The sequence below is a fragment of the Anabrus simplex genome, chromosome 3 (assembly GCF_040414725.1).
Source record: "Anabrus simplex isolate iqAnaSimp1 chromosome 3, ASM4041472v1, whole genome shotgun sequence".
Classification (NCBI taxonomy): domain Eukaryota; kingdom Metazoa; phylum Arthropoda; class Insecta; order Orthoptera; family Tettigoniidae; genus Anabrus; species Anabrus simplex.
The window spans coordinates 45,836,577-45,942,946 of NC_090267.1; the positions used below are offsets into that span (position 1 = coordinate 45,836,577).

At 41.5% G+C, this 106,370-nt stretch overlaps 1 protein-coding gene across 1 annotated transcript; it reads right to left on the reverse strand.

Annotated features, from left to right (window-relative positions):
• Positions 1 to 19,542: 19,542 nt before the first annotated feature.
• Positions 19,543 to 96,547, reverse strand: LOC136866644 (nose resistant to fluoxetine protein 6). Its single transcript, XM_067143762.2, has 12 exons — positions 96,497 to 96,547; positions 91,853 to 92,061; positions 86,348 to 86,418; positions 74,977 to 75,173; positions 68,020 to 68,180; positions 62,544 to 62,712; positions 59,150 to 59,340; positions 57,615 to 57,747; positions 50,473 to 50,662; positions 42,927 to 43,069; positions 39,859 to 39,970; positions 19,543 to 19,765 (listed from the first exon to the last, which is right to left on the reverse strand). Exons 1-12 carry the CDS (start codon positions 96,545 to 96,547, stop codon positions 19,677 to 19,679), a joined length of 1,716 nt encoding a protein of 571 aa, XP_066999863.2. The 3' UTR covers positions 19,543 to 19,676.
• Positions 96,548 to 106,370: the final 9,823 nt, after the last annotated feature.

Genomic DNA, 106,370 nt, shown 5'->3' on the forward strand with positions numbered 1-106,370 from the left:
CCAGAGACTTATACGCCCCCTTCTTTATATCCTTACTACAACCCCTGAACCCCCTCATAACCATGAGCAGAGATCTGTTTCCTTTATTTACAATCATATTTATGTGATTACCCCAATGAAGATCCTTCTTTATATTAAGTCCTAAGTATTTACTATTTCTTTCTGAGCTAGTTATCGTCCATATTTCACTTATATACAATACCACACTATAGAGAAAAGTCATCAAAAACATGTTTCTAATTCCTATGTTAATGTTCGAAGTGAGTAAAGTTCTTTGCTTAAGAATGACCATTTTTCTTATCTTAACCTGCATTTTATGTACTCCTTACTTCAGTTCGTTCGACTGGACTCCGTTACTTTTGTTTTCCAATTATTTATTTTCATTTTGCATTCCTTCCCCAAGACTGTCAATACCACTCAGCAATTTCTCCTGATCCTCTTCAGACTCAGATAAAATAGCAATACCATCGGCAAAAGCAGGGTTTTGATTTCCTCTCCTTGGATTATGATTCCCTTTCCAAATTCCTCTTTCATTTCCTTTACCGCGTGTTCTGTATAAATACTGAAAAGAAGGGGGACTGTAACTGTAACGTAAAATTTCCCTGATTTTTTAACACATGCGTTGTTGTACTTCCTCTTAAAACAATAAACACCACCATCACCCATGATTATGGTAAGGATTCCAGGAGACGCGTAACGTGTCCCGGTGCTACGTCAATAGTGCACAACACCACGGTACGACAGGTATCTACCCGAAGAGAGGGCAAGGGGGTTGATCGGGACCATGCCAATGCTAGTGGAACAGTTGTTTCCAGTCTCACTGTGTAGAAACGGCTCGTCGGCACGGTTTATTGGCCCGGAGGCCTAAAATTTGCATTTCACTTACCAATGGACCCAGGGGAGCCCGTAACCCCTGATGTCGAGAACACAGTACATGAGCAATGGAACAATGACCCCAAGTTCTCTTCAAGTCACAGCAGTCACTTGGCGTGAACAACGAACCAGATCCTACCTGCTAACATCCTTCAAAGGGGCTGGTGTGGTGGTGATGGAACTGTGGTGTTGGGCGGCATTATTATGCACGTCTTCGACAGAGGGACTGTCAACAACTTGTCTCTTCGAAAATATCAGATGTAAATAAATAAAAATGTGATTTAATGGAACTGCTGCATGTGTCTGTGAGTGCGAGGGTGAATGAGTGAATGACAGATTGGTAGAGTGAAAGGAAGTATGCGAGAAATGAATGAGTGAACGCTTTTTTTTTTTTTTTTTTGCTAGTTGCTTTACGTCGCACCGACTCAGATAGGTCTTATGGCGACGATGGGACAAGGAAGGGCTAGGAGTGGGAAGGAAGTGGCCGTGGCCTTAATTACGGCACAGCCCCAGCATTTGCCTGGTGTGAAAATGGTCTGACGGAAATTGGACAGTTTAAGGGGATTTAAAATAAGCCACATTATCATTCTGCAAAGAGCTAGTTGTACTGGTGCCTCCCGCAGACAGTAGCCTCCAGTGAACTTCAAGACATGTATTGTGCTGCCCTCTTGTAGCATGTACCCAACTTAACTTGTACTGTATTGTTCCTCTACACGACCATATTTTCGGTCGTCATCTGTTTTTTTTTTTCCTGAATAGAGGATAGAAGAAGAAAAATCTTGCTCTTGCTGTTGCATCTTTAAATTATATATTAGCAGAGGAAAAAAGGTGGAAAATGTACCCTTTTGATCCGGGGTAATTCTATCGCCGTGTGGTGATAGTCACCAGTCGGTTTTGATGTATTTTATTTGTCAACTTGGGAAACGTAAGTAACTACAATCTTCGTTTGATCCTGGAAGAATATGGATGTGATAACAGTAATTATCAGCGAACTGTTCCGTGTCGTCGGGTATATCTACACCTAAATTGTACTAAGTAAAATTCAATTATCACTGTTAGTGAAAAATTCGATTTACCAAAGAGACTGAATTGTTGGTTATCTTTATTGTGAATATGTTATAAACCTTCGTGGGGCCTTTATGTAATTATTCATAGAATGATTTTATGTTGTTAACCACTCTAGAGATATTCTTTTAATACGAAAATTAATGTATTCAAAGATTTTGTGACAAGTTCGTCTCCATACTTCTACTATACCTTCGAGAGTACGTCTTAATTTTAAAAAGGGGTATTATGCATTAATCCTGCCTGGAAAATCTTTAATATCTTACTATACGAAGCATTGTGAGAAAATGGAGAATGTACGAGTAGAAAAATTGTTTTCGAATGACTGGTTCTAGCTTTGGTTCATTATCTTGTAAGGGTAGCCATTTTCTTGGTCATGTGACCGGTTACCTTGGTTACATTCACAACCCTTGGTTGGTAAATGTAATTATTATAGTTTGACATTTGACGTCTGATACGACTGTTGCTGGTGGACATATGACGTGAGTTGAGTGTTTTTTGTTCTGGTTGGGTATGTGAATCGGAGTTCGTGCTTCGTATTTCTGCGGTTATTGGTGTTCTAAAGTATTAACATTTTAAACTAGATAATTAGTTTACTTGGTGGCTTTTGTTTCTAATTTCTCCTCTATGTTTTATTTTAATTACGTGCGCCTGTTCTGCTCTTGGTGCTATTTTGGGATCTGTAACTTGGCTTTTCTGATTTATGTTGATAAACTTCTGAAGTAGTCATACAAAAGCATTTTTCTACTCTACTACCATAGTGTAATCAAACCAAGATCTTAGGGTTGGAACTTTCCTTGAGTACTACGTTTCCTAATTTACCCTGAAAAATATTCCAGATTTATCTTACGATTTGAATAGTGAAAGCAGTTTCTTTTGATTTTAATTTGAATCTAACTTGATGTCCAAGGCTTCCTAATTTAATTTAATCTTCCCTGTGTCTTATATGCAGGACTTATTAGTTGATTTGTGTCAACCTTTCTTTCATATTATTAAAGTTCCTGTTTAACTTAAGTCTGTTGTTTTATTTTAGTCAGTATTAACTTCTTTTACTTAGTAGTAAACTTTTTTTTCTTTATCCACCTGACCTTGGTGGGCCCTAATATCTTCCACGTGTTGCTACGACCTTCTTTTGGTTTTGGTGTTTAAACTACCCATGGTCGTGCAAATACTATCGTGATATATCTCCTTGAAAGTACGCGATAGTGTTTTTGGTATCAGTTCGCGTGGTTCTTTTGTTTTGTTTGAATTTTAATTTTCTCTGTGATTCTATTTCCCTCTTAGTAAACTGTTAGTGTTTTTTTTACCTATCTTGAGAATTCTTGAATACTGACTAAAATATTAACAAGGTACATTTTGAAAGTGCTTAGTTGTAAAGAGGAAGGCAAGATCCGACTTGTGTTAATGCAAATATATTTCTGTTCCATGTGCATTTTGTCATCTTGGGGGAGCCCATCGCTGCTGTGTGAGGTATCTGAGGGTTATGTATTCCTGATTCTTTGGCTTGGGAGCTTGGTATGCTAGCTTGCTGCTGGAAATTTGCTTTGATCTAATCATAAGGCTGACAACCGGTGAGTTATTTTATTTGATTTTCTCTTAGTAATTTCTCGGTCCTGTAACTGAGAATTTTATTTGCACGAAGAAAGGTGAAAACATCTCACACTGTAATTTGTCTTGGCGTGCATCTGTGTCTTTCTGTCTTGTGTTTGATGATTCTATGGGTTTGGCATACCCTAAATTAACCGGGAAGTAAAGGTTACTGGATCTCTTATTGTTTTCTCGGTGCCTGAAGGCTCTTATGCGTCACTCATAACCTTTCTTTGGGGATGTTGATCGGCCTGTTCCTTAGTGGAAATAAGCTTAGCGAAGGAAGTGTGTATTGGGCGTAATCTTTGTTTCGGTGTTCCTTACCCAAAAAACTATGTCTCGTACTGTGATTTTTCCCTATCAGCTTCGAAAGGCTGAGTTGATATATGAACTATCGATCCGGAATTTAGAGGTACCTGGTACCATAGGAGAGTGTGCTGCCTTACTGACAGCAAATGTTCATGTTCCCATTGACCTGTCTATTATTGATCGAACTAAGTGTGGGGAATTTTTAAGTGTGATATGTGACTCGTTGCAAGAAATTAACGTTATTTGGGAAGAATTTTCCGAATTACCTCCTTCGAGAGCTCAAGTGAACAGGTTAAAAGCCAGAGCTCATCACTATCTTGGGCGCATCCAGGACATTCTTGCTGTTAAGCCTGAGGACGAAATTATGACAGAATGTATCAAGTTAATAACTATTGTTTCGGGCATTTCAGCCGAACATGACCTTTTGTTGATCAATAAAGATGTTAGTAATATGGGAATTTCTGAGAAAGTTAACTCCATCACGCCTTCGTCTGAACCTTCTCCAAATACTTTTGTATCCTCTCCTCATAACCCATGTAACTGTGGGATCACAACTTCTGTTCTGGAAAGCTTGCTAACTCGAGTTAATTCTGCGTCATCTCCTAATTGTTTGAAGGAGATTTTTAAAGGAGTAAATAATTTTTCTGTTAACTCTATTGAGGAAAGCATCAGGTTTTTAAGATTTCTTGTGGAGCTGACGGAGTCAGCTAATGTTTATTCTGTGGACGATTTGGGTATTTTTCGTGCTCTATTCCCTCACTGTGAAGGGATTTTGAAAAGAGAGATTTCGGAAGCTATATCACGGAACCTATCCATCAATGCTTTCCATGAGCTGGTACTAGGGAAGTTCATTCCATCTCTTGCTCTCCAAAACTTAATTCCCAAACACTGTTTCAGAACTCAGTTTTTACATGAAAATTTGTTGTCTTATGTGTTGGACTTGAGATTTTACTGCAAGGTATTTATGATCTCTGTTCAGGAAAGCGAGATGGTGGCTAGGATTTTAAAAGGCATATCACCCTCGTATCGGTCCTACCTCTCTTTAACCCGATGTCCCACCAATTTCCGAGAACTGGAAGAGGCATGCTCATTCGCTGAGGACGTCAAACATGGTGACTCTACCAGATCTGTCAACCTTCCTCCTCCTGTTAGACCTGATAATCCTACTGTCTCTTCAGTTGCTAAGGATGGAAATGTTCGCAAATGTTTTAACTGTGGTTCTAGGGGTCATTTGAGGAACACTTGTCCAGTTGTTAAACGTCATTCTGGTGGTTGCTATTCCTGTGGATCCAAACAACATGTGAAGAAAAACTGTCCTTTGTCAGTTCAGAGTAATAATCAATGACTAGAAGACAAGTTAGAATGTAACAGGCCTAGCATTGAAAATCCTTGGACGTCTGAAAAATGTATTTGCCCGCATCAGTGTAACAAGATTTCTGTTCATGTTCCCTCCCAAGGTACTTGTACTTCCGTAGAAATCAATAATGAACCGATAAACGCTTTACTTGATACCGGAAGTGTGGTGTGCCTAATTAATTCGACATGGTACTATAAAATGAAATCCCCATGTAAATTGCCGGAATTGGAATCTACGAAAGTCAAATGCGTTACTGCTGACTCTCAGTTTTTGAAAATTTTAGGTTCAGTCAAGGTTAAGTTGAGGATTGGCACATTCACCTGGAAGGTCAGATGTTTAGTAACGCCTAATTTGACTTGTAACATAATTCTCGGTTCGAATTTTCTGTCTAGCGTAGGTCTAGTGTTAGACTTACAGAGTAGGAATTTCTTTTTTAAATTTTCTCCAGACGTTAAGTTTGCTTTGGTTGATGCTCCGTTGAAGATACCCATTTCTTCGTGTGTAGCTTACCCGTCTCCTGTCGAGGATAGTGATCTGAAATGCCTTGATCTGAGGCATCTAGGGGAAATTGAAGCTGAACAAGTGCGAAACCTCTGTAAAGAATTTCCGGAAGTCTTAACTAGTAAATTAAGGTTGACTGATGTCCTAGAATATGACATTGAGTTGTTAGATCATCAACCGGTCAGATCTCCTCCGTATCGTCTGTCTCCGCCACGTATGCTAGAATTGAAGAAAATTGTGGAACAGATGGAAAAGGATGGTGTTATCAGACCTTCTACCTCTCCATATGCCTCTCCGGTGTTCTTAGTGCCCAAGTCCTCTGGTGGTTTCCGTGCTGTGATAGACTATCGAGCCCTAAATAGTAAAATAGTACTCCAATCGATTCCTTTGCCTGATCTCCACACTTGTTTCGGATGGTTTTCTGGAGCGAAGTTTTTCACCGTTCTGGACTTGAACCAAGCGTACTACCAGGTCCCCCTTTCTAAGAGATCCATTCCCCTAACTGCCTTTATTACCGACTGGAACCTGTATGAGTTCCTGAGACTGCCGTTCGGTCTGAGCTGTGGAGCAGCTGTGTTGTCGAGGCTGCTAAATTCCATTCTGTCGGACATAAAGTTCAAGTTTGTGTATAATTATTTGGACGATGTCGTAATTTTCTCAAACACCTTCGAAGAACATCTAGAACATATTAGGGAAGTTTTGGTACGCCTGAAGAAGGCTGGACTTACTGTCAAGCTATCTAAGGTTGCCTTCGCACAGCCTAGCATGTCCTTCCTGGGGCATGTAGTTTCCTCAGATGGTGTCTCCATAGATCAGTCTAGAACTCAAGGTATCAGGGACTTCAAACCTCCTAGGGACGTTAAAGGTGTTGCCCGCTTCATTGGTATGGTCAATTTTTTTCGGAAATTCATTCCAAATTTTGCAGAAATTGCTGCTCCCTTGAATTGTCTTAGACGTAAAGGTGTGAAGTTCACCTGGGGTAACGCCCAACAAGTAGCCTTCGATTCTCTGAAAGCTGCCTTGACCAATGCTCCGGTGTTGGCAATTCCTGACTTTAACAAGCGATTTGTTGTGCAAACCGATGCTTCCAATAAGGCTATTGCCGGGGTACTCTTGCAGGAGTATGATGGTGAGCGTAGACCTATTGCCTATGTATCTAGAACTCTTAATAGTTTGGAAAGTAAGTACTCTGTCTATGAACTAGAATGTCTTGCAGTCTTGTTCGCTCTTGAAAAGTTTAGACCATTCATTGAGCATGTGAATTTCGAGTTGGAAACAGACAATCAGGCCCTTTCTTGGGTGCTAAATAGGCCCAAAAGACCCGGAAGGATAACCAGGTGGGCGCTCCGTATTTCTTCTTTCAAGTTCAACGTTCGTCATATTAGGGGTTCTGAGAATGTCATTGCAGATTGCTTAAGTAGAATGTTCGAAGGGAATGACGAGTCTGAACTGAATCCTAATGTGGGAGAACTTGAAGTCAATGCTGTTGGTGTCGGCGCAATCCTTTCAGACTTTCCTCTATTGTATCATGAGTTCGAAGATCATCAGAAGTCGGATCCTGAATTGAAGAAGATCATAGACGCAATTAATGATGGTACGGAAGTAAAACCCTATTCTTTGTCTAAAGGTGTCCTTTGTTGTAAGGGCCGGAAGGACCGTAACTTAAAAATCGTTGTTCCAAAGGTTCTTGTACCCATCATTTTTAAGTACTATCACTATTCACCCATTGGTGGCCATCTAGGTACTTACAAAACCAGGCAAAAGATCCGGCAGTTTTTCATTTGGAAGAAAATGGATCATGACATTAGAACGATGATCAAATCTTGTCAATCTTGTGGCATTAGTAAGCCTAACTTGAACAACAGAATTGGATTGCTGTCATCTTCCCAAGCCTCTCGCCCCATGGAACGGTTGTTTATAGACTACGTAGGACCTTTCCCCCGCTCTTCCCTAGGAAACACCCATATCTTTGTATGTATTGATGCTTTCTCTAGATTTTGCTGGATATTCCCTACCCGGTCCACCAACTCCCGTACTTCTATTAACTGCCTAAATTCCATCTTCTCATCCTTCGGTCCTCCCAAGTTTCTGGTTTCGGACAATGCTAGTTCCTTCACTAGTAATTCCTTCAGGAAATATCTATTTGAGTTGTCCATCTCCCACGTTACTACCACCCCCTATTATCCGAACCCTTCATATGCTGAAAGGTTAAATAGAAATTTAAGATCTGCTCTGATTGCATATCATCACGACAACCAATGCAAATGGGATTCTTGTTTGCATAGGCTGGCCCACGCCTTCAACTGTGCTACTCATGAATCTCACCGGAAGACACCTATGGATCTTATGTTCTGTTATACTCCATATTCTCCTATGTCTAATCTGTTGTCTATTGAAGATCTGTTGCCTGAATTCTCTAAACCTAAAGATGTCCAAAAGATTTGGGATGAGGCGAAGAAAAATTTGGCTGTGTCCTACGAAAAGGTTAAAAATAGGTATGATAAAGACAGAAAGTCATCAGAATTGAAAGTTGGTGATCAGGTCTATGTAAAGTGTTACCCCATCAGCAAGGCTGTCCATAAGTTTTCTGCTAAACTTGCCCCAAGGTATCAAGGGCCCTGTACCTTGTTGCAGTTCCTAACTCCGGTATCCGTCTTAGTCAGTGAACCAATTGCTAAACGTATTAGGCGTGTTCACCTTTCTCAAATTAAACCTGGTTAACTGGTAATTTTTCTTGTTGAAACCTTTTGTTAAGTGTAACGTGGGTGGAGAATTAACACCCTCTGTTGAAATTGTTTTGCATACTACTAATTGGTGAGTGAATTTATTATTTGCCTTGTGTTAAGTATTTTCGGATGGTTTATTTGGTAACTTATTGATGATTTTCTGATTGGGAACTTGTAACTCGTGAATTTTTGGTAATCTTCTCTGTTTTAGTGTTCTTGTGTTATTTCCCAAATTATCATCTTTATTTTTTGAAAACTGATGCTTGTGTGGTGTACTTCCGAATTACCATTTTAGTAATTTATGGTGTTTACCTTGCTAATTGTACTTCTCAGATAGTTTCTATCCATCAGGTGGGTAATTTAACCTAAGGAATCATGTCCTGATTGTTTCCGCATTGAATGTTGAACACCAGATTAATTTATCGCGATGTGACTTGATCATTGCTATCCTGAAGAGTAGTTGTGGTGATATGAATCGTGTGTGTTTACTGTGTGAAAGATTTCCATCTGTCATCTTTTCATTGTGTGGGTGTGAGTGTGTGGGATTGGTAGTGATTCGAGTGACGTCGTATGTTGTTTATTTTGGAGTGGTTATTAGCTTTGATGTTGTATGGTTGGTTAGTGGTGGAGATAATGGTTCGTTTGCCTAGTGCATGGACTCTGTGTGTCTTAATCGAGCTTCATTTCCTACATACTAATACCTTTTACTTACCTATAGCTCAATGACCTTGTGTTTTCTCCTTGGTTAGCCTTGTGAACCACTTCTGGGTTTTGTTCTAAGCGTGAAACTTCCCTAATCTTTTTTATCTGGTTAATGTATTTACATTCCTTACTTGGGTGGAAACTATATTGGAATTCTAATATCTACTTCTGGTGTAATGGAATTGGGTTGTGCACTACTTGAGTATGGTTGTTGAATTTCCTTAACTTTCAACCTTAGTGGTATCTAGGGTTTGTTTTCATTCTTGAGTTGCAGATCACTGCTGGTGTTATGTAATTTACCTATCTTCTGGTTGTTAGTGTTATTTTGGTTTTGCTAATGGGATCTTTTCAGAAGCATGTATCGTCTTGGACCTAATCGGTGTGCCTAAGGGCATTGATTTATGATGTTTCGGTGGAGTAATTCTAATTTAATGTTTATTGAGATGGAATTATGGCTGAAGATCATGGTGTGGAAGATGTTTATCTTTTAAACTCTAATGAGTTAACCCATGTGTCTTATCTGTGGTCTTCCTATGAGTATTGTGTCAAGTATCTAGTAGCTATGGCACTTTGGTATGGGAGTGTGTTACCTTTGATTGTACCTCTGTGTCTCAGTAGATTTTGGGAGGAATTAAGAGGTGTATCTGCAACTCATAGTGAATTAACTTGTCTTGCTATTTATTTCTTCTTGGTATCGCGTACTTGGTTGCTTCATCTCACGTTTCTCTGCGTTACCTGCTAATCCGACGTAATTTTGAGTTTGCTTTGTTTTACTACATGGTTCTATTTATGTTATGTGCCACTCTATGGCGTTTTCTTTTCCCCAGTGGTTCTGTAAGGGACATCCGGTAGTGTACGTTGTGTAGGACATCGCTCCTTATCTTCCTTCTTGGTTATCTAATCTGAGGTCTTATCTTTGCCTTTTTATTTGATTGGATGTGCCATTGTGGGATGAATTATTTAGTGATGCCATATAATAGGTTGGTTATTAGATTCCGGATTGTATTCCCTCCTGAGTTTTTTTTTTAGCTCCGTTTCTGTCCTGTTAATTCCATGTTCTTTATTATGCTCAGAGGAGTGTTTGCTGTTAATCTGTAAACTATTCTTGCTTGGTATGTCTTGGGTGATCTGTTGTCGAGGACCGACTATGCGCAGCCCTACCATCTTGATTTGAAAAAGATCTCCAACTGATCGGCTCAAAGTTTCTCTTGCTTGAAAATGGTTTATCTGATAGTCATGGAATTGGCATTGATCTGAATTCTGTGCTTTCTGTGTTTTTCTTCTATTGGTTGAGTTGTATCCTTTTCTCTTTTCCCTTCCTGTTTGTGATGCCTTGAACCTGTGAGATGTTGATCCAAGTTTTGAAATGATTCTGCAGTGTTGGTTGTACAACCAAGATTTTGAAATATTGACCATTTAAACTCACTGATTGGTAGTGCTTGTGCTATTATGCTCAAAGTATATTTTAACTTTCTTTGTTTTCTATTTAATTGAATTTGTTTGAGACCTGTCCTTGGTCTATGTATTATTTTCTGGGGTAATTTTTTCTTGGTTTCCTATGTAACTCCTTTCTTGGAGTCCTTCTTTGGGGTTTATTTTGAATCTCCTTGATTCCTCTGTTGGTAACTTACATGGTGTGGTTGGATGCCTGATGATGTAGCGATGGCCATGATGCTTCTTGTTTCCCTTTGGTTAAATGATTTTTATGCACTAATTTCTTGGGTTACTTGTTTACTATTTCTTCCTGGGTGTATGTAAATTTTTTTTAAAATGTGAATCATGCCTTTCTCTACAGTATAAGCCCCAAAGGTTTGATTAACGTGTGCATTTATCTGTATCATTTAAAAAGAGGTAACCTTGCTTTCTTTTGATAGAACGATTTAGTATGGGATTTGGTATCATTTTATGAGGAGAAAACTTTCAAAATTGTGTATCTAATATCAAGATGTGTGTTCGTGGTTACAACATTTACCTATTGAACTCCGATGAATTCCGAACAATTTGCTAACTGTGGAAGATTCTGGTCTACATGGGTTTCTCTGTGCTCTTATTCCAACCTGCATCTTCGTCCCTTCTACAAACGCTAAGTAGGAACCTTAAATCTCACTAAAAATTTGAAGATTTTCCACCACTATTGTCTGTTGCTGAGGCCAGCCCTATGTTGATCTTTTGGAGGGGGAGGCTCTGACGGAAATTGGACAGTTTAAGGGGATTTAAAATAAGCCACATTATCATTCTGCAAAGAGCTAGTTGTACTGGTGCCTCCCGCAGACAGTAGCCTCCAGTGAACTTCAAGACATGTATTGTGCTGCCCTCTTGTAGCATGTACCCAACTTAACTTGTACTGTATTGTTCCTCTACACGACCATATTTTCGGTCGTCATCTGTTTTTTTTTCCTGAATAGAGGATAGAAGAAGAAAAATCTTGCTCTTGCTGTTGCATCTTTAAATTATATATTAGCAGAGGAAAAAAGGTGGAAAATGTACCCTTTTGATCCGGGGTAATTCTATCGCCGTGTGGTGATAGTCACCAGTCGGTTTTGATGTATTTTATTTGTCAACTTGGGAAACTGTAAGTAACTACAATCTTCGTTTGATCCTGGAAGAATATGGATGTGATAACAGTAATTATCAGCGAACTGTTCCGTGTCGTCGGGTATATCTACACCTAAATTGTACTAAGTAAAATTCAATTATCACTGTTAGTGAAAAATTCGATTTACCAAAGAGACTGAATTGTTGGTTATCTTTATTGTGAATATGTTATAAACCTTCGTGGGGCCTTTATGTAATTATTCATAGAATGATTTTATGTTGTTAACCACTCTAGAGATATTCTTTTAATACGAAAATTAATGTATTCAAAGATTTTGTGACAAGTTCGTCTCCATACTTCTACTATACCTTCGAGAGTACGTCTTAATTTTAAAAAGGGGTATTATGCATTAATCCTGCCTGGAAAATCTTTAATATCTTACTATACGAAGCATTGTGAGAAAATGGAGAATGTACGAGTAGAAAAATTGTTTTCGAATGACTGGTTCTAGCTTTGGTTCATTATCTTGTAAGGGTAGCCATTTTCTTGGTCATGTGACCGGTTACCTTGGTTACATTCACAACCCTTGGTTGGTAAATGTAATTATTATAGTTTGACATTTGACGTCTGATACGACTGTTGCTGGTGGACATATGACGTGAGTTGAGTGTTTTTTGTTCTGGTTGGGTATGTGAATCGGAGTTCGTGCTTCGTATTTCTGCGGTTATTGGTGTTCTAAAGTATTAACATTTTAAACTAGATAATTAGTTTACTTGGTGGCTTTTGTTTCTAATTTCTCCTCTATGTTTTATTTTAATTACGTGCGCCTGTTCTGCTCTTGGTGCTATTTTGGGATCTGTAACTTGGCTTTTCTGATTTATGTTGATAAACTTCTGAAGTAGTCATACAAAAGCATTTTTCTACTCTACTACCATAGTGTAATCAAACCAAGATCTTAGGGTTGGAACTTTCCTTGAGTACTACGTTTCCTAATTTACCCTGAAAAATATTCCAGATTTATCTTACGATTTGAATAGTGAAAGCAGTTTCTTTTGATTTTAATTTGAATCTAACTTGATGTCCAAGGCTTCCTAATTTAATTTAATCTTCCCTGTGTCTTATATGCAGGACTTATTAGTTGATTTGTGTCAACCTTTCTTTCATATTATTAAAGTTCCTGTTTAACTTAAGTCTGTTGTTTTATTTTAGTCAGTATTAACTTCTTTTACTTAGTAGTAAACTTTTTTTTTCTTTATCCACCTGACCTTGGTGGGCCCTAATATCTTCCACGTGTTGCTACGACCTTCTTTTGGTTTTGGTGTTTAAACTACCCATGGTCGTGCAAATACTATCGTGATATATCTCCTTGAAAGTACGCGATAATGGGAAACCACGGAAAACCATTTTCGGGGCTGCCGACAGTGGGATTCGAACCTACTATCTCCCGAATACTGGATACTGGCCGCACTTAATGAGTGAACGCAAGACTGGTGGAGTGTAATGAAGTATGGCAACAGAGGAATGATTGAAGGAATGAGTGATAAGCTAACTATCGATAGGCACAGTGAAACAACAGTTATAAATTAAGTATGGATGTATATGTTGCACATTACTGTTTAAGTATTTTGTAAACTATGTAAGAGGAGTTGTAAATATTAAGTCATTGGTCTAGAGAACATTTTATATGTACATGGGACTCATTGTTTTTCTCTAGATCTTCCATATTTCTGAACAGAATCGTGATAAGTATTACTAATACTAACTGTAACACTGTTAACAGGCCATGTGTACCGCCGGGATGTCAGGGGCGAGTGAGTCCCATGTTCCTACTTTTGGATGAGAATGCTCGGCCACATGGAGCTGCTGGCATGGAGTAGTACCGTGAAACAGAAGACATCAAGCGAATGGAGTGGCCTCCCTATTCTCCCGACCTAAACCCTGACAAGCACACCTGGGACACTCTCGGTCGATGTGTTGGCTCTCGTCCTCCTTCTCGTAAGACTCCTCAGCAACTCCGACGGGTACTGGTGCAAGAATGAGATGCCATACCCCCACAGCTGCTTGATTGCCTGATCCAGAGTAAGCCTATCAGTTGTACATTAATAATTTCGAGTGGCTGTTGCTAGCCTGGTTCGGACCTTGTAAGGCAGACCCTCCGACAAGGGTGGACGGCAACGGTGCGCTATTGTGGTGGAGGATATTATGTGTGATGGGTGAGTTGCAGGGGTGTTGGGCATATTACAAACACCCAGTCCCTGAGGGAGGGAAATGAACCATTTAAGGTTAAAATACCCTACCTGGCCGGGAATTGAACCTGGAACCCTCTGCACCGAAGGCGACTACGCTGACCTTTCAGCGAAGGAACCGGACACAGATAACATTGAAACCTGTGTACGTGCTCAAAAAAAACTGTTGGACAGCAAATTAAAATCTCCCTGGCGTTGAATCACTTATGTGGCTCTTCCTCCCATACTTATTCTCCAATAAGCGGGGTGTATGAATATGTTTCTTGTAGCTACAACATGTCTCTATGCCATCAGCAGTAGTTTGATGCAGTGCCACGTCGTGTAGTACCAAAAGCTCCAGTTAGTTTTAATTTATGAGCACCAGTGTATTTTTATACGGTTCTTGATTTCCAAATTGGGATCTAGACCATCACGAATCCAGCAGCTAGGAACCTTGAACTTGCTTACTTGTTGGATTGAATGCTCATCTTGTAGTAGACTTAAGATGAATTTATATCTTAAAATTCATGTTTGTCCGCCTCTGTGGTGTAGTGTTCAGTGTGATTAGCTCCAACCCCCGGAGGACCGGATTCGTTTCCCGGCTCAGCTGCGAAATATCAAAAGTGTTACGAAGGCTAAAATGGGATCCGTACAACCTCGGGTGGTCAGCTGAGTATCAGGGAGTTCGACCCCCTCGTCAACCATCCTCGAAGTGGTTTTCCGTGGTTTTTCACTTTTCATCTAGGCAAATGCCGAGATTATACCTAACTTAAGGCCAAGGTCGCCTCCTTCCCTCTTCCTTGCCTATCCCTTCCAATCTTACCTTCCTCCACCAGGCCCCTGTTCAGCATAGAAGGTGAGGCCGCCCGAGCGAAGTACTGATCCTTCTTTCCAGTTGTATCCCCAATTTAATGTCTGACGCTCCAGGACACTGCCCATGAGGTGGTAGAGGTGGGACCCCTCACTGAGTCTGAGGGAGAAACATACGTTTTAATATAAATTGATTAAATAATAATAATAATAATGATAATAATAATAATAATAATAATAATAATAATAATAATAATAATAATAATAATAATAATAATAATAATATCTAACAAGTGAAATTCCTGCTGCTGTATTCGTTTGAGAGCGTATGTCCGATGAATAGATTTAGGGTAGAGGAAAATGATACAGTAATTCAGGGGATAATTGGAGATTATAAATACATTGATAAATATTAATATTAATCAAAACTATTTATTTCAGCATGAATAAATACATATCAGTCTGCGAGTCAAATTATCCTATAGCTTATCTCAATTAACAATAATTCAATTTTCAACTTCATCCTATACAAAGTTATTAGACCGGGCGAGTTGGCCGTGCGCGTAGAGGCGCGCGGCTGTGAGCTTGCATCCGGGAGATAGTAGGTTCGAATCCCACTATCGGCAGCCCTGAAAATGGTTTTCCGTGGTTTCCCATTTTCACACCAGGCAAATGCTGGGGCTGTACCTTAATTAAGGCCACGGCCGCTTCCTTCCAACTCCTAGGCCTTTCCTATCCCATCGTCGCCATAAGACCTATCTGTGTCGGTGCGACGTAAAGCCCATAGCAAAAAAAAAATAGCAAAGTTATTAGTAGATACAACATTAAAAATGTAGTAGCCTATAGGAATTAGGGATATTATAGTCAGAATACTATGCTCTTGTGCATGATAGACTTATCAAGTAATAACTCTCTCTCTCTCTCTCTCTCTCTCTCTATATATATATATATATATATATATATATATATATATATACACATACATGCACAATATATAAAGTATTTCTAACAGTGATTGTCTACTTCTTCTTGTGAATAGCTGTGAGCTCGCATCTCGGAGATAGTGGGTTCGAACCCCACTGTCGGCAGCCCTGAGGATGGTTTTCCGTGGTTTCCCATTTTCACACCAGGAAAATGCTGGGGCTGTACCTTAATTAAGGCCACAGCCGCTTCCTTCCCATTCCTAGGCCTTTCCTGTCCTATCGTCGCCAAAAGACCCTGTGTCGGTGCGACGTGAAGCAAAATAGCTTGTGAATTTACTCCACGTTTGAGTACTTTTATTTTTCTTCATGTTTCAGACTATTCGAAGGCAAATGGATAATAAATTGAATTTGTCCCCTCGCTACATTATTGTAAAAGGAAGACTACTGTAGGTAGGAATTCCAAACGAACTTTATCTTTCTTTTAAAACAGTGATGGTATCCTTACAAATTAAACACGCTGCTTTATCTCGGAAGTAACAAGAAAAAGGACAGTTCTGTCCAATTCTGGCGAAAACACTTCTGCTCCTCGTTAAGCTTGAGCAGCTAGGTTAAAGTCATGATTACCAAACTGTGACTTTCACTTCAAAAACGTGTTATCTGTTGTAGTACGAATATACACAAGAAACTGAACCAAAAGTCCGCTAAGGGTAAGAAATTAACTCTTGTGTGTTATACTGTATAACGCATTAAGCAGGTTGTCTCAAGCGTTCTGTTAATCCCTGGACATTCTCTTGCTGGAAAAGATGAAAAAAATATAGAGGCCCATATATTTCAGTGTAATTTTGTAGGTGGTGCTAGTAACTAGTAGTTTCCAAAGTCGTTGCAGTACAGAGTTGCTATCGCTTTGCTTTCTGTCCCAAAGGCACACAGCATTGCAAGCGGGAGGGCGGACAGGTAATAAGCGAATGTCATTCAGCCACAGTGAAGTGGTTACTTCAATGGTCGTGATGGTCACTGCCAATAGTCTACTTCGAAATGGTGACAGAAACTAATGAAAAAAGGAAGGGCTTTGCCGAATCTCTCTCCCAAGAGCCAGTGGGATGAACAGTATTCATTTTCATACTAGAAATGGACCGTGCAACCTGCCGTATGTGAGGGCAGTCTGTTGTATCGAAATGCATAACGTAGAATGCACCTACAAAGCGAAACATGCTCGTTCGCAGGGAATGTTCGAATAAATATGGTTAGAGATAGATTTTAAATACTATTTTCAGAAACTCAACGAACAGGGAAAGTCACAAAACACTAGAACACAGCGCAAAATCAAATATAGAACTTTTTGAATTATGTATTACTTTTTACTGAATGAATAATATGGATTTTGCTTTTCTTAGTGGAAATTCTGTCATTCCCATCAAATAAATTTTCACTCATATCTTGCACGCTTCTGTAACTTTAAGAAATAACAAATGGAGTAAAAGTTTCTTACAGAAACATTTTATTTTTCAGAAACACATGGTTTTTTCTACATGGGAGGTGAATTATACTTTGATAATACAAATTAAGTCCGATAATTTATTAAGTGCGAGAAACATAAAATACCATGAGCTCATTGTGTGTTTGAGTGACTTACATTATAAATACATTTAGCGTGTAAGTTTTCTTTAAATATATAAATATAGGGAAATAAACAATGTCTGTAATACCGAGCACAGTATAAATCAAACATGAATATTTGAAAAAGAAATAGGTTTTTCTTGCAATTACAGTGTCCTTCTTTACGCTGTAGTCCATACAACATTTCGTTGAAAATGGTGCCATTAAAGCTCTTTAGTCACAATCGAACGGCACTACTCCTTTGCCGTATCGAATGTGTACTGGGACGTATGCATGACACGTAAGACGCCCGCCGTTACTGCAAGCCTTCCCGGCCACAGCCTCAACGGGCGCACAGCTGAGCAACTCTGGTCTAGTAAATAGACTCTAAATGGCAACTATCTCACCATAGTCTATTCAAATATATATACAAGTAATTCAACCAATTTTTCAATTCTTTTACTGCCCCGTAAGCAGATTTTCCAAAAACAAAAGAATACACGTTTCTTTATATTTAAAGGAGATTCCAGATGCTAATTTTCATGTTCGCAGCATATTTAGTTTTGATATATAAGTACTGTATCCCCATACAAAGAATTCAACAAATTTTTACATTTATTTCACCCCCTTAAGTGGATTTTCCGAAAACAAAAAAGTTCGTATTTCTTTATTTTTAAAGGAGGCTCCAAATACCAATGTTCACGTCCATAACAACTTCAGTTTTTGAGATATCAGTATCTTAATAAAAAGAATTCAACCCACTTTTCAGTCTTTTTTACCCCCTCCCCCCAAGTGGTTATCTCAAAAACAAAAAATATATATGTTTCTTTATTTTTAAGAGAGAAGAACAATACCATTTTCACGTCAACAACATGTTGAGTTTTTGAGATATACTGAAGATATAGTCTTTCCTTAATTCAGCCCGCTGGTCACATTCGTTTACTCCCATCAATTGTATTTTCCAAAAACTAGAAATTACGTGTTCCTTTACTTTTAAAGGAGATTCCAAATACGAATTTTCATGTCTGTAACATCCACAGTTTTTTATATATAAGTACATTCATAAAAGGTATTCAACCACTTTTTCACGATTTTTCACCCCCTTAATGCGATTTTCCGAAAATAAAAAAATACGTGTTTCTTTACTTTTACAGGACATTCCAAATACCAATTTTTACGACTGTAAACTTTTAAGTTTTTTAGATATACCTATTTAAACAATTAATCCCTCCTTTTCACCCCCTTAGCGACGGAATATCTAAAAATCCTCCGTTAGTGAGCACCTACACTCTAATATAAATGAATCCCCAAAATTTCATTTCTTTATGTTCAGTAGTTTTGGTTCGGCGATGATGAATCAGTCAGTCAGTCAGTCAGTCAGTCAGTCAGTCAGTCAGTCAGTCAGTCAGTCAGTCAGTCAGTCAGTCAGTCAGTCAGTCAGTCAGTCAGTCAGTCAGTCAGTCAGGACATGTTATTTCATATATACTTGCTTTACGTCGCACCGACACAGATAGGTCTTGTTGTCAACAATGGGAAGGGAAAGGGCTAGGAGTGAGAAGGAAGCATTCGTGGCCTTAATAAGGTACAGCTCCAGCATTTGCCTGGTGTGAAGATGAAAAACTACGGAAATCCATGTTCAGGGTTGCCGACATTGTGGTTCGAAACCACTATCTCACCAAATAATATTGTATTTTAAGTTTGACAATAATGGGCCACTGGTTATGTACAGCCACCTCAGACTATGATATCCTAAACCTCTAAAGGTACATTCAAAAATAATAACAACAAGAACAACAACAAAACCATAATAACTACAACAACAAAGTAAAAAGGATAACTTCGCAGTCCTGGAATAGGGACATATTGTGAAGTTAGAGCAGATCTCATTCTACCTTCGTCAATCCGACTGTGAAGGTACGATTTTGTTATTCTAACCATTGTCTCCTCTTCAGAGTAGGAAAGGATTTTCAGAATAAATGACCCTTTGTTTCTCAGTTCAGAAAAGGTTCTTTTTTCTCTAGTGTGTGGGAGTAATGCAATGGATAGAAATGCATTAATGACATATACTTCTTTGAATTTCCTCGTTACCGAACGGGTACTCAAATGTTAATCAGTATCACCCCCCTACAGTAACCGGATTTATGTCTGTCTACAATCGCCACTGTTACGAACAATAGCAGATGGTTCTTGACCAATAGTAAGCGACAGTTCTTGTGGAGTATTTAAGCATGCCGGTCCTGAAGCCGACTTGCCTGTCAGGTCTCCAGTGTTGCACGGCTGCACTCAGTTATGTCCAGTCTAGCTGGTCGCTCTTAGAGGGTAAAAGGGAGAGTTGACAACGCTGTGCCTCGAGTTGGGGAAATACTGGAACCCCGCGGACAAGGAATGTAAACACAGCCTTCCAGCTAGGCTTCAAAAGCGTGCCGGTCGTTAACGAGGATATTATATAATATTGACTCTGTCGGGCTACACGCCTCCTTTCTGCCTCTCCAGCTCAGCGAGTTGACGCTCCAGAGTCCGCACTCCTTCGTGGTTCGGCTGTGTGTTGCTGCTATCTGAAACAGTTAAAGGAAAGTTTGAAGTTCAGTATACCACAATACGTTGGGAAGTTAATGTGTGGATTAACAAGTACATGATAATATCCGAACTAAAGGTCTGCAAATTCATTTGTGCCGGGTCGATCAGCTCGGAAGGTAGGACACTGGCCTCCTGAGCCTCACTTGCGAGGTTCAATCCTGGCTCAGTCCGGTGGTAACTGAAGGTGCTCAAATACGGTAGACTTGCTGGCACTTAAAAGAACTCCTGCAGGAAGAAATTTCGGCACCTTGGCGTCTCCAAGAACCATAAAAGTAGGTGGTGGGACTTAAATCCATGTTATTATTATTATTATTATTATTATTATTATTATTATTATTATTATTATTATTATTATTATTGTACAGTTAAATTGTTGGGGCGTCCACCTCTGTGATGTAGTGAATAGTATGACTAGCTGCCATCCCCGGGAGGCCCGGGTTCGATTTCCGGTTCTGACACGAAATTTAAAAAGTGGTACGAGGACTGGGATGAGGTTCACTCAGCCTCGGGAGATCAAGTGAGTAGAAGAGGGTTTGATTCCCACCTCAGTAATCCTCGAAGTAGTTTTCCGTAGTCTCCTACTTCACCTCCAGGCAAATGCCGGGATGGTACCTAACATAAGGTCACGGCCACTTCCTTCACTCTTTCTTGCCTATCCCTTCCAATCTTTCCTTCCTCCCCTCCCCCCACGAGGCCTCTGTTCAGCATAGCTAAGGGAGCTGCCTGGGCGAGGTACTGGTTCTCCTTCTAAGTTGTATCCCAGACCAAATGTCCCACGTTCCAGAATACAGGAGGTGGGGCAGAGGTGGATACCCTCGCTAACTGCGAGGGGAATACCAACACTGGGTGGTAAATGGGATGGACCCCATACCAATCCTCGTTCCACATTTCAAATTTCGTGGCAGAGCCTGGAATCGAACCCGGGCCTCCGGAAGCTAATCACACTAACCACTACATCATGGAGGCGGACGGGAACTCGAGTCGATCACTTATTAATTGTAAAATGACCGTCACAGTTCCCTACTCCAACCGAAACCTGCTTGAAACGAGTCCGTTCAATCTTCAATCTCTGTTCAGCATCCTCAGGATACTGTAGCTATACGAGATGTGGTGCCCAATCCATTCCAAGGTTGTCCGTGGTAAAACGTCAAAAATATTAAAACCGGGCTCGATGCAACAGAAATTCATCTTAACCGTGGTAAGCTATCCATTCTACCACGGTTAAGTCGTAATCGAGTTTGGCGCACCCGGGCGTCAGTTTGGAGTCAGGCATGCCGTTACGGACATTGAAGCACTTCACCAACATGTGGAACAAGGTTGCCATCGACGTCTGGTAGCTTTGGGATGTTCGATTCATTTTACTGAATCGATTGGTTCGATTCCGTTCACGTTACTGAATTGATCCTGTTATCCGATTTACGACACATTAGAATCACCGTACCTACTACACTCACTCACTGCTCACTGCTTCCATCCGTTCTTCATTCTATGAACTACTTTCCTATGCAATGCCATCCAGGTTCAGGTTTCTCCTTCGAATCAAGTGTTGATGTTACAAAGCTTTACCCCCAAAACTAAAAACTCCATTAAATAACGATGCAGAATTAAGCAAGATGTAAAAATATCAGTCCAGTGAAACCCGTGATCTCGTAATTCGATGATTGAAATCTTGTGCAATGATGCGATATACGAACAGTTCTTCCAAATAAAAACATATTCCTGATAGGACATGAGCATGGCTTAACCATAGTGTAGGCTTGAGAGTTGAGTTAAATCGATTGTCGAATGCCCACTAAGTTATAATACCAAGATTCATAGCCTACATACTTTGGACTTATAATTTAACTACTTTTATAACAGTACGAATGATATTTTTAAGCTTTCAGTAAATAAGTATTTATAGCCGCGCAGCGTGTGTAATGCGGAGAATGTTACTATATATTTCATAACCACACTGGTATGTACATAATTATGACAGACTGTAACAAACTCAACGACAAAAATTCGGAAAAGGATTCCTCGTATAGAGAGGATAAATAGGCCATACTTCTTCTTTGTCGTTTAGGCCTACTGAGGACCACGGGGCTCGTATCTACTCTTCGGTAAAGTTGTTACTTTCTTCTTCCAATACTCCTTCATTTGCTGACTATGAGCCAGCTTTCTCTCCTCTGTCCATTTAGCTCCTGTAGTCTTTTTACTTGTAAGGGACGTTGGGAAAATTCTCTGTCGGATGCCTCGACGGAACAGTAGTCGGTCATGAGTTTGTCCCAGTGGGATATCTAGTTGTTCCATATCCGACTTAACTGACGTGATACATTTGTTCTTAGAAGCCTTGCCTCGTCCTGTCACTGTGAATATCCTGTTGGTGAGTCTTTTAGAATCCAGACGGGCCAAGTGTGCATAAAAGGTCAGGCGCATTTTTCTTATAGACGTGACGATGTCATCCTGGTGTTCATACAGTTCATCACTATGGCGGATTCTGTAAACGCCTCCTTCCTCTCTGATTGGTCCTAATATCCTCCTCAGGATATTCCACTCCTTTAACTCCAGCTTCCTGAGTGGGCCCTTCCTGGCCATTACAAGGCACTGGGAAGCATACAGAACAGATGGTTTGACGACCGAGTTGTAGTGTCTGAGTTTGAGGTTCTTCGAGAGGCACTTAGATGAATAGATACTACGACACGAGTGATAAGCCCTTTCAAACTTGATACATCTGGCATCTATGGCTAGGTTCTCGCTCTGATTCGCAGAGATCCATTCTCCCAAGTACTTAACTGCAGATACTTTTCGTATGGTAGCGTTTGTGAGAGGAATTGTAGAAGGGGCCTCCTTGATATTGGTCATAAATTCAGTCTTCTGGATGCTGATCTTCAGACCAGTCTTAACCGCTACACTATAAAGACTCTGTAAGTTGTAGGTAGCCTCATCTATATTGTTTCCCAGTAGAAGGAGGTCATTGGCAAAGGCTAGGCACGGGACAACGAGGTTGTCTCTCTTGTACCCAAGCTTCAGTCCAGCTCCCGGTGGTAGCATCGTTCTCCATTCCCTAATGATCTTTTCCAGGACACAGTTGAAGTGAATGCAGGGGAGACCATCACCCTGTCCAACTCCTGTTCTGATTGGAAAGCTTTCGGATAGTTCACCTCTGAACCTAGCCTAGGACATCGTGTTCCTCAGAGTGGCTTGAACCAGTCGTAGGGTCTTCCCATCCAGACCAAGTTCCCGTAGTATGGAGAAAAGGGTGTCTCTGTCCATAGAGTCACAAGCTTTCTGAAAATCTACTAGGACCACCACCCAGGTATGTCCACCTCGGCTTTTGTAATTGAGAACTGTCTTTTGTGTATCTGTTCTGGACAAGATCTAGTCTTACGGAAACCAGCTTGGTATTCTCCTAACTGTGAGTCTAGCTGTGTGGTGACTCTATCGAGCAGGGCTACAGAGAGGATCTTGTAGGTAATTTGTAACAAGGAAATACCTCTATAATTGTTGAGGTCTGTCTTACTTCCCTTCTTGTGGAGGGGATGAATCACGGCAGACGTCCATCTTTCGGGTAGGGACTCCGTTGTCCATATGTCCTTTATGTTTGATGGATGCTCTGCAAAGACTGGTCATCTGCATGTTTCCACATCTCGGCAACTATGCCGTCTTCACCTGAAGCCTTGCTGTTCTTGAGACCACCGATGATGTCCTTTATTTCTTCTCTCGTAGTTGGTTGAGAATCAGGGTTCCTGTGTGAAGGTTCATGGAAAATAAGCTTTTCTTTAGGTTCCTCTGCGTTTAGTAGCTTCTGGAAATAATCTGCAAGAGTTTTGGTGCAGTCTTTATTGTTCAGTTGAAGTTTTCCATCTGGCCCGTGGAGGATGAGGGTAGGAGCTGTGTACTGGGTCGTTTACTTTTTAAGTCCTTTGTAGAGGTCTCTTGAGTTGTTTCCCTGAAAATTATAATCAGCCTGTTGCATTAGGCTCCTGAGGTAATTTCTTTTGGCACTGCGGATGGTGTTAGCTGTAGCTTTTCTTTCATGAGGAAGGCTTCATAATTGGCTTCAATTTTATGTTGGTTCCACCTAGTCCAGGCTTTACGCCTTTCTTCTATAACCTCATCACACTTTGAACTACACCATGGGTGTTTGCCTTCGGTTGATGAGGCAGGGATAGTTTCTTGAGCGGCATCCAGCAAGGCCTTTTGTAAGGCAGGCCGTCCTTCTTTCTCTGTGTTCTTCCTGAGGATATCCTGAAAATCACAATCCTCATCGCGCAGTCACAGAGTGCTGAATCTGGGTATCTTATGACTAGTTTGGAGGTTGGTGTTTTTCTAAAGAGTTGCATATTAATCTTGACAAGTGAAAGGTAGTGATCAGAATATATGTTGGCTCCTCGTAATACCTTGACGTTCTGTGTGTCCGTATGATGTTGCCATGCTATAGCAACATGGTCTAACTGGAATTCACCAAGCATAGAATTCGGACTCTTCCAGGTTTTGGCCTTTCTAGGTTGACGATTGAAGGCTGTTGATTTCAGGACTAAGTTGTACTTGTCACAGAGTTCAATGAGACGTTCTCCATTTCTGTTTGTTCTCTTATGGGCTGGATAATAGCCTACTATCTTCCGGTACTTCCACTCCTTACCGACTTGTGCATTGAAGTCTCCCATGAGTATGATGGAATGGTGGGAAGGTATATTATCTAGAGTTTCTTCTAAGGTGGCCCAACATTGTTCTACATTTTCCAGGTTTGAACGGTTTGTGTCATTCGTCGGTGAGTGGAAATTTACGATTGTGTATGCTCTATTACGAGACCTGAGGGATAACGAAGAGGTCCTTCCGTTAGGTGAAGTGAAATCTAAAATTTGGTCAACCATGTTGTGGTGTACCGCAAACCCAGTATCAAATTGTGGAAGTGTCTTGATAACTCTTTCACCAGGTTTCCCCTTGTAGATTCTGTACACTCCGGACTCTATTGCATCCTCACCGGTAAACCGAGTCTCTTGTAGCGCTGCTATCATAACCTTGTACTTTTCCAGCACGTCAAGCGTTTGTTTGAGCTTGCCTACCTTCAGTAGGGAATTAATATTTACTGTAGCAAAGTGCTCGATGTTTCTCTTTGGTTGTCGTTTAGCAGAATTAGATGGAAGTGGGAAGTATGAAGGTGCAGGTTCCCCAGAATCCGATCACCTGCTTTCCCCAGACTGTGTGGGGGTGGATTGTTTACCATCTGGGGTACATTTCTGAATATTCTTTGTCTCCATGTTTCGAGTATTACGAGAGTCGTAATGGTGGTTACCTAAAAGGTAACGGGTTTTTAACTATCAAGGTTGTAAGCCTTGAAGCCACAATATTAACAACAGTTCTAGTTCCAAAAATGTATTAATTAGAAATTAATTAAAAATTAATTTCTGGAATTAGGGTTCAGTGATAGTACTATATGTTTCACGCCCAAGTAACTAATTTTTCTGTTTTTGAAGAAGCCTAGGTGCCGAACGTTTGCCCCGCCGGTGTTTTTAAAAGTGTTGTTAAATCTACTGACAAGAGGCTGGCGTATTTAGACACTTGCAACTGCCGCTGCCCAGCAGCTTGAGGTTACAACCCATGACATCTAAAATGACAACAGACTGTGGTGGGATTCGATCTTGTAGCCTTGGGCACATCAGACAAAGAAGTACAGCTTTCTTTTTCAGTTCTCTTTTATTTCCTATAACGGACGGAAGGATTTACAGTAGCAGTGCCTTTTATAGCATATTCACCCGCCAGCCTAGTTCTTGCTCTGTCATGGTATCGTGAAAGTACATTTGGTCAGGGGAAATGAATTAAAGCAGAGAGCAGCTAATGAACGTAAACCCGGAAAGCTTTCACAGAGGACAGAAGATTGTATAACATATATATGTTACGTGCGTGTGTAGTTCACTCGCTCTCATGACCCCTCAAGCGTGTAGGGTTCTTTAACGTTACAGCAAGGAAATGACATGCATAACTATGCTGGTATGTATATCATTACGTGTAGTCTGTACCAAACTCAGTGGAAAAACTTCAGGAAATGATTCCTCGTTCAGAGAGGACAAAAACAGTTATTTTTTTAATTCGCTTTACGTCGCATCAACACAGATATGTCTTATGGCAAGGATGGGATAAGAAAGGGCTAGGAATGGGAAAGAAGGGGCCGTAGCCTGAATTAAGGTACAGTCCCAGCATTTTCCTGTTGTGAAGGTAGGAAACACGGAAAGCCATATTCTGGGCTGCCGACAGTGGGATTCGAATTCCATTATTTCTCCAATGCAAGCTGACAGCTGCGCGCCCCTAACCGCACGGCCAACTCGCTCGGTAAAAATGAGAGTATGGTAACGTGGGTAGAAAAATGTAAATTGAAAAGTTGTTCGACCTTTTAGCGGCTTGATAATCAACAATCCTCTGTGGGTGGGGTGGTAGAACACATCCACGGTATTTCCTCCCTGTCATAAGAGGCGACTAAAAGGCGCTGCAGGGTCTCAACTTGGGAGCGTGGGTTAGCCACCATGGGCATTGCTTCCACTTACTTGTGCCAGGCTCCTCCCTTTCATCTATCCTATCTAACCTCCCTTGATCAACTCTTGTTCCTTTCCGACCCCGATGGTATTACGTACGGAGGCCTAGGGAGTCTTTCATTTTCTAACACTTCGTAGCCCTTGTCTTCCTATGAACGAAACCGTAATTTTTCGAAGTATCGGATCTTTTCCATTTTTCTTTCTAATTTGTGTTTTATAGATGATGATTGCCTAGCTGTACTTCCTCTTAAAACAGTAATCATCCCCACCTCTAAAGGCATCCTAAGCGTCAAACATGAGGTGTAATTGGAAACCGCCGTAGTCACATTGCTTTATTTTGTTATCTTTGTAAAAATCATATCGTAGTTATTTATTGCAATTGCAGTATCGATGTAGTACAAGTTATGTGAGTAAGTTTTACCGTGATTAACCCTGCAGTGGTCGGGAGACATACTTATTGGTGTTCCTGTTGTTGGAATACACCGAGTGCTTCCCCATCTCTGGTAGCTTCTTGGCTCCCGACCTTCAACCGAACACAGTAGTCCGCTCTCAGTTGCGTTGGAAAATTTACGTGTACAGGCTGCCCCGGTGCGACTGTTAACGTCGGTCTTTTTTGTCAAACTTCGCATTGTTAGTTTAGTATCCTTTTTCTTCTGTGTAACAATGGATGAAGCTAACTCTGCCTGGATTCGTTTCATATTGGACGAATCTGAAGATGAAGAAGCTCTTGGTCATTTCTGCCCGACAAACAAAGAGTAAGACATCCTTTATCTGCCCCAAGGGCCAACATTTCATTTGCGGAAAACATGGACAACTTATCTGCAGAATGTGCATAGAAATTGATTAAAGTGAAGTTTCCCTGTACTTGGATGTGTTTCTAAAATACATTATGATACATAATTCACACATACCTAAAAAAATCCAAATTTTTGTACCAATAGTTAAAGTGTGAAATTCTCAAAAATATGTTTTATTGAGACTATGTAGAAAATAGATGAAAGTGTTGCTTTGTGCATGTTAATGCAGGAAAAAGTGAAAAAATGATGTGAAGTACATTTTATTGTTACCATGCTTTACCTTTCACAAGTTAACAGAAAACAATCGGTTTTTCAGTGTAATTACAAAAATACATTTTTTGGTTAAGAAACGGGATAGTTAAATATTGTACTCATCTAAACTGCATTAAAATAAACGAAATAATGTCCTATAATACTGTAATTGGAAATAAAGTATAAAAATCTAACAGTAAAACACTGAGAAAAAATGGGTCTGAGAGACCCGGTGCGACCATTAATATTGACAAAACCCATACGACCACTCCAGGGTTAATGTTAGTGGACCACGAAAAATTTGAGAAGTTATTGGAAATGTCTTCCAAAACACTCCGTGTGAAATAGAACAATGTTTGATAATTGTGTTAAATATTTAATCATTCACTTTCAAGTCGTAATAATTGATTTTTATTAAAGAAGTGCGTGTAAGTTTACAAATAAGAACACATTTTAATTCTAAGTAATGAAGGTAGGTTTCCGTGGCTCACAGTATTAACGTAAATTAATAAATGAATACTGGATTAAAGCCACTGTGTTTATTTAATGAAGCCGAGCTTCCAGCCAAATTGCATTGGCCTTCATCAGGGCAAGTTAAGTTATGCTTCCGACAGTGAGCAAAGAAATTCAAAGGAACATGGAAGTCATGACCGTAGTATCCACGGCCTACCCCACTAAGAGGACTCAAGGATCGTCGTGCTGTAATTCACCGGCCTATGTCGACGGTTTCGTGAGCGCGTCACGCTGTTCCATGGTGGTGTTATGCAGGTATTTCTGCAGTACAGGTCTCCATGTCTTCCCTGTTGATGTCATTTGGGCGCAGTTCTATCTCCATGGCTTCTCTCACCAGTCGAGCATAGAAGTCTTTTATAGGCGCGATGACCTTCGCCTGGTCAAAGAGGATTTCATGGTCTGTGCTGTAGAAATGTTCTGATATGGCAGACTAGGTTATGGCATTCTCCGTGGAGGATGAAAGAGCGACATTCTTTACCGATCTAATGTGTCCTTTCACTCTGGTGCTGACAAGCCTTTTCGTCTTGCCCATACATGAGCAACCACAAATTATAACACTCTTACATTTTTAGCCTCAATTGATGTAAATTTTAATAATATTTTTGTGTTTTTATATTTTTGGTAATTAAGTCGTATTGGAACACAAAATATATTCCACTAAGCTTATTTTTCATTGTGTCTAATTAAATCGCAGTGTAATAATAATAATAATAATAATAATAATAATAATAATAATAATAATAATAATAATAATAATAATAATAATACCGGGAGATACACCTAAACGCCGCGCATTCAAAACTAGCGCCTAAAAGAAACCCTCTATCGATCAGAAGTGAAACAAATTATACAACAAGTTAGAACTTTAATCAGAAGATGTCTCTACTGAAAATTTAATTATTTGTTTAGTCGTAAAGTTTCCTAAACTGAGTGAGTTTCTCCTCGTTTTGTTTGCTATTCATCAAGAAGTTTGGACATTCTTCCATAGATGACACTACCAAAAGACTATGATCATGCACCCTGGTGCAAAGTGAACGAACTTATAATTTAAAGAAGTTTTGTATTTCTAGGTTTTTTTTTTTACTGATTGATGTTCATTTATTTTTGGGTTGGCAATATTTCCTTTTGATTTCCGCCAGTTTTTAATCTAGCCAATCCCTAATTCCTGTAGGGCCTAATTAATTTTCCTCCTATCATAGGCTTATTGTTCGGTTTTGAGCGTTACTTTTGAATTGACCAATTAAATTGAGAGGGCGTGGCTGGTGTAGTCTTGAATGATCTCGAACCTTCCCGGAGGGTTTATAAACTGCGGCTTTTCACGTTTCTTGGCCAATTGATCGTCGTCTTATTAAGTGTGTGCGTGTCAAAGCAGGAGGCGGGCGGCCTCTTCATCGACAGCTAGAACATCTACCAGGTAATAGCCACATAGCTTATTCTTTCTTTCTACCTCCGCAGTTTAACCCGAGGGAATGGTCTGAATCTTTAACTGTTAACCTACTTTTCTAAAATATAACTTTCTTCCGACTAATGTAAAAATTTCATTAATCTTTAACTGTAAATCGGGAATAGAGAGTGATGTACCCTCTCGAGCTCCCCTTCATCTTGGCTTGAGGTGACTACGTTTGTAACTTTTCTTCGGTAATGTGTTAAAGTCATTTCTATACGAGTCACCTCAGTAGTTTGGGAATAGCCCCTGTTTCATCGGCCTAGAGCCCTTTAGGATTTTAAGGTTTCATTATCTGGAGCGCAGTGTTCGCCTCCATTCAGTTCGTGTTTCGGGCCGTTTACTTAACCTGATTCTTTTATCTAAGGCCCCATAGGTTGGGTATTAAATACCCCTCTATCATAATTTTTTTTTTAAATTGTAGAATAAGAGTGCCTTGAAAGGCCAGAGATTGTAAGCTGATGTTGCATTGAGTACGCTTGAGAAATTGAGAGACTATTAGCTCATTTCCAAAATGTTGTAAGAGTAATGAATGCCTCTTGAAGGCTAGATGTTGTAATTTTGGAAGCAAGTGCTCTTTGAATTATAGGATTTCAACCCTTGATTAAAGTTGTCCTTTTTTTGAATGGTAAATTTGAGCTGGGAGCTCAGGAATTGTAAGACGAGGGGCTTGAAGCCTGCAAAAATCACAAAATTTTGGATTTTCCTTGTCTTGCTTCTAGATTGTCATTGTTTTATTGTTATGAAAAATTGTTAAGTTTGAAGTCCTAAAAGAAATATAACCTTTGTTAAAGTTCTAAATCAATTCTTGATATTGTAGATAGACCCATTCAAGCCCGCACCTTCTTTCACCTCTGCGTTCCACAGATAGCCCGGAATAATAATAATATTAGGACCAAAATGTGAAAATGGATTTTGTATGAAAAAGAAACCACATTAAATTTATCAAGTTACAGAAAAAAAATCTCAGACACAATCAGGAAACTATGATTACAATTTTATGATCACTTACACAGAGTAGATAATAATAGGCTCGCTAAGAAAATTTTAAACTTAGCGTTATCAATGAAAAATCACAATAATTGGCTAAAAGAAATCAGTGAAGACTTAAATGAAACTGACATTAATGAGGAAACCTTTCAAGATAAAATAACATTCAGAACTTTAATTCACAAACACGAATTCTCTACAAAGCCTACCCGACTAAACACGGGCAGGACTGAACAACGTAAAAAGGATCACAGCAAGAACACACAGGGAAGTGAAGAAGAAAAACAAAAGTACTAATACGTTATTTGCGCTACGTTGCACTAATTACTTTTACAGTTTTCGGAGACGCCGATGTGCCAGAATTTAGTCGAGTAGGAGATCTTTTATGTGCCAGTAAATCTACCGACGCGAGGCTAACTTACTTGAGCACCTTCAGACACCACCGGACACCTGCCACGTTGGGATCAGAAGGCCAGCGCCTGAACGGTCTGAGCCACTCGGCCCGGCAAGATAATCACAGTGTAATGTAATTTGTACGGTTTGTGTATAACACTATATTTTGAAGAATAATTAATGCAGTGTGATTAAAATTGTTTAATTATAGAATCATACAAGTGTCTGAATTACTTAGAGGATCAATATTAAATGCATTATGCTAGTCCTATGTCCGCCTCTGTGGTGTAGTGGTTAGTGTGATTTGCTGCCATCCCCCGGAGGCCCGCGTTCGATTCCCGGCTCTGCCATGAAATCTGAAAAGTGGTACGAGGTCTAAAACGGGCCCCACTCAGCCTCGGGAGGTCAATTGAGTACAGTTGGGTTCGATTCCCACCTCAGATATCCTCGAAGTGGTTTTCTGTAGTTTCCCACTTCATCTCCAGGCAAAGGCCAGAATGGTACCTAACTTAAGGCCACGGCCGCTTCCTTCTCTCTTCCTCCTCTATCCTTTCCGATCTTCCCATCCCCCCTGTTCAGCATAGCAGGTGAAGCCGTCTTGTTGAGGTACTGGTCCTTCTGCCCAAAGTCTCACGCTCCAGTATACTGCCTTGCGGCGGTAGACGTGGGATCCCTCGCTGTGTCCGAGGAAAAAAGCAACCTTGGATGGTAAACGGATTAGGAAAGAAAGAAAGAAAGAAAGAAAGAAAGAAAGAAAGAAAGAAAGAAAGAAAGAAAGAAAGAAAGAAAGATGCTAGTCCTATAAGTAATATCTATCATAACAGACTATCATCGGGAAACCTCGTATCTCCCAATGTTCTTGTCGGTGGATGCAGAGTGGGCTTCGGTCTACAGGTGGCCACGGCTGGTAAAGGCTCTGAACTCCGACTGACCAACCGACCGTTCGGGAGACGGAGAGGGGCTGGTTCCCACTGTCGGCTGTCCTGAGAATGGTTTTCCATGGTTTTCCGTTCTCCTGCACTAAGGCGAATGCCGGGACAGTTCCGTTCCTAGTATAAGCCACATCCGAACACCTCCTTCACCGTAACACTTCTGGCCTGAGAGACGGCGTTGCCGTCTAGGAGGCCCACCTTCCCCTTCAAGGACGAAATGAAAACGTTTTAGTAGTATACCTCTAAAATCTAAAGATGATTTCTGACAGCTAGGGCAGGAGGGAGGGGCATTGCACGTGCCATTTCACGATGTTGCCACATTCCAGCATTCGTTTCTTTTACCCCTCGCTTTCGGCTCACTTGTTCCCTCGTACATTCAGACCGCTGTGATCTATTGTAGACTACCTGGCCAGACTGTGACTGACTTGGTCTCATGTTCCGTTACGTTTAACAGGGACCGGCCTGATAAGCTCAGACAGTACAGCGCTGGCCTTCTGATCCCAACTTACTAGGTTCGATCCTGGCTCAGTCCGGTGGTATTTGAAAGTCCTACAGGACGTCAAATCAGTAACATTATTATTCTTTAACAGGGTGGTACCTTTAGCCTGACAAATCCTTCAGCATGCCCTTTGTCCTCTACTTTGTCTCGGTACACCTTATTGGCATAAGTATAGGACATAAAATAATTTCACTTCCTTGGTGATCAATTATCACACCACGGCTGGCGGTATTTTTTTTCACGAGGTGGACGAGTCCTGGGCCTTCGATTATTTACACTACACTCACTCAGCCACTCAGTCACACTCGTTAGCGCTGCCACGGTCCACAGCCTACACGTCAGTCTTGCAGCTGGGGATAGTATCCGCTGTTCACTCAACCCGTCGAACCCCGTTCGCAGTCTGCACACATCGGCACCCAGTGCTCCCTTCGCGCTGCTCCAAAACAACCAAGGTTTTTCTACAGCAGCCGTCACAAGAGACTCACACACACGACGTCAAGGAATTAGGAACGAGTCCTCGGCTCCAACAGACATATACCCCATCAGGCTGACACCTCAGCCCAGGCTGCACTCTTCGCTAACTCACACCAGCAAACTCAATCTCACTCTCACTAACTGCAGGCAAGTCACTCCTCTCTTATACACCTGCGCCGGCCCTTCCAGAACAGTCCGAACGCTAGATGTGTCCAGGAACCTCGCGAGTTGGAAGACTCCAGATTAATCGTCTGGTAATTTCCATCGTCCCATGCGGCGCGACCACGGACAGAAGCGAGAGAGGGCCGGTCTAGCACGTAAATCTTGCTCGTTATTGGCGCGGTCGAAGCGTAAGCGGGTGGGCCGACACAGTGACGAGCCCGGCCAATAGCAAGTTGGCACGGTGGACGCTATAACTATTATTATTATTATTGTTATTATTATTATTATTATTATTATTATTATTATTATTATTATTTATTATTATTAGCGTATTCTCCCAATAATGGAAGACGTTAAGCAAACAACTCAATCAAGCTTTCTTTGGATTCTTCTTGTTCTTCCAATAGGCTTTCATTCTCTCTGAGAAGGCTTGTTTACGTTCTTCCGACCATTTCGGTCTGCACTGTTTTTGCTTTGGTTGCTCTGATGTAACTTCCCACTTGTTGACTTTGTGTCTGAAGATGTCTCTTTCTAAAATGTCTGTTGCACATATGTTTGCGTTTTTGAGGTCCTTTCGAAGTTCGTCCAGCCAATGTGTTGTATTCTTAAGTGAGCTAACATAATTTAATATTCTTTTTGACAGTCGATTTTCTGGTAATCTTGTGAGGTGTCCAAAGAATTTCATTCGTCTTTTCTTAATGTCAATTTCAATGTTTGAAACTTTTTCTGTTGTTTTGATTGATTGTAGCCTGTAACCATCTTGGGTATATCTTGCTCCTAGGATTTTCCTGATGATCTTCCTCTCTTGCTTTTTTATTTCTTCTAAATCTTGATTTCTGTTAAGTGACAATGTTTCACTTGCGTAAAGGACTGTTGGTTTTATGACTGTGTTGTAATGCCAAATTTTTGTCTGTCTTGACATGCATTTTTTGTTGTAGATATCTTGAACTAACCCTAATGCCTTCTTGACTTTTTGGAGACCGTTTTGCTGTGAGATATTCTCAAGGCCTGTCGGTTCGATGAATTCTCCGAGGTATTTAAAGTACGAGACCCGGTCGATTTTACCGTATTTTGTTCTCAAGCTCGTGATATCTGTCTTTGAACAGAAGAATTTAGTTTTCTCAAATGAAATCTGTAGTCCCACTTTTTCTGCAGATTCCATAAGTATCTCAAGCTGCTTGATGGCAGTCTCCTCATCCTCTGTTAAAATCGCCAGATCGTCCGCAAATGCAAGGTATGGTACGTAGAGGTTGTTTTTGGGAAAGCCCAATCGGATCGGTTTCCAAAATTCAAGTTTCTTGAGTTCCTTCTCCCATTCTTCCATAATCTTGTCTAGGACGACGTTGAACAGAATAGGAGAGAGTCCGTCACCTTGTCTCACACCTGTTTGAATGTCGAAGGGTTCTGAAATTTCTCCCATAAATTTCATTTTAGATTTTGTGCCCGTTAGTGTTTGTCTTATGAGGTCTAGGGTTTTGGGATCTAGTCCTCTCTCTTCTAGAATTTGGAATAGTGAGGGTCTTTCTATCGAATCATATGCCTTTTTGAAATCTACAAATGTGCATACCGTAGGCGTTTGTCTGAGGGCTCGTAGTTTAAGTATGGTTTTGAGGTTGAAAATTTGTTCTGGGCATGACCTGTTTGGTCTGAATCCTGCTTGAAATTCCGATAATTTGGGTTCTAATTGTTGTTGTGTTCTATGCAAGAGACAGGCTGATAGTATTTTGTATGTGACTGATACAAGTGAGATTCCTCTGTAATTGTTTACGTCTAACTTGCTGCCTTTTTTATGTAGTGGATGGATTAGAGCAATCTTCCAGTCATCCGGGAGCTTTTCGGTTTGCCAAATGTTTTGGATTATTTGTGTAATTTCTCTGAGTGAATTTGGGCCTAAATTTTTCAGAAGTTCAGCTACAATTCCGTCTTCCCCTGATGCTTTGTTGTCTTTAAGTTTCTTGATATGTGAATAAATTTCTTCTTGAGTTGGTGGTGACGAATTTTCCGGTATGATTTCTGGCTGTACTTTCGGGAATCTCTTTTTGGGTTCTGGAAAATTTAAAAGCTGTGAAAAATATGTAGCTAATTCTTGGCAGTTTTCCTTATTTGTTAAGGCTAGTTTACCATCGTGCTTCCGAAAGCAAAGGTTCTGTGGGGAATATCCTTTAATTTGGTTCGCAAAGGTCTTGTAGAAATCGTGTGTGTTGTAATTTTTGAAGTTGTCTTCAATTGACTTCAGTTGGACATTGATGTATTTCCGGTTATTTTGTCTTAAAATCTTGGATACATGCTTGCGAACTTCGAAGAATTTCTTCTGTGTTGCTTCTGATTTGTTACAATTGTAGTTTTGAAATGCCTTTTTCCTTTCTTCTAGTGCGGTCTCACATTCTTGATTCCACCAAGGATGTTTTGGTTTCTTGTGAAGAGGGATTAGGTCCTTCGCCGTTTCGATGATTTTAGTCTGGAAATTCTCCCAGCTCTCTGCAGGTCGTGTTTCCCATTCTTCTGAAATTTTGGAGTCCTTGATTTTGTGCAGATCAAATTTTGGAATCACCGATGTTTTCCTGTTGAATTTCCCTTTGGGTGTGAATTTAATTTTGATTCTGCTTAAATAATGATCCGAATCGATGTTAGCACCTCTGCGCACTTGCACATCATGAATTTCCTTTTGGTAATCATATGATATTGCCACATGATCAATCTGAAATTCTCCTAAATGATGGATGGGTGATCGCCAAGTTTTTTGCTTTTTGGGATTCTTCCGGAATGATGTTGACATAATTTTGAGGTTATTTTGTTGGCATAACTCAATGAGGCGTGTGCCATTTTTATTGGTGAATCTGTGGGCTGGATAGTCTCCCACTGTCCTCCTGTATTTGTATTCCCTGCCAAGCTGTGCATTGAAATCACCGAGTAGAATTTTCACATCATTTTTAGGGATTTTGGCCATTTCTGTTTCAAGTTATTATTATTATTATTATTATTATTATTATTATTATTATTATTATTATTATTATTATTATTATTGTTATTGTTTGACTTTATCACATAATTGTTATCTTTACTTTATCATCATTACAACTTTTACCGGTGTGAATACATATAACTGATTTTTATTGTAATATTTAATTTCACATTTTAAGAAATTTAATACGGTATTATGCCTCATGGCCACAAATGACGGAAAATCTCTCCTACGGTGTTTCCTGGCACTTTCTGCGGACATGACACAAAATCATCATCGCAAGACACTTAATTCTACACACGCCACATATACAACGCGGTGTCATGATTTACTAATTTAAGAGGACAAGCATTTACATTTCTAACTGCAAAGACTTAATAGTGGAATTAGACAGACCTGTAATTGTGCTGATTGATGTGGCGTCATTTTGGCTGCATTTAGAAATCCAGCAACCTCCGATTTAATGCCTCCTAATGATAGGTGTCATTCTTCACTTAAATACTAACTTAACAATTACACTGACTCTGCACTTGTTTTGATGCAACACAAATTAATTTTCTTGAACATCAGCTGGCATAATAACAGATTTTATGATGTACATAACACAAAATTGACCACACCGCTCCGTTCTCGACCACTCAACTGATGGAAATCGTGGAAATCTCCTACCCCTTCCCAGGTGCTTGCCAAATGTAGCCACTGGGCGGATATACTATCTCGCACAAGAAACCAACTGTTCTCCCTTACAGATTGTGAAAGGAACCGTGTTAACAACAATTTTAAAGAGCTATCTGGGACTTCGCGGTCCCCCTCGCAGAAGTTCATCAGTCCTACAAATAGCCACTATGATATTTCCACCTACCAGGATGAATGTCGTAAATAAAATTATTTAATATCAAAGTTGTCTCTATTCCTCCTCAATACTTTATACACTTTGTATCTCTCAACCCAGCCTATCTTCTAACACTTTAAAATTTTGTTGGTTCTCTCTTTGGTGTCGACTGTCGCAGGTTCACTCTCTCGGATCGATGATTGCTGGGTGCTTCTCTCATGGTCAGAGTGGGTATTTGTACGAAATCAAGGGACGCATTATAACGCTTCCCACCGAATTTTCTGAAACTCACACCGGAGATTCTGCCTATTTTACCGATCACAGTGGTGTTGCTCATTGATTTCTCATGCTTCTTTCATCGGCGTAATTAATTAATTCCGTGGGTGACTTTCCTGTTTATTGTGACTCGATGCTATTGCCTCGTATCATGCACACAACCGATAGACAGGCGAACTTCTCTCTGGGCATAATTAAATATATTAACCCCCGTGAAGTGAGCTTGATCGAATGATTTCAAAATTCTTAATTAATTACCTCCTCATTAATTACCTCCTCACTAAATGACATTGGCGAAATATATCCCAATAGGAGTAATTAGCCAAAATTTTATTATTAATTTCCTGAGGTTTTCCGAAATGTTCCGTTCTTGCTCCATGTTTTGGGTCACTTCCTGCTGTGAGTAATAAGCAAGGAACATCAGGGTAGCTACTGTATTTACAAAGACGGATGCGTGTTTACCGCTCTCGCAGCTGACCCTACATAGCCGTGCGGTGGTTCATTCTGCAATGTAGAATTATGGGCTCAATATATGCCTGTCATGTCCAGTATAAGGAGAAAATATTTTTTAAAAAATTTCGTCGAAAATAGCAGAATAGTCTTTAATGGAGGTCAGGGGGAAAGCACTACTCCCTAGGACATACTCAGGCTGTGTATAATAGAAGCTTAGGAGAAGGTCTAAAATATAATTCGCAAATATCACCATTAATACTGATCATATCGATTAACGCTACATACAAAATGTGTAGAAAATAAAATTTCAAATGTTATCCAGAGTACAAATGGTTCCTACAACGAACAATAACAGAAATATTTACAGTATTATATCGTTAAATCATTTCCTGTGTACTAGCGACGTTCAACTGAGTTGCGCGAGTTATCCGACTTGCCTTTTGTCGAGCCATTGGTTACGGTCGTCGGTGCTGTGATAGCCAAAGTTCGTGTGTTCGGGCTTTGCCTTTGAGGAGCTGCTGTATTAGGTGATTACTTTCGACCAGCAGCCAGCTCTGGAGTACTCAAAGAACGTTGGTTGTAAAGAGAGAAGGGAAGGGATCACGGGACTCAAGTATGGTGAGTGCTGGACTGGAAGAGATTCCGACATCCTACTAGCTTTGTTTCCCTTCGGGTGATTATAAATCAGTAAACATTTGATATTCAATCGAGATTGGATAAAATGTAATAATATTTTTACGTCACTAGTTTGGACGGTTTTCGAAGACGCGGAAGTGCAAGAATTTTGTCCCGCAGGAGTTCTTTCATGTGCCAGTGAATCTACCGATACGAGGCTGACGTATTTGAGTACATTAAAATACCACCGTGAATGACCCTGGATCGAACCTGCCGAGTTGAGGTCAGTACGCCAGCGCCTCAACCATCAGAACCACTCAGCCCAGGTGGAAAGAATTTGGCCATTGATATAATAATAATTCGCCTTTGTGGTGTAGTGGTTAGCGTGATTGGCTGCCATCTCCGGAGGCCCGGGTTCGATTCCCGGCTATGCCATGAAATTTGAGAAGTAGTACGATGCCTGGAACAAGTCCACTCACCCTCGGGAGGTCAACCGAGTAGAGATGGGTTCCACCTCAGCCATCATGGAAGTGGTTTTTCGTGGTTCCCCCTGCTCCTCCAAGCATATGCCGGGATGGTGCCTAAATTAAAGCCACGGCTGCTTCCTTCCCTCTTCCTTGTCTATCCCTTCCAATCGTCCCAGCCCCCTACAAGGCCATTATTCAGCATAGTATGCCAGGCCGCCTGGGCGATGTAGTTGTCCTCCTCCCCAGCTGTATCCCCCGACCCAGCCTCTCAATCTCCAGGAAGGTAAATAGACTAAGAAAGAAAGTAAGAAAGAAGATAATAATAATAATAATAATAATAATAATAATAATAATAATAATAATAATAATAATAATAATTATATGGGGAAACATGAGTTTTCCATCGTATCTGAGATTCTCTGATGTGAAACTTAGATTCCTCTGGATTGGAATTACGGCTTAGTATTCTCGATAGCGCTTGGTTCCCCTCCGCGCAGTTTCTGGACTTCTTGGAGAATCGTCATTAATTTTATCAAGACTAAACAAGGCCTAAGTGTGAATCTGTTATCTCTGCTATCATCATAGTATCATAATATCCTCAACCCCAAAACTGGTGTGTAACAGAGGAGTAGTGTGTTGTTCGGTTTCTTTCAGCCATTCGTCTTATTTCGTGGTAAGGTCGTCCTTATGTGGCGCTATTGATGAATACTGCTGGAGATCTTACGATGGGTATTCTGCCTTCAACACATCCTTCCAGGGGCGTGGTGAACCAATTGGAATGCTGTGTCAGAAGACAAATAACTTGAGTTCTCCTTTTGTCAGTATCATGAACGGAACTGATCATCTCTTGTATTAGAAAGTGTACTCCTTCATCTCGGCTACCCTCATCGCAAATTAAAGTTGAGTTCTCCTTTTCTCAGTATCATGAACGGAACTGAACATCTCTTGTATTAAAAGTTGTACTCCTTCATATCGGCTACCCCCATAGCAAATTTAATTTGAATCCTTCTAGGCTTTATTTGTACCAACACGTTTAAACGGAACGTCACAGATAGGAAATAGACGGACATTACCATGAAGGCAGAAACATTTATTTTTTTACATACGAGACTCATAATCGAATATGACGTCCACCCCAGGAGGTGACCGCTCAGTTCAACAGCAATGTCATTAGATATGCACCCAGTTGTTTTGTACTGTTTTCGGAGGTGTCGGTGTGCTAGAAATGTTCTCCTCCGGGATTTCATTTACTCGTTGATAAATATACCGACTAGAATCTTGCATAGTTGAGCACTTTAAAATACTGCTGGACGGAGCTGGGATTAAACCTGCCACGTTAGGTCCAGAAAACCAGTGTTCTACCCCCCGAGCCACACGAACTGGCTACCTCACTTCAGTATACCAAATTATACCGCTGAAATTAGTGTCAGAAAATGTGAATAAAACATATTACACCAAATAATAAATAACAGATTTCTCGTCAGTAACGTGCTCCTACCTTGAGGGCCTAGTAGCCGCTTCTCCAGCAGAATTATTGGCGACTCGAACAGCAGAACAAGAGGAATAGCCAACCCTATCGAGATGAGCAAGTCACCCATGAAATCTGGAATCTGTAACAGAATGATAGTATGCAAATAGAACGAAATGTGGCGAAGAGAATTCCTAAAAAGGCAAAAAGTCATAGAAACAACGATAGTTGAGTTCCGTAAACAGGTTGGTTCACAAGAAGTAACCAACACTTAACATTTAATGAATAACAGAATATGTTTCAAAAGATCAAGATTCTATCTCAAGTCACTCCTTTGGGAAATAATTTTCAGTAGGGATGAAATATTATTATTATTATCAACAACTGTAATAACAATTTATCCTAAAATTCTGCTATGTAAAGGAGAGGGCATATAAGTCTCTGGTAAGACCTCAACTAGAGTATAGTTCCAGAGTATGGAACCAGGATTACTTGAAAAATCCAAAAATACAAAGAAAAGCAGTTCGATTTGTTCTGGGTGATTTTTGACAAAAGAGCAGTGTTACGAAATTGCTGCAAAGTTTAGTCTGGGAAGACTTGGGAGAAAAGAAACTAGCTGCTAGGCTAAGTGGTATGTACCTATTTGTCACGGGAGAGATGATGTGGTATGACATTTATAGATGAAACAATGATATGTCGTATGGCTTTTAGTGCCGGGATATCCCAGGATGGGTTCGGCTCGCAAGGTGCAGGTCTTTCTATTTGACTCCCATAAGCGACCTGCGCGTCATGATGGGGGATGAAATGATGATGAAGACAACACATACACCCAGCCTCCGTGCCATTGGAATTAACCAATTAAGGTTAAAATCCCCGACCCGGCCGGGAATCGAACACGGGACCCTCTGAACCGAAGGCCAGTACACTGACCGTTCAGCCAACGAGTCGGACACATTTATAGATGAGTAAGTTTGAGTGGCGTTTTTAAAAGTAAGAAAGATCACAATATGACGATAAAGCTGGAATTCAAGAGGACAAATTGGAGAGAATTCATTTATAGATAGAGGAGTTAGAGACTGCAATAATTTACAAAGGGATAAGTTCAGTATATTTCCTTCGCAATTATTTAAGAAAAGACTAGGAAAACCATAGATAATTAATCTGCCACATGGCCAACTGCCCTAAATGCATATCAGTGGTGATTGATTGATTGATTGATTGATTGATTGATTGATTGATTGATTGATTGATTGATACGTGTGGAAAGGTTTTTCAGTTTATCTCATTGCACGTCCTCTTGGACTAATTTCTACAAATTTGAAATCGTAAATGTTATGAATTAATTACTTCGAGACAGGAAAGAAAATCACTTGCGCATATGAATCACTTCTCTGAAGATGTTAATCTAGCACTATAATCTGTTATATGATTAATGTTGTTGGTGTACTAATGTGGCCGAAGAGCTTAGGTTACTGAACTTATCTAACGATGAGATGTTACCGGAAAAGAATAAACATGGCTTAAGTGACTTCCTTTACGTTATCTTCTAACGTCACTTTCGTATCAACTTCATCGACATTATTACGGGATGCTAAATTATTTATCAAAAGACAGTCGCTATAAATGATACACATATTAACTTTACTAAATTTTGTTTTGTGTGAGAAGTTCCGCTACATGAAAAGGAAACGAAATACTATATAGATTCCCAATACTTTCGGTAAAAGGACATATTCACAGACAAGACAGCCATAAAGATAAGGAAATGTAACGCGGAAATATGATTGTTGTAGCGTGTGAATCACGTTGTAAATGTACTGTGGACCTGAATGAGGTGGGGACTGAGTACTTTTTAATGACATGTATTTTACTAGGAGACTTTAAATCAGCTCTGTAGTCATGTAACATATCTATAACTTATTCTTTCTTCCTCCGAACCCAAAAATCCCGTCCAATCATACAAAACTTCCCTTTCTCTCTCCAAAAATACAACAGCAATTCAACCCTCACAACCCGAGACCCTCATCAACGAGCAATATATAGTGCTTTACTTGCTTAAAATTAAATCACCCAACAGCCTCATGTCGGGAGCCTACCCGCTGCAACAGATGTGCTGGTGACCACGACACTGATTGAAATGTGTTTGCAAATTGCTACAGAAAGCTCGATGAGCCGTTTTCCCACTGTAGGTATAATAAAAGGAGCTATTACAGCACTCTATACAAGGATATACAAACAAAAAAACAGATACTAACAGATACTAATTAAACACATAAATATCACAGCTACTTCCACCCCTCAGCCTCCACATCTGCCCCAACAATATCTCAAATATTAAGACCCTGCAATTTTCAGAAAATAGTTTGACTCATCCAACACTGAAGCACTGAAACTTGGGAAGAAGCCGAGGAGGTGCATTAAGAAGGAGGAGGAGTCACTGCAATCTAAAGCATTTTGTAAAAAGGAAGTCACCTTCCAAACGAAACTGTCTTTACAATAGTCTGTTTTCAAACCAACCTTGCTTTACGGGAGTGAAAGCTGAATGGACTCAGGATGTCTTATTCATAATTTATGAGTAACAGACATGAAGATGCCGAGAATGATTGCTGGTAAAACAGGTGGGAACAATGTCAGGAGGGTACTCGGAATGAGGAGATAAAATCAGAGTTATGAATGAACTCAGTTGATCAAGCTGTACGCATAAACCGTCTTAGGTGGTGAGGTCATGTGCAGCGAATAGAAAACGATAGGTTACCTAGGAGAGTAATGGACTCTGTTAAGAAAGGTAAGAGAAATAGAGAGAGACCAAGATGACGATGGTTAGACTCAGTTTCTACTGATTTAAAGATTAGTTACAAATAGAGGATTATGGCGGCGTTTAGTAAATTCACATGGGCTTGCAGACTGAACACTGCTCGGCATAATATTCTATAGCAACATCTAACTCCAGTCTTCCAATTGGATATTTAATATAATACGGTACAGTCTGGGATGAGACCTCTGATGTTAGTAATTCTAGTTCTCTGGATAATCAACATAATTGCGTCATGGTAAATAATTTAGAGAGCAGAGCGATACGAAAATAAGCCTGTACTTACCGCGTTCACGTCGGCCAAGTAGACTGGTGTCCTGATGCCAGCTGTCAGTAATGAGAGCACTGGCACGTGAGTAAGGTAGATCCCGTACGAGAGACGGCCGAGAGGCTGGAATATCCGCCACGAGAGTATGATATTGGGAAAACCTGAAAAAAATAGAGGCTAGGATAGTTTCACACTTACATCAATGTAATTCAATGAAGTTCATTAGCATAGCTCACAGAGTAGCTACACTAGTGCTTGAGTGAGTCATTCAAAACATATAACTAAGGTTACCAGGTCTCCCGTATTTCACCCACATTTTCTCCGGCCTCCCGTATTTTACCCATCTCACGTATTTGACGTATTTGATAATGTTTCCCCTCGTGTTTGATTAAGTTTTATTTATTTATTTATTTATTTATTTATTTATTTATTTATTTATTTATTTATTTATTTATTAATTAATTTATTTATTTATTTATTTATTTATTTATTTATTTATTTATTTATTTATGCTTCATTCCCGTATCATTCAAAGTTTATCGTTCCCAAATCAATAGCCATTGAATTCTTTCTTTTTCATGTTGGCAAGCTTGAAGCTTCTGTGACACGTGCAGCTCGATCTCGGTTCAGGGTGCAGTTTGTATCGTATTTAGTACATCTATTTAACTATGGATAGGACATGTGACGGCGAGGATCACAAGAAGACGCCACCAAAGAAGAAGGCATACTACAGTATATGTGGGTGTATCTGCTCCATTGGGAAGGAACATTTCTGGGCGGGATCAGCAAAAAATAACAATTATTTATGAAAATCCACAGCCTGTTTCCAGTCATTCGACCGGGTCAGGAATGGAATGAATGAAGCCCTATCTAGCGGCGAGGATAGGAAATGTGCCGGCTGCCGAAGCCTGTTGCACTCCTCTGGGACAATGATTAATGAATGGCAAATGAAATGAAATGATAGTGGAGAGTGTTGCTGGAATGAAATATGACAGGGAAAACCGGAGTACCCGGAGAAAAAACTGTCCTGCCTCCGCTTTGTCCAGCACAAATCTCACATGGATTGACCGGGATTTGAACCTCGGAACCCAGCGGTGAGATGCTGGCGCGCTGCCGCCTGAGCCACGGAGGCTCAACAATTATTTATATAGAAGGGAATTCAGTATAGCACATGGAGGGACAACAGATTGTTTGCGGCATGCATCATTACAGGTGAAGTAATAATTTATTACCGTATATTGGTAGATTGGTAGAATGCATTTATAGATATATTTTTTATAGTTAAATTCTAGGCCTAGGCATATGTTAACTAAGTAAAATAATTTATGAAAACCTGTAAATTTAAACAGATTAGTAACATTAAGGGGCTCCGGTATGGTGGAAAATAATTAAATTTATCATTTTCGTTTCTTTGCTGAGTATTGATCTTTGGAATGTCCTCTTTAATTTGGTGTATAATGCATACGTTTTTGTAACCTAGAAATGCTTTAAATAAATGACTTAAAAGGAAGCAATGTGGGCGTGGCAGTCTTCTCAGCGTTGCGTCTACTGATTCTGCACCGAACAACGGACTCTGCCCCAAAGGAACTGATACATGATGCAATCACAAAAAGTCAAACAGCAGCGAAATTATTTGTATACAAGGATAGTTTACAATAGAGGAGCTTAAGCCTATTTTTAAAGACCTATCTGATGTACAGTTACTGGAAAAGTGTTTACATGACCGTACCCAAAGTTAGAATGAGTGCATCAACGGTGTTATTGGTTAAGAATTCCAAAAACAGTTTTTGTAGCAATTAATTGTATTCACTTTTTGTTTACGATACTGTAATGACTTTTAACGTTAGGTAAGGGTTATTCTGCCCGAAGGCAGGTCCGAACCTCCGCAAAGGTGTTCCTGAGCCGGAGTTTACATGCGGTAGGGTGGCCAGTTCCTTTCCGCTCCTCCATTCCCTTACCCCCAACCAACAGCGCGTGGCAACCCAATGTTGCTTAACTTCGGAGATCTCACGGGATCCGGTGTTTCAACACGGCTACGACCGTTGGCTTTTAACATTAGCAACTTGTCAAACTGTGAGGCATTGAAGAAACTTAGTGTTGGGTATCACACCGCACGAGCCATGTAAAAGATTGACAAATAAAAAGAGAAACCATTTATGGAAGTGGAAAATGAGGCACGAGAGAACGGAAAAAAACTGAAGAGAAGGCTGGAAGAAACCAATCAGGACGATCCAGATGACCCATGTTATGGTTCTAGAATGCTCTGCAACTTTGACAGCAGTTTCCCGTAAGTTTCCTTTTTGGAAGATTTCGTGTACCTTTTCTCGGAAACTACCTGCATGAACTTCCTGAAACTTTTACAGCCTTGAAAGTATGTCTCTGTGAGTACTTTAACACAGGGATATTACCTAATAGTGAGCGAATTATTGACTGTACAGCGCCTGCAAAAGTGCAAAAAATTGATTTTCAAAACATTCTGCCAAACAAAACAGTACTTTTGGAAATCTCTGTGTCAAAGTATTAGAATACCATCATAGGTTCACCTTATTTTTTCAGACATGTAGCTTAATTAGTTGTTGAGAAAAGGTGCAATGAATTTTGTAAAATATGCATGGGAAAGATACGTCCTACCGGAGTCCCTTAACCTCTTAACTTTTGTAGGTCACAAAAGCAAAGAACGAAATGCAAAGAGAAGCAAGAATATCTCATAATTTTTAAATACCAGCAGCACATCACAATTAAGTGACAAATTCATGGATGCCGAAGTAACTACATCTACTACACTGTGAAGAATAATTTAAACTTTAACACTGCAGAAGTAATCTACTTCAAGAAATATTCAGCGATTCTGATGTAGCTCGTAAAGTGGCATGTGGTCGTACAAAAGCGGAACTCATAGTCAAGAAAGTGATAGGATTTTGTGAACATTCTTAGCGATCCATTCAAGTTAAAAACGTTCTTTTCAATAGCAACAGATGCTTCAAATTTCAAAAACAGCAAAATGTTCCCATTGGGATAATATATATTTAACCTTTGGAAGGAGTCCAAAATAAACTTCTGTATCTCATTGGACAAGCAGATGAGATTGCAAATACCATAGTAGTACCGAGCTCGATAGCTGCAGTCGCTTAAGTGCGGCCAGTATCCAGTATTCGGGAGATAGTAGGTTCGAACCCCACTGTCGGCAGCCCTGAAGATGGTTTTCAGTGGTTTCTCATTTTCACACCAGGCAAATGCTGGGGCTCTACCTTAATTGAGGCCACGGCCGCTTCCTTCCCACTCCTAGCCCTTCCCTGTCCCATCGTCGCCATAAGACCTATCTGTGTCGGTGCGACGTAAAACAAATAGCAAAACAATAAAAAATACCACAGTATATATCGCGTGATACAGCCGCCCCTTCCAATGTAGTTTAATGCAACCTACTACTATGCGATATTGTTATAAGGCGGCTATTCCCCTGCAGGCATTCTGCATAGTACTAATGTCCAGTGAGCACATTTTGCACGCGATTCTGAACCTAGAGATAGGTTATATCGTCCGCTCACAAAACATGACACCTTTAAATTTTGTAGCGATGTCCTTTGACCATATAACTATGTTAATGTGTCATACCTTGTGACCAGGTGTAATGAAGAAGGGAATAAATGCCTAAACTAGGTATGAGTGCAGTATTGAATGTCTTAAACACCGATATGATATAGGCTTTTGGGCTTATGCCGTGTCAAGAAAATGAGGTGAAATTCTTTACGTTTCGCAGAGAACTTTGCTCTGCATCATCAGAAGAAAATCTCGACTGTCCACGAGAAAGGCTTCTTAAACAATGAGCTTTGAATTTTGTCATAATAGAAGTGGAAATGGTACGTTTGATCGTCACCAGATGGCTCCCCGGACGTGGTACAGCGCTAGCGTTCGAAGCGGAAACTGATGGAACCATCAGAGTCAGTCTGCGAGGGTCACATAACATAACAGGTGTACGCACATATGAAGCTATTACATTGACTCAAGCATGGAATGAAACATCTGGCGATGAGGAACGTACGAATTTGGAAAACACCGAAATACTAATAGTGAAGGGACAGGGAAGGGAACTACCTATATAAATCCTTAATGTCTGGCAACCAGGTATTAGCTTATTTGACAGCCAATGTCCCTGTTGAAATTGTTCGGATATCTACGTATTTCCACAGCTTCCCGTATAAAGCTGTACCTGTAGTGTCTAGTGTGGGTAAGAGCTCGAGCAGATGGTACATGACATCATGACCCGACGATAGAGCGTACTCAGCTATTCCTGATTTGTCTGGCTGGTTGAGATGAATATTACGTTCATGTTCCTTGATACAGGTACCAATGGACCGGCATATCTGGCCAATGTATACCTTGCCGCAAGTACGGGGAATTTCGTATACCCTAGAATGTAAAATTGGGGAAAGTTTGTCCTTGGTTTTACCCAGATTGTGAGCAATTTTAGTGACGATGCCAAACACGGTTTTTATATTGTGTCTGCGGAGCACCTTGGCAATTTGATCTGTGGCGTTGTGAATTTAAGGCAGGTAGGCAGTTCCCCTCACTTCTTCTTTCTGTGAGCTTTGCTTGGTCGTTTCTCTGGGATGCAGAGCTCTATAAATATGCAAATCAAGGTAACCATTACCCTTGAACGTAACTTTGAGTGTGTCCATCTCCACCTGGATATTTGATGGCTCAGAAATTCGTCTCGCCCTCTTGGTGAGTGTTGTAAGAATGCCTTTCTTTTTGGTTCTGGATGGAGGTGAGACTCTGCATGAAGGTAGAGATTTGTGTGGGTAGGCCTAGTGCTATGATATTTATTTTAAATTACTTCTGTGTAGAGTTATGTACAACGGTCTCCTAAAGGTAAAACATGTCTATAATGCCACGATGGGACTATTTTGGCCATCATTTCCAAAATCGCCCGTATTTTTAGTGTGAAAACCTGGCAACCCTAATACATACATACATACATACATACATACATACATACATACATACATACATACATACATACATACATACATACATACATGTATGCATATATGCATACATGCATACTGTACGTATACTGTATATTTCACTATTGTACTATATAGAGCATACGTCAAAACTCATCGGCAAAACTTCAAAGTTTTAGGATTAGCGTCAGGAAGAGTAAATGTCTAGCCCACAAGTGTGGTACAGTTCGCATCTGCGACCTCTATAGAGTGTGGGAAATGTGGTAAGAGAGGAATAAATATTGTTTGGGTACTCATCTTTTGAAGATCTTACGAACACAGTAAACAGGACAAATACTGAAGTTTCTTGATGTTATTGCCAAAGCGATCCACTGCACACTTTACAGCCGAGTTGGATGTGCAGTCTGTGAGCTTGCATTCGGGACATAGTGGGTTAGAACCACTGTCGCCAGCCCTGAAGATGGTTTTGCGTAGTTTCTCATTTTAACACAAGGCAAATACTTAATCATGGCCACAGTCGCTTCCTTCCCACTCATTGCCTTTTTTGTATCCCATCGTCGCTATAAGACCTTTCTGTGTCGGTACAACGTGAACATAAATATTCTTTCTCATCGGAATAAAAGATGTTTACAGGACGTAATAAGATGATCACACCTACCGCTGACGATGGGTTAAGGGACTCAGGAAAGCCCTATCTTGCCAAGTACTTACATATTACATGGTTCCTCAGAATCTATTTGGATTATAGGGCGGTAATTTTTACAGCATCTTTACTAGGGTTTCGAGCCCAATTTAACAAATGGATCTTTCAGTCCATTGATTCATGCTTTAGTTATGATTTTTTAATGATATAAATATTTCTCCATTTTCATACACATTTTTATATGCAAAATTCTCCACTAGACCACCTCTGTAGTGCATTGGTTAGCGTAATTAGCTGCCACCCCCGAGGCCCGGGTTCGATTCCCGGCTTTGCAAGGTAATTTGAAGAGTGGTACGAGCGCTGGAACGGGGTCCACTCAGCCTTGGGAGGTCAACTGAGTATAAGGGGGGGTTCGATTCCTCCCTCGGCCACCCTCGAAGTGGTTTTCCGTGGTTTTATACTTCTTCTCCACGCAAATGCAGGGATGGTAAAAGTAAGTTCACCCCCTACGGGTGGGGGACGCACATGTAAAATACACCCGCGGTATCCCCTGCCTGTCGTAAGAGGCGACTAAAAGGGGCGACCAAGGGCTGACTGAATTAGAACCATGAAACTAATTTTGAATCGTACCATCACGCGGGGAACACCATAGGTTGCCTGTACTTGCGAGTAGTACCACTAAATTCGGTACGAAATAGGTTTGTGATTAGTAGCAGTAAAAGCCTGGCCTGGTGGATTCCAGTACCCGTGCGTCGTACCCATGTGTGCAACACCGCGGGTCTGGGCGTAGCCTGTGAGTTGTACCACTATATGAGCAGCACCGTGGGTCTGCGTTGCCTGGGATTAGTACCCACTATGTGAGGAACACCACGGGAATACCGGCGCCCGTGTTTAGTACACCTAGGTGGGGAACCTTCTCGGTTTGCGTTGACTCTGAGTTGGGCCATTGTGTGAGACACACCATAGGTCTGCGATGACCTCGATGTTAGGCCCCTTCAAACAACAAGCATCATCATCATCAAAGTAAGTTCATCTGAAGCACGAAGGGAAAATATATATTCTATCACATCATTTTCTTCAATAACGTTCAGTTCCACCGTCGTCTCGAGCATCGACGAAATCATCAAGGACATCATGCTCAGACCTGTATGACTGTGGTAAAATCTGTTCATCGCTTTTAAGGCAAGCGATTTCAAACAATCTTAACACAAATTACAAAGGTGCATGTTACAAAATTATGAAAAATCCAGCTGGCTACAAAGAAATAAAGTCTCATTAACCGCACACCGGGAACCTGAATGCTACAAACACATGGCTTGATTTACGAGTGTGAATCAAAAACTAAGTTACACTTTCAAGTTATGGCCATTTATGAAACCTCCTGAAGACGATAACGCAACACCTCACACGGCGCGGCAAACATTCGAAGTACTGCAACGATTCAAGTGGGAGGATTGGCAACATCCTCCATACAGTCCAGACTTAGCGCCATGCGATTGTCATGTGTTCAGTAAGTTGAAAAATTAGCTCGGTGAACGACGATTCCGAAACAATGAGTAGGTGAAAGCAGGTGTCTGCAGGTGGTTGCATAGCGCTGGAGATGATTTCTACGCATCTGGAATCGAACTGTTGGTTTATCGTTCCGAGAAATGTTTACAGTCTATTGGGGATATGTGAATAAGTGAAATTACATTGTATGTTGCCATAGTCGTGTTTCCTATGTGTAGGTGGCTTCATAAATGGCCATAACTTGGAAGTGTAACTTACTTTTTGATTCACCCTCGTACGAGCAGTCGTCACTCGTTAGAATTTGTGCACGAGCTGAGAAAGTACGAAGATCAAAGAAAAACCACGGAGGTAAGAGAATGTAGGGGTTGCGAACATAAGTTACTGCGACTTAAACACTCAGTGACCCGGCGTACGGTTCCAGGATTAAATATCCTGCTACGAAACTTACCTCCGTAACCGAGATCGGAAGCGAAGATGATCCAGGCTACGCCAAGAGACCACGCTGGCCGAAAGAGACTGATGTAGAAGGAGGATTCAAGCCGGTTATAGACGTACTCAGGCTGCTGGAAAGGGTAGGCCAAGTGCATAGAGCCCAGCATCAGGAACGTAGACAAAATCCATCCGAGAGCGATCTGAAACTGTACAGCAGATCAGACCTGGATAAGTGAAATGTTCAAAGTGATGAAGACAAGAGAAAAACAAGCGAAGGAATAAACGAGCAAAGACAAGTTTAGAGAAAGTGAATGAACGAATATAGGGGAACAAGGAATGAAGTAAAGGTGAAGTGAAAGGAAGACAGAAAGGAATGAGGTGAAGCAGAAATTAACGGAAATAAAGTAGGAGAAGGGAAGGAAGGAGAAAGACAGCAGAAATGAAGGAAGGGAAGAAAGAAATGGTAATATAGAACAGGAAATTGAAAATAGCAAAGAAGAGGAAGGAATGAACGAAACAGCGAGAAAACATGGAACACGCAATGATTGCAGCAATAGAGGATAGACGAAAACAAGAAATAAATAAGGGAAATAAGATAATAGAAATAAAAGGGAAGTGAATGGGGGAGAAGGAGGAAAGAAAAGGCAAGCAAAATTCATCAACGAAAGGAAACAAATATGAAAGGGTAATTGAATGATTCAAGGATGGACGGAAAGAAAGTGCCAAGAAAGAAAGAAAGAAAAAAGAAAGAAAGAAAGAAAGACAGAAGGAACGTACAACATTAAGTAAACAATGTCACACATTCAAAGAAGGATGCTTGAACGCTGAAGGTCTATTGGAAGCGGTTTGAAGAATGACTGTTTACCAAAACACTGGAGTAAACCGACTGAGAAAGTTTTCCGTCATTGTCCTGTTCTTTGGTATTTTCAATTTCCTGTTCTTCACTTCAATGTCATGAAGTGGCATTCGCTGCTGTAAGCTCCACAAAAAGCAAACTCACGGTTACAGATTTACATTACCATTGATAACTTGACCATAGTCGCTGTTCACGGTAATTCCTGCTTAAACTGGAACATGATACATAAAAGAAATCCGACATGCCTCGAGTGGGATTGGAACCACTCTCGTCTTGATGACGATCCCACTCAGCTGTTACGACCCCTTATAATAAAAATATCAAAACAGGTATTAGTACCAGGAACTGTCAATATTTATATTAATATGATCTCTGATTGATTCCCTTTAAAAGTTATTTCGGTTTAACTACAGTGGAAAAACAGTGGTTTGTGTTGAATGAGGCTTACAGCAAATGTAGTACGAGGGCTGTTAGTAAAGTAGTGGCAACGTAGTCCAGACACTCTCAGGAGATCGGGCATGCGCAAATAGGAGCGGTCAGGTGGCGCTGTCGTCGATGTGTAGTGTGCAATTGACGGGCATCCAGTTGGGAGTGTCGTTGCTTGTATGGCGTTTAAGCGAATAGTGTCATTTTCACCGCATTAAAGCACGATTTCAAAAAGTGATCAGCGTTCGTGGATTAAAATCGAGTTTGCCCGCGGCTAAAATGCATCAGAATGTTACCGAGGATTACGTGAAACCTATGGCGAGAATGCATTACCGTATGGCTCGGTTGCAAGATGGGTCAAGGCGTTGCGAGCATGTCGGATTGAGAATTCGGACTTGGAACACACAGGTCAGCCGTCCATTCCTCAAGGTCAGATTGACATCGTGAATGGTCTCGTTTCTGTGGACCATCGATGGGCTGTCCGGGAATTATCCGTAGAGGTTGGTCTCAGTCATGGAACGGTGTGCCACATGCTGACGAAATGTCCTAACATGAGGAATATTGCGCTTCATTGTGTTCCACATCAACTCACCGACATACAGAAATGACACCGGTAAGCACTGCCTGGCATCCACCTGGACAGAAACCGCAACGAAGGAGATGCATTTCTACAGCATATTGTCACCGTTGATGAGACGTGAGCACGAGCCTGAATTAAAGCGTCATTCGAATAAATGGTTTCACCCGGACACGCCACGTCCATAGAAATTTCGACAGGAACCCAGTCGGGTGAATCTTATGCTGATTGAGGCTGTAATAGTTCCTAACTCGTTTACTAACTTTTAAAACATATTAAACTGCATTTATAATGAAAAATATAAAATTAATATTCATTAAATGAAATACACAATCGTTGGACCTTGTACTCACACTTGGTTCTTATCTGCTTACTTACACATACGTTATTTTAAGGGCGCCAGCTACCACTCAGTGCAGCAATAATAGAATGAGAATCTTGACTATCTCTAGGGTGTGGGGTAATAAGCTTACTTTTGACAACATACCATATAAGTTCTGAGAAAAGGAGATTGGCGTTCGGTTTCCCCATTAAATTAGAGGTCATGTTATTCTACTCTGGAAATGAAACGCTAAATTAATTTGATAGAACAGAATATATTCATTAAATAGTACAGAAAAAATAGTAAATCTTGCTGCGATAAGATAGGTGAGAATATGAAATTATGACATTGCAATTGAAATAAACTGGGCATGAATTTGAATTCTTCTTGACCGGACATTTAACAATAATACACGAAATATATCCCTCACTTGTTCACTTGACTGTACCTTCAACACTTTGAGTGTAATTACGACGTATTCCTTTTATCTGGTGTTTACTGTAGATGTGTCACCCCTAAGTTGGTGATGTATCCATGTGACTACTTCTTCTCCATATAATATGACTTCTTGGTAAGTCTGTACGGTATGACTTCATTGCAAGTGTATCCTTCTATGACTCCATAGTAAGCCTTTCCGTCCGTATCTTTAACTAAGTGACAGACCAACTTTGGCCTCACTCTCTCAATGACCAATGACTAATGGCTCACTGAGTCTTCTCCAGCTCGTTCACTCTTGTTGACTCTCGTTGACTGACCGACTGAGGCCTCTCCATCTCGTTCACACTCCGGCCAAATGTGGCCTCTGCTTCCAATTGAATAATGACTGACGCTACAATATGCAGCCACCTTTTATAGACGTTGGTTGACACACTTACGTAATCTCTAGAAATAACTATGATCTACTCTCACCTCGCGACAAATATTACACCCTATAGCGAAATCGCCCGTGGCACCCTAGGTAACTCCCACGAAGTGAGCTCACCGCTAAATACGCACGATGACGTAGCGATGACTTGACAGTAACGCCAGCAGTATTTCACAATGTAACAATGTCATATTCACATCTGATATATATAGCAACTCCTACTGTACATGTTTTACTGTTAATCTACACACACGTATATATGCATACATTTAACTACAATCACGCAAGCGACAAGCATTGCAGAATTAAAGTGAATAATAATTATAATACAATAATAGTAATCTCACAGATAAAATAATAATAGTACGGACATAATAATAATAATAATAATAATAATAATAATAATACAATAGTAATAATAACACAGATAAAATAATAATAATAATAATAATAATAATAATAATAATAATAATAATAATAATAATAATAAAATACAGATATCACCTTGTAACGGGATTTGAACCGTTACAAGGCATATGAGTACGAGAGTGTTATTCTTAAGAATACTGTACCTGAAGGACAATCCGTCAACAGTGACTACTATTGGCGAATTCTGGAGCGACACCTGCGTCCAGCTTTGCGGCGCAAACGTTCACGTTTATTGAGAGACGACCGCCTTATCGTGTTGCATGACAATGCACGTTGTCATGTCGCAAACAATGTCAAGATCTTATTGCGAAGGTTGCATTGGGAGGTCTTGGAACACCCTCCTTACTCACAAAACAAGACTCCTTGTAACTTCAAATTATTTCCGAAGTCGAAGGAACCGCTCGCACGACACCGATTTCCTGACGTGGTATCTGAAATTCGCGCCGGCCCCGTAGTGTAGAGGTAGCGTGCCTGCCTCTTAACCGGAGAACTCAGGTTCGATTCTCGACCAGGTCAGGCATTTTTACTTGGACCTGAGTGCTGGTTCGAGGTCCACTAAGCCTACGTGATTAGAATTGAGGAGTTATCTGACGGTGAGGTAGCGGCCCCGTTCTAGAAAGCCAAGAATAACGGCAAAGAGGATTCGTCGTGCTGACCACACGACACCTCGTTTTTTGCTGGCCCTCGGGCTGAGCAGCGGTCGCTTGATAGGCCAAGGCTATTCAAGGGATTTAGTGCCGTGGGGTTTGGTTTGGTTTGGTTTGGTTTGGTATCTGAAATCCGCGCAGTCCGTCGCTGTCATCAACAGGGAACGCCTTGCCAACAGTCTCGTATGACTTCCCGACATTTGACTTTGCGGTTAACTGCAATGAAGGCATGTACTGCAATTTTACTTGTTAGTTCATTAAATGTTGCATTCTATCTACTTTATTCATAGCCCTCGTAGAAAAATAGCAGGTGAGCAATAGTAACAAATTATTTATAATATTGTTATAATAATAAATTTTATTTTTATTACCAGCTGAGGACAAACAGCTTCGCTTGGTTTTATTTATACATCCGCGCGGTCTTCTTTACAGAATACAGAGGACGTGAATTGCAAAACATTTATCTGCTCCTTCTTCTTCATCTTCTTCTTCTTCTCTTTATGTTTGTATTCTTTTTCGGGGTACATAATATTATTACATTCTAAGTCATTTCTTGTACACTGCATTTGATGTCTTATTGTCTGGCGCATGCACAAACTTATATTCTGCTTGTCCGACACGAGAGAAAGCAACGTTGAGCTGACCATGTGTGAAACAGGGAATCCTCCAAATTAACTCCGCAGTTGTGGAACGTTTGATGCTGAGTCATATTGGTGGTCATACTATTAGCTAATATCACTGGAAATTGTAATCGTTTGAAACAAAATGACAAATCATTTGAGATCAATGGGATTCTTGGTATGAAAACCGATTTTCCTATTTCTCTGCCGGTTAGAATTCCTGCCTCCATGATACTGTTAAGGAGCGGTTTCTTTTAGTATCTGCTTTACATCCAAGAATTACAGAAAATACTCACAGATGTACTCCAGCAGAAAACTGTTATGGTCCTGAGATCACTATACTCCTGCCAGATGAATCAAAGGTGAATATAAAACCAAGGAGTACACATCACAGTCTTCTGGAATACAATCTCTCTCCAATTCTTCCAGTACAATCTCGCTCATTTTAATACATTCAGTGCCGAAGTCAGCCAATTTCAAGCCCCACGTCTCCCACACCACCACAACTACCGACACACAACCACAATAGTGCACGACGGAAGACTCCAAGTTACTAACACACAGAAACATCAGTGGTCTGCGCTGGGTAGTTGTGGCTCCAAGGTGAAATATAGGGACACACGCGTCTATTATAATACACTGACTGACAGAGCAAATGCAACACCAAGAAGGAGTGGTCAGAACTTTATGCCAATTGCAGGGTAGACTGACGTCACTGAGGTATGCTCATGATGTGAAATGCGCCGCTGTGCTGCGCACGTAGCGAACGATAAATGGGACACGGCGTTGGAGAATGGCCCACTTCGTACCGTGATTTCTCAGCCGACAGTCATTGTAGAACGTGTTGTCGTGTGCCACAGGACACGTGTATAGCTAAGAATGCCAGGCCGCAGTCAACGGAGGCATTTCCAGCAGACAGACGACTTTACGAGGGGTATGGTGATCGGGCTGAGAAGGGCAGGTTGGTCGCTTCGTCAAATCGCAGCCGATACCCATAGGGATGTGTCCACGGTGCAGCGCCTGTGGCGAAGATGGTTGGCGCAGGGACATGTGGCACGTGCGAGGGGTCCAGGCGCAGCCCGAGTGACGTCAGCACGCGAGGATCGGCGCATCTGCCGCCAAGCGGTGGCAGCCCCGCACGCCACGTCAACCGCCATTCTTCAGCATGTGCAAGACACCCTGGCTGTTCCAATATCGACCAGAACAATTTCCCTTTCCCGTCGATTGGTTGAAGGAGGCCTGCACTCCGGGCGTCCGCTCAGAAGACTACCATTGACTCCACAGCATAGACGTGCACGCCTGGCATGGTGCCGGGCTAGAGCGACTTGGATGAGGGAATGGCGGAACGTCGTGTTCTCCGATGAGTCACGCTTCTGTTCTGTCAGTGATAGTCACCGCAGACGAGTGTGGCGTCGGCGTGGAGAAAGGTCAAATCCGGCAGTAACTGTGGAGCGCCCTACCGCTAGACAACGCGGCATCATGGTTTGGGGCGCTATTGCGTATGATTCCACGTCACCTCTAGTGCGTATTCAAGGCACGTTAAATGCCTACCGCTACGTGCAGCATGTGCTGCGGCCGGTGGCACTCCCGTACCTTCAGGGGCTGCCCAATGGTCTGTTTCAGCAGGATAATGCCCGCCCACACACTGCTCGCATCTCCCAACAGGCTCTACGAGGTGTACAGATGCTTCCGTGGCCAGCGTACTCTCCGGATCTCTCACCAATCGAACACGTGTGGGATCTCATTGGACGCCGTTTGCAAACTCTGCCCCAGCCTCATACGGACGACCAACTGTGGCAAATGGTTGACAGAGAATGGAGAACCACCCCTCAGGACACCATTCGCACTCTTATTGACTCTGTACCTCGACGTGTTTCTGCGTGCATCGCCGCTCGCGGTGGTCCTACATCCTACTGAGTCGATGCCGTGCGCATTGTGTAACCTGCATATCGGTTTGAAATAAACATCAATTATTCTTCCGTGCCGACTCTGTTTTTTTCCCAACTTTCATCCCTTTCGAACCACTCCTCCTTGGTGTTGCATTTGCTCTGTCAGTCAGTGTATATAGTCGGCCACTTTCAACTCCCACATCTACCTCACCACTACGGCTACTGTCACGCAACAACTAGAGTACAGGATGGGAAACTTGGTGCCACTATCGTACATAAACACCAGTTGTCTGCGGTGAACAGGGAGGTGGTTGCGAGGTGAAATATACGAACACACCGTCTTATTTTTGTATGTACTTGGTCACTTTCAACCCGCAGATCTACCACACCACTAAAGCTGTCGGCACGCAACAACAATGGTGCACGATGGGAAACTCGAGGCTACTACCACACACAAACACCAGTGGTCTGCGGTGGGTAGTTCTGGCTGCAAAGTGAAATATACTTGATAAATAAGTCATACTTACACTTGTCATTCGGAATTTGGTTTTCTTGGCCTCACGGATCCAGTAGCCTAGTGCGATGCCCATAACCCAGGGCATAAACCGGGTATGTGTAGGATAATAGTTCTTCTGTTGAGATATCGTACGTAGTTCGACTCTGAAACAAAAGATTTTCGTTAAATCAGATTATGTTATATTCGTATTTGTTCACAGATGAAAACACAGGTCTGTTGCGAATGTACGGATAGTGTAGGACGTACAGGATTGTGAGGCAACTTTTAAAGCGATGCCCAGCGTGTGCCCCGAGCAGTTGCCGGGCTCGTCCACCAGCCGGACACCAGTTTTTGGTGGCGCCACCACGGTCCCTAATATAATAAGCTCCGTACAACCCACGTCAACTGCAGTCACCTTTGTCCTAGAATAATACGGGCCTAATCGCACGGCCAGTGGTCAGTGGTCAGTCAAATTACAACTCATGCCTACACTCGAAGCACAGATTCAACTTTCTCAAGATGTAGACCTAGTGCTTACGATGCACTGTGTTTTCTGATAAGGGACAGAATACTCTTGTTCCATTTATTCATCTACTTCAGTCTCATTGTTCCCTATTATTATTAATGTTAGGCTATAACTTTTAAGTTTTCAGTCTGCCGATATAAGAATAATTACACTTAGAACACTATAACGTAGGCCAATCTGAAAAATATATGAGTCGATACTAAAAAATAATAGACTCTAATAATAGACTCTAATAAAAATATGTTATGTTCGTTAAGAGGAAAATCATTATTATTTTTCACGCCAGGCAAATGCTGGGTCTGTACCTTGATTAAAGCCACAGCCGCTTCTTTTCCATTACTAATCCTTTCCTATCACATCGTCGCCATACAACCTATCTGTGTCAGTGCGATGTAAAGAAACTTGTAAAAAAAAAAGAAGAGTTCGTAGCACATAATTAAAAGGCTACACGCTCACCTTGCCCCAGTGACCAGCGCTGGACCAAGATAGGTCTGTACTCCTCCAGTAGAGAACCAGAAAGACGATGAATAGGCGTGGTCAAGGTAGCTTTATTGACGTCGAGCTGGCTGCATGTAGTAACAAGGTGTACCAACTCCTAAAGTTTATGTATTTGCTCATAGATGAAAACACAGACCGGTTGTGAGTGTACGGACAGTGTACAGTGTACAAGATTGTGAGACTGTATTGTGCGCTAGCTGTGAACTAACTGGCTGTGATACCAGAGAGCGAGAATAACTGTGAAACTGACTTAGTGCCCATAAGTGCCAGTAACGAAAGAGTGTATAATAAGTGTTAGTTTGTAAATGGTGGAGTGACTTAGTGAGAGCAGAGAGTACGCGGACTAGTGTATTTGTGTGTATTGTGCAGTGTAGGTTATGATCCTCGTGTGTAAATAATCAGTAGTAATTAATAAATATTAGTCCTAGAATTTAACGCTGCCAGTTGTGTATTTGTTGACTACCCGCCCTCAGGTTCCACTAAAGAAGGGAACTGAGTAAGTGAATGTTATTCTTGAGCAAAGTGAAGGTTAATTTACTTACGGACCAGTCCACACTCCTGCCCAGTACTCCTCGACGTAAGGCACTGTGAAGGCTGCACCCCAGCCGGTCAGCATCAGCACTATCAGCAACAGCTGTGACAGACGAGGTTTCTTCCACAGTGGTATGAGGATGAGAGGGGACAGAAAGTGTAGCTGCATGTCCACTGCCAGGTACCAGGTCTGTCCTAGACACTGTAACAGAGGCCACTTCTGTCAGTTATGAGATGTCTTCCACGAGGCTTTGAGAATTAAAAGAATTAAATTTCGTGTGGCTGTTTCTAGCCGAGTGCAGCCCTTGTAAGGCAGACACTCCGATGAGGGTGGGCGGCGTCTGCCATGTGTAGGTAACTGCGTGTTATTGTGGTGGATGATAGTTTTATGTGTGGTGTGCGAGTTGCAGGGGTATTGGGGACAGCACAAACACCCAGCCCCAGGACCATTGGAATTAACCAATGAAGGTTAAAATCCCCGACTCGGCCGGGAATCGAACCCGGACCATCTGAACCGCTGACCATTCAGCCAACGAGTCGAACTTTGAGAATTAAAAGAATTATTACATGTATCTATTTAGTTACAGTATATCGTCTTATGTCAGCTAGCGACAAGTGCAGACGTGTGGAGAGCGAAGTGCGTTGAGACACGGTGGGAGTGGAGCAATACCGGGCGGTTATTGGCAGCTGGCTGAGAAGATGGAAGATAACTACGGGGAAGACGACAAGTAAGGATGGAAAGAGGAAGATTGGAGAGGTACTACTGGTGGCGGCGGTGATAGCGGTGCTGTTGGTGATAGGGGGGTGTGGGGGGTGGAATTGAACGCGGGCCCGAGCGGCTGCATGAATTGGGAAGAAATAGAGAAGATTCGGGAGGTGGTGATTGGAGTGTTAAAGGAGCAAAACAATACGGATAAGGTAATGGGGAAGCTGGATGATTTGAGTAAGGGACGAGAGGAACTCAGAGACTGGTTTTAAAGGTTTAAGGTAGAGGAGGAGACTAAGTCAGGATGATACGAGAAAGAGACTCAGGGGTTAAGAGGAAAAGTAATATATCTTGAAGAGGAGGTTGTGCTATTGAAGAGAGAGGTGGCGGGCATAAGCCATGATAGGATGAAGAAATGTCTTTCCATATATGGAGTGCAGGAAGTGGGGACAGAATCGAAGATAGATATAATATATTAAGTCGTGGATATTACACAAAGCAAAATGAAAATCGACTTTAGTGAGGTGGATATTGACGACGTGGTAAGAGTAGGGAAAGTGAAGGTTAGTAGGCCGATAAAAATTCAACTGATATCTACAGTAATGGCGGATATATTATTATTTACTTATGTATTCGTTTATTAATTAATTAATTAATTAATTAATTAATTCATTAATTCATTCATTCATTCATTCATTCATTCATTCACTCATTCATTATTTCTTACAATGCCATATTCTCGTGTTTATGTGGGGTATGTCTAGCACTCACACTGAATTTCGGTCGTGATCAGGTATTCAAAACGGATTACTTTCCTATTAGAAGCCACTGGTCTCTTTGAAAATCCCATACGAACTTACAGGGATTCGAACTCAAATTACTAACTTTGGGAGTGAAGAGGCTAAATCAATGCATGATAGATTTTAATGATTTAGATATATTAACACCTAATGCAGTGAATATTAAACCTATGGGGTTATTTTTGACCGACGCGTTAGCCTCCCCCCACCAAGCGTGCGTACAGCGTGCACCCAAGGACTAATATTCAGGCTCGATGCTGGTCACGTTGACCCGGGAAATCCTGCGCCACTGGCATACTACACGGAGAAGCTGCTAAGGCCGGCGGGAAACTGTGTGAAGGACAGCAGCATAATCAGGCATTTGTTATTATATCACGTCCATGGAGGCTACCCAGGACATAGAGGCCTAGATCATGCGCCCCGCCCCACCCCACCGACATTGAGTACTATGAAGATATCCTGCTTTGGATGCAGGAGATATGAATTCTGGGGAATGTAAATCTGCTTCAAGAAAGACAGCGCCATGCAGATGGACGAACTGAGAACCAGGGATGCCAGCGGTCACCAGGCCTCAGGCGACGACGACCGCCTTTCTGACCACCAGGAGGCAAAGTCTCAAGCAGACGGGCACGGACTTATTCCCATCAGCTGTCATGGAATCTACGGCTGTGAAGACTTGGACTGGACGGTGACACTCCCAAGCGTTGTGACGCCGCGTCCCAGGTCATTCTGTCCTGCTTCTCGAAGTGGACCCAGATGACCAAAGAGGCCGGCTAAGCACGTCTTCCAACTTGACGGACCACCCAGAAAGTGTTCACCCCCCGGGCGCAATCAAGGACAGCGGCCCGGATAAAGAAAGAAATGAAGTGGAGGCAGAAGTGCCCTGGCGTTTCAAGGCTGCTACCCAGGCCGCCCGACCTGCCAGTGTCTACTTCACAATGTAGTCACCTGAATGTGTCCCACAGGACGGAGACCACACCAGAACGCCAGCGTCCGTCCCCGACTTCTGCCAGAAAGGAGAAGGAGAAGGAGGAATGACAGTTGGGCCTGCCGTACGCCATGGCTCCAATGCCGGTGGGAGGGGCGCCACCAGGATGACGTCACCATCTGGAAGAAGACACTGCCCCCTCATGACGAAGACGAAGATGCCGACCCGCCAGGAGAGGGCTACATAGCCGTAACTCACGACTACACTCACAAAGGCAGTCAAACGAGGAACCAATCAGGAGAGGACCTCAACAAGAATCAGCAATTAGCTGAGATCCAAACGTCCCTCTCAACGGATCTTGCAGTGTTTCGGCTGTATGATGTACGGTCACCGTCAGGTTTGCTATGGGTTCGAAGTGCGCTACAACCGCTGTTCTGGTGACCACCACCACCACACAGCTTGCACTACACTACACCTAGGGAGGCCCCGGTGTACGGCAACTGCGTGGGGAACCACTCGGCCTCTCATCGCAGTTGTTAAGTATATATACCATGGCTCAGTGCCAGCCCCCACCAATAGGCCCTGCCTAGGAGGGCGTGGCTACATTCTCCGGGATCGGAGCCCAGCTACCAGGGACCCCATGGAGACCAGCTTGTGTCGCAGGTCCTAGGCTTGTGGCCGGCAAGGCCCACGCTAGCTCCAGCAGTGCTTGGAAGAACTGACACCCTGAATAATTGGACCGGCCTGGAACGAGTTAATGACGAGTGCATGATACCTGTTTCTAACTAACATCACCTCAACTTTTTCAGCCCACATAATGCCCTTTTGTGTATGATAAGGCTTAACTTCGTGTATATACCATTTGAGTAGGAGGTAAAGGAAATAATCAGAACAATTAAAGTTCTTTCTTAAATAACTATTTCGAGAATTCTACTTTTCCTTTTTAAGGCAATACACTTGCCGTTACTCACCATGGTTCCTGAGTCATAGTAGTTGTTGATGTAGAGCAGATTCGCCCACCAGTTCTTCTCGCACGCCTCACGAGCTGTTCGGTGGCGACTGTCCCACAGAGGGCCTTCTCCTCCGTAATTGAAAAGTGTCACGGTCATCAGTATCATGACTGCCAGAGCAGGAGTCAGTCTGGAAAACAAGAATCAGTAATGTAACTTGTCATGGAGGTCATCCGAACATCTGTGTAACGTGACACGACAAAATGTGTGACGTAAGTGTAACCATAGCAATGTACAGGCAGAGATGTAAGGTATGGATGGTCATGACCGAGAGACATACTCATGATCATTTGATTTTCAAAAATGGAAAAGTGGTTTCCTTATTGTTTTTGTTAAGAAGAAGGCGATTCAGTTAACGCAACTCTCAAACTTTTCAGTCGGTCAAAAAGACTAATTATAACACACATAACACTATAATATGCCCGTGATAAAAAGACACACTAGTAAAGAGAATCACAAGAAAATCCCCAGATTATATAAAAATCACATTAAATCATGCGGATTTATTTAGAGTTTTGTTTATGTTGTATAAAATTGTCAATGATTTCGAATTGGTGATGTTATGAACAATTGAGATAAATTATGCTTATAGTAATCATGCACTGTCTCATCAGTAATTTTGAGAAAGTTTTCTGTAGTTAACTTAAGTTGATAATCGTCGGCTTCCTTCAGCGACTATTTTTTAACGGTAGGAATGGGATATTACTGGAAACGAGACTGTACAGAGAAGATTAGAATATGTAAAATAAATAGTCCTAAGAGTTAAGGATATTGAATAGCAACGTATTGCTGCACAATGTAGAAGTAAGATGCCATTAGAAGAATTTGCTAGTGTAAGTGGGAGGATGAGGATAAATGTAGAGATTATAACAAATAAGTTAATGAGGGGTTAATGGTGGTTAATGAGGATACATAAAAAAGCACAAAACAGGGATGAAAATAAATGTTTACTGTGTTCTGAAGAAATGGGATGGGTACACTTTATAAAATATTGTTCAGAGATAAAGCAAATATGAGAGAAATTTATAGATGAGGATGTAAGAAAAATTTATAACGAAAATCAGCTATATACAATTGTAATGTTATTGAACACCCGTGCAGAATAGCAAAATTATTTAACATCATTAGGGGAATGTGGAGTAGGAAACTGAGGGAAGGAAATTATGTGATACATGTCAGCCAGGAACTGGATTATGCCTATGGTAATCTAGACAATATAAGTCCGTTGAAGTCTAGAGCCATTAGATACGTAGATTTAAGGTATAGTATGGAACTACTTTGTCGTGGTAGTTCTATTAGTCTGCATGTGCCCTATTTTTGCCTTATTGCCAATAGTCTGAAAAGACAATACTAATATTCTTTTTTCTTTTCTTTCTCAATACTCTGATTTAGAGATTCATTGAGTTGTTTGCGTTTTAGGCTATTTAAATATTTATTGATGTTTCGGTTTTTCTTTTACAGTCCTATCTATCAACACAATTCCAACATTCATTTCAGGTTATTCTTACAAATTTTTGTATAGCCTACTGCTTGTATCACAAATTGTGAAACGATTACAGTAAACAGTAACCTCTCCCTAATCTATGGTTTTCGAGATTATGGGAGACGGGTATCTTTGACTTTGACTACTTTTAGACAATGGTTTTAGTCGTAAATTATAACCTAGTTTAGCTGACTGTGGGTAATAATGGTGACTCTACAGGCAAAGTAATTTATAACATAGCCTGAACTAGTTGCCCCAGAGGTACGTAGAGACTAATGATCTACGTGACTTAGTGCATCGTAATACAAGTAGTAATATTGTTTCTTGTTGTTGTCTGAGTCCTTGAGTCCTGGTTTGAAGCAGCTCTCCATCCCAAACTATCCTGTGCTACAGAGAGAGAGCTGCGTGTCCACGGAAGTTAGTAATGGTTGTAGCTTCCCGTTGCTTTCAGGATACAGCAGTATCAACACAGCTAAGCCGGCAAAGAAAAATATATCATATCTATATACATAAAATAGCTTGTCCTGACTGACTGACTGACTGATTCATCATCGCCGAGCCAAAACTACTGGACATAAATAAATGAAATTTTGTGGATACATTCATATTAAGATGTAGGTGCTCGCTAAGAGAGGCTTTTTGGATATTCCTTCGCTAAGAGGGTGAAAAGGGGGTTGAAATTTTAAAATGAGTGTATCTATATCTCAAAACTTTGAAAGTTTACAGATGTAAAAATTAGTATTTAGGATCATCTTTAAAAATAAGGAAACATGTATTTTTTTGTTTTCAGAAAATCCCAGTAGGAGGGGTGAAAAACGGTGAAAAAGGGGTTGAATGCCTTTAATCAGGATACCGGTACTTATATCTCAGAAACTGAAGATATTACAGACCTGAAAATTGGTATACTTGATCTCTGTTAAAAATAAAGAAACACGTATTTTTTGTTTTTGGAAAATTCAATCAATGGGAGGGGGAAAAGGGGGGTGAATTATTAAAATGAGTGTATCAATATCTGAAAACTTTGAAAGTTTACAGATGTAAAAATGGGTATTTAGAATTTTCATTATAAATAAACACGTATTTTTTTTGTTTCGGAAAATCTCAATAGGAGGGGTGAAAAGGGGTGAAAAATGGGTTGAATGCCTTTAATGACGATACTTATATCTCAGAAACTGAAAATGTTACAGACCTGAAAATTGGTGTTTGGGATCTCCTTTAAAAATAAAGAAACACGTATTCTTTTGTTTTTTGAAAATCCAATTAATGGGGGGGGGTGAAAAGGGGGTGAATTTTGAAAATGAGTGTATCTATATCTCACAACTTTTAAAGTTTATAGATGTAAAGATTAGTATTTAGAATCTCCTTTAAAAATAAAGAAACACGTAATAATTTTTTTTTTCGGAATATCCCAATAGGAAGGGTGGGAATGGGTGAAAATGGGTTGAATGCCTTTAATGATGCTACTTATATTTCAGAACCTGAAGATATTACAGACCTAAAAATTGGTATTTGGGATCTACTTTAAAAATAAAGAAACAGGTATTTTTTCGTTTTTGGAAAATCCAAATAATGGGGGGTTAAAACGGGGCTGAATTTTTAAAATGAGTGTGTCTACATCTTAAAACTTTAAAAGTTTACAGATGTAAAAATTGGTATTTAGAATTTTCTTTAAAAATAAATAAACCTCTATTTTTTTGTTTTCGGAAAATCCTAATAGGAGGGGTGAAAAGGGGTTGAATGCCTTTAATGAGGATACTTATATCTCAGAAACTGAAGATATTACAGACCTGAAAAAAGGTATTTGGGATCTCCTTTAAAAATAAAGAAACATGTACTTTTTGTTTTTGGAAAATCCAAATAGTGAAGGGTTGAAAGGGGGATGATTTTTAAAATGAGTGTATCTATATCTCAAAACTTTCAAAGTTTACAGATGTAAAAATTGGTACATAGAATCTACTTTCAAAACAAAGAAACAGGTATATTTTGTTTTCGGAAAATCCCAATAGGAGGGGTGAAAAGTGTGAATAAGGGGTTGAATATCTTGAATGAGGATACTTATATCTCAGGAACTGAAGATATTACAGACTAGACAGTTAGTATATGGAATTTCCTTTAAAAATACAGAAACATCAATTTTTTTGTTTTTGGAAAATCTAATTAAATGGGGTTTAAACAGGAGTGACAAATTGGGGTGAATTTTTAGAAAGACTATATCTATAGTATATCTCAGAAACGTAAAATGTTGCAAACGCAAAAATTGGTATTTGGAATCTCCTGTTAAAGTAAACAAACAGGTATTCTCCGAAAATCCATTGAAAGTTGGGCGGGGGGGAGCGGGGGTTAAAAATTGAAACATTTATACATTTATTGAATTAATTGTATGAGGATACTTACATCTAATAAGAACTGAAGTTGTTACAGTGGTGAAAATTGATATTTAGATCTTCTTTAAAAATTAAACGACGCGTTTTGTGGGGGGGGGGCGGAGAATCATTTTTGGGAGCGAGTGTGAAAAGGAGTTGAATTCGTTTCATGAGGACACATATCTCAAAAACTGAAGATAATCGGTATTTAGAAGATCCTTTACTATTAAAGAAACAAGTATTTTTTGCCGGAAAATTCACTCAAGGGGGCGGGGAGTGTGAAAGTAAGTGAAAAAAGTGAATTACTTTTATGGGAATACTTATATCCCAAAACTGAAGGTAACACACGAGAACATTGGTATTTGGAATCTCCTTTAAACATAAAGGAACTCGTTTTCTTTTTTGGGGGCGAGGGGGGGAGATAAATCAACTTCACCGCGGTGGGGTGAAAACGGAGGTGTGACCAATTGGTTTTACTGTTCCTAATGTACTTATAAGGACCCTCCGTGGCTCAGGCGGCAGCTCGCTGGCTTCTCACCGCTGGGTTTCGTGCTTCAAATCCCGGTCACTCCATGTGAGATTTGTGCTGGACAAAGCGGTGGCGAGACAGGTTTTTCTCCGGGTTCTCCGGTTTTCCCCGTCATCATTCATTCCAGCAACACTCTCCAATATCATTTCATTTCATTTGTCAATCATTTAATCATTGCCCCAGTGGAGTGCGACAGGCTTCGGCAGGGCTTATTCATTCCATTCCTGACCCGGTTGAATGACTGGAAACAGGCTGCGGATTTTCAATGTACTTATTCTGATCATAAACCGATAATTTATAATCTCTCCTGGGTTCGTTTTCAAGAGCCATTTTTTCCTTTGGAGAACCTTCTTAGATTACAGTAGACTCTTCTGGCATATAAACAAAAATTTAAACATATTTGAAATAAACGATAGATATATGATTGACCCTGCTATTGTTCACATCTGTATAAGGTCAATAACGCACGGAAGAATGTAATTCGTATCGCCAGAAGTCCTGCGCACTTGCTTAAGGGCGACAATGATGCTGGTCATACTGTCATCAATGACAACGACAGCAGATGTAATTTACCGCCAAGTAGAAGTTCAGTACCTCCAAGGAACCCAAGACGACACCACACCGGATCTCCTCAAGGATTTGATCCACATTAAAAATGCTTATAGGAAAAGATGGCAAAGATTTAGGGACCCAACTGACCGGGTGGAATACTGTACCTGGCCCTAGCCTGGGAAGTACTAAGTCGATTGCTGGAAAGAAAGAATGAAAAATGGGAGGAAACTTGCCGTAATCTATTAGAAAACGAGTCAGATCGCTAATTTATGCGGATTCTCTCAGAAAACGAGTCTATTCGCGAATTTCGGCGGATTATATATAAAACAATAAGCATTCATTTATAAATTTCAGTATTATACCGTAGCGAAGCACGGGTATCTTGCTAGTATATATATATATATATAGGAAGAAGGATCGCCGTATGACGCTGGTTTAGAGTCAATTAATCCTTTACTTGTATCATTTGGTCACTGCAAGGATTGGAAACTAGAGGGTTTATTTACGCACCTGATGTATCGATGTACGTAGAACAGGAGTATGTTGAAGCGTCCTCTTTTCTCCATCTCCTTCAGGAAAACGTATGACGTCAGCAACCCACTCAGCAAGAAGAAGGTGTCCACTGACAGAGTCCCGTTCATAATGGTCAGCCGGGACCAGTCCTTCTTGAACTGTGGGAAAATCACCACAACTCAGTGAAATAAGAGCTAACTACACGCTGAAGTTACATTTACCTTTCAGATAAGTTTTCTAGGACATATTTCTTCAAATTAAAAAAAGTATATCTATGATGATATGTTCATGGATTTACGTCCCATTAACTACTTTTACGCTTTTCGGAGACGCCGAGGTGCCGAAATCTTGTCCCGCAGGATTTCTATTACGTGCCAGTAAATCTACTGACACGAGGTTAAATACTTGAGCACCTTGAAATATACCACCGAACTGAGCCATTATCGAAACTGGCAAGTTGCGATCAGAAGGCCAGCGCCTTAACCGTCTGAGCCACTCAGCTCGGCAAAGAAAAATATATGAAAGCGCTTGTTCACTAGTTCACACCAAAATGCACTGAGACATGAAATTTATTCTCTAGGTTGCTTGTTGTAGTTCTAATAATGTGTAGTTATCTCAACCTGCGGCCACTGATTTAGGCGGGTGAGAAAAACTGCGCTGTAGTAAGATATGGCAACGGGAGATAGTGGGTTCGAACCCCACTGTCGGCGGCCCTGAAAATGGTTTTCCGTGGTTTCCCATTTTCACACCAGGCAAATGCTGGGGCTGTACCTTAATTAAGGCCACGGCCGCTTCCTTCCCACTCCTAGCCCTTTCCTGTCCCATCGTCGCCGTAAGACCTATCTGTGTCGGTGCGACGTAAAACAACTAGCAAAAAAAAAAAGATATGGCAACGGTGAAGCGATAGATGGCCGAGATTCGCTTTCTCAGCGCACGGATTGGAAACGCTGACCGTGCAGTGCTGTACAGTCGAAGCCGATCCGCTTCAGGTCCGCGTATTCTTTTCTCTATTACACAGTCCAATATAGAGCATTCAAGTATTTAAAGTTGTACTGCAAAACCACAAACAAATAAAAATATTTAAATAAAACTGATACACGTAATCCGAAAGTACATAACCGCATCCTGTGTCCTGCGCTGGTGTGTTGTAGGTAGATAGATAGATAGATAGATAGATAGATAGATAGATAGATAGATAGATAGATAGATGAAAGCCTTTATTTTCTGTGGCGAAGTTAGGGCTCTTTGTCCTTTCTTACACTTAACCACACACATATTATTATTTGTTAACGATGGTACTGATTAATTTAAAATACTAATAACTTCAAATAACACTAAGACAAGAATATGAATATATACAAACAAAGAATAAGGACAGAAAAAGAACTGCCTAGATAATACAGATTTGAAAAAATACTCGTTTCAGTACACAACTAAAGAAATACTAATATAAAAATACCAGTAAGCTTAATATAAATATTAAATGAAATGTAACTAATTGTATCCTTGCAATACTAGTCTAAGTTAAATACTGTAGTTACCACTAGCTGTGTTTAGGCTACTTCTACTTCGTAAATACAGTACGGATGCTTTTAATTTAATTGAAATTATCATATTAACTGAATATTTTATTGTACAATAATTTCATATCATTTTCACACACAATCACTCGTTCCACTCATGCACGTACCTTGCTGGAAGCACTTAACTGCTGGTAAGAGGTTTTAAATATGCTTTTCGATGGAGCATCCTTGACGTCCTTGGGAAGAGCGTTCCACCGTCCCGAAGCGATGGTATGTGGTTGTTCGGTGGACAGGTATTTCTAGGAGGGACACTGAGCGAGTATCATGGAGATGTAAAGAACCAAGGTGACGAAAATTGCTGGAGAGATAAGCAGGGATGCCTTCCGAAAGTACCTGGTACACAAGAGTATTTGAATGTAGTGTACCCGAATGAATTCGACTAGAGACATTTATATGTCCACTTTCCGCGCCATTTTTTCAGGAAAATGAAAGACCCTTGGAAACATTTCCCAGTTAATACATTTCAGTTAGACGATTTACAACATTTCTCCCGCAGACATAATTTTATTGGCTAAAAAATAAAAAACATGGCCTCTTACCAAACGTTTTATTAAATCTACTTGCTGATGTCCTTATTCTCAATAATTATTATTTGAATTGGTTTATACGTAAAATAGTTATACACGAGGCGAGGTAGCCATGCGGTTAGGGGCGCGCAACTGTGAGCTTGCACCCGGGAGATAATGGGTTCGAATCCCACTGTCGGCAGCCCTGAAGATGGTTTTCCGTGGTTTCCCATTTTCACACCAGGAAAATGCTGGGGTTGTACCTAATTTAAGGACACGGCCGCTTCCTTCCCACTCCTAGGCCTTTCCTATCCCATCGTCGCCATAAGACCTATCGGTGTCGGCGCGACGTAAAGCAAATTATAAAAAAAGACATAGGCCTAGTTATACCACTGAAATCAGCACGCTTGTATTATGTTTTCCAACATTGTAGGTGGTAACATCAAGAGCTTGGGAGAGAACAAACTGCCTCGCGCACCGAAATGATGTCTTCAGGTGGACATTTCTTTGCCAATTGCTCCAAAACCTTGGTACCAGCGTATTTTCTCTGATCCACCTAATTTGGTGGCCGCGATAATAACACTGGTCAATAAAGAAAAACTCTTCCATTTCCTTAATAAAAATAGTTAATTCCGTGTAAATAGGGGACAAGGAGCATGCATATGACATCAGAACACTTTTATTAGATCTTAATTTTAAGATAGTTGTATGTATTGAACTCAACCGTATGGACTCTTAGGTGAGGATGTTTTCGACTGGTTTACGTTTAGACAAGCTGCTTACTTTTAATTATACAGGGTGGCCGTCATAACTTAAAAACCTTCACTATAAACTGTCCATTTATGTCAGAAAACAAAGTCCCATTCTTTAGGTAAAAGAATAATGAATTCTTATGGTTGGTCTGTTGTGTTGAGACCTTGACGTTAACCAAGAGTGATATTAAGAGGCTAGAAGCCATTGAGATGTGGTGTTGGCATCGGCTGCAACGGATAACTTGGGTGAAGAGGAAGACCAACATTGAGGTATTGAACACTGTCCAAGAAAAGAAACAGCTGTTGAGTCAAACTAGGAAGAGAAAACTTTCTTGGATGGCTACAGGCTTCGACATAGGAATGTGTTTGATGGAAATTTTGGAAGGTAAACTACCAGGAAAACACCCCCGTGGATGACCAAGAAAGACATTCATGATGACATTTCTTGTGAACTCAGAACGCAGGCGCTACGCAGAAGCAATACGTACTGAAGAGGATCGACCCAGTTGGAGAAGACTCATCGCAGGGGCATACCAGTCATTATACTGAATTACTCTAAGAAGAAGAAGAAGAAGAAGAAGAAGAAGAAGAAGAAGAAGAAGAAGAAGATCGGCCCAGTTGGAGAAGACTCATCGCAGGGGCATACCAGTCATTATACTGAATTACTCTAAGAAGAAGAAGAAGAAGAAGAAGAAGAAGAAGAAGAAGAAGAAGAAGAAGATCGGCCCAGTTGGAGAAGACTCATCGCAGGGGCATACCAGTCATTATACTGAATTACTCTAAGAATAATAATAATAATAATAATAATAATAATAATAATAATAATAATAATAAGAAGAAGAAGAAGAAGAAGAAGAAGAAGAAGAAGAAGGGTTGTCGTAAACAACGAAAGGCAGACCCTCCGACTAGGGTGGGCGGCATCTGCTGTGTGTAGGAAACTCGTGTTATTGTGGTGCAGTATGTGTTGTGTAGGTATGTGAGTTCCATGGGTGTTGGGGACAGCACAAACAACCAATTCCCGAACCTAGGGAATAAATTATTTAAGGTTAAAATTTTGGGCCCGGCTGGGAATCGAACCCGGGTCCCTCTGAAGCGAAAACCTCTACGCTCACTACTCAGTGAAGGAGGCGGACACCGAGAGTGGTACTGTATATCGATGTAAAACAATTCTTATACCAGGTGGCCAGGAGCGTACTTTCTACTTATCTTTTTTTTTTTTTTTTTTTTTGCTATTTGCTTTACGTCGCACCGACTCAGATAGGTCTTACGGCGACGATGAGATAGGAAAGGCCTAGGATATGGAAGGAAACGGCCGTGGCCTTAATTAAGGTACAGCCCCGGCATTTGCCTGGTGTGAAAATGGGAAACCACGGAAAACCATCTTCAGGGCTGCCGACAGTTGGGCTCGAACCCACTATCTCCCGATTACTGGATACTGGCCGCACTTAAGCGACTGCAGCTATCGAGCTCGGTTTTCTACTTATCAGTGTCTCGCATGAACTAATTATTTATGGGATATCTACTAACTGATTTTCTCAGGGGCACTACTGCTGTAGGCAAATTACGTCAGAATATGAAGAGATAGTCCGCCTCTGTGGTGTAGTGGTTAGTGCGATTAGCTGCCACCCTCGGAGGCCCGGGTTCGATTCCTGGCTCTGCCACGAAATTTGAAAAGTGGTACGAGGGCTGGAACGGGGTCCACTCAGCCTCGGGATGTTAACTGAGTAGAGGTGGGTTCGATTCCCATCTCAGTCATCCTAGAAGTGGTTTTCCGTGGTTTCCCACTTCTCCTCCAGGAAAATGCCTGGATGGTATCTAATTTAAGGCCACGGCCGCTTCCTTCCCTCTTCCTTGTCTATCCCTTCCAATCGTCCCATCGCTCACCAAGACCCTGTTCAGCATAGCAGGTGAGGCCGCCTGGGCGAGGTACTGGTCATCCTCCCCAGTTGTACCCCCGACCCAATGGCTCGCGCCCAGGACACTGCCCTTGAGGCGGTAGAGGTGGGATCCCTCGCTGAATCCGAGGGAAAAACCAACCCTGGAGGGTAAACAGATTAAGAAAGAAAGAAAGAATATGAAGAGATATCAACCGGAAGTTGCTCGCAGCATGCTTCTCAGTGCTACCCGTCTAATGTGCCCCCTTGCGTTGGTGAGTCTCGCTTTCGACCGCATAGTACTACGCTGGTATATGGTGCGGCAGCCGGAAAATGCTGAACAATTACAACAACAAATTCGTGAGGCCTCTGCTGCAGTGACATCTGAAGTGTTGAGACGTATTCAGCTCTGCCTGCACCATCAGGTACATGTTTCTGAGCAAATCCATTATGAATAGTTAGTAGATCCAAGTGTGACAATTTAATTATTCTGGGCTTTAAAGCAATAATAATATGTATAATATGTACAAACAACTTTTTTATAGAGTGGAGTGTCGGCCGTGTGTAAGTTAAATTAATCTATCTACCTAGGTCTAGGCCTATGTTAAAGGTATTTTTCTTTTGCTATTTGTTTTACGTCGTACTGACACAGATAAGTCTTATGGCGACGATGGGATGGGAAAGGCCTAGGAATGGGAAGGAAGCGGCCGTGGCCTTTATTAAGGTACAGCCCCAGCATTTGCCTAGCGTGAAAATGGGAAACCACGGAATATCATCTTCAGGGCTGCCGACAGTGGGGATCGAACCCACTATCTTCCGATTACTGGATACAGGCCGCACTTAAGCGACTGGAGCTATCGAGCTCGGTTTATGTTAAAGGAGTTTATTAAAAACAGATCCGTACTAGTGGACCGATTTGCTTCATTTTGTTTTATACTCTTCCGAATTATCTTCTGGTAAATCATGAGGCCGTGTTAAGTCTCTACGTTCAGCCAACTTTGAGTAATCGTAAAATCAAATCATTAAATAATCACAACAATAATTGCAGGCGAAGGCTTACCCTAACCCGCAACACATTCTGAACTTAGCAGGTTGCTAAGCGACTAACACTTTCATTAATACTCTGATATATGTGATTTTCATCCTTAGTAATGTATCTGCACGCAGCCATGTTTAATAGCTACCTGTCAAGCCAGAGATTGTACACTTCCACTGAACATGGAAGAGTACTGTTCTCTGCTAAATACTCGCTCAATCTCTAGCCTTTCCAGCTTGCAAATATATTCACCAGATGGCAGAGCGTTCCTAATAATTTACATAGTGCTAAGGCAAAAAAGTCTTCGTACAAACAGACATCATCATGTCACACGCCTTAGACAATATCTGGGAACTAGCTACACGAGAAAGAGTGAAGGCCACGTGTCTTTAAAAAATTATCTCCCTGGCAAAAAACGCACCTTCGAGACTAAATTATGAGTTCACAAGACAAACGTTCTGTATTGAATAACTGCAATTAAAAATACCATTGCAATCTACGAGACAATATCAAGTTTCACATCAAGAACTGCAGGATAAATTAGCGAATGTATTGATACATTTTTACCAAACAGACAGCATGATGACACAATAATAATTTCGTGTGGCTATTTCTAGCCGAGTGCAGCCCATGTGGGTGGCATCTGCCATGTGTAGGTAACTGCGTGTTATTGTGGTGGAGGATAGTGGCATGATGGCATGAGAATGGGTGAATTCTGACTACGAATTGCGCTTCTTATGAAATGTTCCTAAAACCATTGAAAAGGGCAGGAAAAACAATGTGACTACGACAGGCGTATCAAGACAAGTTATCTGACCTATTTATAATGACTGCTGTCGAGCAGCCCGGGTCTTCTAATACGTTATTAAATTTATTTTCTGCATCTTTGGCGTAGTTACAAATGCACCCTGTTATATAACGTGTGTAGTAAAATGACTGCTATTTGTTTCACATGCGAAATACCGCTCCTTTATAAACCAGCGATTAGGCATCCCATTCAACAACAGTGCATGTGGGACACTTATGAGTAGAAAGTACGGCACTCGCGGGCCACCTGGTGTATCACATATTTTATTACCTCTAATCGTGTTGTGCTAAAAGTAGACAATATTATTGCTGTTAATAATCATTATAACACATATCTACATTTATAAGCCCTTTCAGTGGCACCTGAAAGGAAGATCATGAATGGATAAAACTCACGTCGTTCAGGTACACCATATTGATGGAGGGCAGCCCGCTAACAACCAGGTAGCGATGTCCCAGAACAACCCAACCCATGCTGATAAACCGTATTCCATTCACTGCTGTCATCGTCTCTGACGAAGAGTTGATACTGATCAGGCGCAGCCAGTTAGAGTAGACGGAGAAACTGAGTAATATCGGGGAACCCTTGACCTCTGAAAAAATTAATAAACACATCACAATTTTGTAATCTTAATTATAATTCATGATGCTCTTATTCTATTAAATCTCTAAACCTATTGAAATGAAAATTATTTTGAATAGAATTGATATATTCTTCTAAAATATTTGTTGCATGATTCTAAGTGGCAAATTTTCAAATAAATAAAGAGAAATTGTTGGTTTTTAGTTTTTTTTTTTTGCTAGGGGCTTTACGTCGCACCGACACAGATAGGTTTTATGGCGACGATTGGATAGGAAAGGCCTAGGAGTTGGAAGGAAGCGGCCGTGGCCTTAATTAACGTACAGCCCCAGCATTTGCCTGGTGTGAAAATGGGAAACCACGGAAAAACATTTTCAGGGCTGCCGATAATGGGATTCGAACTTACTATCTCCCGGATGCAAGCTCACAGCCGCGCGCCTCTACGCGCACGGCCAACTCGCCCGGTGATTTTTAGTTTTAAGGTTACGCATAAGTACAGTATTAGAATATTTAAATTTTACCGGGCGAGTTGGCCGTGCCGTTAGGGGTGAACAGCTGTAAGCTTTCATCTGGGAAATAGTGGGTTTCAACCCCACTGTCGGCAGCCTGTAAATGGTTTTCCGTGATTTCCCATTTTCACATCAAGCAAATAATGGGGCTGTACCTTAATTAAGGACACAATCGCTTCCTGCCCAATCCTAGCCCTTTCCTTTTCCATCGTCGCCATAAGACCTATCTGTGTCGGTGCGACGTAAAGCAACTCGTAAAAAAAATTTACGCTATTAACCTGCTGAGACGAATGGTGAAGGGTAAGGCTACTTTTTGGTGTTAGTCTTTGAAGATACATCCCGACGGTTGATACTAGGAAAATATTTAGGACTATTGTTGTTGTTATTATTATTATTATTAATTTACTTTTTATCTAATTCGTTTACCCTCCAGAGCTGGTTTCTCTCCGGACCCAGGGAGAGATCCAACTTCTACCGCCTCAAGGGCAGTGTCCTAGGACGTGAGACTTTGGTTCGAGTGGATACAACTGGGGAAGGGTCCCAGTACCTCGTCCAAGCGGCCTCACCTGCTATCCTCACTAGGGGTTTTGTGGGGGAATCGGAAGATTGGAAGGGATAGACAGGGAAGAGCGAAGGGAACGGCCCTGACCTTAAGTTAGGTACCATTCCGGCATTTGCCCGGAGAAGAAGTAGGAAACCGCAGAAAACCACTTTGAATATGGCAGAGTGGGGGAATCGCACCCTCTGTACTCAGATGACCTCCCGAGGCTGAGTGTACCCCGTTCCAGCACTCGCACCACTTTTTCAATTTTCGTGTTAGAGCTGCGATTCGACCCCGAGCCTCCCGGGCTGGAAAGTAATCACATTAACCATTACACCACAGAAGAGGACATTATTATGATTATTATTATCTACGAGAATTTACCTTCTTCATCTGAATATTAACCGCAGAGACCAGACGATAAGATTTTCCAGTTTGTGTGTAAGTTACACAATTTTAGTATGTTGTAGAATTTAATATAAATTAAATATTGTATTATGGTTGGACATAATAGCAGGCTCTATATCCTGAGCCACGCAATAGAAAACAAGACGATAATAAAATAAATAAATAAATAAATAAATAAATAAATAAATAAATAAATAAATAAATAAATAAATAAATAAATAAATAAATAAATAAATAAATAAATAAATAAATAAATAAATAAATAAATAAATAAATAAATAAATAAATAAATGATATGTCTGGAGCAGAAATAATGTATAGGATGATGGTTAGCACCAGTATTGAATTATTTCAATGTAGGTAGCCCAGAAACAGAATGACCGAACTACTTGGCCTGGTGGTGCGAGTCATGTGGGTGTTCCGCATTTTCATTTCCTGTAAGTATCACAGCTGTACCTTAATTAAAGTCACGGTCAATACCTTTCAATCACAAGCCTTTTCCTATCACAATATCGCTGAAAAATAGAAAGAGTCGTCATTGAAGTTGAAAATATAGAATTATAGAAGTGCTTAGATATTCAGTCTGAATGCACGAGTCGTAATAATCTATATTGTACTGAGAAGATAGGAACTGCAGTGTTAAGTGGACAGCAGGTTTGCTGTTTTTCTCCCACGTCAATCCTCCATTTCGACTTTGTCACACCAATCAATCAATCAATCAATCAATCAATCAATCAATCAATCAATCAATCAATCAATCAATCAATATTGATGTGAATTTAGGAATATCACTCAGGTGGTAGATTCCGTACCAATTGTAGACGTTATAATAATACTTTGGGCTTATGTCGTATGAAGAACAGAAGGTGAAATTCTTTACGTTTCGCAGTGTATTTTATGATAGTTCTTTAGAAGTCAATAAAGTCAACTTAGGGTCATTTTAATTCTGACCTGGTCGGAGTTGTTTAATGTTAATTTTCTGTAGAGAACGTGTCTTCTCTTGTGTCTGCCCGATCGACAGAAGAAAGGAACAAGTTAAACCGTATATCTAAATGTAATGTTGAAAGTAAAATACAACATGAAACATGTAAGTCGTAGTGAGCTTCATAGGCTCAGTTCTTCTGTCCTTCTCTCAGAGAAGCACGAGTGGTACACAAATACATTATAAGATAAAGTCCAGTGGTTGTTTATCGTCGCCCTGACACGGAAATATTCCTCTCTAACTGTTTCCTCATTTATGAGGATAGTGATCTCTGAGGAGGATCAGTTGATTCCATCTCTTAGAGCCCTTTCTGTAAGTTAGTGTCTTGGCGGATGCAAACTGTAAGGCAGTGCGGATAATTTTTCGGAAATTTTCTAAATGATGTTTATTGATTTTTACTCAGGGATACTTTTATTTTTGCTGCTGGTTAGGCAACCCTTGACAGAGACATGAGAGAGTGGTGATGTATAAAGAGCCTTGAGAGCAGAAAACCATAAATCTAGCCTGAGCCTAACAGACTCCTGCCCACAATTAATAGAAGGAAGAAACAAAGGTCAATAAGTCGGTAGTTGTCGCAAGAAAGAATCCCTCATAAACCTGTGACTAGGTTCTAGTTCTATGTATCAGGCCTATTCTATTACGTTAACAGATCTATCCGTTTCAATACCTTGCGTGTAGTTAAATATTTACAATACCCGCGGATAGCCACTCGCGAATGCGGATGCTGGAAGTGTGGATGCGGAAAATATTTTGCAAATCAGTGCAAGTCTCCGTGGTTTCCCTTTTTCACATAAGGCAAATGCTAGGGCTGTACCTTAATTAAGACCACGGCTGCTTCCTTTCCACTCTTAGGCCTTTCCTATTCCGTCGTCGCCATAAGATCTACCTCTGTCGGTGCGATATAAAACAAATTGTAAAGAAATTCTTCGCCACCACTACATTTCAAAATAATGGATTTTCTTCAGGTCTGTAACACGAAGAGTCTACGTCTCGGATTTATAGGGGAAAACTGGAAATACCAGTCTGGGTACCACTCTCATTTTAGGAGGCATCGAGATAGAGCGACCCTTTTATGAAAGGGACAAATTCGTCGTTAAATTTTTGGCCGTATCTGTAGTTACCTTAAGCTCAGAAGCACAGCTACCTCAGCTGGAAATTACCGAAATAGGACGTAAATACACTTAATACAAATATACTATCTTACGATATTTTCTTCCTTTCATCGGCAGTAAAATAGGTTAACGTAAATATCTTGGTTTTAGACTCTTAAATTTGATTCATAGATTATGGCATCTTTGCGGGTAACTTATTTGCCGCCAAAGCGCAGCTTACTCGATTTTTATCATCATATGAAAGCTGTCTACCTGAAAATCTGTTTTCTAAGTGCCGCGCTGACTCGCCCAAATAATGCACTCTGTTTTTATTGCAGTTATAAGATTATGTTAGGCCCCTTAAAACAACAAGCATCATCATCTCATCAGTTATAAGATTTGACAAATGATTTATCACCCTCAACTCTGGAACCAGGCAAAGCGCTGAAGCTCAATTTGGGAGGTTCCATCCCAGTGGTATTTAAGTACGCTGGTCTTGTGGCGGAAGATTTGCTTGAGTGTAAAGAAAAGTCCCGTGAGACAAAATTTCCTTCGCGGAGTAAAGTGTTTACTCAACGAAGTCCTGAAAGACATTCGCGTTTACATACGGCACGTCAGATATATTGGAAAATATTACACCATTTCCGGAAAACTATCGACGCCCTGATATCCTCTAAACTCAGTGTCAATCCATTTTACACTAAAATACATGCATTATAGGAGGTGATAGTGGTGATTATCTTCTTTAAAAGCTATTTGTTCGGGACGTCGACCTATGAAGATCTTTTTTCCCTACTTGCACCATATGTGAGGAACCTGCTTGTATTATGTAAATGGCGGAAGTGTAAAGTGTTGAATGTGTGAAAAGGAACGTTAAGGACGACACAAACACCCTGTCCCCAGGCCGGGGATATTAATCATTTACAATTAAAATCCCCTGACGCGGCCGGGAATCGAACCCGAGGCCGCCAGGTGACAGGCGTACACGCTGCCCCCTACACCACGGGGCGGACAGACCTATGGTTAGTGGGAAGTAGGACCAATAATATTAAAATATAAGTATACGTGGGTGGCGGCAGTAGAATAACATAGACGGCATCCCCTGCCTGTAGTAAGATGCGACTGAAAGGGGTCCCGAGGGCACCTAACTTGGGAGCGTGAGTTGGCTACCACGGGTCCCGTACCTGAGTCTTGGCATTGCGTCTCACATTCATCCGTCCTATCCCACCACCCTTGGTCAACAATATTCTTCTTTTCAGATCCCGACGGTATTTAAGCATCCGAAGCCTAGTGGCCCTTCATAGCCCTTGTCCTTCTTTGGCCGATACCTTCATTTCTCTAAATGTCGGATCCCCTCCATTCTTTCCCTGTGATTAGTGATAATATACGTCCGGCTCCATGGCTAAATGGTTAGTGTGCTGGCCTTTGGTCACAGGGGTCCCGGGTTCGATTCCCGGCAAGGTCGGGAGTTTTAACATTCATTGGTTAATTTCGCTGGCACGGGGACTGGGTGTATGTGTCGTCTTCATCATCATTTCATCCTCATCACGACGCGCAGGTCGCCTACGGGTGTCAAATCAAAAGACCTACATCTGGCGAGCCGAACTTGTCCTCGAACACTCCCGGCACTAAAAGCCATACGCCATTTCATATCAGTGATACTATAGAATAGGTGCTTAGTTGTACATTCTCTTAAAACCATAATCACCACCACCACCTTCTACAATGCATTTATTTTAGTGTAAAATGGATTGACACTATGTTTAGAGGATATCAGGGCGTAGATAGTTTTCCGGAAATGGTGTAATATTTTTCCAATATCTCTGACGTGCCGTATGTCTTTCAGGACTTCGTTGTATAAACACTTTACTCCACAAAGGAAGTGATCACATTTTTCTCCCAATGCTACTTTACTTGCCGGTCTCACGAACACGTGCTTTATGTTTTCATTGCGCCATACGACTTGTACAATGACAGTTTCTCCCAGCACGAGTTACACAATGGTCATTACCTCACGGCATTCTCCCCACGTTTGCCCCGTTATCACTGGCTTTCTTCGTGCTTTGAGTGCTTCCGTACTGATAGAGTGTGGCCCCTTACAATTGCGGGAGACTATTTATTGCAAGTAGCTCACGAGCTATCAACTCAGTCTCGTGCAGGATGGAGTTACTCGCCTGCGCGGGCCTGTCCTTCGAACGGCGTAACTTGTATGCAGACATGATCACCCACTTATTATTAGTAGACATACGTAAAGACGTACCAAGGGAGATTAAGATAAATCAGCACGTAAAGATACGTCAAAGTTAATTATACAGGACGGGCGGAAGCAACATGAACCGACTATATGTGTGTTAGAAGGCTGACAATTCTTCTTCTTCTTCTTCTCCCTTCTTCTTTTCGATTTTGGCGATTTAAGGACCTCAGAAAGTAACCCTATGCATACACCTTGACCGTTCTTTTCTTCACTACCGGGCCCGATGACCTTAGATGTTAGGCCCCTTTAAACATCATCATCATCATCATCATCATCATCATCATCATCATCATCATCATCATCATCAACCTTCACTACCAATAGTCCTTCATCCTTTCACTTTGCTGTTTCCTGCGTCTTGTGTCCAGATGTGTCTTTCTCCTTCTCCTTCTCCTGGAAACCCTTGAAATTTTGTATCAATCTTCTGAAAGTTGTTCTCTCTTGTATTATATCGTTTGTTATTCCAATATCTGTCATATCCTTTTTTATTATTTGGATCCGCTGGCTATCATTCTTCCTCTAGTAAAAAGGGTTAAACACACATTTTGTCAATCTCTTGTTATCCATCCTCATTAAGTGACCACAATTTTAATTCTCCTCTTTCTGATCTTGTCTGACATCCTTTCATTTACTTCGTCCTTCTATAGATCTTTATTCTTCCTATGTATAAACTCTCCTTCTTCCGTTTTCGATGGTCCCAGATTTTCCCCAATATTTTCCTTTTTCTTCTTCTCTCTCTTCTATTTCAGCGGTTTTCATACAGAACGTGCATTCCGTGGCATATAGACTCTTTAGTTTGATTACTGTGTTGTAGTGTTTCATTTCGTCCGACTCATTGGATGAATGGTCAGCGTACTCCCCTTAAATTCAGAGGGTCCCGGGTTTGATTGCCGATCGGGTCGTGGATTTTAATCGCTTCTGATTAATTCTTTTGGCCCGGGGACTGGGTGTTTTTGTCTGCCCTAACACTCTCGTCTTCATATTCGGACAACACACTACACTACCAACCACCACAGAAACACGCAATAGTGATTACATCCCTCCATATAGGGTTGGCGTCAGGAAGGGCATCAGGCCGTAGAACAGGGCCAAATCCACATATGTGTGACGCAGTTCGCACCCATGACCCCACAGGTGTGAGGAAAAGCGGTAGGAATATGAACTTCCTATCTCTAATCTTTCAAGGTGTTCGGTTTTTATGAACTTGGGTGTACTTTCATAATTGTGATGGATGTTATCATGTAGGGCAGCACAAGGAACTCACGAATATACAAGAATTTACATAATACTTTCTTAACATTGATGCTTTCACAGGTCGTACTTGTAGACATGATATGTATGGGCTTTTGGGCTTTGCCGTGTCAAGCAAATGAGATAAAACACTTTATGTTTCGCAGAGAACATTGCTCCGCATATTCAGATGATTTTATGTAGAATCCTTTCTCGTGAAAAGTCGAGATTTTAAGTTCTTTGCGAAACGTAAGAAGTTTAACCTTGTTTTCTTGACAAGACATAAGCCCAAAAGCCCATATCATGTCTATAATACTGTTTACTGACGGAGTTATGCTAGTTGCTTTACGTCGCACCGACACAGAAAGGTCTTATGGCGACGACAGGACAGGGAAAGGCTGGGAGTGGGAAGGAAGCGGCCGTTGCCTTAATTAAGGTACAACCCCAGTATTTTCCTAGTGTGAAAATGAGAAACCACGGAAAACCATCTTCAGGGCTGCCGACAGTGGGGTTCCAACCTATTATCTCCCGAATACTGCGGAGGTATGATTCGAGGAGCGGATGAGAGAGGAGTCCAGATACAGTCCGAGGAAGTAAATAAGTTAGATGATAGGAGAATTAGAACAGTGTGGAGAAATGTAAGCCAAATATGGCAGCAAGGGGAGAAGAGAGGTGTGTAACAGAAATAAATTGGAGACAGAGGTGTTGAATTATAGAGTATTAGGAAAGTGAATTTAGGAGAATGCAAGATTAGATATGGGAATCAAATGGAGGATGTTACGAGCAGGTTATTTAATGTCATTAAGTTGCAACTGCTAGGGAATAAGAGTAGTAATGGTTATTACCACAAAGTGAGCTGTAATAATCCTTCTTTTTTACTCACTTCTTTCCTAAATGTACGTTTTGCTTAAGAATTACAGTAGCCATCGTCGTAGTAGGCCTATGTGCATAAAAAGCTTAGGAGTCTGTTGTAAACTACTATTCAATGATTTATTCTTCTCTTAAAGACAGAGGCCGCCAGCCCCGCGGTGTAGGAGTAGCGTGCCTTCTTCTTACCCGGAGGCCGCAGGTTCGATTCCCGGCCAGGTCATGGATTTTTATCTGCATCTGAGGGCTGGTTCGAGGTCCACTCGGCCTACGTGATTATAACTGAGGAGATATCTGACGGTGAGATGGCGGCCCCGGTCTAGAAAGCCAAGAGGATCCGTCGTGCTGACCACACGACACCTCGTAATCTGCAGGCCTTCGTGCTGAGCAGTGGTCGCTTGGTAGGCCATGGTCCTTCGGGGCTGTTGCGCCATGGGGGGAGGAAGGTAGAGGCGGGCATCTTAGGCCATGACGCCGTCTCTCAGGTCAGGAGATTGGAGAAGAACATGTGTGGTGAATGCGAAAGGGTTGGTGTCTGTGGCCTATACTAGGACACATCCCGACTACAGAAAACCATTCTCCGGACAGCCCATGGTGAGGGTCCGCCCCTGTCCGTCTTCCGAATACAGAGGCATATAGTCACGGTAACCCATTCTACATCCGGCGGTGTTTATAGAATAAGAAAGGATGGTACATACTTGCAGAAACTACTATCACTGGGGGAAAAGAACTTACCCGGGGAAAACTTTTCTCAAGTTGGAATACAAATAAGAAAGGTAAATTTTATTGATCACTTTACATGTCACATTTTTCCTCTTTATTTGCTGGCATTTTCCCTGCTATGTGAGGTCACAAGTGCCAACTCTGTCACACATGTAGACCTCACTTGTTAAACAGTACTGTGTGTTTCTCTTCTGGTTGGAAGTGTGGTGCGTGCAAGAATAGATGTGTATTGGGAATAACATCCCGTCCCCAAGTCTGAGAAATTAACGAATCGTGATTCAAATATCCATGCTGACAGGGAAACAAATCTATAAAACAAAGGCTTCTTCTGAGTCCTGACTCCAATATAAAGCAATGCTGACTTTTCACAAGCCTCCCGAAACTATCCCGATCATGGATTTCATCCTTCGCAATGTCTATTTCTCGCAGACGTTTCTCACACTCCTGGAACCATCTTTACTCGGATGACTTCAGATGCAGAAAATTCCAGATTTTCTTCGTGAGACGCTCGTTATTCATACGGGAGATATGCACATAGAAGAGCAGTCTTCTAATTGCTGTTTTTATTTGTTCTGTCTTGCTGTATACTTCTTTGTTGGACCTTAATCGAACCTGCCCGTCAACCCAACTGTTGCCCATGATCTTGCGTAGTAGCCTCCTGCAGTCTCCGTAAGTAACTTGTCGACTTGTCCTCTTTGATTTATGCATAGAGTCTTCGAAGCATACAGACCTTCTGTCCAAACAACCGTGCTGTAATATCTTACTTTGGCTCCTATTCGCAACGTATTATTATCATTATTATTTCTCCGTTAGGGTCTTCTAGTAACCACGAGACAGTTTCAATGCTTCATCCTTTGTTGTTCATTCTTCCTCTTCCAACACTCCCTCATCTCTTCACTATGCCTACTTCTCCTTTCCTCACACCATTTTGAGCCAGTTTTCTTTCCCTCGCGACCTTGGAATCTTTCCATTTTTTACACTTTCTTTCTCTAAAATCTCTCTTCCTCTCTCTGTCTCTGTCTGTTGCTTCTTCTTCTCTTATGCTGTTTTCTTCCAAATCTTTCATGACTTATTGAATCCAGGTTGTCGTTGACTTCTTGTTCCAAAGATATTTGAAGATCCGTTTGGTTAACCTGTTGTCATTCATTCTGTATAAATGTCCAAAAATTATCACTCGCCTCTTCCGCATTGTATCTGTTATGATTTCTATGTTTTGGCATATTTCATCATTACTTCTTGATTTCTAGAGCTCTTAGCGGGCCGAGTATTTTCCGTATAATTTTTCTTTCCAGTAATTCTAATTTATTCACTTTGTAATTAAATACGGGACATTCACTCGCGTATACGCATTCCAGTTTGACTACTGTGTTGTAGTGTTGTATTTCGAGGTTTCTGCTATTTGCTATTTGCTTTACGTCGCACCGACACAAATGTCTTATGGCGACGATGGGATAGGAAAGTCCTAGGAAGTGGAAGGAAGCGGCCGTGGCCTTAATGAAGGTACAGCCCCGGCATTTGCCTGGTGTGAAAATGGGAAAAAACGGAAATTGTCTTCAGGGCTGCCGACAGGGGGGCTCGAACCCACTATCTCCCGATTACTGGATACTGGCCGCACTTAAGCGACTGCAGCTATCGAGCTCGGTTTTCGAGGTTTTTAGATAAACACTTTTGTTGTATACCGGGTGGTTCACCAGCCCCTTATTTTTTCGGAGGTAGGTAAACAAACTAACGCGGCTATCAGAGTCATCCGAAAAACATTAGTACCTGACTTTTTATGGTCTTAGTACAACTATATCGTCCGGCTCCATAGCTAAATAGTTAGCGTGCTGGCCTTTGGTCACAGGGGTCCCGGGTTCTATTCCAGGCAGGGTCGGAAATTATAACCATCATTGGTTAATTTCACTGGCACGGCGGCTGGGTTATGTGTTGTCTTTATCATCATTTCATCCTCAGCACGAAGCGCAGGTCGCCTACGGACGCCAAATCAAAAGACCTGCGCCTGGCGAGCAGAACATGTCCTCGGACACTCCCGGCACTAAAAGCCATATGCCATCTCATTTCATTACAACTATATCGATTATATAATGCTCGCAAACATGATAGAAATCACTAGTTATACCAAATGCTCATTCCATCTTGTGTATCTTTTGTTCTACAGCGGATTTTTCCAAACCATATTCTTAAATTGCTTCTCCCAAATATTTGAATTTCTTTCCCTCTTTTATTCGATCAATTTGTGTTACTAGACATTCTGAAGAATTTTTTTTATTTTTGACATAAATTTGCTTTTCCTACATGAATTTTAAACCTGTTCTCTTGTCTATTATTATTATTATTATTATTATTATTATTAATATTATATACCTTGTACACTTGCATCAGTAATCTGCAGCATCAATTTACTACCCAGGGGTCAATCATGTAGTGTGTAGGAGGGAGACAGGGAAATTAACTTAGCCACTTGGAAATTATAAAATTAATAATATGTGAATATGGTATCATGTATGATTACATTAAACAAACTAGAATCCCGAACTCTTGCGAGATTATCTAGTAAAACATCTCTCTTAAGTACAACTTACCTTTCATTCTACAGAGAAGATCGTACGCTGTGCTGGCTGCGGCTATAATGATGAAGAATATCAAGAAGCCGCTGAAAATACAAACCAATCGCAAATATAGAGAACTAAATGATTTAACACAATGCTGCACATATACACAAGAAATAAATAAATAAATAAATAAATAAATAAATAAATAAATAAATAAATAAATAAATAAATAAAACATTCAAAAGACTGCCTAAGAGATAATAGTATTTACAGTACACCGGGATTTAAGGAAAATATGGTACAGAAGCAGGTAGAAATGTGAATATCGTCGCGTATCCCACAATGCTCTTCCTATCCATTATCATCCTTAAGACTGGTCGCGCCCTCTCAGCCATATATGGATATGCAGTCCATCATAACAACGCTCGTGGCGTTCATTTTCCTATGCTAATGTGTAAGGGAAAATAAACCTTACTGTACGATACTGTAGGAATGTTTTCACGCTCTCCTACAGCATAATGTAGGGAAAGTTCATTTTTTTTCGTCCGCCTCTGTGGTGTAGTGGTTAGCGTGATTAGCTGCCACCCCCGGAGGTCCGGGTTCGATTCCCGGCTCTGCCACGAAATTTGAAAAGAGGTACGAGGGCTGGAACGGGGTCCACTCAGCCTCGGGAGGTCAACTGAGTAGAGGTGGGTTCGATTCCCACCTCAGCCATCCTCGAAGTGGTTTTCCGTGGTTTCCCACTTCTCCTCCAGGCGAATGCCGGGATGGTACCTAACGTAAGGCCACGGCCGCTTCCTTCCCTCTTCCTTGCCTATCCCATCCGATCTTCCCATCCCTCCACAAGGCCCCTGTTCACCATAGCAGGTGAGGCCGCCTGGGCGAGGTACTGGTCATTCTCCCCAGTTGTATCCCACGACCAAGAGTCTGAAGCTCCAGGACACTGCCCTTGATGTGGTAGAGGTGGGATCCCTCGCTGAGTCCGAGGGAAAAGCCGAACCTGGAGGGTAAACAGATGATGATGATGAAGTTCATTTTTCTTTACTTATTACCATAGGAAAATGACACAACGAAAATTGCGCTGCTGAAATACATGCCCATATGGAGCTGGGATGCATCACCAGTCTCAACCCCCCTGCACTCAGCCTATGTGCATGGGTTCGCTCGAAGCAGTTCAAACTAATTGTTTGTCATTTTGCAACCAAATTACAAAAAATCAGCATATAAACTGTTTAACACATATTAAAATCAAATAAATCAGACTGATATAGGAAACTATGAGCATTTGAGAAATAAATATAACTTGGACGTATTATTATTGGTAAACCCAAAATAAATATTAAACTTTGAAAATATTTTTGAAAAATAAATAATGGTTTTCAATGAAAGAAAGATCAGACATTATTGCGACTTTATTCTTTACTCTTATACCTGAAAGAACGCATATTTAATTCTGAATAATATGATGTGAGTGCTGCAATTCACTCATGAAGTGTGGCACAAACTTATTCACTGTACACTTAACTGTCATCGATGTCAGGTTCTTCACGGTCCGATGCACGGTAAGCAGTTGTGACTGTGCGAAAATCTTCAGGGGTAAAACCGTCACTTCCCACATAACAGGAATCAATTTCGACACAAAAGTCACTATTACTGTCTAAATTATCCAAAAATTCAAGGATATTGGAATCATTTGGCCTTGAACATGGCCAAGCCATTGCGAGAAAATGATGACGCAAGCATGTGCAACAACGGAGTAATGAGAAGATGTATAATTATAGTTCTGGAAGTACAGCGAACACACAATTTACCAAAGAAACGAAATAAACTCTAAACTAAACTGATAGCACGATCAAATTGTTGTATCCATAAGCCAACCACAAACAGATTCACGGAATAACAACTTCAAACATCCACAACATAAACATTCACGATCAACAGATTTCGTTTGTCGAAATAAAATAAAAATATTTCGTAGGGCTAGTGGATAAATCTGTTGAGTAAAGTTACTGTCACAATCATGCTTACCGTGTAACAGCCACATAAATGACCAAAATCCCTAAATAGTACTGAGCCATAACCTCTTGCGCTGAGCTGAGTGTAAGAGGGATAAAGAGAGTAATGGATAGGAAGAGCATTGGGAGATATTAGGTTTTCTGTAACAGCGACGATATGTAATCTTATTGTTATTCAAAATTCTGCAATTGAAGACTTGACATTCTGAAGGGACTAAGTAATATATTTAAAAATATAGATTTAGACGCGTATACGAGGTAAGTACTAAGAAGTCCAGTCAAGGTTAGAAATGACCACGTAAGTTTCATATGCTTGTTCATATATGGCGTTGGGTTTGAAATGCCTGCATTGGTGAAGTTCAGTTAATACCACTCGGTACTCTCCTGCTTTTCGGTTTTCATTCCTTATCCAAGATGATAAACATTATACCTCTTGAATATGGATTAGAATAAAAGAAACTATGCTTTTTGCTGTATCTTTAACGTCGCACTGACTCTTGTAAGTTTTTTGGTGATGTTGGTTTACGAAATGGATAGTACTGAGGACGTAGAGGTCGAAGCTTTAATTAAAGTACATTTAACTCATGTGAAACTGGGAAACCGTAGAAAATCACCGACGATGGAGTTCGAAGACATCAACTCCCGAATGCAACTGTACAGCTAACACGGCGAAAATACCTCGCCAAGTGAGCAATATTTCATGAGATTTAGGAGACGTAAACGGTATTTAATTTTCGCGCCGTTCGTGACCCTTTCCTCACGTTTAGCTGTATCTTCAGACTTGGAAGGATCATACCTCTTATTTTATTCTTTCCCCTGTGCGTGGGGGTGATAGACTACATCTACAGCATTCCCTACGTGTCGGAAGAGGCGAATAAACGGGGAACAAACTCTCAACTACATACATCTCTTCCCATCTTCATCTGTATTCTATTCTGGTATGCTTCTCAGTATTCGTTGCACTTAATTTATTTTATTTATTTTGTTATGTTCTATTATTTTATTTTCTCTTCTACCACATTCGTCTTTGATGTGATGACTTTGCTCTACATTTCACTAAGCACATCACAGACGTATTGAAATAAACATCTTAATTGGAGCTAAGATAGCGTTCCTCACATCCCACTCGGAACGTAGCGCATAGTGAGCCATCTAGTGGCGAACCGTACTGACTATATCTTACAGCTGCGGCCATCTGAAATTAGCGATACAAGACGTGTGGCGCGATGTTACCTAGCGACCATACTGACTATGTCTTATTGCTGCGGTCATCTGAAATTAGCGACACAAGATGTGTCGCGCGATGTTACCTAGCGACCATACTGACTATGTCTTATTGCTGCGGTCGTCTGAAATTAGCGATACAAGAAGTGTGGCGCGATGTTACCTAGCGACCATATTGACTATGTCTTACAGCTGCGGCCATCTGAAATTAGCGACACAAGATGTGTGGCGCGATGTTACCTAGCAACCGTACTGACTATGTCTTATTGCTGCGGTCATCTGAAATTAGCGACACAAGATGTGTCGCGCGATGTTACCTAGCAACTGTACTGACTATGTCTTATTGCTGCGGTCATCTGAAATTAGCGATACAAGAAGTGTGGCGCGATGTTACCTAGCGACCGTACTGACTATGTCTTACAGCTGCGGCCATCTGAAATTAGCGATACAAGAAGTGTGGCGCGATGTTACCTAGCGACCATACTGACTATGTCTTATTGCTGCGGTCGTCTGAAATTAGCGATACAAGAAGTGTGGCGCGATGTTACCTAGCGACCATATTGACTATGTCTTACAGCTGCGGCCATCTGAAATTAGCGACACAAGATGTGTGACGCGATGTTACCTAGCAACCGTAGTGACTATGTCTTATTGCTGCGGTCATCTGAAATTAGCGACACAAGATGTGTGGCGCGATGTTAACTAGCAACCGTACTGACTATGTCTTATTGCTGCGGTCATCTGAAATTAGCGACACAAGATGTGTCGCGCGATGTTACCTAGCAACCGTACTGACTATGTCTTATTGCTGCGGTCATCTGAAATTAGCGACACAAGATGTGTCGCGCGATGTTACCTAGCAACCGTACTGACTATGTCTTATTGCTGCGGTCATCTGAAATTAGCGACACAAGATGTGTCGCGCGATGTTACCTAGCAACTGTACTGACTATGACTTATTGCTGCGGTCATCTGAAATTAGCGACACAAGATGTGTCGCGCGATGTTACCTAGCAGCCGTACTGACTATGTCTTATTGCTGCGGTCATCTGAAATTAGCGACACTAGATGTGTCGCGCGATGTTACCTAGCAACCGTACTGACTATGTCTTATTGCTGCGGTCATCTGAAATTAGCGACACAAGATGTGTCGCGCGATGTTACCTAGCAACTGTACTGACTATGTCTTATTGCTGCGGTCATCTGAAATTAGCGATACAAGAAGTGTGGCGCGATGTTACCTAGCGACCGTACTGACTATGTCTTACAGCTGCGGCCATCTGAAATTAGCGATACAAGAAGTGTGGCGCGATGTTACCTAGCGACCATACTGACTATGTCTTATTGCTGCGGTCGTCTGAAATTAGCGATACAAGAAGTGTGGCGCGATGTTACCTAGCGACCATATTGACTATGTCTTACAGCTGCGGCCATCTGAAATTAGCGACACAAGATGTGTGGCGCGATGTTACCTAGCAACCGTACTGACTATGTCTTATTGCTGCGGTCATCTGAAATTAGCGACACAAGATGTGTCGCGCGATGTTACCTAGCAACCGTACTGACTATGTCTTATTGCTGCGGTCATCTGAAGTTAGCGACACAAGATGTGTCGCGCGATGTTACCTAGCAACCGTACTGACTATGTCTTATTGCTGCGGTCATCTGAAATTAGCGACACAAGATGTGTCGCGCGATGTTACCTAGCAACTGTACTGACTATGACTTATTGCTGCGGTCATCTGAAATTAGCGACACAAGATGTGTCGCGCGATGTTACCTAGCAACCGTACTGACTATGTCTTATTGCTGCGGTCATCTGAAATTAGCGATACAAGAAGTGTGGCGGGATGTTACCTAGCAACCGTACTGACTATGTCTTATAGCTGGGGTCATCTGAAATTAGCGACACAAGATGTGTGGCGCGATGTTACCTAGCAACCGTACTGACTATGTCTTATTGCTGCGGTCATCTGAAATTAGCGACACAAGAAGTGTGGCGCGATGTTACCTAGCAACCGTACTGACTATGTCTTATTGCTGCGGTCATCTGAAATTAGCGACACAAGATGTGTCGCGCGATGTTACCTAGCAACCGTACTGACTATGTCTTTTTGCTGCGGTCATCTGAAATTAGCGATACAAGATGTGTGGCGCGATGTTACCTAGCAACCGTACTGAGTATGTCTTATGGCTGGGGATCGTCTGAAATTATCGATACAAGAAGTGCGACGCGATATGTTTCCTAGCAACTGTACTGAGTATGTCTTATGGCTGGGGTGAGTTACATACTTACATCGCAAACCAGTCTACAGCTCGAAGGTGGTAGCCTTTCTTGATGGTGTGGCACTGATCTGGATTTACGTCAGCCTGTATGTTCTTCAAAGATGGGTTTCTCTTCAGGAATACATTCAGCGCTGCTTTTAACTCCGTAGCACTGCAGGTCGAAGGAATGCACTGGGCTATTTGCAGTTTGAGTCCTTCAAGAGCAGCAACAACGTTACCCTGGAATGAACAGATGTCATTGTCCCGCTAAAGATATCAAGCAATAATAATTATTTGCAACATTCAAACACTTTTCACGTAGATTATCAGTGACAATTATAGTCGTAAAGTGAACAATATTTATAAGTTCACCCGTAATATTAAAAGAAGCGCGTTGATCAGGCGTGTGATAGGGTCCCGCCTGCCAAAGGAAACATTCGGGCCCTCTCAAGTACTATGCATAACCTATTAATTACTAATATGAATGTAATTACAGCAGGTAGATAATATGTAATATATTGTCAAATTATATACCGTAAGAAAACGGATTTCTTACTATTGTAAGATTATTAAAAGTATTGTTTAATAGGTTTTATTTGGCTCCCTCCTTCGATTAACGGCTAATACACCATACACCACTTAGTTGCTCGTACTTAGGATTGGTTTCATTTTTCAGTAACTACAAAACTATACACTTTAACCGATACCAAAGTCTCAGTTGAAAATTAAAATTAAAATCCACAGCCTGTTTCCAGTCATTTGACCGGGTCAGGAATGGAATGAATGAAGCCCCCATCTAGCGGCGAGGATAGAAATTGTGCCGGCTGTCGAAGCCTGTCACACTCCTGTGGAGCATTGATTTGGCTGATAGATGAAATGATATTGGAGAGTGTTGCTGGAATGAAACATGACAGGGAAAACCGGAGTACTCGGAGAAAAACCTGTCTCGCCTCAGCTTTGTCCAGCGCAAATCTCACATGGAGTGACCGGGATTTGAACCACGGAGCCCAGCTGTGAGAGGCCGACACGCTGCCGCCTGAGCCACGGAGGCTTCACCACAGTCTCAGTCATAATAATTTATTCGATGGCAATGCAGAAAAATATGCAAACAAAATTAATTCAAAAACTGTTCAAAATATGTTTGAAAAATATAAAAGAGTACAGCTTTCGTGCAAAGAGAGCTTGTTCGAAACTCAGTTGCCTGAGTGAACCTGGCTACACCTCCCTCTTATTAATATTCTACATTGCTCTGGAATAAATAATTTCAGCAGAATTTCTGCATAACACGATCTCAGGTGCACTACACATCAAGAAAGTATGATTTTCAAGCGAAAATATCATATTTTGGTATCAATTTTCATTGCTGTAGTTATTTGTTTTAAATTGGTTCAGGGCTTTTTGTGAGGAGTAAGCCACGGTATTGCGAGAGACGGCAACATTACAGCTGTGATGTTTTTCACTCAACACGGTTATAATAAATGTAGCTGGATGCAACGAAATGGTAATTTCTCTGTGTAAAAACTGTAAAAGAAAAGACTATTAATACTGATTCTACAAAAGTGGCCTGACCATATCCTTACAAGGAGACATTAGGTTAGATATATATGTACAGGGAGGTACACCCCAACGCCACGCATTCAAATTCTGCGCTTAAATGAACTCCTCTGTTGGTAAAACGATGAAACTAAAACTACACCAACTTAGAAATTTACTCAAAAGATGTCACCACAGTAATATGACGTAATTTTTGTATTGGGCAGTTGCCTAAACTGAGTGAATTTACCCTTGTTTTGTTTGCCATTCATCAAGAAGTTTTAACATTCTTCCACAGATGACACTACTAAAAACTATGATCATGTACCCTGGTGCGAGGTGTAAGAATTTATAATTTAAAGAAGTTTTGTATTTCTAGGTTTTTGTAACTGAATGATGTTCATTCATTTTTAGGTTAGCAATATTTATTTTTTCTTTCCGCCAGTTTTGAATCTAGCCAATCCCTAATTTCTGTAATTAATTTTCAACCTATTACAGGCTTCTTGTTCGATTCTGAGTGTAATTTTTGAAATCAGCCAATAAATTGAGAGGGCGTGGCTAGCTTAGTCTTGAATGATCTCGAATCTTCCTTGAGCGTTTATAAACGGCGACTTTTCACGTTTCTTGGCCAATTCATCGCCATCTTTCGTAGTGTGCGTGTTAAGCAGGAGGCGAGAGGCCTCTTCGTCGGCAGCTAGAACATCTACAAGGTAATGTCCATCTAACTTTATTTCTTCTTGCTACCTCCGCAGTTTAACCCGAGGGAAAGGTCCGAATCTTTGACTATGTAGCCTACCTTTCTAAAATGTAACTTCTTCCGGCTAATGTAAAAAGTTTCATAAAATCTTTAACTGCAAATCAGCGATAGAGAGTGATGTACCCTCTCGAGCTCCCCTTCATCTTGGTTTGAGGTGGCTTCGTTTTGTAACTGTTTTTCTTCCTTTCCGTAATGCATTATTTTAACCTTATACGAGCCATCTCAGTAGTTTGGGAATAGCCCCTGTTTCATCGGCTAGAGCCCTTTAGCTCTTTTTAAGTGTTCATTATCTCGTAGCGCAGTTCGCCTTCAGTCAGTTTGTGTTTCGGGCATTTTACTTAACCTGTTTTTTTTTTCGCAAAGGCCCTATAGTTTGGGTTCGAGATACCCCTGTTTCAAATTATAAGTTGAGCCATGGAAGGCCAGAGAGTGTAAGATTTTTGAGGTTGCCTCGAGGAGGTTGAAAGAAACGGAGAGCCTGTTAGCTCTTTTGCTAGTTTTGTAACTGTAAAGTGTGCCTCTAGGAGGCTAGATATTGTGGTTTAGGGAGCAAATGCTCTTGAATTGGGGGATTTCTTCCCCTCTTCATCTTGTAAAATTGTAAAACTAGGGGCTTAAAGCCCAAAGTGTCAAGGTTCTGAATCTTGGAATTTTCCCAATCTCGTTTAATGATTGCTATTTGTACCTGTAACATTGTTATAAAAATGGTTAAGTTTGAAGTTCTAAAGGAAATATAACCTTTGTTAAAGTTATAAATCTTTTCTTGACGTTGTAGTTAGACCCATTCAAGCCCACACCTTCTTTAACCTCTTTCTGCTCCACGGGTAACTCCGTAACAATATATATCACAATTTGTTTTACGTTGGACCGACACAGATAGGTCTCATGGCGACGATGGGATAGGAAAGGCCTGGGTGTGTGAAGGAAGCGGCCGTGGCCTTAATTAAGGTAGAACCTCAGCATTTGACTGGTGTAAGAATGGGAAGCTACGGAAAACTATCTTCAGGCTTACCGACATAAGGGGTCGAACACACTATCTCCCGGATGCACGTTCGCAGCTGCCACCGCGCACGGCCAACTTGTCCGGTAATTTGTATTGCTTTTAAAAGGAGTCTGCGGGGCCCCTTAAAGGCCCGGGCCCGCCTGCATTGCAGGTCCCGCAGACCCTAACTTTAGGCCCCTGGTGTTGACAGATAGGTCTGGAAGGAGGAGTATTGCAAGGTGTTGCCACATTTCTACATTTCTTTCTCCTTCCCTTCACTTCCGACTCACTTGTTCGGTACGTTCAGACCGCTGTGTTCTGTATTACGTAACTCAGAAGTGAGAAGTTTGGCGAATCCAAGCAACTCGAGCCAGTCAGCAGGTTTATCTCCATGACAACCGCAGTGGGTCCGCCCACGTTTCCATGGCAACCATACCCCTTACTCCCTTCTCCTCCCTCAGGCAGGCAGTAAACAGACCTCCCTCTAAGAACTGTCAGAACGTTCCTTTCAATATTACGACCATAAATCACGATCAGAATTGTCTTAAAACACGTTGTTTAAGAACGACTTGAGAGCACCAATCGAAGAAACAACTTATCCAGCGTAGGGATTTGAATACGAACCCTCCAACTGGTACGCTACGGCGACACGAGCTGAAACCCACGATGTATTTATGTTTGCTGCTGATTTCTCGTCATAGCTTTCAAGCCGGTCTTTGTCATGTGCAAGTTTAGCAACACCACCTCACAAAGCTCATTTGAATTTGCCCGCGAAACGATCTGATTGGCTAGTTTGAGCAGCTGAATAAAATCACAACGTCGCAATATATTGACTTTTTTTTCAAATTGTTTATCGGCATGTCCAACCATCTGACGCTTATATACTCGGTTCACATTTTTCTTTACAACTCTGTATAAGAGTTATTCAATTAAATCACGGACGGAGCAAACAGTACCGCAAATTATTTAAGAAAAGCCAAGGGACGGCATTACTCCATGCCGTAGTGTTTATAGTTACAGTTCAGAACGTGGTCAACCTGAAACAAGCTCCGCTGTTTACAAGAAAATACTGAAGCTGAAGTACGTGTCATGATATATTTTTGTGCAGAAAAAGAGCTCTGACCACGGATTGTCATGAAGTGCGCTTGAACTACACGGCAACGCCCTGTCAACTCGCTGCCAACGTAACAATCACTGTTATCGCTTGGGTCTTGTGGATCACCCGTCTTACAGTGAGAATGTTGTCTTTGGTCTGCTGAAGGAAGCAAGTGTTTCAGCATTATCAAGAGTTTTCTGATGTTGTGGAAGAATAATTTAACTAGTAACCAGCATTCTTTATGGAGCGTATGTTGATAGCTGTTCAGCATTTGGGGCAGGTGTCTGAACGGTGCGGGGTGATTTACTGTAGACTCTCCAAGTATCCTCAGCACCTGATTGTCCAGTTTTGTAGACATCAGTCCATGTGTTAATTAAACAAGCCTAAAATAGAAGGAAATATGTAAACTTCGCTTAAATTTGTAGTGATGTACAGTTAACTCACCATGTCACCGTTTACGGCACTCCTCCCTAACTGTTGAGCACTCATTACAGCTCGCTCGGCTGCACTTGAACTTGCTCCTGGCTGTACGGTGAGTGTTACTAGACAGTGTTGGCCGTCGAAAGTCCATTCCGAGCTAGGCACATCCGTCACGTTGAGGCACTCATCATAGTTCCCCAGCTGAACGAGGTTACCCATGAAGATGCCTTCAGGCACCTTGGTTGAAGAATCGAACACTATAAGAGAAAATAAACTGAATGTCTGTGTTGTACCCAAAGAAATTAAATATTCAGACTATATAACACGTCTTAATTTATTAATAATCACTGAACTAAAAATAACAAGACTGTCTGCTCTTGGTGATATAAACAAAAATCTCTGATGATTTTCAGAATAAAAATAATATAGGTGCACCACACTTGATACAAGAAAGAAGAGAACACTAAGTACTGTTTGATAATTGCAATATGCTCACATAGAACTGAAGTACGGTGTTGAGAGTTTGTCAGCATCATCATAATCATCATCATCATCGTCATCGTCGTCGTCGTCTTCATGTGTTCTGCCCGCAGGCAGATTTTCACACGTCAGCTCTCCATGCCTTCTTGCCTTCTGCCATCCTCTTCAGATCTTTGTAAGTTATTCCTTCTTTGATGTCATCTGACATCTTGTACCTTCTCCTTCCTCTCAGTCTCCTTCAGCAAACTAATCCTTCCAGTGCTTCCGTTATCAAAACACTGCCGTCTCAACTAGTGTCCCATCCAGTTCTTCTTCCTTCCTCTTATAACTTGCAGCGATCTCCTCTTCTCACCAACTCTTTCCAATAGTTTTTCATTTCATCCAGCTTATTCTCCCCAATCTCATCCACATCCACATCTCAAACATGTGTTGCCTTTCTTCATCATCTCTTCTCAACGTCCACGTCTCTGCCACGATACTTCTTCTCAAACCTTTATCTAATTTGCCACATAATGATCTCTTCTTCCGTAGCCGTGTTGAGACACCGGATCTAGTGATGGGACATTCGATTCATTTGATTCCGTTCACGTTACTGAATCGATACAGTTATCCGATTCACGGCTCATTGGTCACCGCTCCTACTGCATCTGGTAAGACAGCAGCAACAGCATTCAGTGCTCGCAGCTGCCATCTGGTCTTCATACTATGAACTCCTTTCTTAGAAAAAATGCTAGTTACTCTAATACACCGAAGGTTTCCGGCGAAGCAGGGTGGGAAAGGTTACGATTAGGAAGGTAGCAGCCATGACCTGAATTAAGGTACAGTCCTAGCATTTTCTGGTGTGAAAACGGGGAAACTACGGAAAAACCGTCTTAACGGCTGCCGACGGTGGGATTCGAACCCACCATCCCTCGAATGCAAGGGCATAGCCACGCGATATTAACCGCACGACAACTCGCTCAGTCATTTAAAAAAAGTATTTTTCTATCAGCTGAGGATTTTTTTTAATAGTCATATTTTGTATAGGCTACCCGAGATGTACAGTAGCCCGCTGGTTTTCTGATTCAACATACTGTTATTGCGTCTGTCCACATATGATTGAAGTCTTGTGCAACGATGTGACATATGAACTGAGAAAATACTGAGCCGTTCTTCCCAATATAAAAAAGGTACTTTTGAGTGGTCATGAGCATGACTCATAGTCATAGGGCAGGCTAGAGTCGAGTTTAATTGTCAAATGTCAACTAAGTTATAATACTAAGATTCATTAAACTAATAAATAGTATAACCTAATAGCCTACCTACTTACTAGCTATTTCAGAATTATGTTGTGACTACCTTTTTAACACTGCAAATAAATCCATCTATTATTTAAACCTCCCTGTAAGAAGAGGACAGTGAATGCAAATGGGTATTATTTTCAAATGAGCTGAGCTCGTGACTCCATTATAGCATACGATTATTTCAGTGTAGCATGGCTCACTGTATGTCTCGATGCAGTGAGCCGATAAGGAGCCGTGTGTATCTTGTGTCTCACTGAGCCGCGCTCGTTCACGATTCTTTCGATGTGCCATGGCTCACTGTATGTCTCGCTGCAGCAGAAGCTCGGCTCTCCGCGTGTCCAGTGAGCCGATAAGGAGCCGTGTGTATCATGTGTCTCACTGAGCCGCGCTCGTTCACGATTCTTTCGATGTGCCATGATTCACTGCTCGCTGCAGCGGAAGCTCGGCTCCCCGTCAACGTCCAGTGAGTGCGCCACTCAGCACTGTCCGCTGGGAGTAAGCTGAATCGTGTGCCGTGAGCTCGCCGTTCCTGTGAATCGATTCACTCGGACACTTGAATGAATCGATACACTGCTTCGAATCATACATTCAGTAGCCAACACTAACCGGATCCCGAGAGATCTCCGAAGTTAAGCAACATTGGGCGTGGTCAAGATTTGGATGGGTTGCCACGCGCTGTTGGTGGGGTGGGGGTAAGGGAATGGAGGAGCGAAAAGGAACTGGCCATCCTACCGTACGTAAACTCCGGCTCAGGCACACCTCTGCGGAGGTTCGGACCTGCCTTCGGGCAGAATACACCCTTACCGTACCCTATTGAACGCTTCCTTCGCTATAGCAATGCGAGTTTTCACCTCCTGACGGCATCTCAAGTCTTCATTTATTGTATTTCCAAGATATTTCAAAGCTCTGACATTAGCTTGCTCTGTCTTGATATTTGTCGGTTTATTCCTTTACCGATCTCCATGTTCTTTGTTCGTGACGTAGGCCTATTGATTCTCATCTCGTATTCCTCGCAAGCTTCGTTCCTATCTTTTAGCATTTTATTTAAAGTTCTTTCTGCTAACAATACTATGTTATCGGCAAACCTTGTACATGTAATTCTCTTTCCGCCAATGTCCACTCCTCTGCTTCCATCAAAGCATTTTCCAATAATCTCTTCCAGGTATAAGTTGAATAACAAAGGAGATATGCAACAACCTTGTCTAACGCCCCTTCCAATTCTGCTTTCTTCCGATATTCCATTCCCAATTCTTATTCTTACTTTTCGTTTTCGTTGTAAATATAGGTTGTGTACAAGTCTTTTCTCCTTCCAATCTACTCCTTTTCTCTTCAAGATGCTCATCAGCTTGCTCCATAGCCCTATCGAAGCTTTTTCCAAGTCAAGAAAGACAACAAATAAGCTTCTCTTCCTTTCTCAATATACCTTTCCCCTGTGCTAGTTAGCAGGTCAATGGTCTCTCTGGTTCCTTTTTCTAAATCAAAACTGTTCCTCTCTATGTCATCATAGGTCCTTACCTTAACTATCCCTGTTGGATGAGTAGAGTCTATACTGATCTTGCTAATTTAACAGAGGTAAGTGAAGTTTGAAAGAACAGAGATGAACCTCTCAGTATGTCCCTATATCCCACGGTGGCCATTCTACAGTCTGACCTCAGGGTTCGCCACCTAGGAGTGGTCTGGCAGTTTCCATACAAGAGTGAAGGCATTCAAACAGACACACGCGTAACGATGCGCTTAATTGCGCTCTTCCCCAGGACTGATGTCCGACTCGTTGGGTGAATGGTCAGCGTACTGGACTTCGGTTCAGAGGGTTTCGGGTTCGATTCCCGGCCGGGTCTGGGATTTTAATCTTCATTGGTTAATTCCAATGGCTCGGGGGCTGGGTGTTTGTGCTGTCCTCAACATCCCTGCAACTCACACACTGCACATAACACTATCCTTCACCACAACAACGCGCAGTTACCTACACATTCCAGATGCCGCCCACCCTCATCGGAGGGTCTGCCTTACAAGGGCTGCACTCGGCTAGAAATAGCCACACGAAATATAAAGATAATTATAAAATGATATAATAATAATAATAATAATAATAATAATAATACGGCAGTTCTGTACAGGAAGTTCTGTTTAGGAGTGTTGTGGATTACAGATCGCTACCGTTCAGGCCTGCACGGTCACCTCTGTAGTTACTGACCACGCCCAATTTTGCTTAGTATTTTTGCAATATTTGACTTTGTCGTCGGGTTTCGCGGCAAGAATATAATTTATGAATTATTGTGTGTCGGCGGTGTTATGGATGTTATTGACACTTGTTTATAAATTTTGAGTTAGCAGCATGGTATTACATCGTCTTAGGTGCATCCCACCTCGGTGGTCCTTAGTTCTAGGGCTTCGGGTTTGTTGGCAGTAATGGGAGTTAGGATGCATATTTAGAAGGTCCGTGGCTGAGACAATTGGTATTTGGCTACATTGAAGGGCGACAGTGTAGTGGGGAGGGGGGAGTATCTTTTTGGCTACCAGGATCTCAGCTGCTCGAGCCGCCAGGGTGGCCCTGGTGCGGCGGGGAAGGTGGGGGGGTATTTGTTTTTACTTGGTGGTTGTCTGCTAGGGGGACGGAAGGGTAGGTTCTCGGGTACTTGGCTTTCGCCGAAGGAAGCTCAGGAATGGGACCAGTTTCGTGGTTATCCTTAGCTTTCACAGATGAGACCTGGGGGGGGGGGGGAGGGGAGGAAGATGAGGCAGGGGGTAGTTTCACAAGTGCTGTAATGATATTCCCCTATACCTGTAATATTTTTTTAAAAAGCGATTTGACACATAGGACTGGAGGGAGGAGCATCACACGGTGTTGCCACATTCTTATATTCTTCTCTCCTTCCCTTCACTTCAAGCTCACTTGTTCGTTCGTTCAGACCACTGTGTTCTGTTGTACGTAACTCAGAAGTGAGAGAAACCTCAAGCAGTACGAGCCGGCCAGCAGGCTTATCTCCATGGCGACCGCAGTAGGTCCATCCACGTTTCCATGGAAACCATGCCCTTTGCTCCGTTTTCACCACCCCGGTAGACAGTACACAGACCTCCCTCCAAGAACTGTCAGAACGGATCTTTCAATATTTCGACTGTAGGTGAACACATGTCTACATATACAGGTGATGGGGGAAGATCATGCAAACTCATAGGAGGCGGGTGCAGCGCTATGCAGGATAGGGAGATGGTTGGGGGAGTGGTGAGCATGTCACCCACAGACAGCACCCGCCAGACCCGTCCCCACTACCATTGCCCTCTAGTATACTACTACCGACACCGAAACCCGTCCACCAGTGCGCCACTGACCCTTCGTAGATATAGAATGGCACGAAACACAGGCAAGATGAGGGAAAGCCGGTTGCGATGGTCGGAGCAGAGAGCACATCTGTCGAAGGAAAATGTTTGGCCATGGAAGTTGTGGGAAGGCGATCAGAAGGAAAACTTGTCATCCTACATAACGACCTGAAGGTCGTAGGTTTACACACTGGTCAGGCCAAGTGGAGAAACAAAGCGATGTAAGCGGACCCCACCACACTGCGGGACAAACGCTGAGGCAGATGAAGAAGAGGACGAAGAAAAAGAAGGAGATGAAGAAGAAGAAACAGTTTGCTTTACGTCGCACAGAGAGGTCATATGGCGACGATGGGATAGTAAAGGCATAATGAATAATTTCGTTTGGCTATTTTAGCCGAGTGCAGCCCTTGTAACGCGGAGCCTCCGATGAGGGTGGGCAGCATCTGCCATGTGTAGGTAACTGCGTGTTATTGTGGTGGAGGATAGTGTTATGTGTGGTGTGTGAGTTGCAGGGATGTTGGGGACAGGACAAACACCCAGCCCCCGGGCCATTGGAATTAACCAATGAAGGTTAAAATCCCCGACCCGGCCTGGAATCGAACCCGAGACCCTCTGAACCGAAGGTCAGTACGCCGGCCATTCAGGCAACGAGTCGGACGGGAAAGTCTATCTTACGACAGGCAGGTAATACCGTGGGTGTTATTCTACCGCCCCCACCCACCGGGGGCAATGGGGCTCGAATCCACTATCTCCTAAATGCAAGCTCACGTGGCCACTTGCTCGGTAGAAGGACAAGCCTGAGGAGATATCTCTTATGAAGTTTCTCAAATCTATTACTAGAATATCTTTAGTCATGTACCTGTACTGTAACAGCTCTCGACACGTTTTAAGAGAAAATCTTAATTTGCTTGATTTGACCGTTATACGCAAACCACACATTTGAGAAGGTAATAAATCAACCTCCTCTCCTATCTTAGATGAGACACGTATTATTTAGTTGAATTAGTTCAGACGTTATCGTGATTGAGTGATAAAGATCTCTGGAATATCTCACGTATCTTGTTCTTCATTATCACAGTCAAGGTCCGCTTACTGGAAGGACATTGTTTGTGAAATCTGATAGATTCAGTTAATATATTCAACTTAGAAGTCTCCATTAATTTCTCGTGTTTTCACGTAGAATAAGTCTATCGTTTATTCCAGTACTAAGTCCCTGTAAAAATTCATGTCATCCAAAATGTGTCTACCAGACTTCTTCGAGTAATTTCAAAACGATAAAAACTAGAAAAGTACAGGGGTCCGTTTCTGTTGTGTAGTGGTTAGTGTGATTAACTGCCAACCCCGGAAGCCCGAGTTCGATTACCGGCTCTGCCACAAAATTTGTAAATGTAGTACAGGAACTGGAACAGGTTCCACTCAGCCTCTGGAGGTCAACTGGTTAGAGGGAGTTCGATTCCCGCCTCAGCCGTCCTGGAAGTGGTTTTCTGTGCTTTCCCACTTCCCCTCCAAGCATATGCCGCGATGGTACATAACTTAACGCCCCGGTGGCTTCCCCCCCTCTTTCTTGTCTATCTCTCACAATTATCCCCTCTCCCACATGGCCCTGTTCAGCACAGTAGGTGAGGCTCCGTGAACGAGGTTCTGGTCCTCCTCTCCAGTCGTATCCCCGACCAAAAGTCTCTCACTCCAGGACACTGCCCTTGAGGTGCTGGAGGTGGGATCCCTCGTCGAATCCGAGGTAAGAAACAACCCTCGACGGTAAATTGAGTAAATAAAAAAATATTGGGCGATATATTTGGGATGTCACAAAAGTAAATACTGTATGTTGAGGTGTTCATAAAAACCAGAACACCTTGAAAGACTAGAGATAGGAAGTTGACATTCACAGGACATGTGCATTAGTATGTTCTGAAGAAATGATTAGCATTTGAACCATGTCGGCCCTCAGGTTCCAAGTCCACATCGATATCACGGCGCACCGCCACCGATTGGTAAAATGTGCCAGCGACTCCCGTTATCGCTATAAACCGAAGGTAATGGATCAGTGTGACTTGAGCAGACGTGAAGGATGCCTCGCAGACGTATGCGAGAACCGTTCGGTACCGTCAAATGAGTGTGTTTGAAAGAGAGTGCAATATTTGCGTGAGAGAACCTGATGCATCCATCCGGGAAATTGCCCCTCGTGTGGGACGAAGTGTATCGACAGTGCAACGGGTGTATAGAGAATGGTTCGCAGAAGGATATAGAACGTGTAACGTGGTACGCTACCTTACAAAGTTCACAAGGGTGTAGCAAAACAGTATATTCCCCATTACGTCCCCGATGAACGACTCGACAAATTTCATACCTGCTGGACAGTTAACGTCTTGTGGTCTCGAGGTTTCCTGGCGTGATTTTGTTGGTTACAAACCTTCAAAGTCCATTAGGTTTTGGCCATAAATGTATTGCGATTCTACATACGTAGATGAGAAAACGAGTGCGGATGCCATATCCTGTGAATCTGAAGGACAAGGGATGTGCTTCTCAGCCGAAAGAGTTGCGACTGCAAAAACGTTTGAAAAAGTTCTGAGATGGACAGCAGACAATGTTATGACTGTAAACGGGGTAAAAAGTGAGATTGTACGCACTGGGCACGTGGCTCGGCGGTGCATTCTCGGCGTCTAGGTCCTCCAAGTTGTCATTGCAGGGAAAAATTCCAGACAGTTCGACGTATCACTAGACCTCGTATTTAAAGCAAAAATCCTTAAGAGATAATTTGAAATGAAGTTGGATTCACACATTTCAGATATTTATACAGTTAGAACCGATATTGCTACAATTCCTATGTTTTATTCCTAAATCGATTAAAATGCTCTTAATTTATTCCGAGAAACTAAAATATTAACCGACTCTTTTCAGTATCTTGAGTAGTATGTTGTAGAAATATTTTTCAAACAAAATGTTAAAAGCTGGAAGCTGTAAACCGAACTCCCCTGAAGTCCATAAAAAACACCCGCAGTAAACACGCCCGTACTTTGAGACAAGATTGTCCATTCACCTGCTGTGTTAGCTTCCAAGTCGTCTATAATTCTGTGACTTTTGTAGCAAAGAGGTAAGTGAAATTTGTTTTATATTTCCCTTAAAGAATTGTTATCAATGTAGTAAAATCAAAATTGGCATCTTAATTATTATTTATTTATTGTATGATGAATCAACGTTATTTACATACATATTTTGATACAAAGTTTGTGGACAAATGTACACAGTCACAAGCTATACAATCTTACAATTCTAGGTCTTTTTTCTTTTTTGCTAGTTGCTTTACTTCGCACCGACACAGATAGGTCTTGGGGCGAAGATGGGATAGGAAATACCTAGGAGTTGGAGGAAAGCGGCCGTGGCCTTAATTAAGGTACAGCCCCAGCATTTGCCTGGTGTGAAAATGGGAAACCAGGGCAAATAATCTTCAGGGCTGCCGACAGTGGGAATCGAACCCACTATCTCCCGGATGCAAGCTCACAGCCGCGCGCCTCTAACCGCACGGCCAACTCGCCCGGTCTATGTCTTGTTATCTGATCCATTCCATTGCTTCAACTGATGAATGATGGATGTCCGTTATCGTTCCCCTAAAAGCATGAAGAGGACAGTCATCAACAATGTGGTAGACAGTCTGTAAGAAGGTACCACAGTCACAATTTACAGAGATACCTCCATCCCTATTTGTGTAAGAGATATCCACATCTGCCTTGCCCGGTTCAGATCCGATTGATGATCTTCCACTCACTTCTGGGAAGTTCGAATCCCTATATTCGCTTAGGTATGTTAATTGATAAATGCCTATTAAAACACGTAAAATTAAAGCTGCTAAAAATATGTACTTGACCCTAATTTTTTCATATTTGAGAGCGTATTTTATCCATCTAAAGTAACATATTAAGCATCTAGAAATGCGAGGTCTAAACAGCGCCTTCGGATGCATTCCCAGAGCCTCCTCCGAAACTATCGATGACGTCCTGACAGCGTCAACAATGGCTATTCAGTGGTTCAACATCTAGACATACAAGTTTTGGTCACGTTTGTCATCTGCTAATTGTCCGCCTAACCGGTAAGTATGCTGGCCTTTCGTTCAAGGGGCCTAGGACTCGATTTCTGGCCGAGTTGGGGATTTTAACGTTCATTAGTTAATTCATCTAGCTCGAGGGCTGAGTGTTTCTGTCGTCTTCAGCATTAGAATTCATTTCAGGTAGAGCCCCATTCTCACATACACGCAGGTTGCCTACAGGGCGTCAACTAGAAAGACTTCCATCAGGCCTCCCCGGAGGACACACACCCTTAAAAATCTGATAATTTATGTACTCATTTATATTTTTCTTTAATTCTTATTTTTAAAAATTTCATCTTCTTCATTGTATTGCACACATTCTATTTCATGTTCCTTCTTTCATCTTTCTATATTAGTATTGTAAATTATTCATTGTGTTTTCATCGTGTTATTTCTTCCTTAGAGTGCGGCTTAATTGTATCATCAGCCAAATAAATAAATAAATAACTAGGTGCGTGAAAATTTGCACAATATTTGCAAATTTCATGATAATTTACGAAATGCTCCAACTTCTTAATTTTAAAAACGGCCAACCTGCAAATGAAAACTGTAGAAAGGGACCAGTCAAAGAGAATCAAGCAACCTCAAAATGACCGAGA

Excerpts from the sequence above, each read along its gene's own strand:
- LOC136866644 (XM_067143762.2), bottom strand. The coding sequence starts at position 96,547 with ATGTCTACAAAACTGGACAATCAGGTGCTGAGGATACTTGGAGAGTCT. Across the intron at positions 59,341-62,543 it reads ACTATGACTCAGGAACCATG|TGTCTAGGACAGACCTGGTA; the intron begins GTGAGTAACGGC and ends CCTCTGTTACAG. Across the intron at positions 50,663-57,614 it reads CCAAATTCCGAATGACAAGT|TTTCAGATCGCTCTCGGATG; the intron begins GTAAGTATGACT and ends TCTGCTGTACAG.